The 121896-nt window shown below is 35.9% G+C and overlaps 15 protein-coding genes, 3 long non-coding RNA genes and 3 pseudogenes across 25 annotated transcripts in view; 12 read left to right on the forward strand and 9 right to left on the reverse strand.

Annotated features, from left to right (window-relative positions):
• Positions 1-110, reverse strand: part of LOC104748760 (putative inactive receptor-like kinase BSK12) — a 2167-nt gene extending 2057 nt beyond the window's left edge. Inside the window, exon 1 of the mRNA XM_010470356.2 lies at positions 1-110. This exon is cut by the window's left edge and continues 305 nt beyond it. Coding sequence (XP_010468658.1) covers positions 1-22 — 22 coding nt within the window. The 5' untranslated portion in view covers positions 23-110.
• An 11854-nt stretch (positions 111-11964) lies between these two features.
• LOC147927176 (uncharacterized) lies at positions 11965-12588 on the reverse strand. The gene has a single exon (XM_087488345.1). It carries the CDS (start codon positions 12586-12588, stop codon positions 11965-11967), a length of 624 nt encoding a protein of 207 aa, XP_087344471.1.
• Positions 12589-14761: 2173 nt separating this feature from the next.
• LOC104747466 (iron-sulfur assembly protein IscA-like 1, mitochondrial) lies at positions 14762-18120 on the forward strand. Of its 2 annotated transcripts, XM_010469097.3 has the most exons (4): positions 14762-15198; positions 15298-16555; positions 17504-17621; positions 17711-18120. In XM_010469097.3, the coding sequence occupies exons 2-4, from the start codon at positions 16363-16365 to the stop codon at positions 17799-17801; spliced, it is 402 nt and encodes a 133-aa protein (XP_010467399.1). In that variant the 5' UTR covers positions 14762-15198; positions 15298-16362; the 3' UTR covers positions 17802-18120. The 2 variants fall into 2 exon arrangements, with proteins under 2 accessions (XP_010467399.1, XP_087344472.1); XM_087488346.1 differs by lacking the exons at positions 17504-17621; positions 17711-18120 and having other exon boundaries at positions 15298-15814.
• Positions 18121-19321: 1201 nt separating this feature from the next.
• Positions 19322-20237, reverse strand: LOC104747467 (uncharacterized). The gene is made up of 2 exons (XR_761157.3): positions 19772-20237; positions 19322-19678 (listed from the first exon to the last, which is right to left on the reverse strand). It is a non-coding gene; the product is annotated as an uncharacterized LOC104747467 (long non-coding RNA).
• A 768-nt stretch (positions 20238-21005) lies between these two features.
• LOC104747468 (transcription factor MYB7) lies at positions 21006-22244 on the reverse strand. Its single transcript, XM_010469099.3, has 2 exons — positions 21835-22244; positions 21006-21713 (listed from the first exon to the last, which is right to left on the reverse strand). Exons 1-2 carry the CDS (start codon positions 22095-22097, stop codon positions 21161-21163), a joined length of 816 nt encoding a protein of 271 aa, XP_010467401.1. The 5' UTR covers positions 22098-22244; the 3' UTR covers positions 21006-21160.
• Positions 22245-25813: 3569 nt separating this feature from the next.
• Positions 25814-29029, reverse strand: LOC104747469 (L-ascorbate peroxidase 3-like). The gene is made up of 10 exons (XM_010469100.3): positions 28915-29029; positions 28685-28828; positions 28437-28561; positions 27990-28039; positions 27204-27269; positions 27069-27117; positions 26816-26898; positions 26656-26735; positions 26451-26556; positions 25814-26296 (listed from the first exon to the last, which is right to left on the reverse strand). Exons 2-10 carry the CDS (start codon positions 28795-28797, stop codon positions 26096-26098), a joined length of 873 nt encoding a protein of 290 aa, XP_010467402.1. The 5' UTR covers positions 28798-28828; positions 28915-29029; the 3' UTR covers positions 25814-26095.
• An 868-nt stretch (positions 29030-29897) lies between these two features.
• On the forward strand, positions 29898-32875 carry LOC104747470 (L-ascorbate peroxidase 3). The gene is made up of 9 exons (XM_010469101.2): positions 29898-30256; positions 30405-30529; positions 30711-30760; positions 31498-31563; positions 31657-31705; positions 31913-31995; positions 32078-32157; positions 32256-32361; positions 32537-32875. The coding sequence occupies exons 1-9, from the start codon at positions 30141-30143 to the stop codon at positions 32732-32734; spliced, it is 873 nt and encodes a 290-aa protein (XP_010467403.2). The 5' UTR covers positions 29898-30140; the 3' UTR covers positions 32735-32875.
• Positions 32876-33640: 765 nt separating this feature from the next.
• Positions 33641-38248, reverse strand: LOC104748761 (beta-galactosidase 13-like). The gene is made up of 18 exons (XM_087488359.1): positions 37716-38248; positions 37528-37623; positions 37322-37434; positions 37152-37218; positions 36956-37048; positions 36710-36853; positions 36527-36621; positions 36340-36445; positions 36164-36248; positions 35936-36054; positions 35683-35850; positions 35412-35587; positions 35181-35290; positions 34981-35090; positions 34783-34893; positions 34607-34711; positions 34019-34513; positions 33641-33936 (listed from the first exon to the last, which is right to left on the reverse strand). The coding sequence occupies exons 1-18, from the start codon at positions 37944-37946 to the stop codon at positions 33802-33804; spliced, it is 2559 nt and encodes an 852-aa protein (XP_087344485.1). The 5' UTR covers positions 37947-38248; the 3' UTR covers positions 33641-33801.
• A 6707-nt stretch (positions 38249-44955) lies between these two features.
• Positions 44956-46303, forward strand: LOC147927177 (uncharacterized). Its single transcript, XR_015581773.1, has 2 exons — positions 44956-45121; positions 45935-46303. It is a non-coding gene; the product is annotated as an uncharacterized LOC147927177 (long non-coding RNA).
• Positions 46304-46808: 505 nt separating this feature from the next.
• On the reverse strand, positions 46809-48118 carry LOC147927178 (uncharacterized). The gene is made up of 2 exons (XR_015582638.1): positions 47318-48118; positions 46809-47010 (listed from the first exon to the last, which is right to left on the reverse strand). It is a non-coding gene; the product is annotated as an uncharacterized LOC147927178 (long non-coding RNA).
• Positions 48119-48403: 285 nt separating this feature from the next.
• On the forward strand, positions 48404-49894 carry LOC104748763 (F-box protein At2g16450 pseudogene; annotated as a pseudogene).
• Positions 49895-59790: 9896 nt separating this feature from the next.
• LOC147927179 (F-box protein At2g16450 pseudogene) lies at positions 59791-60246 on the forward strand (annotated as a pseudogene).
• Positions 60247-64565: 4319 nt separating this feature from the next.
• Positions 64566-66845, forward strand: LOC147927180 (uncharacterized). The gene has a single exon (XM_087487340.1). It carries the CDS (start codon positions 64566-64568, stop codon positions 66843-66845), a length of 2280 nt encoding a protein of 759 aa, XP_087343466.1.
• Positions 66846-67015: 170 nt separating this feature from the next.
• On the forward strand, positions 67016-69010 carry LOC104748764 (F-box/LRR-repeat protein At2g42730-like). Its single transcript, XM_087487341.1, has 4 exons — positions 67016-67130; positions 67496-68127; positions 68327-68371; positions 68696-69010. The coding sequence occupies exons 1-4, from the start codon at positions 67016-67018 to the stop codon at positions 69008-69010; spliced, it is 1107 nt and encodes a 368-aa protein (XP_087343467.1).
• A 2055-nt stretch (positions 69011-71065) lies between these two features.
• On the forward strand, positions 71066-74528 carry LOC147927181 (uncharacterized; annotated as a pseudogene).
• Positions 74529-75021: 493 nt separating this feature from the next.
• Positions 75022-76306, forward strand: LOC147927182 (uncharacterized). The gene has a single exon (XM_087486778.1). The coding sequence runs from the start codon at positions 75179-75181 to the stop codon at positions 75731-75733; it is 555 nt and encodes a 184-aa protein (XP_087342904.1). The 5' UTR covers positions 75022-75178; the 3' UTR covers positions 75734-76306.
• A 4086-nt stretch (positions 76307-80392) lies between these two features.
• Positions 80393-81684, forward strand: LOC109131591 (uncharacterized). Its single transcript, XM_087487342.1, has 4 exons — positions 80393-80476; positions 80607-80894; positions 80987-81214; positions 81301-81684. Exons 2-4 carry the CDS (start codon positions 80688-80690, stop codon positions 81682-81684), a joined length of 819 nt encoding a protein of 272 aa, XP_087343468.1. The 5' UTR covers positions 80393-80476; positions 80607-80687.
• A 3060-nt stretch (positions 81685-84744) lies between these two features.
• On the reverse strand, positions 84745-88463 carry LOC104773722 (protein kinase STUNTED). 7 transcript variants are annotated; one of them, XR_015582587.1, is made up of 12 exons: positions 88149-88327; positions 87501-87722; positions 87321-87394; positions 87118-87236; positions 86926-87038; positions 86394-86762; positions 86197-86321; positions 86070-86095; positions 85831-85982; positions 85518-85745; positions 85290-85439; positions 84745-85173 (listed from the first exon to the last, which is right to left on the reverse strand). XR_015582587.1 is itself a non-coding variant. In XM_087489137.1 (11 exons), exons 2-11 carry the CDS (start codon positions 87667-87669, stop codon positions 84946-84948), a joined length of 1905 nt encoding a protein of 634 aa, XP_087345263.1. In that variant the 5' UTR covers positions 87670-87722; positions 88149-88463; the 3' UTR covers positions 84745-84945. The 7 variants fall into 7 exon arrangements, 2 of the variants coding, with proteins under 2 accessions (XP_087345263.1, XP_087345265.1); XR_015582586.1 differs by having other exon boundaries at positions 85522-85745; positions 86394-86813; XR_015582585.1 differs by having other exon boundaries at positions 86394-86813.
• A 3548-nt stretch (positions 88464-92011) lies between these two features.
• LOC104773721 (ubiquitin-conjugating enzyme E2 29) lies at positions 92012-95339 on the reverse strand. Its single transcript, XM_010498365.3, has 4 exons — positions 94966-95339; positions 94714-94841; positions 94425-94529; positions 92012-92346 (listed from the first exon to the last, which is right to left on the reverse strand). The coding sequence occupies exons 1-4, from the start codon at positions 95033-95035 to the stop codon at positions 92203-92205; spliced, it is 447 nt and encodes a 148-aa protein (XP_010496667.1). The 5' UTR covers positions 95036-95339; the 3' UTR covers positions 92012-92202.
• Positions 95340-111183: 15844 nt separating this feature from the next.
• Positions 111184-114596, forward strand: LOC109131590 (uncharacterized). Its single transcript, XM_087487343.1, has 8 exons — positions 111184-111444; positions 111526-111674; positions 111720-112032; positions 112118-112277; positions 112368-112726; positions 112998-113617; positions 113710-113809; positions 113886-114596. The coding sequence occupies exons 1-8, from the start codon at positions 111184-111186 to the stop codon at positions 114594-114596; spliced, it is 2673 nt and encodes an 890-aa protein (XP_087343469.1).
• A 5682-nt stretch (positions 114597-120278) lies between these two features.
• On the forward strand, positions 120279-121404 carry LOC147927183 (uncharacterized). Its single transcript, XM_087487344.1, has 4 exons — positions 120279-120413; positions 120502-120743; positions 121040-121164; positions 121274-121404. The coding sequence occupies exons 1-4, from the start codon at positions 120279-120281 to the stop codon at positions 121402-121404; spliced, it is 633 nt and encodes a 210-aa protein (XP_087343470.1).
• The last annotated feature ends 492 nt before the right edge of the window (positions 121405-121896 follow it).

Here is a 121896-nt window from a genome sequence, read left to right on the forward strand (position 1 = left end):
TCGAGATGCAACAACCACCCATGGTTTCGTTTTCGCCGGTAAAAGCAGAGTTTGAAAGCGTTCCTTGCGAGAGAGATGAAGAGAGTGAGACCGTTGGAACTACCAAAGTTAAAGTCACGAACAATAATGTTGTTTTAGAATTTAATTATATGTACTATTTTCTGTTTTTAGAAACTTTAAAAAATTGTTTTGTAAATATAAGGTACAATTATTATTATTTTTTTTTGACAGCAAATGAGATGTACAAATTTATGTAAGGAAAATTATAATGGGAAATTGCAGTGTATAACCCAAATTTTTTTTATAATTCATCCAGTAACTATATTAACCATATAAAGGTAATAGTGTGTATTTTCTATAATAATTACAAGATTAACCCTTTATTATCACTCTCTACCATCACTCCCTTACCATCAACTTCGGCGACCACCGCCGGAAACCACCTCCGGCCACTACCACCAGCCACCATCGCCGGCAACCACCCCCGGCCACCAACTCCGACCACCATCTCCAGTTACCATCTCTGGTGGCCATCCGCCACCACCAACTCCTCCAAACCATCAACACCCTTTTCCATTGGTAATTTTTCTTATGTCATATACTTAATTGTTTGAATTATTGTGCTATATCCTTAAATATATTTTTAATTTTGGTTATTACACTAATTCACCCAATTATAATCATATGTCATAGACAAAATTATATAACAAAAATAATAAAATTATATTCATGTGTCGTAGTCGTAGACAAATATTACAAGTATTCATACAAATTAATATTACAGTAATAATTGTAGGACTTGTATAATGTGGAATCAATAAAATGACTATAAATAACTTTATTATAGAAATATTTGATGTGTGAATAGAAATATTTGATGTGTCAAGATTTTTACTGGTTGTTTAATACTAGATATGGATATTTTATTTAAAACTACACTAGGCCTGCCTATTAACACAAATATAAGAAAAATATGTGAAATTTTATAAGTTGTATTCAAAATATTAATTTTATTTCATTTGATTTTTTAACCGGATTTAGAGTTCACATACTCCATCTAGCAATACAATTTTTTTTTTGTATTTTACATGATAATAAAATAGATTTTAATTCTATGCACTCAATCCCAATGTGTAACGTTTATAATTTTCATATCAAGAAAAATGTGCATTATATCAAATTTATATCTTACTTAATATTTTTAAAAAACTAAAAATTCATAAAACATAATTCTCAAAAAAAAAAAACTGAAAAATTATTTTATTTCATATTTAAAAAAGTAAAAATATCTTAAATATATTTGTTTCATATTTTGTACTCTCATACGTAATAGTTTTACTACTTGTCCAACTAATTTTATATAAAACTATACTAACATTATCATAAATTAATTAAAATTCAAAAACGTTCTCATGAAAAAATTATTTGTTTATGTGAAGGTGAATATCTACAATCCTTTTTTCTTTTAGGATTGAAACAACCTTTCCAGGAACCTGATGTTCCGCCTTCACCAGCTGGCAAGTATCACACTTTGCCACCCAGTCAGCTACGTCCTTCTTCATCCCGACCCAGTGATAATACCGCTTGAGGTCACGGTACATCTTGGTCGCTCCTGGATAAATAGAGAACTTGCTCGAATGAGCCTCTCTCAGTATTTCCTGCCTCAAATCCTCACCCTTGGGCACACAGATCCGACCATGCACAAGGATAGTACCATTAGCAGAAACCTGATACTCTGCACCCGCAGCCTTAGAGGCATTCACCAGCCCCTCATCACTCTCCTGAGCTAACCTCACCCTGCTCAACAAATCTGCTCTATCAACTGCCTCCAAACCCAAAGGTTCTTGTGAGATAGCACACAAACTCAATGCACTAATCTCACCTACCAACACCTCCATATCCTGCTCCTGAGCCGAAGCCACCCGCTTCCGACTCAAGGCATCTGCAACCAGATTAGCTTTACCAGGATGGTAAGCTATGTCAAATCATAATCCGCTACTAACTCCATCCAACGCCTCTGCCTCAAATTCAGCTCAGGCTGAGTAAAAATGTACTTCAGACTCTTGTGATCTGTAAATACCTGTACCTTCCCACCATACAGATAGGATCTCCAAATCTTAAGAGCAAAGATCACTACTGCCATCTCCAAATCATGAGTAGGATAATTAGCTTCATGCTTCCGCAACTGCCGCGAAGCATAAGCTATAACCTTCCCCTGCTGCATAAGTACACAACCCAACCCCACTCTAGAAGCATCTGTATACACAACATAAGGCTCGTCCTGCTCAGGCAATGCTAACACCGGCGTGGTAGTCAACATCTGCTTGAGCCTTGCAAAACTTGCCTCACACTCTGGTGACCACACAAACGGGACATCCTTCCCTGTAAGCTTAGTCATCGGCTGAGCCATACTCGCAAAACCCCGAACAAACCTCCTGTAGTAACCTGCTAACCCCAGGAAACTCCGAATCTCAGTGGCACTCTGCGGCCTCGGCCACTCCCTGATGGACTGAATCTTCTCTGGATCCACTGAAACTCCCTCAGCTGAAACAATATGACCCAAGAACCCCATCTCACGCTGCCAGAAACTGCACTTACTCAGCTTAGCAAACAACTTCTGCTCCCGCAGCTTCTCCAACACTGCTCTCAGATGTACTGCATGCTCCTCAGGACTCTTGGAATATACCAGGATGTCGTCGATGAAAATGATGACTGACACGTCCAGAAACTCCTGGAACACGCTGTTCATCAATCTCATAAACGCAGCTGGCGCGTTTGTCAACCCAAACGGCATCACCACAAACTCATAGTGCCCATATCTCGTCCTGAAGGCTGTCTTCCTCACATCTGCCTCATGAATAGGGATCTGATGATAACCTGAAGCCAAGTCGATCGTGGAGAACCAAGTAGCACCCCTCAACTGATCCAACAACTCATCAATCCTCGGGAGAGGGTACTTGTTCTTCACAGTAACTCGGTTCAAACCCCGGTAGTCAATACACAACCGAAAACTCCCATCCTTCTTCTTAACAAACAACACCGGAGCTCCCCACGGTGAACAACTAGGACGGATAAAACCCTTGCCCAACAAATCCTCCAGCTGCTTCTTCAGCTCTGCCATCTCTGCTGGAGCCATCCTGTAAGGAGCCTTGGATAACGGCATCGTCCCCGGTTCCAGCTCAATGGTAAAAGGATCCGACCGAGATGGTGGTAATCCCTGCAATGACTGGAACACATCCTCAAAGTCCTCCACAACCGGAATACCGCTAACCGTAGACTTCCCCACTGACTCTGGCATAGATATAGTAACCAGATAGGCCTCACGGCCCTTCTCGATCATCTTCCCTGCCTGAACGGCTGAGATCACGAGACTCCCCGAAGTCGGTCTAATACCCTGAAAAACCAACTTCCCTCCTGGACGCTCAAACTCCACTCTACCCCGATAGCAATCCAAATGCACCTTATACTGATGCAACCAATCCATACCAAGAATGACGTCATACAACTCCACTGGACTGATAAGCAAATCCGCTGGCCACGACTCTCCTGCGATCTGAATATCAACTCCTCCAGCTCGTCCAATAACCCTCAAAAACTTGCCTCCAGCAACTCTGACAACTCCTGAACGCTCTCCAGAATCCCCACTGACCCCCCCACTCACGGCACACTCCGGAGTAATGAAGCTATGAGAAGCTCCAGAATCAAACATAACATGGGACTTAAACCCGCCCACCAACAAGGTCCCTACACAAACCTCATGTGTTGAGAACCTAACACTTGACCACAAACAAAAACAAATATAATCTGAACAATTGAATTGACTAAGTTCGAATCTCAGAGGTTATACTTGTGATCGCTCCTGCACTAGTGCCACCGGGCTCCTGAGTCGAGTACACCTGAGTCGTCGGCTCAATCCAACCCACCGGCTGCACACCCTGCTGCACCCCTGGCTGAGCTCCAGCCTGCAACACTGCTACCGCCCTCTGCTGCAACTTGGGACAACGAGGCTTGATATGCCCCGTCTCTCTGCAGTAGTAAAACACCCGAGTATCTGTCCGCGGCTCCGTCACCGCCCGCTGCTCTGTCACTGCCCGCTGCTCACCTCTCTGTGGACAGCTAGACACCTTGTGGTCCCTACTACCACACCCAAAGCATTTCGCACCCCCGTGCCTCGATCTCTGCATAACATCAAACTTCCTCTTCTGCCCCTGCGCAGGCTTGCCGCCCTTGCTAGGAACAGAAAGCGGCTGAGACTGCTGTGGCTGCACCGAAGAACTGACCACAACCACCTGTGACCTCAAGTCATCCTCTATCCCAGCTGCAACCTCAACCAGCTCTGCTCTCGTAGCATAGCTCCTCACTCTGCACCGAGTCCTCAAATCATCCCGCAGAGCCAACAAAAACCTCCGCACCTGAGCCGCCTCTGGCTCCCATGCCCTGCCTGCATACCCCACAAGCCGACTGAACTCTGCATCCAGCTCTCGCACTGTACGGTCCCCCTGAGTCAAACCCAAGAACCGTGCCTCCATACGATCAAGAGCCTCCTGAGGAAAATACTTGGAGTTAAACTCCCCCACAAAATCTCCCCAAGACATACCCCTCTGCACCCTCCGTGCTGTCACCGACCTCCACCACACACGAGCATCTCCTGACAAGTAAAACACTGCCAGATCCACCCTGTACCGGTCGGGACACCTAAGCGAAAGGAAAATATCCTCCATCCGCTCTCTCCACTCACCCGCTACACTCGGATCGGTACCTCCTGAGAAATACCCTGCTCCCACATACCGCAGCTGCTCCATCATCCGCACATACTGAGCATCCACAACCTCGGCCCCCGGCTGCACACCTGCCTGCAAACCCGCCACAGGCTGCACCGCTGGACCCTGCCCACCACCCACGGGCGGCACTACCGGATCCTGCCCACCAACCACTGGCGGCACTACTGGATCCTGCCCACCAACCACTGGCGGCACAACTGCTGGAAGTCGCTGCAGGACCTGAGCTAGCAAGTCCATCAAGACATCCTCCCTGCCTGGAGCACCTCCCGCTGCAACCCCCACACCCGGGACAACACCGTGACCGACACCGGGCCCATCCGCCCTGCCGTCACCCAAACCAGCCTGGTCTCCAGACACACTAGGATGAACCTGTGACTCCGCCACCTCCTCACTGGCCATGCTCTGGGTCACACTCACACTGGCCTCAGGAACCTGACCTCGTCCCCGACCCCGACCACGACCACGCCCACGACCACGACCGCGACCAACAACATCCTCACCCCTAACCATCTGTATCATCCAAGAACAGAAGGCTAAGCAAACAATAATTCTAATACACAAGAAACACAACTTACCGTGGAATCACAACACAGGCTCGAAGAGGATGTTCTAGGACTTCATGCCACACTCAATTGACCGACTCACACAATCAATCATAGCATGGAATCCTGAACATCAACAGCAAAAGCACAATGAACCCTAGTCCTAGAACCGTAAGGAGGCACCCCAACACGACCCCAAAAAAAAATGAAACAACCCTTCCGTTTTTTTTTAATAAATAAATAATAAATAATAAATAATAATATAATTAAATAATTACAACTAGTGGTCCCATACCCACTAGCCACCTAACCACATTCACAATCCAACAGCGGAACCACATACCAATAAATAACCAATAAAACAATATCCAATAACCAAATAAGTAATATCCAGCATTAATCCCAAACAGCATAAATCAAACAACCAGCAATCCTAACAATGCTCTAAGACTCAATTCTAGCAACCTAACAATGCCAGATAACCATACAATCAAGTCCCTAGAACATCCTCCTCTTCATTGCCTTTGATTCCACGATCACACTTTGCCTTTACCTGCACCACAAACACAAATTGAGATGCATGAGTATTTGATAAACACTCAGTGAGGCAATCCTCCCATCTACTGGGCTATACACACAAGCAATAAGATCTCTACATGCCACAAACAACAATCCATAAAACAAACCAGGCAATATACATAGCATGCAACGACCATCGTAACTGAACAAGGGGTGTCGACCGACACCAGAAGGTGTCGATCGACACTGACTATCTGGTGTCGACCGACACCAAACTGGTGTCGACCGACACCAAACTGGTGTCGACCGACACCCTGCCCGACACTCCCGAAAACCCTAGTTTGCGTCGACCGACACCTCCACGTGGCATCGTTCGACACTCGCTAAAGTCCCGAGCCGTCCTCGCGTTGGTGTCGACCGACACCCCAACTGGTGTCGACCGACACCGATGCCGAGCAGCGATTTTCCCTCGATCAAAAACTCCGAATCTCGCCTCCAAGCTTCTCCAATCCGCTCCTTGCACTCCCAGAAGCCAAACCCAGCCCAGACATCAACGAAATATCATAGAGAACTCAAAGAAACAACCACATAAGCACCAAATCACATAGAATCTAGAGATCTTAGCTTAGATAAGCCATGGTCATGCACTCACCTCTTTGCAGGAAGATTCTGACCAACAAGAACGAATTCCCTCACTCCTAGCAAGCTTCTAGCACCTTCCCAGCCTTGGATCTCCCAAGAACAGCAAGGAATCTCTCAATCTCTTCCCAATAGCTCAAGAACACTCTCTCTTTGTGTTTTCTCTCAAAAACGGCGCATAAGACAAAACAACACGACCCTAGGTCGTTTTCTTCCTTTAAAACTCGATTTAGGGATTCCCTAAACCAACCACGCAAACCGGACAATTAAAATTGAACCGACCAAACCGACCACAATTGGTGTCGATCGATGCCTCAATAGGAGGTGTCGATCGACACCCTTACCAAAATACCAAAATTTGGTTTGCGGGTGTTACAATTCTCCCCCACCAATATGGATTCGTCCCCGAATCCCGCAATACCGTCCATCTGCCAAGGACCTCCGTGCCACCGTCTGCACGGCCCGCACGTCCCCAGACCGGACTAAACACCGTCAGCCAAGGTTTCCCGTGCCACTGTCGCAACAGCCCGCACACCTCCGACTGACCCTCGAGGTCTCTCTCTAGCCAATATACTCGCATCATAAACACTATTTGCTCACAACTCAGTGCTTCCCCCGTCCGTGGTCGCAACCATCGAATCATGCCGGCTCGCTATCAGGCCAACCGCCTTAAGCTACGGTATCCAGGAAGTCACTCACACACACACACTCCCCCCGCTCTCAGGTCGCAACCTTCGAGTCATACCGGCTCACTGCCAGGCCACAGCCTACAGCTACGGTATCCAGGGAGTCTCACGCGCCCACTCTCCCCGCTCTCGGGTCGCAACCCTCGAGACATACCGGCTCACTGCCGAGCCGCGGCTCACAGCTACGGTATCCAGGGAGCCTCACATATCCCGCTCTTGGGTCGTCACCCTCAAGCGCGCTCTCGGATCGTCATCCGAAGCAACATACCACTCCCACTCTCTGGCCACAAAGTCCATCGAGCTATCGGTATCACGTGAGTTAGGCTCGCACGGCCTTGAGCAAAAACAAACACTAATGCCAACGAGTATCTCCCGGCTAGATCTACCTCACATTTCCACAAAACATTCCCATTTTAGAAACTTTCTATTTATGGAAACCTTCCTTTTGTGGAAACTTTATATTTATGGAAACTTTCCAAAAATAGAAACCCGAGCTATTTCTCTTTTCCCATGACAACAACAGTCAAACATAAAGAAAAATACTCATCTTATTAATCTCAAAAAAATGTCATAATCGTTACAATCTCAACGAAATTACATCAGAAAAAACCAAAAATACAACAACCGGAGCAAACAACCCGCATCCCGAGCACCACCTCATCTTGATACTTAGTCGCACAACCAACCACCCCTAAGCGACCAAATATCAAGAGAGATGGGCTGGAATACTCCGTACCCGCTCCAGCCACGGACAACAACTCGGACCCGGCTAGACAAGCTCAAGTCGCGGTCTGCTTCTCAAACCACTTCTTAAACCTTGCCTTCATCCTCGCGTCGGGCTCCCAAGTCTGCTCCTCTACTCCGTCACAGTCCCACAGGACTCTCATCAAAGGAATCTTCTTCTTCCGAAGTTCCTTGACTCTCCTCTCGAGCACCCTCACTGGTCTCGCCTCTAAAGTCATGTTAGGCTGAAGATCCTCAGGAATCTTAGCCAACAACTGATCACCCTCGTGAAGACACTTCCTCAGCATCGACACAGGAAATACCTTGTGGAACGCACGCATAACCTCAGGCAACTCCAACCGGTATGCCACTGGTCCCACCCGCTCAACCACTCTGAACGGACCCATGTACCTCGGACTCAACTTAGTCTCTGTCAATGACCTGTTCGGACCCCGTAACATGGCCATCTTGAGGTACACTCTATCACCAACCTGAAACTCAAGATCCTTTCTCCTCTTATCAGCATAGCTCTTCTGCCGATCCTGAGCCTCCTTCATGTTCAGCCTCAAAACCCGAATCTTCTCTGAGGTCTCCTGAACAAAATCTGCACCAAATATGCTCCTCTCCCCCACCTGAGTCCAACATAAAGGTGTACGACACGGCCTCCCATACAGGGCCTCATATGGAGCCATCCCAATACTAGCATGGTAGCTGTTGTTATAAGCAAACTCTACCAAGCTCAAGTGATCTGCCCAATGACCACCCCAATCCAGCACACACATCCTCAATAAATCCTCCAAAATCTGGATCGTCCTCTCTGACTGACCATCAGTCTGAGGATGATAGGTTGTACTCATATGCACCTTCGTGCCCATCTCCGCCTGAAATGCCTTCCAGAACACCGAGGTGAACTTGGAATTTCTATCAGACACAATACTAGCAGGCACACCGTGCAATCTGACTATCTCCCTCACGTACTTCTTAGCCAAAACCGCTGCTCCATCAGTTTTCTTGATGGCCAGAAAATGCGCAGACTTAGTCAAACGGTCCACAATGACCCAAATAGCATCAAACGTCCTCGACACAGGTAAACCTACCACGAAGTCCATCATGATCAAATCCCACTTCCACTCTGGAATGGGTAAACTCTGTAATAAACCACCAGGAACCTGATGTTCCGCCTTCACCAGCTGGCAAGTATTACACTTTGCCACCCAGTCAGCTACGTCCTTCTTCATCCCGACCCAGTGATAATACCGCTTGAGGTCACGGTACATCTTGGTCGCTCCTGGATGAATAGAGAACTTGCTCGAATGAGCCTCTCTCAGTATTTCCTGCCTCAAATCCTCACCCTTGGGCACACAGATCCGACCATGCACAAGGATAGTACCATTAGCAGAAACCTGATACTCTGCACCCGCAGCCTTAGAGGCATTCACCAGCCCCTCATCACTCTCCTGAGCTAACCTCACTCTGCTCAACAAACCTGCTCTATCAACTGCCTCCAAACCCAAAGGTTCTTGTGAGATAGCACACAAACTCAATGCACTAATCTCACCTACCAACACCTCCATATCCTGCTCCTGAGCCGAAGCCACCCGCTTCCGACTCAAGGCATCTGCAACCAGATTAGCTTTACCAGGATGGTAAGCTATGTCCAAATCATAATCCGCTACTAACTCCATCCAACGCCTCTGCCTCAAATTCAGCTCAGGCTGAGTAAAAATGTACTTCAGACTCTTGTGATCTGTAAATACCTGTACCTTCCCACCATACAGATAGGATCTCCAAATCTTAAGAGCAAAGATCACTGCTGCCATCTCCAACTCATGAGTAGGATAATTAGCTTCATGCTTCCGCAACTGCCGCGAAGCATAAGCTATAACCTTCCCCTGCTGCATAAGTACACAACCCAACCCCACTCTAGAAGCATCTGTATACACAACATAAGGCTCGTCCTGCTCAGGCAATGCTAACACCGGCGTGGTAGTCAACATCTGCTTGAGACTTGCAAAACTTGCCTCACACTCTGGTGACCACACAAACGGGACATCCTTCCCTGTAAGCTTAGTCATCGGCTGAGCCATACTCGCGAAACCCCGAACAAACCTCCTGTAGTAACCTGCTAACCCCAGGAAACTCCGAATCTCAGTGGCACTCTGCGGCCTCGGCCACTCCCTGATGGACTGAATCTTCTCTGGATCCACTGAAACTCCCTCAGCTGAAACAATATGACCCAAGAACCCCATCTCACGCTGCCAGAAACTGCACTTACTCAGCTTAGCAAACAACTTCTGCTCCCGCAGTTTCTCCAACACTGCTCTCAGATGTACTACATGCTCCTCGGGACTCTTGGAATATACCAGGATGTCGTCGATGAAAATGATGACTGACACGTCCAGAAACTCCTGGAACACGCTGTTCATCAATCTCATAAACGCAGCTGGCGCGTTTGTCAACCCAAACGGCATCACCACAAACTCATAGTGCCCATATCTCGTCTTGAAGGTTGTCTTCCTCACATCTGCCTCATGAATAGGGATCTGATGATAACCTGAAGCCAAGTCGATCTTGGAGAACCAAGTAGCACCCCTCAACTGATCCAACAACTCATCAATCCTCGGGAGAGGGTACTTGTTCTTCACAGTAACTCGGTTCAAACCCCGGTAGTCAATACACAACCGAAAACTCCCATCCTTCTTCTTAACAAACAACACCGGAGCTCCCCACGGTGAACAACTAGGACGGATAAAACCCTTGCCCAACAAATCCTCCAGCTGCTTCTTCAGCTCTGCCATCTCTGCTGGAGCCATCCTGTAAGGAGCCTTGGATAACGGCATCGTCCCCGGTTCCAGCTCAATGGTAAAAGGATCCGACCGAGATGGTGGTAATCCCTGCAATGACTGGAACACATCCTCAAAGTCCTCCACAACCGGAATACCGCTAACCGTAGACTTCCCCACTGACTCTGGCATAGATATAGTAACCAGATAGGCCTCACGGCCCTTCTCGATCATCTTCCCTGCCTGAACGGCTGAGATCACGAGACTCCCCGAAGTCGGTCTAATACCCTGAAAAACCAACTTCCCTCCTGGACGCTCAAACTCCACTCTACCCCGATAGCAATCCAAATGCACCTTATACCGATGCAACCAATCCATACCAAGAATGACGTCATACAACTCCACTGGACTGATAAGCAAATCCGCTGGCCACGACTCTCCTGCGATCTGAATATCAACTCCTCCAGCTCGTCCAATAACCCTCAGAAACTTGCCTCCAGCAACTCTGACAACTCCTGAACGCTCTCCAGAATCCCCACTGATCCCCGCACTCACGGCACACTCCGGAGTAATGAAGCTATGAGAAGCTCCAAAATCAAACATAACATGGGACTTAAACCCGCCCACCAACAAGGTCCCTACACAAACCTCATGTGTTGAGAACCTAACACTTGACCATAAACAAAAACAAATATAATCTGAACAATTGAATTGACTAAGTTCGAATCTCAGAGGTTATACCTGTGATCGCTCCTGCACTAGTGCCACCGGGCTCCTGAGTCGTCGGCTCAATCCAACCCACCGGCTGCACACCCTGCTGCACCCCTGGCTGAGCTCCAGCCTGCAACACTACTACCGCCCTCTGCTGCAACTTGGGACAACGAGGCTTGATATGCCCCGTCTCTCTGCAGTAGTAACACACCCGAGTATCTGTCCGCGGCTCCGTCACCGCCCGCTGCTCTGTCACTGCCCGCTGCTCACCTCTCTGTGGACAGCTAGACACCTTGTGGTCCCTACTACCACACCCAAAGCATTTCGCACCCCCGTGCCTCGATCTCTGCATAACATCAAACTTCCTCTTCTGCCCCTGCGCAGGCTTGCCGCCCTTGCTAGGAACAGAAAGCGGCTGAGACTGCTGTGGCTGCACCGAAGAACTGACCACAACCACCTGTGACCTCAAGTCATCCTCTATCCCAGCTGCAACCTCAACCAGCTCTGCTCTCGTAGCATAGCTCCTCACTCTGCACCGAGTCCTCAAATCATCCTGCAGAGCCAACAAAAACCTCCGCACCTAAGCCGCCTCTGGCTCCCATGCCCTGCCTGCATACCCCACAAGCCGACTGAACTCTGCATCCAGCTCTCGCACTGTACGGTCCCCCTGAGTCAAACCCAAGAACCGTGCCTCCATACGATCAAGAGCCTCCTGAGGAAAATACTTGGAGTTAAACTCCCCCACAAAATCTCCCCAAGACATACCCCTCTGCACCCTCCGTGCTGTCACCGACTTCCACCACACACGAGCATCTCCTGACAAGTAAAACACTGCCAGATCCACCCTGTACCGGTCGGGACACCTAAACGAAAGGAAAATATCCTCCATCCGCTCTCTCCACTCATCCGCTACACTCGGATCGGTACCTCCTGAGAAATACCCTGCTCCCACATGCCGCAGCTGCTCCATCATCCGCACATACTGAGCATCCACAACCTTGGCCCCCGGCTGCACACCTGCCTGCAAACCCGCCACAGGCTGCACCGCTAGACCCTGCCCACCATCCACGGGCGGCACTACCGGATCCTCCCACCAACCACTGGCGGCACTACTGGATCCTGCCCACCAACCACTGGCGGCACAACTGCTGGAAGTCGCTGCAGAACCTGAGCTAGCAAGTCCATCAAGACATCCTCCCTGCATGGAGCACCTCCCGCTGCAACCCCCACACCCGGGGCAACACCGTGACTGACACCGGGCCCATCCGCCCTGCCGTCACCCAAACCAGCCTGGTCTCCAGACACACTAGGATGAACCTGTGACTCCGCCACCTCCTCACTGGCCATGCTCTGGGTCACACTCACACTGGCCTCAGGAACCTGACCTCGTCCCCGACCCCGACCACGACCACGCCCACGACCACGACCGCGACCAACAGCATCCTCACCCCTAACCATCTGTATCATCCAAGAACAGAAGGCTAAGCAAACAATAATTCTAATACACAAGAAACACAACTTACCGTGGAATCACAACACAGGCTCGAAGAGGATGTTCTAGGACTTCATGCCACACTCAATTGACCGACTCACACAATCAATCATAGCATGGAATCCTGAACATCAACAGCAAAAGCACAATGAACCCTAGTCCTAGAACCGTAAGGAGGCACCCCAACACGACCCCAAAAAAAAATGAAACAACCCTTCCCGTTTTTTTTTTAATAAATAAATAATAAATAATAAATAATAATATAATTAAATAATTACAACTAGTGGTCCCATACCCACTAGCCACCTAACCACATTCACAATCCAACAGCGGAACCACATACCAATAAATAACCAATAAAACAATATCCAATAACCAAATAAGTAATATCCAGCATTAATCCCAAACAGCATAAATCAAACAACCAGCAATCCTAACAATGCTCTAAGACTCAATTCTAGCAACCTAACAATGCCAGATAACCATACAATCAAGTCCCTAGAACATCCTCCTCTTCATTGCCTTTGATTCCACGATCACACTTTGCCTTTACCTCTTTGCAGGAAGATTCTGACCAACAAAAACGAATTCCCTCACTCCTAGCAAGCTTCTAGCACCTTCCCAGCCTTGGATCTCCCAAGAACAGCAAGGAATCTCTCAATCTCTTCCCAATAGCTCAAGAACACTCTCTCTTTGTGTTTTCTCTCAAAAACGGCGCATAAGACAAAACAACACGACCCTAGGTCGTTTTCTTCCTTTAAAACTCGATTTAGGGATTCCCTAAACCAACCACGCAAACCGGACAATTAAAATTGAACCGACCAAACCGACCACAATTGGTGTCGATCGATGCCTCACTAGGAGGTGTCGATCGACACCCTTACCAAAATACCAAAATTTGGTTTGCGGGTGTTACAAGGATAATAATTGACAGTATAATTTATTTAATTATGATATTAAAGTAATTAATTGTATAATTTTCTTAATTCTTTTTCTTATAGAATTAGTAATTTAAAATTAAAATTAGATATACATATATGAACTATCTTTTTTTTTATATGACCTATCTTTTTATATTCATTAAAGTGTCTAAATTTTTAATTTCTTATAATTTACAAATATGTTAAAACAATGCTTTGTATAACACATGACAAAATCTTTGATTGTTAAAATTGACACGTGTCGTGATCACATTAGTTACTAACTTTGAAAACCAAGGTTTATATAAGAACATAATATTAAATAAGCTATCAAATCAATCACCGATTGAAAAAATTAAGAAAATTACTTTAATTTCTTATTTTTCTTATATTATGTTAATCACTAATTTTAACACATTAAACCTTTTTATAATTCATCACTTTTCTGTATAAATTTCTTTTACAACATGATTATAATATAATAATTGTAATTAAATTGCATAGATAACTTTCCTTATTAATTGCACATATTTTCCTATTGAAATTAGTAATTTAATAGATAACTTTCCTATTAGATTTAGTGATATAATATATTACTCTTGGTTTTATATAATCTCAAAAATATTAATTTTTTACTATATGATTATAATTAATAATAATTGTAAATTATTACATATATTTTTCTTATTAATTGCACATATTTTCCTATTGAAATTAGTAATTTAATAGATAACTTTTCTATTAGAATTAGTGATATAATATATTACTTTTGGTTTTATATACTTTCAAAAATATTAATTGTAATCCTTTTATTTTTAGAAATTTTTAATTTCTTATAATTATTAAATAATTTTTTTCACAAATATCAAAATATTATAGATATAACTTGACACGTCGTGATTATATGAATTACTAACTTTGAATACTAAGGTTTATATAATAATATAATTGACATTGATTCTGTTAAATAGTAATTTCAATACTAGCTATTTTTTTATTTCTTTACAGAGTTTAAATTAGAAATTATGATATGTCTAATTGGTAAAAAATATCAAAATTTTGACTAGATAGATTTTGTCACCTTTTCTGTACTGTATATAAAAGATAGGGAGGTAGGGGCCGTAAGTGCAATCATCAAATTAACCGTCTGGTCATAGCAGAATCAGATCTGAACTTTTGTCATGAAGAACTCTGGAGAGACTGCGTCTCCTGCAGCCACTCCCATCGCCGACGGTATGAAGAAGATGAAAAGCTCTTCCCTCGAAAGCCAGGCTATCTCGCCACCTGCACTACAACGTGTCTATTCTCACCGTAGAAAGAAGTCGACAGATTCAACCCCATCTCCACCGTCTTCACCCCGTACTCCCATTCTACCTCCACGTCCAAAAGCAATACGCGATGAGTAAGTAATCCTAGAAAACCACTAGGTCTTTCTGAATCGTATCTTTATATCATATACCGTTCTTCCTTAACCTGAGATATCCTTTTTCATTTGTTTCAGGGACAGGGGGAAGAAGTGGCGTGTATACCTACTACAAGTTCACGGCTTTATCTTCCTGTTTCATAGTCTGTTGGTTGCGATTGGTGGGAGTAATGTTCGGGAGTGTGGCGCAGTGCACTGTTTAGTATACTTCGTGCTACACCACAAGTTTCTCTCCCAGATACCCTACTTGTTCTGTCTTGCAGTTTATATTCTAAAGGGGATCATACCGTTGACACGTTTTAAACCTGTGAGCCCGAATCGTCTATTGATCGTTGATATGACAACCATCTCATCCGGGCTCATTATCCTTGAAATTGCTATGCACCACACACTGGGCAAATTTGTCACTATCTGCGCGGGGCTTACAATCCGAGCGCTTTTGGTATGGAGCCTCAGTCGTGTCCGAAATCCATATCTTCAGACCAATTAAAAAGTATTATAATGAAGAAGAAAAAGATTAGGGAGTTGTAATAGATTGTCCGAAATCCATATCTTCAGACCAATTAATTAAAAAGAGAAATTCCTTTAAATACCACTAAATAAGTTTTTTTTTTAAAATACATTAGTTTTTTTTTCCAAAAATAACACAAAAGTTTTTTTTTCCAAAATTACCACTAACACAAAAAATTGAATTTTAAGAATGTAGAATTTTAAAAATTGACAAATTTAGTTTTAGAGTTTAGTTTTTAGGGGTAGGGTTTAGTATTTATAATTTAGGAATTAGTTTTTAGTATTAAAACTTTAGTTCAATTATGTGGTATTTTTGGAAAAAAATACATTTTAGTGGTAGTTTTGGAAAAAAAACTAAATTGTGGTATTTTTGGAATAAAAACTTATTTTAGTGGTATTTGACAATTGCCCAATTAAAAATCAATATCTTCTTTTTCTTATATTATCAACATGATTATAATATGTATAATTTTTATAAATAACTTTTTTAAGACATTTGCATTTTTTTGACTTGGGTAGAAGAAAAAAAAAAAAAGAAGAAGGAGACATCGTCGTCGTCTTCTAGCTTTTTGATTATGTCCGTAACTCTATAATAATAATTCTCCGAGAATTCGATTGGATTCAATTCGATAGATGAAGGCTTCTGGAGTTTTAGCGGCTGCGGCGGCGAGGGTTGGACCGGCGTTGAGGAAGCAAGTATTAACCTTGACGGACGAAGCTGCCTCTAGGGTTCATCATCTCTTGCAACAGCGTCAAAAGCCTTTCCTACGATTAGGCGTGAAGGCTCGTGGCTGCAACGGCTTGTCCTATACCCTTAATTACGCTGGTACGACTCCTCTTTGATTATTCATTTTCTGGGTTGGTTTCAAATTACAGCCTTTGATTTTGGGTGGAATCAAGTTTCAATTTTGATTTTAGGGTTTTAGATTGTGAATTTTGATCTTGTGCTGTGTTTTTGTTATTTCTCTATTTGATAGCCATAGCCTAAGGAGGAGATATAGATACTAGAGTTTGGTTAAAATTGAGATTGTTTTATGTGTGTTCAATATTGATGTAACTGGTTTGTGGTTCATTAGTGATTGCTGTAGAGTCAATGATTCTTTGGATGTTTCTTGTCGTATGAGACAGATTCAGGGACTCTAGTTGAATGCATAGGTTTCTCTTTGAGTCTCTAGATGTTCATGGCAGGTTTTATATTGGGGTTTTAAGTTTTTTGATTGAAAAAGCCGTATGTATTGCTATGATTCAAGTTCTATCTACTTCATAAATATAACATTCAGCGATTGTTTCTTGTCTTCAAGTGTCTAGATGCTCGCCTCACGTTTGGTAGCTTCATTCTTTTGTATCTTAGATTTGGTTAATCCATCCCAAACTTGATGATAGTTAATACTTGGTAGAGTGGTAGTTCTTTTTGTTTATTTTTAAACTTGATAGTTAGGTTTGGTAGATGCGTACCTTTTTGTTCCTTCAGAATTATTCGTGTTCTGTAACTTTTGGTAGTAAAAGGTGGGCTACATTCATTTTTGCTTTTATCTGTATGACTGAGTAAGCAAAAGTACTAGATTAGCCAACAAAGCAGTGTACTCGAGTATCAATGTATGGTTCAAGGTGTTATGATGTGACTGAAATCTCTATCCTCATATCAGCTGATGCACAGTTTCCTCAATATTATTTCTAAAAAATAGTCAAAGTTGCGTGCTATGTTACATGCTGTTGATCGCATGTCTTGAGCCTTTGTTTATTATATATATCTCTTTGTGAGTGCTTGTTTCAGATGAGAAAGGGAAGTTTGATGAGCTAGTGGAGGAGAAAGGTGTGAGGATACTTGTTGAACCAAAGGCTTTAATGCATGTGATTGGAACCAAGATGGATTTTGTAGATGATAAACTCAGGTTTGGACCTCTGTCACATTTCAAACGCAAAGTCGCTTGCCGATTTTTTTTATAACCATATTATTAACCTCTTTTCTTTAATTGCACAGATCAGAGTTTGTGTTCATCAATCCTAACTCCCAAGGTCAATGCGGGTGTGGTGAATCGTTTATGACAACATCTACCTCCAGTGGTAAGTAGAGTGGTTGTCGATACACGGATATGCATTGTTACGACGACACTATCATATATTATACTGTTGCTAGAAATGGAGTGGATGAGAAACAAAAGGCTTTGCAATAAGAATTGAGTTTTATGTTTATGTGCAACTTTAGGCATAGATTGGTCATTGCATTGCATATATATTGGAAGCTTCCGGGTTGTTGATTATAGATATTCCTGAAGCTATGTGTTGAACGGAACGAGTTCTTGTTCTAGTGATATCTTGAGATCAATTCATTTATCAAATTGTTGGATTATGTAAATTAATTTATGGGTACTACTGAGGCCTTAGAGACAATTCGTTTCTCTTGTATATATATATATGTTACTGAAGACTGGGAGTCTGTTGGTCGGCCCTGGACAGGCTTTTCAGTTCAAGATTAGGGTCGGTTTGGTCGAGTCTGTTTCAAGTCTCAAGCCTACTGTTGCATATCGAGTTTTTGATTGTAGGTTTACACATCTAGCTTGTCTGGACTAAAACCAAAACCAGAACTGTATTTCAAAATGAGGACTCAAAATTTGGTTGTATCAAAATAAGAGAGCTTAGTTCAAACTTCAAAGAAGCTAGATCCAATCAAGGTTTGACTCATAAATAAGCCAAACAGATCCGGCCATCACAACAATTCGACTTGTCTACCAAAACTATCATAAGCCCATTCAAGTCTAGGTGTTTAGTAAAGAGGATAAACTCATGGCTCTATAAACCACTATTAGATCATTCGATGTACGTACGTTGTCTGAAAAATATGAAGTTTATTGACGTTTATATCAAGTCTCAGATTACATACATGAATAGAACCTTAAACTATAGACATGTAGACGAATCATATCGTTATAAAATAGATAATGTCGTCACTTCTTATTACATAAACTTACAAACAGACGTACCAGATCTTCCAAAAATTGCACCTAACAGGCTAACACAATTGAAAAAGGTAATAATGCTAAAACAAATTAAAAAAAGGTTATAAAGCAGATTAGAATTTGGTGTAAACGCATGTGATGACCCTTCTTCGAAGCATCATATTCGTTACACGTTTACTCTTCCTAGTCCCTACTAAATATAGAAAATGCATCTATTTTTCAACCTTGGAATAGAACTCCAACTAGTTAATTCATCACCAGATTGAAACAAAATATAACTTTAGTTATTCATCATTTAAATTCGAATGATAAACCAACAACGCCATTAACATAAACCATTATGTAGATTATATATTACTAGTATTCTATAATAAAATATGAAACTAAAATGTAGTTTCATTTTGTAGCAATATTTTAAATAATCATTAATTAGAATTATTAAAACATTTGATGTATAATTTTAATTGATTTTTTTCTGTTTCTAAAGATTTAGGTTGTTAGAGAGCCTTATCATGAGATAAATTTATATTTACAGGGTTGGAAAAATAAAACTGGTTTTGTTATCTCTTTGTTTTTAAATAATCTTAAATTTCAATTTGAAAGTTAATAAAGTTAATTAAGAAATAATGGTTAAATAATTAAAATAATATGTAGTATTTAACAATATGCAATTTCATAATTAAAATAAATTCACAAAACACTCAACAAAAATAGAAAAAAATAGTTGACAGCATTTATTTTGTGCAACAAATAATTGACAACAAAATAAAAATATTTGTATCTGTAGTCTAAATGGACAAAAGGTTTAGCTGTGACCTTTTAATGAACATATGAGTGACACATGTTTCAGATTTTTCTTGCTTATTCCTCTTCTGTAGCTTGCTTCTCCAGTCTCTTCTTTCTCACTCTTCTTTTATTTATTAATGAGTAATAGAGTTTTCAATTCAAGTCAAGTGGCTTCCACTCGAGAAAGAGGCTCGTCATGGGAAGATCTGGTAACAAAGATTTGTTTATAGCGAATTAAACAAAAATCAAAATTTTGAAAAACTAAATATGAACTACTGATATTTGATTTTATCACTTACCAAAAAAATTCCCAAATTTCTGAAAACCATGTCTCTAAGAGTCAAGGCCATTTGAATCTCTCCAACATGACTACACTGTACTTACCTCCGACACCTTTCAAACTCTGCAACCATAATCCAGTTATTAGCAAGATGTTTGAGCGTTGAATAGATGAAGATGATTCATACTTATACAGAAAAGAATAAAATAATTGTTTCATTAGATAAGTGAGAAGTGTGGAAGAGATAAAACAAATTATAGATCATCAATAAATTGTTAATGGAGAGGGTTTATTTATGTTGGATCCTGAGCAGTTGAGAAGAAGGTAAATCGTGGCTCCAAAGTGAGAATAGTTTAGAAACAGATAAAGTTTGAAAGGTCCTATGAACGTACCCAATTGAAATATTGTATATTATTTTAATTAAAACTATAATAAATTTTCCATTTGCTAAAATCCAACGGAAATCCAAGATATGATCAACGACCAACAAGTCTTTTATTTAAAGTATGTAGTAATGAATTGAAACATGTACCATCCAACCACTACAATCGTTCTCATACACTTCTCATCCTCACACAACTTATCACTTCATTGAAAAAAATCTCAAGCTTTCTAGAAATTAGCATAGTGAAATAAATAGTAACTCTTTTCTAACTAGTCCAAACTTGAATCGTAACTAATCTCTATAGGAAATTAAGGATTTTTGTCATTTAAAAGGTTCACTATAGCCAACTACGAGTAAAAAAGTCATAGTAAGAATCATAGTAAACCTTTTTTCTTAAAAATAATTAACTTGTTTTCATTGGTTTCGTGACTTTCGTCGTATTGATCAAACTAAAGGTATAATTTTACACTATACACTAATTTATCTTTCACGTAACACATTAGAGTTTTTTTAAAAACTGGTTAAATCATTCTTGATCAAGCAAACCGAATTTTTTTAAAAAATGGTTGAAAAAGAATTTGAAATGACACAAAATCTATTCACTTAGATGCAAATTATAGATATATATCATTTTCCAAATGTAGACGTTAAATCCTATCGTATGTCAGAGAGCCAAGTCTCCATGATGGGATTTTTGTTAAAATTGCACATCGATCATATAGGAACACAATGTCTAGCGGTACATATATGCTCTTTTAAGATCGAGATAGAGACTTAACGCTCGACCAACGATTTACTAACTCATCTCATATTCATACTAACCTATCTTAATTTATATACGTACCATATATACTTAAATACAAAACAATTGAACTCAAACTCGATTAATCTGATTTGAAAATTTCAAGTTAATATACAAAAGTTGGGAAATAAGGGGAAACAAAGATCAAGTAAAAAAAAAAAAAAGAGTCTAAAATTATCACACACCTACAAATTATCATTTCACTATTTCATTTATTTCATTTATTTCATTTCCATGCTTCTAAAATCCAAAACTCTTGTCTTCAAACCCAAGAAGTCATAGCCAACGCCACTACTACTAACATCAATCGAAGAAGAATAGCTAATGCTACTACTATCCTCTGTCTGACATTTCGCAGTTTCACTACTACACTCCATGCCGTTCTCCATGTAAAAACGGGACGCAGTGTAAGGAGGAGTTCTTTCTCTATGGTTTTGGCATGGTGGACTGATCTTAAGCTCAAGATTCAAATCTGGGCATATTGCTTCTTCAACAACAACAACAGGGTAGTACTCAACGGTCTCTTCTTTACAACCAAACCCATTTAGATTCTTTTTACTTTGCTTCTGGTCCACAGACTTCTCTGTGTTCTCAAACTTTGACCCAAAGGAAACATCTTTTACAATTTGGTCCTCTGTTTTCGCCTCGTTGATTGCTCTGTGGGTAGAGGGATCAATCCCTTTACTCAAAAGCTTCCTCTTTATATGTGTGTTCCAGTAGTTCTTGATCTCGTTATCTGTTCTTCCAGGTAATCTCGCCGCAATTAAAGACCACCTAATGAACAAAAAAAAAACAGAACATAAGTTTCAAGAAACAGAACATAAGCTTCAAGAAACAGAGCATAAGCTTCAAGAAACAGAGCGTATAGATATACGAAGTTGAACAAGGGACTTACTTGTTGCCGAGGAGGCTATGAAGCTTGATGATAAGTTCATCTTCATCATGTGTAAAGTTTCCTCTTTTGAGATCAGGTCGGAGGTAGTTAATCCACCGGAGACGGCAGCTTTTACCGCAACGGAGGAGACCAGCGGCTCTAGGAAGAGATCGCCAACAGCCTTCGCCATGAGACTTGATGTAAGAGACAAGTCTCTCGTCTTCTTCTTTAGTCCAAGCACCTTTGTTCATGTGTTCTTTCTCACAGCAAGGAGATCTCCCCATAGCTATTTTCTAGTGATGATGATGATGATGATGATGATGATGCTTTTGATTCTGTTGCTGAGGGTTTTATGGAGAGAGGAGGAGGGAAGGTTGGAGGTGGAAGGTGAGCCTAATTGGCTTCTAGAAGAGAGTTGGTAGGACACGTTTGAAGGAGTGGCTGGTGGGGCTCTTCCTCTTATTATTATTTTCTTTTGTTTAATATTTTATTTTACATCAAACTATAACTGCCACATTCACATATTCAATATTCACTAGTTTTTTTCACCCTTCAATGTACATCTCAAAACCATTCATTGTTCACAACTTTTGTTTTTCTTGCACTCCATCAAATTTCAAGATGAAATGCTTAAAAATTTGTGGTTCAACAATACAAAAACCATCATGTCTTTTATAGTTTAACCTCTTACTACCATTTTTTTTACCATCACTAACGTTTAATAGTTTCGAACCGTTATTACCAAAGTAACATAATGTTAATATGTTTGTCGAATATTAAATTTTATCTATGCATGCAGTTTTGAAGAGGTTGAATAGCTTTGTCCTTCTATGAGTGATCTTTACTTGCCGGGTTATATTGTCATTGTTTTTAAGAGATTGGCTCTCTTTGTGATATGAGGAGGTAGATGTTATCTACGATTTGGCCATGGGCTTTCGTGATAAATCGCATTTGCTGGTGTTTCTCAGGAGAAGAAGTTTCTCTTTTGTTTTGGTGCTATCCTTTTTTAAGGTCTGCTTAGAACTTATGTTTATAGGTTTAGGAATCGTCCTCTTTCGATTTTGGTCTTCATATTATCTGCTTTGCATTTGTAGTTTTCTTTGTCTCTTTTCGATAAGACTTAGCTTCCAGGGAATTTCCTTTTCTGCCGGTTTAGTTTCCAGGAACTTGTTTTCGTTCGCCGGTTTAGTTTCCTTCTTTTAGGCTGTAGATTCCGGGGATATCTTTGTTTTCCGTCGGCATAAGTTGTAATTCATAATGTATGTTTTTATGTTCTATAATATTATCAGATGAACAAAAAAAAAGCTTTGTGGTTGATTTTGGTTTTGATGCCATACTCCAAAAAAAAAACTTCTGTCGACAAAGTATTTGAAACTTTTGTTTCCATCGTGGAACTTCCACCGTCGAAGTGTATAGCCTGCCTATAGTGCTGACCAGTGGCGGATCTAGGAAAGAAAATTATATGGGACACTACTAACTAAGGAAATTTTCTTTAGCAATAAAAGCACTTGGAAAAAATAATAAAATGAAAAAATGATGTAGACAAGAGGGATCGAACCTTCCATCTATGACAACATATGGGGCACTTTTTTCCAAATGAGCTAAGTGAAACTATTGGACAATAACAAATTGAAAAGTTGTTAAAATTGAGTGTCGGGCACGTGCCCTACCTCCTCCCAACGTAGATCCGCTCCTGGTGCTGACCAAGAAAACACAATTTATTGTATTGGGATTGAAACACTCCTTTTATCAGCCAATTTATCAAGAAACCTTATTTATGCACACAAATTATTTCTTTTAAAGGTGTTAATAGTTAATTGCACATTTAAAAATTTTAAACATAAACATAACATTGCATGGGAAATGAAAAGAAAATGTAGTCCTAGTCATGTTATGATCTACATAAACAATGACTCAACCAAAATGATGAATCACAAGAATACAAGCTTCTGATTAGTTTAAGTGGTATTTGATAATACATACTTAAATGCTAAATAAAAATTAGCAAACCCCTATATTTCCAAAACCCAAACTTTGGCAAAATTCACACCTTAGTCAAAATGTGTGAACACCATTACACCGTTGAATTATATTTTTAATGCAACCACGTGTCACCGGTTTTTATCCTCAAAATATAATAAAACACAAATACAAACAGATAAATACATCTAGAAAATAAAAAGAAGTAGGTGTTCTAGAATATCAATGTTTGTACCAAACTCTTATACATCACTATCATCTTGTTGGGGACAAAGCCCCTATGTGCCCATACGTGACGCCTTGTGGATGAATAGTCCAACTTCATTTAATACAAAATTATTTATTTATCATAACCCCAACTCTTTTTTCTTTCATTTAAATGATTGATTGATGGTTAAAAATGTTTGTTGGATAAAAGGTTTGTTTTTGTTTTAATTTAATTTAATTAATTGGTTGCGGTTTTTAGATTGCTTGTTCTAGTTATTGTTTAGTTATTTTAATGACATTTGTTAGGACAAGGCTTGATTGATAAGTTAAATTAAGCTCGTCAATATTATAAGTTTATAAGTAAGTAGTACCTTTGAACCTAAAAGATAAACCTATAGTTTATCATATGATGATATACGCATATATAAACTAATGTCAGTTTTAAAATGTTAAGACTCAAGTTCGGTTCGTAATTGATGGTAAAGTTTTAATAAACAATATTCATCTATATTGTTGCTTGAAACGTGGTCATAATTAATAAAAAAATAGAGTTGATCAGATCCTAAAGACCTGATCAATGAGAAAAGTTAATTGCTTGATGAAGCTTAAATGAAAAAGAAATCGAACAAGATATCTCCAAAGTCCAGACAAAACATGCATGATCAAGAAACGAGAAAAGGAAAACCCCATGAAATGTCTTGTATACAATGTTCGAGAAACCAAACTCAGGATTTTCATATTAAAGCATGTACTAAAGAAGAATAAGTGGTTCGAGTATCCAAAGTCGTAGGTTCAGGAAAAGTGTAGAAATTTGTAACTGGTTAAAATGACGAGAATTTAAAAGTATGTTTTGAAGGACATTTTACATAAGAAAATGAAATAGTTAAACAAAAAAAAAAGGAATAAATAGTGGTTTACAATGAAAGAGAATGTCATGGCCCGACCTTTAACCTTAATGGCTTAATTACAATGTACCAAGACAGATTGCAACATACTACACCGATCATCCTAAAAAAAAGTTGTTCTAACTACTTTTTTCTAATTACCATATTAACCCCTCCTCATTTTTATGTGTGCGTCTGCAATCTCCATCTACTACTATCATACAAACGTAAATGATCAAAATTACTAATATTGGCCGATTCCAAATAATAGAAACACACATAATGTTGAAATATCATTAGAAAACACAAATGTGAAGGAAACAAATCAAAATCAATAAAAGAGTAAAAAAATAATACTTGGCTGATCCAAGAATACATACACAAAATATTATCCTGAACATTAGAAATTAAAAAAAAAAAAAAAAAAAGGAGGACATGCATAAAACCAGAAAATGTCTAAGGAAGCTTCGTACCTAACAATACCAACCATGTCAAGTCCTCGATAGGGTTCGGTTTCAGGTGAGTCCCACTTGGTGTGTGTAAGGTGTGGTGGTTACTTTTTCACCAATCTTTATTTCATTTTATGGCCTACTTGATACATGTATTAAAAAGATCTCAATGTTACGTAGAGTACGAGGCAACCATAGCTCTCAAAATTGGGTTTCCACTTTCCAATATCAAAAATCAAATGGAACCAACCACTCTGAACCAAACTTAACCGAAATAACATATTAAACCACTTTGCTTTGAGACATGTTCTAAACCAAACCTAATCGAGGCTGTAATAAACCAAACTATACCGAACCCAAACATAAATTTTACTGGACCCAACCGATTTGAATCTGTAGAAATGATATTACTTAGAAATCTGAAAACCGGAAACACATAAGAACTGAACCAATTCTAACCAACAATTAATACTAAAGATATGTCCGGTTAAGATCCGAGTCATATATACCGATGAACCGATCGAAACTAGATTCGTTTTTACAATGTTTTTCCCCTTAAACTGAAAAACCTGAACGAAAACATAAACTGAGCAACCAAAACCACTGAAAGTGCCGATCACTAACTGTTGGATGAGTTCTCTTTGTCGCAGAATATAAGAACTAGTTCATATTATCTTGATAAATGCATGCAAAGACTTCCAACAAAAGCCATAAAATCCAGAGAGAAGGTTATAGAGGAATCGTTTCTTCTTTCAATCTCATTTACTTCATCCTTTTGCGAACTTCATTGAAGATGCTAAAGGCCACAACAACAGCAACGACTGCGACTCCATGCTTTGAAAGTTTTAATTTCAGAGTTATGATCCACTTAGTCCCCTCGGTAACTGAAGCCGTTGGTGAGAACCCGAGCTCTGAAAGTTTCTTGTGTGACTCTGCATAGTCTCTAAAGAATGCATCTTCGTCCTGTTGTAAAAAAAACAAAAGAAGAAAAATCAAGACGCCACTTGCAACACCAATCTCGGCTTGTCTTTATGAAACTCGATTTTTGCAGCTCGGATTAATATAGTTCAAATTGGTTTCTTGGATCAGAATAAAAGATAGGCTTTCAGAATAATACTTTTGCGTAAAGCTCAACATAACGACGAAACTCCGGGACATCCAACAAAGTCTCATCCGTCGAAAGTTTCAGCAAACCCTCTGATTGTTCTCCTTTTAGCAATTCCCTGAGACCAACAGAGATTAGGATTAAACCATCTAGTAATCAGTCAGAACTGTTTGTTGTACCCAAAGAAAATACTGTCCATGAGTTTAGTGGATCTTACACAAAGTACGAGTTATCAAACTTAAGAGGATCTCGAGTCCATGGTCCATCGAAACCTGATCTCTCTAGATGAGCCCTTCCCTAAACATTGAAATCTAATTAATACTTTTTACACTATATACCAAACGACAAAATGTGAATTGTGCAATCGAAGAATTTACTAGAGTATGTGCCCCTGAGAGTGCCACAATATCTTTACCAGACAGTCCCATCCGGTAGAAGACATCTTTAAGATGTTTGAAACCTACATGTCAATTAGCAGAACTTAACCCCTCATTGAGGATGAATACATTCAAAATGATCATTATGTTGTACATTGTTTATTTGCTACTCAAATACAAAGTTTAGGTATTTAATTTTCTGTAAAACATATATAGTGGAGTTTGTGATTAATGGAAAAAGCTTTCATCCTACCTTGATTAGCATCAGGAAGTCTTCCTTCGTCGGTGCAGGCATTTGAATCCTATAAGAGTGAAACATACATCTTATTTAGTTAAATGCTTTTGGATGTAAGCTGTTAAACCATCTTAAAGGCTAACAAAATCTTACTTTTCTTCCCGGAACAAAACTGATGTCAGGTCCACCAGTAATTTCAACTGCTACAACACCCGCAAGCTGAAAAATGACAGAGCCATTTATCAAGTGAAAACGACTCAGATTAAAAACATGCTTGCTATATGATACCAAATGGAGGAAACGATAGTACAATTCAGGATATGTGCATCAGCCAAAAATATGCACGCTTCATATAATCAAGGGCCAAATAGAACAACACTGATGAGCACAGTTTCAGGCAACCAATTGAAATGTTCATGCAGCCTTATTGACACTACCAGATTCATGAAATGTTTCACAAATTCACAGTCAAAGACCAAGTGGCACTTTTTATATTCTGCTCTTTCGTGTCCGTGATGCGAATTTTCTAGCACAGAAATGGTTAAGTTTTGTTATATCTCCTCCATAATTGTGACACTGACACCATAAATTTGCGCCTAAAAACACCAAAGAGACCATTAGTGTGAAGAATCTTCACATTGCAAAGTAGCCAAATTAATATTACAATCCTGAAGCATAATTGTCAATTCCCCTGTTACTACACCCTGAGGACAACTCAATCGAATATATCTAACAAACTAACACTTCTGGTGAGTTTCTGAGACACAAGTGATATATTTTACCTGAGAATTCTAAAGAAAGACTGAAAGAGAACAAATAACAAGGCAATAGGAAATTATACTACCAAAACAACTAAACAAAAGGGATCGATCTAATGCTGATCTTTGTTTACAGTCTTAAATCCAGTAGAAACCTTTATGCAAAATTCGTTTTAGTTACCTGGTATAGGTCCGCATAAGTGATTTTGGGATGTTTAGCTTTCACGTCCTCTGAAATATCAAAGAATCAACATCAAATTCAAAAGAAGAAGTAAGATTGTTTTTCAGAAAACTTCTCAAGTCACTAGACAAAATGACACACCACATGAGTACAAGTTAATGGTTGCTAACATTAATGAGTACATCAGACACACAGTAACAAATTGAACATGTGAGAACTATAAATCCACAGGACCACTAGTAGAACGATCTGATTACATAGCCAACACATAGTCATCTCTAGGTCTATGTATAAAACGTTCAAAAACCAGGTTCAAAATGTGATAGATCTCATCAGCTATGAACAAATTGAGTGTAAGCAAAAAGCTAAGAAACGGAACAAAGTACCCAATCACTGAATCTCAATTCCAAACCCTAATCCACAGAAAATGAAAACGAAAAAACGCACCACAGAGATCGATAGCCATCTTCAAACCAATATTAGCACCATGATTATACTCTTCTTCGGTTCTAATCGAACCATTAGGTCCACCGGTCTTCGATTTAGAGTCATAGGTTCCAGCGTCATGCCACCTTTTCACAAAACCAGAGAACACAAAACATGAAATCGCACAACATCAGCGAGATTTCTCAAGTTCGTAGCACTCATATGAGAGAATCGGAAAAAAAAAAACGACGACGGAAATGGAAACTTACGCCAATCGGAGCATGATCGGAGCGCAATTCTTGTTAGCGATGAGAGCACGGAGCTCACGGCGAGCTTTGTCGATCTCCTTAAGGTAAACCGCGTCAACCACGAGTTCCGCCATTGTTGTTGTTACTCTTGAGACTGGAGAGGTTCTAGAAAAAGGAGACATTTCATTTTAGCGGCAATAAAATTTTCGATTAAAAAAATGGCATTTTGTTGGATCTTTTAATTAGCTTACCAATTTGGATTAACGTTAATCAAAACCTTACTAACGAGTGTTGACCTGAGCTGACCACTTTCTATTTTTAATTTTATATACAAGTAAGATTTAGCCTCTTTCCGATGCTAGAGCCGATGTGGGATACTGGGATTTACTTCCTCATTTCTACACTCACATTTCGTTCACATTTTTTTTAAAAAAAATATAAAATTCCACGCATTTTACATGATATATAATCAAAATAGATATAATTACAATAAGACCATTAAATAAAAATATTTCACTTTAACAAAATAAATATCCTATATTTTTCGTGATATATGCTATTTTTTTTTTATAATGCTTAAATTCTATATATTTCTAATTATATGAAATCTGAGTTGAAATTTAGTTTATTTAACAGTTAATAATATAACACCCAAGACTATATAAACAAACATTTCACCCTTCCTTTTTTTTTGGGTAGAATGTATACTAGTATTTTCCTAAAACCCAATATAATCTACTAGTAAACACATATTTCCATCATACATATATGGTATACACAATTTTAACCCAATGACAATAAAATAAAATAATTACTGATATAACACTTGATCATAAAATCTATATTAAAGTTGAAGTACATTTTGTTTTCTAACCTTATAATTATGCTTATTTAAAATTTTAATTGCAATATATTAATCTCTACAAAATTGCACAAAACTCAAAAAGTTAAATATATTAAATTGACCAAAACAATTAGTTTTATTCTCATAAAATTGGCAATATCTGTATATAACAATCGTATTCAGCATGCATGTTAGAGTTTGAATTTATACTAGAAATACTAGTTGCTAGCTGAAATACATGTATTATTAATAAATGAATTTATTGGAATATTTCGGTATGTTTGAGTTATTAAAAAATGTGGATACAAAAAACATGCCTGTCGTTTACAAACACCCTACATCTACTCGTGCCGTTTAGATGACATAAAAATGACATGCATGTCTAACGGTAAACACTAAAGAAGATAAAGCCAAATGTGGTCCACCGGAGGTTAGTATACTGCCGAAAACAGAAGATCACTACTGACACCGATCCATCTATTCGCGTTTTCCCCATTGGGTGTTTTATCTCTTCGGCTCAAACTTCAACGAATTAAAAAAACAAAACAAAAAAGATATTTCTAAAAATTGTTTGTTATATCTTCTTCTTCCACACGCTCTCTTCTCACTCGCTCAGTCTCCGAGAAAGTAACAATGGCGGCACCGGTGGTGGTTGACACTGATTACCTCAAGGAGATCGATAAAGCTCGCCGTGAACTCCGAGCTCTCATCGCTAAGAAGAGTTGCGCTCCGATCATGCTCCGATTAGCGTAAGTTTCCATTGACTACGACGACGAGAGGGTTTTGAGAAATCTCGTCATGTTGTTTGAACTTTTTTTCGCTAGCTCCTTGTTGTGTGATTTTGATTTGTTTTACATGTTGTTGTTGTTGTTGTTTGTCTTCTTTGGTTTTGTGAAGGTGGCATGACGCAGGAACTTATGATGCTGAATCGAAGACTGGTGGACCTAATGGTTCGATTAGGAACGAACAGGAGTATAGTCATGGTGCTAATAGTGGTCTGAAGATCGCTCTCGATCTCTGTGGTGCGTTTTTTCTCGTTTTCCAACTCTGCGGATTAGGGATTAGAGTTGATTATGCTAAGTATTAACATAATCGTTTTATACACCGACCTTAAGATGACTTATTATGTGGTGTTGATGTATCAATTTTTCTAACTTTTTCTTTTACTGTTTTGAATTTGATGTTGATTCTTTGGTATTTCAGAGGATGTCAAAACTAAACATCCCAAAATCAGTTATGCTGACCTATACCAGGTAACTAAAAAAACGAATTTTGCTATGAACTTTTATGATTGCGTAGTCATAGATTTAAGACTGTAATCAAAGATCAGTGTTATATCATTTTTGTTTGAGTTGTGTTGGAGGTAACGCTATTATAAACAAATATTATATTCCTTTCGTTTAGTTGCTTTTTTACCCTCTTTCTTCAGATTTCTCTGGGAGTTTTTAGTAGTTGTGTAAACTCATCCAGATGTTAGTGTGTTAGATAAATTCGGTTGAGTTGTGTGATTGCGGTCTTCAGGGTGTAGAAACAGGGGGAATTTACAATTTCTTCTTCAGGATTGAAACATTTTGAGTATTTACAGTGTGAATTTTTCTTGTCACATATGAAAAGTAATGTTCTTGTTTTGTTTGTATTCTCTAGTTTTCAAAATCGTAGTTCAAATGTAAGAATCATGAGGAATTTTACAAAACGTCAATTCCATTTCTGTGCTAGGGAGATGCACTCACGAAAAGGCCATTAAAAAGTGCCACTTGATCGTTGATTGTAAATTTTTGATTTTTGATTTTTTTTTTTTTAATTTGGCTGTGTGAATAGAGCTGCAATACCATTTCAATTGGTCTCATTAAACTACTCATCATTGGTTTCCTATTTAGCCCTTCACTTACAATCAGAAAACAAATGTTCTAAAGCATAGCTTCTATTATCTTATAACCAGCAACTTTCGGACCTCAGTCATTTCACATGAAATTGATTCTGCCATTTTCAGCTTGCTGGTGTGGTAGCGGTTGAAGTTACTGGTGGCCCTGACATCAGTTTTGTTCCTGGCCGAAATGTAATATAGTTCTTAGCCATTAAGATGAATGGTATTACAGTTTCTCTCCAAAAGCAATTAACTATATATTAGCTGTATGTTTCTCTGTTATAGGATTCAGATACCTGCACTGACGAAGGAAGACTTCCTGATGCTCATCTAGGTTGGATGAATTTTCATTTCATTACAAACTCGCGTTTTACAGAAAAAAATATAAACATCTGAACTTTGTATTTAAGTAGCAAACAAATAACGGAAGATGATCACATATTTGAAGGGTCATTGTAGTTTCCACGATGTACAACAAAATCTTAGTTTGCATGTTATCTTCATTTTGGGTTGAAGTTATGTCTGCTAATTTTGCATGTAGGTTTCAAACATCTCAAAGATGTCTTTTACCGGATGGGACTGTCTGATAAAGATATTGTGGCACTCTCAGGGGCTCATACTTTGGTAAATTCTTTGTTCCCCATTTGACCTTGGTCATTTGGCATTATATATACATGGGGTTTTTAATTAGATTTACAATATTTAGGGAAGAGCTCATCCAGAGCGATCAGGGTTTGATGGACCATGGACTCAAGATCCTCTAAAGTTTGATAACTCATACTTTGTGTAAGATCTTCCAAATCCGTGGACATAATTGTTTTTGCGGGAGACAACTAGTTGTTTTGTTTACTGAATTGTTTAAACCATGATCACTGTTGGTACAGGGAATTATTGAAAGAAGAAGAATCAGAGGGCTTGCTGAAACTTTCAACGGACAAGACTTTGTTGGAAATCCCGGAGTTCCGTCACTACGTCGAGCTTTACGCAAAGGTATAATTATGAGAGTCTATCTTTACTCTGATCCAAAGATCCCATTCAATTATTAATTCGCAAGCTGCATCGTGTACAAGCTAAGATTATGATGCAAGTTGCATCTTGATTTCTTCTTTTGTAAACCATTCTGTTTCTTAACAAGTATTAGTTTCTAACTTTTGTCCCTTAACAGGACGAAGATGCATTCTTCAGAGACTATGCAGAGTCACACAAGAAACTCTCAGAGCTCGGGTTCACACCAACATCTTCAGTCACTAAGGTGATAACAGACAACAGCGCGGTGCTGGCACAGAGTGCAGTCGGGGTTGCAGTCGCTGCTGCTGTGGTGGCTTTTGGCTACTTCTATGAAATTCGCAAAAGGATGAAGTAAATAAAATAGAAAGAAGACACGATTCTCCTTCTTATCTCTTGTTTTTTGCAGCTCATGTTTGGTAGTGAACTAGTGATGTTGGTTCTTCCTTGTCATAACATGTTTTGGTTCTGATAAAAGAAAATTATATTTTCATGAAAATGGTTATGGCTTCAAAAATAATAATTTGAAAATGATTTAAGATCAATAACTAAAATTAATTTGGTTGAAATTAAGATTAAAAGTATTATTCAGGATGTAATCAGTAATTACTAACTAGCCTAACAAATGACTGAATGAGGGTTTTATTCAATGCATTACCGAGAAGAAGTAGAACAACCAAAAATGGGACATTTGGATATAGTATTTACAGAGTTGGACAAAAGATTTACGGGCCTCACGAAGAAATAGAATCATATTTTTCATAGTAAATTATAAACCTAAAAAATATACTTAAAAAACCTCTTGTTTGAAAAATAAAGTGTTAAAATCCACCTAAGAATAAGTTATTGACAATAACCTAAAAATACATTTTTAACCATATTCAACATCAATGAGTCAAGGCACCGGGAATCTGCTAATTTCAACCTTACTTTTACGAATCGAATTTGGAATTCCATTATACATCACGTAAAATTTTCAGGTCTATCTCGTAGGATAAAACTTTTTAATAGACTCGGAGATTATGGTGGGTTTTTTCATACAGAGTAAGTGATCTTGATCTATTGTTTTTCCTATAACGTTTGTTATGGCTTTACCTCGAAATGTTGGATAGTCCATATATCTCAATTTGTATATTGCAACCATGCCGGACGGATAGCAAACTATGCGTTTTTTTCCCAGTAGGTTTTCATTTATTTGATTATATGCCAAGTTTTGTTAATTCGATTATGCTGGAGGATGTTGCCTTTATATTTCCGATGTAACTTTTATGACAAAAAATTGACAAATCTCTTTAATTCTTAATTTTTTATTTACAGCAAAAATGTTTTAATTTATAAATTCAAAAAATGGAACAACAAATCAATGCATACTTTACGTATCTACAAAACATAATTACATTAAGTATTAAACCGTTCAACGAATCCTTAGTTCTTCTTGTCACGACCACACTTGACTTGTACAGCAAGCTTCTTCGCAACTTTAGGGCATGAATCCTTTTTGTCTTGCTGGAACGTACTCTTGTTCACCGGAATTGCACACTGTGCTTTACCCAAACAGTACTGCAAAAAAAAAAAAAAAAGGTTTGCGTTACGTCTATCATGTAACATTAGTTACAAACATAAGCCAAGTTTTCATTTTTACCTTCTCGACGACTTGCTTAGAGACAGGAGCATTACAAGTTCCAAGAGTGAAGTTTCCACAAGTTCCATTCGGATTTCCAAAGCTAGCGAATTCCACAGCGGAGATCTTCTTTGTGCCGGAACATTTGAGTTTAGCCGTGAGTTGCACGTCATCAGTGATGGCTTGGACTTGGTCATTCTTCCTGGTCCAGTGTCGGACACTAGGAGTGTAGTTTTCTCCAATAAAAGAACATACCGTGTCTCTATTGACGATTACAAAGTCGATAAGCTCTGGCTTCACATTCGCTTCTTCCTCGAATATAACTAGAAGGTTTTTCTTGGGCTTCAAGAAAGACCTAGGGATGTGATACTCAATTTGGGTAGGCTGTCCTAAAGGCGGTAAAAACGACATCCAATATCGACCAACACCTTCTCCGTTCACCCAAATCAAACCTTTCCCCATTCCATTCATCCTAATTGCTGCTGCGCTTTGGCTCTCTGGCGCATCAAAGTATGTCTGCAATATCTCAAACATTTGTTCATTAGATCACAATTCTTGTTCAAGTTACCCCAAATTGTTTGCCGAAAGTTTTGAGTTTTTTTTTCCCACCTGGTACCATGTAAGCCCTGGTTCTTTTCCTGAGAGTTTCTGCCATTTAACCTTCTCCAAACCTTCCTCGGCGTGGATTCCAAGCCTTTCACCTTCCATACCGACCTACAGATTTGGAAAATAAGATCAAAATGGCCATGACAATCGAGGTTAAGTAATTAAGATTCACGACAAACCTTGTTTCCCCATTTGTTTTGTTCAGTGAGATCAAGTGGTCCAGAGCTCAAGCCTAAGATAGAAACACTACGTGGACCTGTGTACCTATGCTCCATATAAGATCCACTATCCTGTTTATACAAAACATTTATATATCAAACTTGAATGTTTTTGTTATTGTTAAATCTTTTTTAAGAACATCTATGTTAATTTCTTACTGGAAATCCAGTTAAAACTCCCAGCATGGAGAGGTGGTTCTCTCCCTCTTTTAGAGAAACTGGCTTCTGAAAGACGAAACTCTTCTCTTCATGGCTACCATGTCCGTTTCCTGAACAAGTTCATTACTTAGGTCAGATTTTTTTGTAAATTTTAACCAATCATCAAAATGTTTTAGCCCATCGATGGTTCTCAATCTTACCAAGATATTCTCCATTGAGCCATACATGCAACGCGTGGCCAAGACTAGCGATCCTTAGAGTAGGCTTACCTCCTTTATTCTTAGAGAGATCACTGTCATCTATTTTAAAGCTGCATGGAAAATTAAAAAAAGTGATATTTCCTATATATTTGTGTGATGTGTCCATATGATTTTTTTCTTCTTCTTCCTTTTTCATTTCATAAGAGATAGTCCAGTTATATCCTTACTTACCTTGTGGTGTACCATCCGTAATCAGTCTCGTCTTTGGTCAAGCCGTAGAGCTCAACAGGCACATAAGAGTCACCCTTGATCTTACTTGGCACTGTCTCAGTGAACACTTTGAAATCAAAATTCTTATTCGCTTTTTTTGACTTCATGTAGTTTCTTGCAGTATGATGAGAGACGATCTGAAACAAAATAGCAACCAACATAAAATGAAATTCATGATTCATTTTTTTTATTTTTTCATGGATTTACTACAAGATTTTGAATTTGTCATTACCTCCGCGGTGTTATAAACAACGGTTTTGCAGTCAGGGAGAATACTGATGGAACGAGGAGGAATAACATATTCCTTGCCCTTAAATTTGATATTTTCTGCAGATTCTGTGTTATTGTTAGCCAGAAAAGCCGCACAAACTTTGGTTCCAGGCTGCTCGTAGTATCGAATCTGCAATTACAAAACAATACATAAATATTTTCTAAGAAAGATTCAAAATTTTGGAATCTTCCACTATGTATATAGAAGTCATTACCTCTGTTTCATTGCTAGGCCTCTCGACTCGAGGCTGTCCCCATAGAAGTGCCTTCTTGCACAAGTTAAGTGCGTTGTGAAGATGCTTAAGATGACCGTACTTAGGCTCTTTTTCCAATCCTAGTATATAACAAGAAAAGGGCAAATGAGAACATATAATTAATCTGTGATTCGATTTTATTTATTCACAACGATCATATGCTATAATTGTTTTTTTTTTTAGTTTTACCGTATTCATCAAGAGGTGCATCATCGTAGTAACGAGTGGTCACATAATGTGCAGAGGTTCTTCCAAAGTTGGTACCTCCATGATACTATAGGAATGAAAAAAATTGGATAACAACATTCATGAACATATGAATCACTTTTTTTTTTTTTTTTTAATTTGGTTTTTTGGCCCCTTACCATGTAGTAGTTGACATGGCTTCCATTCTTGGAGAAAAACCGGGCAACAGAAAAGGCAATATCTTCTACAGATCTTTGTGTTGGGGGATCGCCAAAAACTCGGAACCTACAATCAAGTTACAAGACATTTTATGCTTTTGTTACATGAAGATACTAATTAATTAAGGAGTTCAAGTGAGGAACTCACTGAGTAGTCCAGTTCTCTGTCCATAAAGACGGCTTGTTGTCTTTGTTTGGACCAGGGAATGTATCGCCGCAATGTCGTCCGTTACAAGCATTGATCTGTTAAAAAGATTGAAGTTCTTGATTTAACATTTTGTGATTCATGTTTATATAATCATTAATATAATTGTTAAAAAAGATGACTTACCATAGGATCAGGAGCATCATTTTGCTTACACACAACCCATGGGATCCCCAAATCCATCGAGTGTACCAACTTAGATGCCCACTTAATGTACTTTAATCCATCTTCTTTATATGCTCGTTGAACTGCACTATACTCATTCTCTATCTGAATCCAATTCCCAATTTACAAAATGTTATGATTTATATATCTTACAAAAGTGTTTTGAGGTTTTATTCTTTATGTTTTTTTTTTTGTGGTCAATGTTACCTGTCCTAATATAATGGGACCTCCTTGTGAAGCAAAAAGCTTCTCCTTCTTCATCATGTCAAGTATCACCTTAACATACCTCTCTGTATGTTCCTACAACCAATAGTATTCTCCAATTTCTTTAATTGTTCCATCATCACACAAATATCCACATACACATATCATACATACACATATGTGTAAAGTAATAATATACCTTGAAAGGTTCATTATCGGTACGGAAGAAGATCCCGGGAACTTCTCTCAGCCAGTAAGGAAGTCCTCTGATGATTCATCATAACCATAACCATGAAACATGTCACATATATCAGAGCATTTAAAGTTTGAGAGAATCAAATTATAACATTAATTAACAAAGAAACATACCCATGAGTCCATTCAGCTTGAATAAAAGGTCCAAGCCTCAAGGTTACATACATACCGTTCTTCTCAATCAATCTTATGAACTTCACCAAATCGGATCTACCCGAAAAATTGAACTGTGTCCCAAACAACAAACGAAAATTTCCTCAAAACAATGAGATGAATCTTCTCTCTGTTTACTTTTATTTTTTGTTAATATTTTACATTACCTTTCCCTGCTCAGGTTCATGCACGTTCCAAAAAACATATGTCTGAATCGTGTTCAACCCGCCTTGTTTCGCTCTCTTGATGATGTTTGGCCACATCTGAACAAACCCCACATCAGATATTCTCAAAAATCAAGTCAATACTAAAAGATAAAACTACTTTAACTAAGTATTGTATGGATGATATTTACTTCAGGAGTGCTACGAGGGTAATGTATGGAGCCAGAGTAAAGGAGTTCTCTATTTCCATTGATGATCAAAGACGTTCCATCATAAGTTACTTCTTTCTTTTTATCGACCGAAGTCGTCTTCTTCTCTTTCTCTTTCGCTTTGTCACTGCTTGAGAGAGCTACAGAGAAGGAGAGGATAATCACGAGAATGGCTAATAAAAGCCATGAATGATCAGAAGAATGTATTCTCATTTGACTACTTTTCTTTCTGTTTTTTTCTTTTTCTTTTTTCTTTTTCTTTTCTTATAGTTTTTTAAACCCACCCAAAGGGATCTCTTCTTTGTCGGAGGAATTATAAAAATGAGGAGAAGTCAAATAATAGACTCTTAAGAAAAAAGAAAAAGAAATAAGATGAATGTTTGGTAGAGAACATAAGGTTTCAGAGAAATTCACGCATCTTAGTTTGAGATTTCACTTTTTGTTTATTTCCTTATATTCTCCTTTCATTTTGTTTTCGTTGTTTCGTTATATTTCTATTTTTAGGGTTTTTGTTTGAAGAGCCTAATTTGGTGGGCAAACACACAATGTCTTCTCTCAATCAAAGGCTCTCACCACCAACATATATCTTTATTTCAATTTTTTGTTTTTATAAGCAGCACTTTTGGATCTTCATAAATCTAATAAGCTTTGTATAAATGTGGATTCAGTCCATGGGAGATGATCTAACAAAAGGTCCTTCAGATGATCACAGATTTTTTTTTTTCTTTTGAAAAATGTTACTATTCAAACTTTTAAATCTCATAACGGCTACTTGTAAAACCTTAAATCATCTCTAATAGGGATTAACTTCCCCAGATTACTTTTATTTAAAATTAATAAAATAATACAGAAAGAAAGAGAAAGAGAGAGAACATGCTTAAAGTATTTGGGGAAGAATCATTACTCAGCTTACTTTTACACTTGTCTCTTTCTCGTTAGTTAGTTATTAAAATATTAATATTTTTTTTTGAGTAAGACTGAAGAATTTCTCTAGTGTAGATGTTCTTATGTATGCTCCATTACATAAAAATGCATAAATGCTTTGACGGCATGGTTGAAGATTCAAGGCAAAGCAAAAAATATTTGGTAAGTAAAAAATGTGGCTGATTTTTGAAGTAATCAACTAATCACCTTTTCAGGGCAACAATTGAATTTGACAAACTGAATTGTGCATAAAACAGGGGAAACTGCTGATTTCGCCACAAACTTAGTTCTTTTATCATATTTATACACATAACTTTGAGTTGTATTGTAACTATATCAATTTTAGCTAATTTTTTTTTTCTACACGAATAATGAAAGTTAATTTAGTCAAAACCATCAAATCGACAAACAATGTTACTCTTCCGTAATGCATGCTGCGTTTGCATTTTAGGAAGTTGTGGGAGCATAATCCCATACTCGATGATCTTGGTGGTCGAACAAAAATCAGATCTCAAGAAAGAGTTTAACAAAAAAATGTGTATTACGGAGCTTTTGTCTTGAGAAAAAATACCCCTCCTAGGATTATAATGTTATGTATTTATACTAAAAAGTACAATTAATTTAGTAATCAGGCACAATTATTCTTCATAAATGCGTCCGTTTTGATCGTAGCATTTAAGCAGTAACGCTCGAATCTTCAAATTTGATATACAGTAGCTGTATATAATACACTATATAAGTGATACCATGCATCTTCGTTCAGTTCAATTTTTTGTTTATTATCCATCAATCCAATTGTATAGTAATTGTTTTGGTTAAAATTTATAACTTAATCATAGTTAGAGTTATCTATTTTTCTATATAATAATCTAAACTTTTATTTGATACTCCCTCTGTTTCATAATAAGTGTCATTTTAACACTTTACACACAAATTAAGAAAACATATTTAAATATCTCTTATACCCTTAAAATTGATATTGACTCTTGATATTCTTCAATGAATATGAGGTTAAAGTTGGAAATTTATGCTTAATATTACATTGAAAATCTAAAATGACACTTAATTTGAAACAAAAAAGTCAGGCCAAAATAACACTCTTTGTGAAACAGAGGAAGTATTAAATACAGAAAATATAAATATGTAATTATAAACTGAAATTAACCTGAATACTGAAAACAAATGTTCAAATTAAATAGCACTATCTAATGTGATGTTCTCCATCACAAAAATATTTCTACTGAAATCTAATTTTTTTTTTTTTTTTTTTTTTTGACAACAAAGTACAAGATCAACTCAAACGAGCCAATTTATAGGAAAGTCGTTCACATATGTAATTTGATGCGACTCAAGTCTAGTTTGACGCGCTAGCTTGTCAGCACTACCATTCTGTGAACGGGGAATAAAGACTACAGAGAATGATAAGAATTCTTCCTTATCATCTTCGATCACGTCCAAGTATGTCTTGAAGGCAGGCCACTCGGGAGGCGAAAACACCATCTTTACCAAATCAGATCAGTCTGTAAGAAAAACAACATTCTCATTACCTGCACCAATCATATACCGGATTGCCCAAATAAAAGCTTCCACTTCGGCATGAAGGGGCGATAAGCTATGACGAGAATTGGATGCACCCATAGTTGGGAATTCTCCATCAGAAGAAATGCAATGCCATCCTCTACTGATAAACTGATCTGATCCCTTCCAAGATCCATCCACAAAGCAACGGTATTTGCCTCTAAACCTATCAGTCACAGCCAAGGTTAAACCTATCAGTCACAGCCAAGGTATTAACCATAGGCTCAACCCCTGGTCTAGAGCCGCCCAGAGTCGATGATCCCAAGGCATCCTCCTGTGCCAAAAACCACAACTTTGACTGAAATCTAATTCTTTACCACGAATATAATTATATTGAAGATTTTTCTAATCTACACATTTAATATCTTGTGAACCATAATTTATCATTTGAAATACCCCACTAAGTCACTAACCATGTATCTAACATTGATAAATTAACAGAAAATTATTTATAAATTTTAAATTTTTACATTAAGAAAATAATGAAATTTAATTGATCATAAAGGTTAGCACAATATTGTTTCCGCCACTCTACTTTTGAAATATACACATTAATTAGTGTTTGACATAATAACGTGATATATACTATATACAAATGATATCCTCCATCATTCACACTATTACAATAGATATGCATTATAATGTTTAACTAGGTGATACCCGTACTAGATTATATATTTTGTTAGTTATTTTTTTTTGTAATTTGTATTTTTGTAATATAGTTTTTTATTTTGATTTATTTTCTTTGTTTATATAGTGTTTATTTGTATATTTGGGGTTATACAGTAAATTGGAAATCCTAATAGAGTAAGTAGTTTGTAAAATGTAGTTTTTCATGGAAACAGACACACCACAATAGTAGATAGTAGTTTTGTAAGAGGATAGACGGGAAAAGAGCCATTTCATACCCGTACACAATCCGAAAGTGCGAATTGCTACCTGTACAAATAAGGAGTGCCAATTTATACGTTTACCCTAAGACATTTCAAATTTCATACCTATACTCACAAAATTGAGCCAATTTCACAGTCCACGTTAACGGAATTAAGTCAACCGTTAGAGATGCTGACTCAGAGTCCACGTAAAATGCAAAAACGACGTCGTTTTGTTTTCTTCGAAAAAAAATTGTGGAAAAACCACACACTAGAGGTTCGAACCCATGACCTCTTCCGTATTTAGCATATGACTTAACCAATTTATCCCACAACAATTTTCGAAAGAATAATACAAACTTATTAATATAAACCTAAGGTAGCATCCATCGAAATCGAAAAAAATTGTGGAAATCCCCATTGCCGCAGGTCGAACTCAGGTACTCAAATACAGACAGCATAGCACTAACCAACTGATCCCACAACAATCCTTGGTACTAACACACAACTTTATCTTTATAAACCTATAAGGTATCTAAGTCCCAATTAAATGAATTTGAATTGGGGAAAAAATAAAAATCCTAGGGTTCTTCTTCTATCAAATATAACTGATAAATTTATAAATTTATATTTAAATTATAAATTTATAATTTATAACTGAGAATTAAATATAAATTTATAAATTAAGTATAACTGAGAATATATTTATAAATTTATAAATTATCAGTTAAATGAAATGTTTAAAGTTTAAGGTTTAAGGTTTATAAATATTTCATTTAATTTTTAAATATAAATTAATTTAATTTAAATATAAATATATTCTCAGTTATATTTAATTTATAAATTTATATTTAATTCTCAGTTATAAATTATAAATTTATAAATTTAACAGTTATACAAATTTATCTTTATATTCTCAGTTATATTTAATTTATATTAAATTTATAATTTATAACTGAGAATTAAATATAAATTTATAATTTATAATTTCATTTAATCTAATTTATAAATTTAATTTATAAATTTAAATTTATAAATATATTCTCAGTTATATTTAATTTATAAATTAATATTTAATTCTCATTTATAAATTATAAATTTATAATTTAAATATAAATTTATAAATTTATCAGTTATATTTGAGAGAAGAAGAAGAATCCTAGAATTTTTATTTTTCCCCTAATTCAAATTCATTTAATTGGGACTTAGATACCTTATAGGTTTATAAAGATAAAGTTGTGTGTTATTACTGAGGATTGTTGTGGGATCAGTTTGTTAAGTCCAAAGCTGTCTAAGATTGAGTACCTGGGTTCGACCCGTGGCAGTGGGGATTTCCATAATTTTTTTCGATTTCGATGGATGCTACCTTAGGTTTATATTAATAAGTTTGTATGATTCTTTCGAGAATTGTTGTGGGATAAACTGGTTAAGTCATATGCTAAATACGGAAGAGGTCGTGGGTTCGAACCTCTAGTTTTTGGTTTTTCCACAATTTTTTTTCGAAGAAAACAAAACGATGTCGTTTTTGCATTTTACGTGGACTCTGAGTCAGCATCTCTAACGGTTGACTTAATTCCGTTAACGTGGACTGTGAAATTGGCTCAATTTTGTGAGTATAGGTATGAAATTTGAAATGTCTTAGGGTACATGTATAAATTAGCACTCCTTATTTGTACAGGTAGCAATTCGCACTTTCGGAATGTGTACGGGTATGAAATGGCCCTTTTCCCGAGGATAGACACACCCTGCTTCCATGGCTTAATTTATAGTTTGATAAAAATACATGTTTTAACGGATTTAACTCAAAAAAATTTTATATTTTAAATTTTTAAGAATTAAAATATTAATATTACTTAAGTATTTTATAGACTTTAAATTTATTATAATATTTTAAACTTTCGACGGAGTTCAAATATTTATAATAATTTAACCATTCTATAAAAATTTAAATATTTATAATATCTTAAACTTTTTAAAAAAATGTAAATATATTATAATATATTGTAATATGTTTACTTTTTAAAAGTTTAAATATTCTCAAATATAGAACCAAATTAAACTGTTAAATTTGGATACCTGATAAATCAAGTTTCCTGCTCATTTGTACTCAAAACATTTTAGTCACATATTTATAGTGATTATGAACCATATTCCAAAATATTTAGTCGATGTGGGATATACAGTACACTTTTTCTGTAAATTAGTTTACAACTTTACATATATATAATTTCTGCGTTTTTAATTCTTTCTATCTATACTACTCACAATTAATTACTATAATTTTGTTAAGGAAATATTATAATATCGGAAATCAAGCAATTTAGTCAGATTTGGTAACTTGAATATTCGTTTTTAAAGATTTTAACTGAATCACTAAATATCCTTTTAAAAGATTATCTGTTAAGATCAATATTGGTAATTAAGGAAATATCCGAATTTTTGGTAATTAAAATTTATGATTTTCATTTAAATACCTTAAAAAAAATGAAATCAGAGTGTTTGCCTATATCGAATGAGTTTGTTTGGGATCTTAAATAACTAATCTTGAATGAAATAATATACTGGATCCGAAAAATATTATTCTGGAATACAAACAGATCCGCGGGTTTTTTTCCTTCTGTAGTCGGATATTTTAGGATCCGCGTCCCGACCCGGCAATTTTTTAAGTGATCAACCAAGGGTATTTTCGTTATTTAAAGAAATCGAAACTATAGGTTAATTAGATTAAATTTTGTGATTCTCTAATCATTTTTAATGAAAAACCTACCAAAACCAAGTCATGATCCATTTTTACTCTAGAGAGTACTTCTGCTTTAATAGTATAGATTATAATATTCTAACATTAACAAATAATTAAACAGAAAATTATTTATGAATATTGAAATTGTGATCATTAATTTTGACATATATATATATATATATATCTTCTTATATAAAGTTTTGGTTTCAAAGTTAGCCATTAACATGATCACAAAGTTATTTTTAGTTTTTTTAAACTTTTATTTTTCTTAAGAAAAAAAAATTACCAAGAAACAGAACTAAGTTTGAGAAATATTTTTATTTTTATTCATTTATTTATTTATTTATTTTTGTGCACCCAAAAAGAGAATTTTTTTTTTTAAATTAGTATATGTAATACTAAATAAGACATATATATATATATATTTCATATGATTACATTTTAGCATATTTGATATGATTTACATGTTACGTTTTGGATATAAAAAAATTATCCATTACTGATTTATTGAAACCTTAGTCTCCTAATATTGTGTCTCATTTTATTTGCATAATCAAAGAAAGCAACCACTTCCGCATGACTTTGTGAGATGCTTCTACGACGAAGAGCTCTCACGTAAGATGAAGATAAGAGCTCTTCCGCTTTGGGGAAGCTCTTCAGAAGTAGGAATCTCTAAAAACCAGAGATTTCATGGACAATGCTTAAAAAAACAGTGAGTTTATTGCCTTCTCTCACAAAAGGAAAAATGCACTTTACTGTGAACATCTTTAAGCAAGATGGGAAGGAGATGATGTAACCTGCACCATCCAGATCCTTCTTCAAGTACGATTTTCTTTTCTTTACTTTTGATGATGAAACATGTCGTATAAAAATATAGAACAAGAGGACGATGACAAGAAGAAAGAGGTGGTGGTGGTGTCTTCCGAAATATTAGTCCCAAACAAGTAAAACGACGAGACGAACTAGGACGTTACATACATTAGTCCTTTTTGGTTTTGAGAAATATCCTAAAATAGCACACATCTAAGTTTTTCTTCCAAACTTAGCACACATACCAGATTATTCCAAAAATAGTATTATATTATATATTTATAATCTTTTACCATTTAAAATTAATTGAAAAAACAAGATCGAGGAGAATCTAAAATAACAATAATCTCTCGCCGTCTTCGTGTTCTAATCGCCGAAGACCACTTCCTCTGTCGTTCGTTGTTGCCGGAACCCAGTTCTACCATCTCTGCTCCATAATCGATTCACCAATTCTACACATCTAGGTGAGCCACAGTTCAATGTTCATCTTTATTTCCTAAATCTTTGATTTTCCTGAACTTGGATTGATTAGTTTGTGAATCATATTAAGGATCTGCAACTCTAGCTTAATTTGCTAAACAAGGAAGAAATCAGAACAAAACCTAGTTTAGAAATGTTTCTTAGCTTGGAATTAGACTGAACGTAGACTCTCAATTGTGTTGTATATGGGTCTGATTGCAATGCTAGGCATTCTGCTTTAGAAGATGTGGTTCATGATTTGGAAGAGAGTGTTGCTAAGGGGCTTGATGGTGAGAGATTTAGATGGTTTGTTGGTTGAATATGACTTCAAAATAAAGAATTCTTTCTAGGCTATAGACAATCATCTACACATCTCTTGAGCATCATGGAGTTAAGATGGTCTTGCTTTTTTGGTGTTGCCTCTCTATTTATCCTTTAGCTCACCAGTGAATGTGTATGATTTTGATTTTTCATGTAGGTTTTGTCTCACTCATCGTTGGTTAGTAACTTTATTTTCTGAAATTCACTTCAGATTTCTTGAAAAAGATAAAGACAAAATTATGAGTGGAGCTGTTTTGTTGTTGTTGCTGCTGCTGTTGGAAACTTGTTACAACGGTTGGAATACACCACAATTTCATGTGATTAATTTTGGTTGTTTATGTTCCAAATACTTAATTATGTTTATAAATATTTACAACCGAGATAGAAATGATTTTGATGGGTATTTGATAAGATTCAGATATTATGTTTCATCCTTATAGCTTATCTTTTTTAGTTGTGTATTGTGGATTTTTAAAGTTTTCTTTGGAACTTTGCAGGGGATGTGTTGTACATAAAAAAGAGTTTCATTTAGAGAGTAACCCATCAGTAAAAGGTCTAATTGTGGTGATGTCACTTGTTTTGCGAATAACATATAGTGAAATAGATGGAATTGGAGTAACAGATGTGTGAGAAACTCCATTGCTGTGTGAAAGACAGAGAAATGTGAGTGATGGAGGAAAGGCAGATAGGTTCTTCAAACTGCAGAAGATGAAAGTGCCAGTCACTTCAGAACAATTTTGTTTGCATCCAGCCTTGTTTTACCTATATTAATGTTTATTGTTAACCAGTTTGACTTATTTGTTACACTTTCTTAGTGCCAAACAACTCATTTTCTTTTAATGAAAACCATCTTGAATTTTAAAGAATCCTTCCTAAACATCATTTAATTTATTTTTATGAAAGCTACCTGAAATTTCAAGGTGTCATTCCTAAATATTATTGAATTCTTTCTAAATTTATAATAAATGTGTTTCTAATTCTCTTTTTTTTTGGAGTTTGCCTTAATATGTCAAAAATTACTCCATTAGTAAAGATATTTATGCATATCCAAGTGTTTACCAATATCCAGAATTTTTATGAAAGTCATCCTGAAATCCAAACAGTTTATGAAGGTTATCCTGAAGTTCAAGAAATCTTTCCTGATTTTTTGTTTAATATTTCCTGAATTAAATTATTCTCAATTTGATCGACGCATAGGGACGATTGTTTGATCATCTATAGACCGAGGCAAATCATCAAGAAAGACTAAAATCAGAGGACATTTCCAGTTAACAGTTTTAACAGCTCGTTTTTTACGTTTTCTATCATTTTAAACCTTTTCATGAAGGCTCTCCTGAATTTCTTTTTAAGTATTTCATGAAGACCATCATGAATTACCAATAGTCCTTCCTGAATATTTTATTTTAAAAGTCATGAATCCATGTGTTAAAACAGAAACATGTGCAGATCAAAAGTACACCATATAGAGATTGGGAGTTGCGAAGCTTTGGCTAGCTCGTCTTTTTGAACCAGAGCTCGTAAGTCTCTCCGGTCCCTTTCTTTCCATACCTTGTCCAAGCTCTTGTGCTAAAGCCTGTAATTTCCACAGAGAGAATAATGGATATTTGACACTAACATGCTTTGTAGTAAACACAAAAGACACGTACAAAAACAAGATGGTTGAAACATTTCAATGTTAATGAAGTTAAAGTAGCAGCAAAGTCTACAAGCTGTCACGTTCATTGATGCTTTAATCATGTAAAACATGAAGACAGATCATTGAGAAGGCAGCTAAAGATATAAACCCACTACGGTCCTTATTAGTCTTGTGATCCTTTTTGGATACAACAAAGAGAAAACAATAGTGTTTGCACTTAAAATGACATGTGTTGTTAACTTACAAAATCATTCATGTCCTTGTCACATCTGATGAGGGTTCATTGACAGAAGACAAGAACCTAGCTCTCGTAAATGTTTAGACAATTATGCATCACCATTCTCTCATGGCTTGCTCGTCATGCAAATATCAAAGACAAGTTTATCCCCATTTCAATAGCAGTTTCATCAACATGTCAATAACCTCATTGCTAAAAACAGAGAGCACCATATTGAAAATCTAAGCTTCCTCCACAAATGTAACAAGTTATTCTATTGATCAACTGCATGATATGATCTTATATAACAAATTAGATAACGAAAAGCTACAGAGCAGCTCGATCAACCACAAAATAAACAGAAAAAATCATTTCATGAATCAAAATCATCACTACCGTTTTCTAAAATTGTTGCGACTAAGCTTAAATTGTAAAATAATTCTCCTACAGCAATGAATGAAAATCTAAATACCATCATCAACAATAGGTAACAACAAGAGATGAAGACAGTCCAAATTCAAATTGGAGATAGAGAGTAGGTGTTGCGAAGCTTTGGCTAGCTTGTTTTTCTGAACTAGAGCTCGAAGATCTCTCTGGTCCTTGAACCAGAGCTCGAAGATCTTCGACGAGATCTGAACCATAGCTCTTCATTCGCCTATGATGTCACCTCTGGTTCCTTCATTTCAGGTTAAGATTTACCTCCACTTCAAATTCAATTTTGTTTGCCGGATATTTCTCCGATTCTCTTTCGCCGGATTCACATTCCCCCGATTCTTTCTCGCCGGAGGAAGATAGAGTCTTCGGTTCTCCCAATTTCTTTTCTAATTCCTATTATTATTAAATATTACAGAGTAAATAAGTTGTTGTGCTAATTTTGTCATTTTTAAGAGTCAGTGCTAACTTTGGAACAAAAACCTAAATATGTACCATTTTTGTCAATTGCCCTTTTGTTTTTCTTAACCAACTAAAATCGGCCCGCTAGGTCTCTTGCTACTGCTAGGTTTCTCTACATCGCCTTAATATATATATCGTGCTAGGTTTCCCCTATATCTAAGTTTTTAGCATATCTCTTTCTTTGGTTGATCGGTAATCATGAATTCAAAAAAAAGAAAAATGAATTCATTATCTCCCATAACGATTAATGATCTCATCCTGGAGATATTGTCGAGATTACCGTCAAAGTCAGTCGCCAGGTTTGGTTGTGTGTCGAAGCAATGGGCATCAATGTTTGGTAGTCCATATTTCAAAGAGTTGTTCCGGACCAGGTCCTCTGCTAAGCCGCGCCTCTTATTCGCCGTCGTAGAAAATGGCGACGAAAACGCACAACCCAAAGGCTGTGGTGTGTGGAGCTTCTTCTCGTTACCTCAGCTTGAGCATCCATATGAAAAATCGTCGTCTATTAAAACCAAAAAAAGAAAAACCAAAAAAAGAAAAACCAAAAAAAGAAAAAAATCGTCGTCTACGACTCTTAAAGCAGCGGCTGAATTTCATGTGAAGTTCTCTCCAAAAGGTCTATGGATCAATCATTCTTATGACCTAAGATATTGTTCATGTGGCTACGCCTCAGGCTTGTTTTATATCCATGGTAGTCGATATCAGGCTAGACCTCTAGTATGTAACCCCGTCACAGGACGATATGCCATCACACCTGATCGGTATACTTACAGAAAGGCGTATAGCTTTTTCGGGTTTGACCCAATTGACAAGCAATACAAGGCATTGTCCATGGCTTATCCATCTGGTCCTGGTCATCATAAAATTCTTACATTTGAAGAAGATGGAGATTTGAGGTGGAGAAAGATCAAATGTCCTTTAAGATATGAATTCAAGAGTGATGGGGTATGCATCAATGGAGTTTTGTATTACTTAGCTGACACGTCGGATTGGGAAGAGATGAATGAATATGAGCATATGTATATAATAGTTTGCTTTGATGTTAGGTCTGAAAATTCTCCTTTATCGACGTAGAAAGGTTTTGTCGATTGATAAACTACAAGAGCAAATTAGCTGTGGTTTTTTGGGAGGATGATGAAGACATTTATGAAATTTGTTTTTATGGGAAGAATCTCGACAAGTATTTGGAGGATAATCTCGATGTTGATGCCACTAATGAGTTGCATGTGTGGGTTCTAGAGGATTTTGAGAAAGAGGAATGGTCGGAATATGCCTACACTTGGACCGATGATAAATTCTTCCGTCGTCACCGGAGTAACTGCTTCAGGTGAAATAGTGTTTTCGATGCGCAAGTATATATCTAATCAACCTTTCTATGTTTTCTACTTCAATCCCGAAAGGAACACTCTCCAACGTGTTGAAATCCAAGGTTTTGGTAAAGCGTTTAAGCAACCTTGTAGCGTTCGCACCTTTGTAAACCACGTAGAGGATCTTGATGTTAACAATTTAGAACTACTCAAATCATTCCATCCTCCATTCGAAGAGACAGGGTATGTAGAGCCATCAGATTCTGAATGAGACTGAGAAGGAGGAGAAGAAGACAGGGAAGATCATTGGAGTTAGGTGAAAGCATCGGGCATGTCATTTTGTGCTCTTATGCACTCTGTTTTTTTTTTCAACCTTATCTATTTTACTGTTTTTTTCTCTCTCTTTTTTATGAGCTTTATACATCTATCCATCATTTTGTTTGGTCTTAAGAACATGGTTTTGTTGTTTCTCTTAGGTCTGTCTTAATATATAAGCTGAGTATTTTTGCTCTAATTTTCAATATTTTTTCTTCTGGATGAGAATTGTTCTCTGTTATTTTTCAACATCTTTAATTTTTGTGTTTGTTATTTGTGTGTGATGGGATCGATTTTCAAATACTTAAAGGCACTTGTAATAATGTTCACTGATTTTTAACTGTAACTGAAGAAAACATTCCGTAAGTTCTACCGTTCCTGGTTTATATAGTCTTAGTCTTCATGTTCTCAATGCTTTGAAAGGTTGGATTGTTAAGTCTTTGTTATCTTTCGGTTTCTTGGGCTCTGAAACATATTTTGATTTCCAAATAGGAGTTAGGTGAATGCATCGAGCATGTCATTTTGTGTTCTTATCTGTGCGCTTTATTTTTCTTCAACCTTATCTATTCTACTGTTGTTTCTCTCTTTAAAGAGCCTTATACATCTATCCATCATTTTGTTTGGTCTCAAGAACATGGTTTTGCTCTAATTTTGTTTCTTCTGGATGAGAATTGTTCTTGTTGTGTTTGTTATTTTTGTGTGACGGGAACAGTTTCATGATGACACCATGACTCAAATACTTAATGGCATTTGTGAAAATGTTCACTGATTTTTTTTCACTGTAATTGAAGAAAACATTCTTTCAATTCTGCCGTTCATGGTCGTCTATATTGTCTCAGTCTTCATGTTCTTAATCTTTGCAATTTCTTGTTAGCTTAGTGTTAAAAGGATGAAACTTTTGGTTCCCTGTAACAATGGTTTTTGCCTTTGATGTTGAATCTTGTAAGATGGAACATTTTCGTTTTCTGTTTTTGGGGTCGTTTAAAGAACATTGCTTTGTTTCTTCTCTAAGTTTCCTGTCTGAATGTGAGAATATATGCTTTTTGATGTCCTCTCTTCTTGGTCAACATCTTATTGATTTTTTCATTTGTATGTGATATCAATATTCAAGTTATATATATATATATATATATATATATATATTTTGGTTAGAACTCAATATTCAAGATATGATAGCAACAAAATAATTATTTATCAGATTCTTTGCCTGATGATAACCCCCAAAATACGAACAAGTTCCGACCGTAAAGCTTTCTTTAAAAAAAACCTTTTAAGAAAAGATTGGTGATATAATATCAGACATGTCAATCAAAGGTGAGCGTTCTTGAGTTTCAGCACAAGATGTTAAGGACGCCTTCAAGGATAATGAGTTTGGAAAAGAGGGGGCGATCAATTTCAGCATATTTGATTCGGATAAAGGCGGGAAAATCTCTCAGACTGAGTACAAGGTGTTCAGGTGTTGATGAGAGCTCTAGGACAGGAGGGGGTTTGCAGATGTGTCTAAGATGGTGATGAGTTTATTGATGCACACAAGAGAATTGGAGGGGTTAAATCTTCGGATATACAAAACGCTTTCCAAACTTTCGGTTTGAATAGTGATAGGAAGACACTACAAGAAAACAAGCAGTTTGTGACCCCCAAAAGAGTCTTAAAATGGTCGCAAAACAGCCATTTGCAACTATTACGAGACTATCTAAGTTGGTCGCTAAAAAACGGTCGCAAAATATAACAGTGACAATATAGTGGCATATTTGCGACTCTTTTAAGACTAATAAATATGGTCGTATAAAAGCAACGGTTTAGAGACACAAAGTAATAGTCGTATATTTTGAAACACCTGTCGCAATACTGTCACATATGTGCGACTCTTTTAAGACTAATATATATAGTCGTAAACTTTTTATCTCAACTTATAGTGATCTCAAAACAGTTGCTAATTTGCGATGAAAAAGTGACTTGTAAAACCGTCGTATATAAGCGACTACATCGTGGAGTCGTATATTAACGATGTTTTAACGATAAACTACAAAAAAAAAAATTTAATTTTACTAAATCAATTAAAAATAATTAAATTAAAAGTATTATTTATTTCTTAAATTCATTATAAACAGTAAATACAATATCAACATTTTATTTTTATATTTGAAGATTATAAATTACAAAATAATTATTTAGAAAAAAATTACAATATCTATTTTATTAAATCAACTAATTAAATAAAATAAAATAAATATGATGTTGTGGTTGGCCGGTGAAAAGCGTAGGTCCAGCGAGTTTGTGGAGGAAGGAGACGGTGGAGGAAAAAGCGAGTGAGAAGAGGATTGTGGCGGCAGAGAAGAGATGCAGTGGTTGAAGATCTAGATGAATGGTGGAAGCTTCGAGTTGTGTTGGTGGTAACCGACGGCGGAAGCTTCAAGACACGGTGGTGGTGAACAGCGTAAGCTTCGAGATCTGTTGGTGATGAATGACGACGAAAGCTTTCAGATCTGGTAGACTGAAGCTTCAAGATGTAGTGGTGGTGAACGGTCAAAGGTGTGGCCGAAGGTGCAGATCTGGTAGACTGAAGCTTCAAGATGCAGATGTTGTTAATGGAAGTTTCAAAATTTGGGGAAGACGATGAGAGAAGAATTGTTGAGAAGGAGAAGAAGGAGAAGAGGAATCGTTGAGAAGAGAAGGTGAGAGAACATTCAATCGTTTGAAGAAAGACAAGAAGAAGAGAAGGGGAAATAGAAGGAGAAGATTTGGTCCGTTAGATCTAAATCTATCAACGGTGGATATTAAAACAATACTACAATCCTTGTCTTCTTAGATTAGCCAATGAGAAGCTCTCAATTTTTAAGTCAATAAAACCAAATAATTTGGTATAAACATTATTATTATTTCATTTTGATTAAAATAAATTGAACAAATAATTATAATCTGATAATCTAATTTTTATTATTTTAATTCTTTTTAAGAATTGGGGTTTCGGATTTGAAAATGATTAGATCAGATTTAGATTTTAAAATAATAAAACTCAGTTTTTTTTTCTGAATTTAAAATTTGGATGTATACAAGAAATGTTGGAATTATCTACTTCCTGACCAAAATTGTTGATATCAAGTACTAATAAGCACTTACTCATAATTGCATTCTAGAGTATATATATATATCTATTAGTTTAAGAGTTTCAAACATTGTTTTGATAACTATGTTTTGAATTTTACAAAATATGTCAAACATTTTTATCAAAGAAAATGTAACACTTAAGAATTATTAAAACTACAAAAATTTTGTTTTAAACATTAAAATTTAAAACTTTGATGAAGTTTTTATGACTGAGTTTGATCAAATCAAAGTAAAAATGTATAAAGTTAACAATTCTCTAATGTAAAATTTCGAATTAAAAAAAATCGAGAGTTGGTAAGTAGTCGCAAGTTAGTATCTAAATCATGTGTTAATCGCTAAAGCGTGGGTATTTATGGCGATATTATGACCTAAATGCGACTATATTTTCTAAAGTGTTAGATTGCTAATTTAGTTGCAAAGTCGTGGCAAATATGCGACTGTTTTGTGACTATATGTAAAAAATGTTGAAAAAGTCAATATGCTTGAGTGAAACAAAACCTATATATAATATTACAATCACTCAAGTGACTATATTAAACATAATCAATTAGTTTAATGAGGCACAACATCTAAATGAGAAGGAAATTAAGATATTTCAAAAGCATTAGTTAATATTACATATAACACTTGTGTAATGTTTTGAAAACTTGTGTAAACCATAGAAAATTTAAAGTTTTAGTTGTATAATAATGATTCACTATCTATAGTAGTTCAAATTACCCTAGAAACCTTACAACTTAACATATTGCAAATCTCTATTGGTAAAATAGCTAAATGAAACCTCGAGGGTCACTAAATGGAAGCAAAATCGTCACAACCTCAAGTTTTAGTCGCTAATAAGTAGCATGTATGTAGGTAATTTGTAACATTCTGTCTATTTAGTTGCAAAGTGTAACTCTTTTGTAACGCTCTATTCTTAATCAGTCACATTTTGTGACGTTTTTGAGACTACCTAATATACATCACAATGTGTATATTACTTAGTTTTGATTTTTCTTTATTGGAACACATTCTTATAAATGAACATGTAACACTTAGGATAAATTTTGAACTTATGGATGTTTAGTTTATAGACATTGAAATTTAATACTTTGAGAAAGTTATTATTGACAAATTGAGCAAAACAAAGTATAAACTTCAACCTAAACATGTAGATGAATCTCAAATGTGAAATATCAAAATAAAAAATATAGAGAGTGGCTAAACAGTCTTAAAAGAGTAGCTAAATCAGGTGTTAGTCGTAATATTGTGGCAAAAGGGTCGCAATGTGTGACTATTTTAACACTACCTTATTAAAGTCACAAAATAAAAATCTTGAATTCTACACATTATGAACAATATAAATCACTAAGGAGACTCATAGTAGATACAATAAAGTACTTATAATAGTAAGATTTAGTTAAACAATGTTTATATTACTTAGTTTTGATTTTTCTTCATTGGAACACATTCTTATAAATGAACATGTAACACTTAGGATAAATTTTGAACTTATGGATGTTTAGTTTATAGACATTGAAATTTAATACTTTGAGAAAGTTATTATTGACAAATTGAGCAAAACAAAGTATAAACTTCAACCTAAACATGTAGATGAATCTCAAATGTGAAATTTCAAAATAAAAAATATAGAGAGTGGCTAAACAGTCTTAAAAGAGTAGCTAAATCAGGTGTTAGTCGTAATATTGTGGCAAAAGGGTCGCAATGTGTGACTATTTTAACACTACCTTATTAAAGTCACAAAATAAATATCTTGAATTCTTATAAATCACTAAGGAGACTCATAGTAGATACAATAAAGTACTTATAATAGTAAGATTTAGTTAAACAATGTTTATATTACTTAGTTTTGATTTTTCTTCATTGGAACACATTCTTATAAATGAACATGTAACACTTAGGATAAATTTTGAACTTATGGATGTTTAGTTTATAGACATTGAAATTTAATACTTTGAGAAAGTTATTATTGACAAATTGAGCAAAACAAAGTATAAACTTCAACCTAAACATGTAGATGAATCTCAAATGTGAAATTTCAAAATAAAAAAATATAGAGAATGGCTAAACAGTCTTAAAAGAGTAGCTAAGTCAGGTGTTAGTCATAATATTGTGGCAAAAGGGTCGCAATGTGTGACTATTTTAACACTACCTTATTAAAGTCACAAAATAAAAATCTTGAATTCTACACATTATGAACAATATAAATCACTAAAGAGACTCATAGTAGATACAATAAAGTACTTATAATAGTACAATTTAGTTAAACAATGTTTATATTACTTAGTTTTGATTTTTCTTCATTGGAACACATTCTTATAAATGAACATGTAACACTTAGGATAAATTTTGAAATTATGGATGTTTAGTTTATAAACATTGAAATTTAATACTTTGAGAAAGTTATTATTGACAAATTGAGTAAAACAAAGTATAAACTTCAACCTAAACATGTAGATGAATCTCAAATGTGAAATTTCAAAATAAAAAATATAGAGAGTGGCTAAACAGTCTTAAAAGAGTAGCTAAGTCAGATGTTAGTCGCAAAGTCTTCAGATACATGTCACAATATAGTCGCAATTTGTGACTACTTTGCTACGTGGTAGGAGTAAAAAATGTGGATGCAAATAAGTCCTCAATATGCGATTTTTTGCGACTATTCTTACCGACTATAGAACTGGTCACAGAATAGTCGCAAAATTGTGACCATTATAAGACGAATTTGTTTTCGACGCAAAATAGTCCTAATGTAGTCGCTTATTTGAGACCCTTTTATGACATTTATGTTTCGTCGTTAATAAGCGACGTTTTTCTCTCCAATTTTTTTGTAGTCGCTTAATCGTCGTAAATTAGTCGCAAAAACGTCGCTATATTTTGCGACTGAATAAGTAGTCAAAAACTATAGTCCCAAAATGCATGTTTTCTTGTAGTGAGAAAAGCGCATAGGAAGAGTGATGTCGGTTTTGAGGAAGCTTTGGGGAGGGGTGTTGCTTAGAGGACTGCAAAAGGATAGTAAGAGCTATTATTGCAGATGGTAATGGATTGGTTAAAATGAAAGAGTTCATTAGGATGATATTTTCCAACAATGTGTATATAGAGTACAGTTTTACGAGATTCAGTCTTCATTGATTTGAAATTTTTGCTTATCCTCCATTCTATAATTGTATACTAATTTTATATAACTATAATTATTAGAATTATTTAGTCTTCCATATAATAACATTTTACTTCGTAGTAAACATAAAAAAGTAATAAGAATTTTTTTTGTTGTAAACTGAAAAATAACCAAAACACTCAAATAAATTTACAAATAGCACTATATATATTGTGATATTCTCAACTACAAAAATAATTATATTACAATTTTAATACTCTACCACAAAACTAATGTTACTCAAATAAATTTTCAAATAGCACTATATATATAACTAGATTATGATCCACGGTATACCGCGAGACAAATTTTTTAAAAATTTTACTGTTAATGTACTATTTTAATACTAATTTTGCTAATGTACTCTTGTGTTAATTTTAGTGATTTAATCTATACTCCGTGGTATACCGCACAACAATTTGTGTTTAATAAAATCTTAATTAAATCAATTTGATTATATATATTTTATATTGGTGCTGTTAAAATAGTAAATTGAGGATTTAATCCGTATTGAAGTATCATATTAATGATATTTTATTTTTTAGTATTATCAATTCAAACATGTCATGTCATAACCCGTCATGTAATATAACTCGTTTGTGTTATTTTGAAAATTTAATATGTTTAAATGTTCATAATTTTAAACTTTTTGTTAAGTTTAGATATATAGTTATAAATTATAAACTTCTTATAATTTTATAATTTATTATATATGGTAAAATTACTATATATGTATGTTGGACACACATTTTATATGAATTGAGTAATATATGCTCGTTTTAAAAAATTCAAAACACAATATATGCAGAAAAGTATACATTTTTATTAACGTAATGTGTTATATGATGATTCACTATATTTAAAATTTAAAATAAAAAGAGATGATAGGAAAAAAAAATTTGGAATAAATCTTCTAAATATCTATATTAATTATAGAACATTATATATAAGATATTTAAAATATAATTTAATTGCGTTTAGTTATAAGGATAGTAGAGAGAGTTAACTAAAATTATTTGGATATGCATATAAACATTAAACGGTATTCAATGGTAAATATTTCCAAAAATATATTTTTGAGCAAAAAAGGATGCAAAAATACTAGTATAGATGGGTTATTCTCCAGTACGAACAAAATTATATTAAAATTTTAATACTCTACCACAAAAATAATGATATAGAATGTAACGCTCATGTCCTAGAAAATATGAAATATTGAATTTTATATCAGAGAAATAGAGTGGAATTGGTTTAATTTTCGGTTGGTTTGCTAAGCTGGTCGATTTATTAACTAAATCAAAGGATGGGTTAATTAATTATGGTTTAGGTAAATTTTGGTTTAATTAAATTAAACTAGAAATCCTATTATTTATCAAATGACGCCTCTTTCTCTTTTGTGATTGTCGTTGTTGGTCCGTGAGAAAGAGAGACCTCTTGGCCGATTTGGTGTGAAGAAGAAGAAAGAGATCAATAAAGCTTTGTTTTTGAGAGAAGAAAAAGAAACAGAACTGTTAGGGTTTGGGAGAAAGAGGGTTCGACTGCTGAAATCGATTCCTAAGGTAATGATTTTTGGTACAGTTGTATCTAAGACTTTTTTTTGTAGATTCTCCTTTTTACAGAAGTAAATTTGGGTTTAAACTCCGTGAGTTATTGGCAGTTTCGTGGGACATGGTTTCTCAGACGCGAGTTGGGACCATCGAGGATTGTAACTGAGATTATGGTCTCGTCTGAATTCTGATCGGCAAGAGATTTTGTGAGAAGCTTTGTGACATCTAAGGCTAGGTTTTCATCGGAGGGATTTGATAGTTAACTGTTGTTTTTTATTTTAGGGTTTCGTCTTTTAGACTGTTCTTTTATGATGTTTCTGTCCATGTTGTTTCAAGGTTGCTTTTGGTTGTGTGACTTATTGTAGGCGGTTCTGGATTGTTTCAGGCGCAAGGAGAGTCTCTCCTGTTTTTATTTTTTGGTAGAATCAGCTTGTTAAAGTGAGTGCGTGACCATAACCTTATCTGAACGATTGGGTTGTATAACTTGTTTTGTGTGATGATGTGTAGGTGTGGTGAATGTGTTATTGGGTGTTCTATTATAATGATTGGTTTGTTATGTTTTATTTGTGGTTGTACTATTGATTTGCTTGTGTGTATAGCTGTAAATGGGGATCGCCTCAGTGAGTATTTCTGTTAATACTCACGCATCTCATTGTGTTTGTGGTGCAGGTAGTGCATATGTTGCGTGGAATCATGACGATGAGGAGGAAGATGATCTAGGGTCTCGATTGTGTATTGATGGTTATGTTATTAATGTTGCAACCTTATATAGAAGCATGTTAGGTTGTTGGATAGAATGGTTAGGAATGTTATTGTATTTGTGTTACATATTTGAGTTGATTATTGTTATATGTATTCCATTGTGCATGTTATATGTATTATGGCTGGTTAGTGAGTTTATTTGTAGATTTAATTAAGTATTATAGGATGTTTGGTTAATTATATTATTATTATAAAAAACGGTTCAGATTGTTTCATCAAAAATCGTACTAACCTACATGATTAATATCATTAAGCCATAATTGATTAATATCTTTATTTCTTGGCCTCTAAGGAGCTGCAAGACCCAACAAAAATAGGAAATTGGAAAATAATTTTGGGGATTCTGAACTATCAGTTCAGTACATGTCTGATTGCAATAGAGAGTAATGTACATTCATTTTGCAAACTAACTAACCTAGAAAAAGTTGAATATCTACACATGTTAACTTGTTAAACATCTCCATCTGTTAGAATCATTAGACCATGTGCATTGGTAGATTCTAAGAGAGTTTCTCACAATAAAAAATAAATGAAAAAGAAAAAAATAATTGTATTCTAATATAAAAAAAGTGAGAATACATTCTCAAGATTCTCATATGAGAAATCTTAAGGAGAGGTATTGAACTTGGTATTTTAAAAGATTTTAGAGTATTCTTCAAATCTTTTGTTATTCAACTTAGAAACTCATGTGATTCTTTCATAATATGACACATGTCACTTCCTAATTTGTTACAGTTTATTATGATCAGAAAAACTTAAAATCATAATTAAACAGTTTATTTGTTGTCATTTTTTAAAATTAAATCATAAAATAAAATTAGCTACTTAACAAATTCTATTATGCATTTTAAATTATATATTTATAATAATTTAAATTAATATTAGTTGATAGTGATACAATAAATATATTAGTATGATTAAACAAATTATGAGAGTTGGAAAATATTAATACTATAAAACTAAAAATATTAGTATTTATATTTTTATTATTCATAATATGTTTTTAACATTATTGATAATATATTATATATTATCAATAACTTGGCTAAAGGCGAGCCAATAGCTTGCGGCCCACTTGGACGTCACATTAGCCTATTTTTGTTTTTCTTAACCGACTAAAATCGGAACATATATATATTCACGAAACATAATGGTAGCTAGGTTTCTCTACGCCGTACGTCTTAATATACCTTGCTAGATTTCTCTCTAGGTCTAAGTTTTTAACATTGCTCTTTCTTCGTTGGATCGGCAATCATGAATTCATCATCTCCCATATCATTGATTAGTGATCTCATCCCGGAGATACATAATGGTAGCTAGGTTTCTCTACGCCGTACGTCTTAATATACCTTGCTAGATTTCTCTCTAGGTCTAAGTTTTTAACATTGCTCTTTCTTCGTTGGATCGGCAATCATGAATTCATCATCTCCCATATCATTGATTAGTGATCTCATCCCGGAGATATTGTCGAGATTACCTTCAAAGTCAGTCGCGAGGTTTCGTTGCGTGTCGAAGCAATGGGCATCAACGTTTGGTAGTCCATATTTCAAAGAGTTGTTCTTAACTAAATCCTTGGCTAAGCCGCGCCTCTTATTCGCCATCGTAGAAAACGGCGACAAAAACGCAGAACAAGGCTGTGGTGTGTGGAGCCTCTTCTCGTTGCCTCAGCTTGAGCATACATATGACAAATCCTCGTCTACGACTCTTGTAGCATCCGCCGACTTTCATGTGAGATTCTCTCCAGACAATCTAAAGATCAATCATTATTTTGACTTGAAATATTGTTCATGTGGCTACGCCTCAGGCTTGTTCTATATCTATGGTAATCGATACCAGGCTAGACCCCTGATATGTAACCCATCACTGTGAAAGCAGAATTAGATAGGTTGTAAACTATGAAATTGGAACTTTGTATTATTCAGCTCAAAGGTTTACATTGCTGCTTGCAGCTTATTTATACAAGTTTCATAAACCCTAGTGTGTCTTGACAGATGTCAAAATCCAATTACACAGTTTGTATCTAAGGCTGTGAATTGGTTAGACATCTCTTTCATCGGTTTGCAAGTTGATCTCATTATAGTTGCTTTAGCCGTATTGTCGAGGCCTGCAGCTAAGGTCTTTACTTCTTTGGTTTTGTCTTCTGCTACCTCCTCTGCTGCTTCAATTTTGTCTTGAATACAAACTTGTCTTTTGTCTGAGAACAATGACGTAACTGTTGCAGAGAGTTCAGGAGTTGACCGTTGAATCATTTTAGGCTTAACAGGCTTCTGCATCATTTTGGGCTTAACGGGCTTCTGCGTTTGGCCCATTTGGTTGCTCTGCGGAACGACATTGTTCTATGCGTTTGCAGAGGGTGAATGAAGCAAATACTCTGCTTCAGCTTGAGGCTTTAGCCTGATGTTGCTATCAGCCCCCCTCAAACTTGGTGTAGGGGGAAGACCGACACCGAGTTTGCTCCGGAGAAAGTTGAAGGGAGCGATGGGAAGAGACTTTGTAAAGATGTCGGCAATCATCTGGTCTCCAGGGATGTGGGTGACCACCAAAGCTTTTAAAGCAACACGCTCTCGGACATAGTGATAGTCCACATCAAAGTGCTTAGTACGAGCATGATATGCAGGGTTGGCGGTGAGATAGACTGCAGACAAATTATCACAGTAGAGCTCCGGTGTTTGTGGGAGAGGAATGTTAAGCTCGCGGAGAACCGAACTGATCCATTTGATCTCGGATGCGGTTTCAGACAAGGAGCGATACTCTGCCTCAGTGGAACTTTTGGACACCGTGGGTTGCTTTTTAGATGACCAAGAGATGAGATTGCGTCCCAAGTAGGTGCAATACCCTCCGACAGAGCGCCGTCCTTGCTTGCAATTTGCATAGTCACTATCACTGTATGCCTTGAGATCAAACGAGTTGGTTCTGCTGTAGGTGATGCCCATAGTGATAGTGCCTTTGACATACCAGAGAATTCGTTTGAGCAATTGGAAATCGGACACTGATGGCTGGTGCATCTTCTGACAAACATAGTTCACAGAGAACTGAATATCCGGTCTTGTCAGAGTCAGATACTGTAACTTACCGGCTAGACTGCGAAAGTAAGTAAGATCCGAGAAATCTTCTTGTTGAGCTTTCACTCGATCCAGTTGCAGAGGCAAAGGGGTTGGCATTGGGGAGCAGTGTGCCATGGCTGCAGTGACCAGAAGATCTTCAGCATATTTTTGCTGGGACATGAACAAGCTATTGGTAAAAGTTTGGATTTGAATGCCTAAAAAGTAGTGAGCCTGACCAAGATCCGTCATTCTGAAGTGATTATTGAGTTCTTCCAAGAGATGTGTAAGAGTGTGGGAGGAGTTGCCAGTAATGACCATATCATCGACATATAGTAGTAGGAGGATGTTATCACCATTACGATCGTAGACAAAAAGAGAGGGATCCAAGAAGCTGCAAGTGAAACCAAATTCCAACAAGAAATTACTGAATTTGTCGAACCAGGCTCGGGGAGACTGTTTTAAGCCATATAACGACTTGTGTAGATGGCAAACATGATCAGGCTTGTCAGGATCAATGAAACCTGCAGGTTGTCGCATGTATACAGTTTCTTGGAGATCACCATGTAAAAAGGCGTTCTTTACATCCATCTGTTTGAGCTCCCAGTTGTGTGTTACAGCAGCGTGAAGGACCAATCTGACAGTTGGTGTTCGAACAACCGGACTATATGTCTCCAAGTAGTCAATGCCTTCCTCCTGATCAAACCCCTTGGCTACTAAGCGAGCTTTAAGTTTGTTCAAGGTGCCATCAGCGTTTAATTTGGTTCTGAAGACCCATTTGCTACCAAGAATGTGCATATCAGGAGTGGGTGGAGTCAAGTCCCACGTGTGTGCCTCCATACAATTCGTCATATCTTCAGACATCGCCCCATTCCATCCTGGGTCTTTGAGAGCCTCAGTGACAGTCTTAGGCTCTGGATATGAGACTTTGTGTGACAGAAGAGCATACTTAGGATTAGGTTTCCTGATTCCTTCTTTTCCTCTTGTAACCATAGGATGATCATTGTTGACCTCAATAGTGGCAGCTGCAGTGTTATCAAGAGTTTGTTCATGGGGTGACAGAGGACTGTCTTGAGAGTGGTGAGAGCTGTCGCCAATAGAATCAGAATCAGAGTCTGTCGTACGCTCAAAACACTCACCACATTCAAGATCAGTCGGAGAGTTAGCATCTTGGACTGACAATGGAGAAACTGCAGATGGAGTAGATGGTACTGCAGGTTGAGAGGGTGATATGACTGTGTCAACTGAAGGGTGAGGAGCAGTTTGTTCTGTAGTATCTGATACTAACTGCAAACCCTTATACCACGCGGAGGTGAGAACAATACCAGATTGAGGAAGCAATTTATTGTAATTTGTCGCAAAAGGAAAGGAGGACTCATCAAACACCACATGTCGACTTATATAAACGCGACCTGTTGGTGGGTATAGGCATCTATAACCCTTGTATTTTTCATTGTACCCGAGGAAGACGCATTGTAGAGACTTCGGATCAAGCTTATTTGAGGCATAATCTCTCAACGTTGGGAAGCAAGCACATCCAAAAACTCGCAGGGACGTATAAATAGGAGCAGTGCCGTGAAGTTTCTCAAAAGGAGATATGTTGTTCTCAAGATGAACAGCAGGAAGCAGGTTGATGAGAAAATTGGCAGTGAAGAACACTTCAACCCAATATTTTGATGGAACCTTGCTTTGGAACAACATTGCTAGCCCTAACTCAGTGATGTGTCTGTGCTTCCTCTCAGCCAGTCCATTTTGTTGTGGAGTGTGTGGACAAGAGAGGTGTTGTTGAATACCACAGTTCTGCAGATGCTGTAAGAATAGAGTGCTAATGAACTCTCCTCCACCATAACACTGAAAAGATTTGATTTTACAATCAAACTGATTTTCAACCAATTTCTGGAACATTGTGAAGATTGAAAAGAAATCTGACTTTGATTTCAGTGGATAGAACCAACTGTATCTGGAATAATTGTCTACAAAGACTACATAGAATCTGAACCCTTGAACATAATTTATTGGAGAGGGACCCCATAAGTCACAGTGAACCCTCTCAAGAGGTCTAGAAGCAAGAAACTAGAAGAAGAAAATGGAAGTCGTGAGCTTTTCCCGAGCTGACACGCTTCACACACCGACTTGGTGATCTTATTGAAGGAGATAGACTGATTTGTAGCTAGCTTCTGGAGGACTTGCAAGTGAGGGTGACCAAGCCTTCTGTGCCACACTTCATCACTGGCAAGGTGTTGATTAGTAGAGTAGAAAACTTGATGCCTCGGTTCCCCCAGAGAATATTGACCATTATGCGTTCTTCCCGGTACCAGTAGCTTCTTGGTTGCCTTTTCATTAATACGAACACCATCGTCATCAAATTCAAAAGCACACGGATAATCCTTTGTTAACTTTGGTCCAACTGGTACAAGCATAGCATCCTCAGGAACAAGCTCAGCTTCCACTTGATCATCCTCATTGCTTCCCATTATCATATCACTTTCGTTTACAATCTCGATCTTGATGACTGTGAGTCTGTGCGTGGGTCAACACGAGACTAGCGTGAAAATTCTAAGAGTTTCACGGCTTTCATTTCCAACTTGTTTAATCTGCAAGGCGATTCGTGTATAAAGAAGGTCTCTTTAAAGAGTCATGTTGGTGTTGAAAGCATGAAGACTTTGGTTGCTACAAGGCTGGTCTGTAGGAGTCTGGAAAAGAGGTTCACACGGAGAAACCGTAACAGAGATCGAGTGATGTGGCTGTATTTTTTAGAGACTCTTTGATTAAAGAACAAGTTATTATCATATTTATTAAGAAGATTTGGACTTATCCTTTAATAGGAAAGTAGGTCATAGGAGGTTTTCTATATATTGTTTTATTGGACAAACATGTTGTTTGGCCGTTCAAGAAGAATTTTAGAGAACTAAGCGAGAAAGCTTTTAGGGTTCTTAGGGATTTTGGTTAGATTAAGAATTGGTCAGTGGCAAGTCGTGTTGACTGTGTGTAAATCTGATTAAACATATCTTGTAAGATTGTTTAAGTGATTCTTAATAAGAAAAGAAGTTCTTTTCTATATTGGCTGCATCTTCGTTTTTACAATTGGTATCAGAGCAGTCAACCGACGAGAGCTCTATACTCGCTACAGGTTGAGATCTTGGGATAATGATGCAGTCGGGTAATGAGTTGATGTTGCTTCAGAGGGCTGTGATCTTGGATGAACAAGGCTATGGTCGCTGGAAGGTGCGCATGGTTCAGCTGATCCGAAATTTAGGTGAGGATGCTTGGACGGCTGTGGAAGAAGGATGGGAACCTCCCTATGAGAAAACCGAAGCTGGTGACAAGATCACTAAACCTAAGGCATGCTGGACGGTAGAAGAAAAGAACTTGTCTAAATATAATGCTAGGGCACTTAATGCAATATTTGGAGCTGTTGACGATGATGATTTTAAGCTTGTTCAAGGTTGTGAGTCAGCTAAAGAAGCTTGGGATATTCTGCAGAAGTCTCATGAAGGGAATTCGAGTGTTAAAAGAACAAGATTGGATCAGCTTGCTTCTCAATTTGAAGTCTTAAGGATGGATCCAGATGAGACAATCTCTCAATTCAGTGCTAAATTGAGCTCTATCGCCAATGAAGCTAAGAATCTTGGTAAAACCTACAAGAATACCAAGTTGGTTAAAAAATTAATTAGGTGTCTCCCATCTAAGTATGCAGCACACAAAGCTGTCATGAGAGTCTCTGGAAACACGGATACCTTGAAATTTGAAGATCTGGTTGGTATGTTGAAGTCAGAAGAGATGGAGGTTGCTGAAGAACAGAGAATTCATGGCAAAGGGATTGCATTCAAGGTATATGACACAAACGACCAGCTGAAAGAGATTAAAGATAACATGTCCTTGATGGCCAGGAACTTTGGGAAAGCTCTAGAGCAAGTTGAAAAAGGGCAGGGACGAGAGTTATCTCGCTGGAATCAAAGTGCTACAGAGAGGTCTTGTTCTAGGCCAAATAGATCTGAGAAAGAAAAAGTTGATCGGAGAAAAGAGATTCAGTGTCTTGAATGTTGTGGTTTTGGTCATTACAAACCTGAGTGTCCAATGGTTAAGCGAAAAGAGATGAAGTGCTTTGAATGTAAAGGGATTGGACATTTAAAATTTGAATGTCCAAACATGGTGAAAGGAAATAATAAGGCATATGTTAGCTTTAGTGATTCAGAATCAGAGAGTGATGGGGATGAAAAAGAAGGAGGACTGCTGAATCTTTTTGCATACAGTGCTAAGAGTGATGATATAGCTGATGAAAGCTCAGATGATGATGGTGAAGAGTCGATTTCAAAAGAGAGCTACTGTGTTTTGTACGACAACTGGGTCCAATTGTGCAACGAAAAATTGGTTCTTATAAAGGAAAAGCTGTGTTTGGAAGCCAAAGTCAATATGCTTGAAGAAAATAATTCTGAAGGATTGATTGGTGAGGAACTTCCTTCTTCTGAGAAAGAAGTATTAGAAAAGAAACTGAAGGCACTTCAAGAAAAGTATGGTTTGGAAAAAGAAAAAGCAACAAGTCTGGAAAGAGAGCTGAATGAGAATCACAAGAAGATTAGGATGTTGAATAATGGTGGCAAAAAGCTTGATGAGATACTATCTATGGGAATTGTAGGATCTCAGCATCAAGGTCTAGGTTATCACAAAGAGGAGACTGTTGAGCTGTTGTCTCGTGATAAATCAGTAAGCTTCGTTAAGAGCAATGTAAATCATGAAGCTGAGTCAAGTATTCTGGGAAAAGTGGTTCAACAGGAAGCCCCTGTAGCACAAACCAGGAACACACGACATCAACATATATCTTCTTGTGAGCGAAAAGGTTGGACGAAATCCAAGCGAGGACGAAGGGTTTATGAATGCTTTCATTGTGGTAAAAGTGGGCATGTGAGATCTTTCTGTTATAAGTTTAAGAACAAGATCAAGGAGCTTTGGATGGCAAGAAAGTGTTTTATTGATCCCTTTCATTTTTCTAGAGTCTGGGTGGCTAAAAAGGATTTGTACAATAAAAATTTCGAGAATGATGAGAAAAAGTATGATCAAGGTTGCAAAGAGTCTGAGGAAATCAACCTATGCTGCAATCTCTCGAAGATACTCATTGAAGAAGGTGTTGGAGTTGAACCTGAGGTTCTACAGAAGCATGTTGCAGAACCACCTGTACAAGAAAAAGTCACAACTGAATCAACTAGATCCAATAGTAATGATTGGAATGATGAATCATCAGGAGTCTTAGCTACATCTAAACAGTTGCAAGGTCATACGAATCAGTCTGCTGCAGTTGCATTTGTTGAGCAAACCGTTTGTCATGTTCAGCTGAATTCTCAAGGAGTGCTGCAACATTGTTTTGTTTCACAGGTTAAACCTAAGAACATTGTAAAAGCTCATGAGGATTATTTTTGGTACAAGGCATGATAGGAAGCTTGTTGTGTCTCTCTGCATATATGTCTTCATCTTTGTTTTTATATGAATGTGCACTCACGCTGGGGGAGTATGATGAGATGATGATATTGGTGATGATGGTGATGTTGTAGCTGAATGTGGCTGAAGCTTATGTTTTTGGAAGATTCTAGTACTATTCACATATGGAGCTTGAGTTGTCACATTCAGATAAAAAGGGGGAGAATGAAAGCATGAAGACTTTGGTTGCTACAAGGCTGGTCTGTAGGAGTCTGGAAAAGAGGTTCACACGGAGAAACCGTAACGGAGATCGAGTGATGTGGCTGTATTTTTTAGAGACTCTTTGATTAAAGAACAAGTTATTATCATATTTATTAAGAAGATTTGGACTTATCCTTTAATAGGAAAGTAGGTCATAGGAGGTTTTCTATATATTGTTTTATTGGACAAACATGTTGTTTGGCCGTTCAAGAAGAATTTTAGAGAACTAAGCGAGAAAGCTTTTAGGGTTCTTAGGGATTTTGGTTAGATTAAGAATTGGTCAGTGGCAAGTCGTGTTGACTGTGTGTAAATCTGATTAAACATATCTTGTAAGATTGTTTAAGTGATTCTTAATAAGAAAAGAAGTTCTTTTCTATATATTGGCTGCATCTTCGTTTTTACAGGTGTTGGAGATGGTCTTGATCCAGCTTGTGTTCAGAGCTGGATATGTAATGTGCTTAACCGTGGTGTTGTGGATCTTGATCTGTTCATCACTTTCCTAGGAAAATTTCCACCAGTGCTTACGTTGAATTTGATGAACAAGACATTGGTTAAGCTGAGCATAGGGAGTTTGTTTATAGTCAAGCTTTCTCATGATGTTTTTCTTCCTTTGCTTAAGAAATTATGTCTTTACTCAATTGATTTTGATGGAGATCGTAATGTTGTTGAAACACTTCTATCTCGTTGCCCTGTTCTGCAAGAATTTGAGTTCTCAGAAATGAAATCTGAGAAGCACCTTCCGGTACAAATACAATGGTCGTCTCCATCCCTAAAGAGACTACGCATCCGATTTCAATACGTCCGCGACATTTCATTTGATTTTCCTAATCTTGCCTTCTTTGAGATTTCGTATGAAGATGGGAGCAAGTTTCTAAAAGTTAAGTTGGATTCTCTCATTGAAGCTAGACTCAATCATCTTTCGGACGGAGGGGAAATATGGGGACCAGTATATGGAAATGCTCACGTTAATATGATACATCTCATCAATGCAATCAGTAACGTTAGGGTTCTTCACTTATCTAGTGTTTTTCATGAGGTCAGTCTGCTATACGTACTACAACCTTTTTTCATTCTTCTCACAAATTTTTGTGGTGCTTAATAAAAAGAAAAGAAAAAAGTTAAACGATGCTTGATTAGGAGTATGAGAATTGATGTGCTTTGTGGTGCGAGTTGCTTTAAAATATTGTGTGTTTTTGAGTGATGACTAGCTGATTTGGGGGGTTTCTTTTTCGCAGCTGCTTTGCTTCTCCTGTACAGAATTAGCGGTGTTCGATAGCCTTGTTTGTCTATCTATCGAAAGCGAAAAGAAGCGCGGATGGAGAATACTGCCACTTCTGATAAAATAAACTCTCCAAATATCTAGAAACTCTCATCTTTTTTTTTTTTTTTTTTTTTTGAATGAATGTTAAATTATATTTAAATAAAAAAAAGGTATCTCATCTTTTTTTTTTTGAATATTCAAATCAAATTAGAACCTCTCATCTTTTTTTTTTTTTGAACTCTCATCTTTAAGGTATCTCATGACACGCTTAAAAACATCCTAACCGCCATAAATACAGATATGTGTAATATATCTTAGATTCTTGGTCTCCTTTATGCTTCAGGGTCTAAAGCACCACATTTCAAAAAGTACTTGTGGGGATGTTTGTGTTTGCTATGGCTCCAAGGAGAATAGATCGTCTTGCCTATCAACATCTCGAGTGAAAGTGCTGGAAATATCAGGTTACGGAGGAGATAGAAAAGATCTGAACCAAGTGAAGCATTTCTTAGCGAAACTGCCGTGTCTTGAACTGGTCAGAATAAGTGCTGCAAATGACTTCACAGCGCCCATTGATATATGTGACCTTTTGACTCTTGACACTCTTCCAAGAGCTTCACCAAAATGCAAGATCGAACACAAAAGGATTGTGTTTGTATAGCTACGGATAATATTGAAGCTATGTATATATTTTTGTAACAAATTATGATTTGTTATAAAATTGTTACAAAAGTTTTTTTGCTCCTATAAGGTGATAGCTACAAAATTTTTAATTTTATTTTTTGTCATTAATTAGTAACTAATCGTTGCAATATTTTACTACAAACAATTTGAGTGACAAATGCCGAAGCTATATCATCTCATATTTGTAGTGGAAGTCGTTCCTTCACCAAGTCATAATTTTTTTTATTTAATGTAATATTATATTCATCAAAAAACTGTTTTACAATAAATGCAACAACAAGCCCATTTTATAATTTTAAGAAGGTTATAAATTGCAGCAACAAAACTAGTAGCTATGGGTTTGGAACCAATAGCGAAGCCCACCTCCATAAGCCGGGGAAGTCGTCAAGGTGCTTAGGCGAGCATTCATATCTATCATGCCGATGAGGATATATAGGGGCTGGAGTTGGTGAGTCTGGTGAGTCCCCAATCCCCATGATGCCGTCTGTTTCGCTCGATCCATAAACTATGATCAGTGAGCTGAAAAGTGTACCTCAACACAAAAGATTGTAAACATGGGGACTCCCATATTTTTCTACAACATTTCTGTCGGGACATTGTTAAGAAACTACTAAGACTTATATTTTTATACTTTTCTATACTTTTTGTTGTTTAAAAAAAAAATTGTGCCCTGTATATTACTTTTCTCCCTGGATCCTCCTGACTGTAAACCACTAAACATATATCTTGAAAAACAATATTATTCCATATACTAGGTATGGAACCCCCGCGATATCGCGGGAAAACTCATTTTAGTAAAATATTTATTACAAAAATTCTTTAATTGAATTTGTTTATTAAACTATTGCGATCCCTAAACTATTTAATAAAAATTTTAAAAACAAACAAATTTTTGAAACATTCTTTATATCTTTATTGAAAAGTATTCTTTAAAAAACAATCTTACCTTTACATATGATTAAATAAATAATTATCAATGTTACACATATCAAATTAAACAAATTTTTATGATTAACTGCCATGAGATAACATTGCAGTCGTGTTATTTCGTTCGCTTTTATTCGTCATTAGCTTTTTCGCATCTTTTCAATGTAACTTTTTATCTGTGTCTTTTCGTCGTAATATTTCGTAAAATATTTTTTTAATTTCTGAAAAATAAATAAATACAATCTACAGTCATGTCTTCTCTTCTTAACCTTATATTTTTTGTATATTTTATGAACTGTTACAACTTATTCTCTTGTTGTCAAATATGATATGTAAATGATTATATTTTTAAGTTTGTTTTTTAAATGATAAAATTATGAATACATTGTATAAGATACTATAAATTTCTAAAATAATCATATAATAAATTACAAATATTAAAAATATTAATTGAGGACCATTCTTAAAACACTACAAGAAAATAGGTGATTAGCAACTACACATAGCGACCACATATGTAGTCGCCAAAAATAACGACTACATAGTGACTATTTAGCGACTATTCTGCGACTACATGGAACTAGTCGCTAATTAGTCACTCTTAAGCGACTAATTTATGCAGTCGTTATGATGGTCGTATATTAACGACTAAGAGGCGACTATATTGTTGACAGAATTATATAGTCGCAACTTAGTCGCTAAAATAACGACTACAATACGACCAAGTCAAATAGTCGTAAATTTTGGCGACTACGTAGCGACTCATTCGGCGAGCAAAGTAGTCGTAAATTTTAGCGACTGTTCGGCGACTCTTACGGCGAGTCATTACATAGTCATCGTGTAGTCGCCAAGTAGTCGCAAAAAACAGTTAAAAAAACGTGTTTTCCATGCGGGGGTTGGTGTACCAACTTTTATTATGTAGTCGCCTATTAGTCACCTATTAGTCACCTAGGAAATCTATAAAAACAAGTTGCACTCATTTGTTCTCTTCACTCCGAAATCACTTTCCTCTTCTAAAAAAAAATTCTAAATAAAAAAAAAAGGTTTGCTTTATATAATTTTTTATATTTTCTCCCAAAAAAAAATATATATATATATAATTATAATGGCGGGATATTACAATTATGGTGGTAATGGCGATAATTATCGGGAGTGGATGTACAAGAGGTTCGATGAAGTGACGGGGAATTTTTCATCTGAATTCGAAGTGGGGGTGGACCAATTCTTAACGTTTGCAAGAAGCCAAGAAACAGTTCAGAATAATGGGGGTAAGTTTCTCTGTCCATGTAGTGTTTGCAAAAAAAATAGATGTCTCTCGGGTAGAAGAGTTATGAGTCATCTGTTTAGTAATGGATTTATGCCAGATTATTATGTTTGGTATAACCACGGCGAAGAAATTAATTTGGATATAGGAAGTAGTTACACTGATAGGACGTATGATGGGAGTCATGAAGAAATGGGTAATGTAGTAGAAGATCCATATGTGGATATGGTGAATGATGCATTTCGTTATAATGTGGGTTTAGATGATAATTATCATCAAAATGAGAGTTATGAGAATGTGGAAGAACCGGTACAAAACCATTCTCAGAAATTTTACGACTTGTTAGATAGTGCAAAAACTCCTTTATATGATGATTGTCGTGAAGGTCACTCGCAATTGTCATTGGCTGCTCGAGTCATGCAAAATAAGGCGGAGTATAATATGAGTGAAAAGTTAGTAGATTCGGTTTGCGGAATTTTGACGGATTATTTACCAGAAGGCAACCAGTCTACCGGTTCACATTACGAGACAGAGAAATTGATGCGTAATTTGGGCCTTCCATATTATACAATTGATGTTTGTATTAACAATTGTATGATTTTCTGGAAAGAAGACGAAAAGGAAGAGACATGTCTATTTTGTGGTTCACCAAGATGGAAGCCTAAGGAGGACCGACGGAGAACAAGAGTACCATATAGTCGTATGTGGTATCTACCTATTGCTGATAGGTTGAAGAGAATGTATCAGAGCCAAAAGACTGCAGCGGCAATGAGATGGCATGCAGAGCACCAATCAAAAGAGGGAGAAATGAATTATCCTTCTGATGCGGGGGAGTGGAGATATTTCCAAGAGCTTAACCCTCGGTTTGCGGAAGAACCCCGTAACGTCTACCTTGGATTATGTACCAATGGGTTCAATCCATTTGGCATGTCTCGTAATCATTCACTGTGGCCTGTGATCTTGACTCCATATAATTTACCCCCTGGTATGTGCATGAATACGGAGTACATGTTTCTTACAATTCTGAATTCTGGGCCAAATCATCCGCAAGCTAGCCTCGATATCTTCCTACAACCTCTTATTGAGGAGTTAAAAGAGTTGTGGTCTATTGGAGTCGATGCATACGATGTGTCTTTGAATCAAAACTTCAATCTAAAAGCAGTGCTAATGTGGACGATAAGCGACTTTCCGGCATATAGCATGTTATCGGGATGGACCACCCATGGTAAATTATCTTGTCCAATTTGCATGGAAAGTACAAAGTCGTTTTATCTACCCAAAGGAAGGAAGACATGTTGGTTTGATTGTCACCGAAGATTCCTGCCTCATGGTCATCAATTAAGGAAGAACAAAAAAGATTTCCTGAAGGGAAGAGACGCTTCTAACGACTATCCACCGCAGTCTTTAACTGGTGAGCAAGTTTATTATGAGCGTTTGAAAGATGTAAATCCACCAAAAACCAGGGAAGTCGGTGGTAACGGTCATGATAAGAAGATGCCAGGCTATGGAAAGGAACATAATTGGCACAAAGAAAGCATATTATGGTCGCTACCTTATTGGAAGGACCTCAATCTCCGACATAATATTGATGTGATGCATACCGAGAAGAATTTTGTGGACAACATCTTGTATACTCTTATGAGTGTACAGGGTAAATCTAAAGATAACATCATGTCAAGATTGGACATAGAACAATTTTGTTCTCGACCACACTTACATATTGATCGGAAGGGTAAAGCTCCATTCCCAGCATATACATTGACAAAGGAAGCCAAAACAAGTTTATTGGAATGTGTCAAGCATGCGGTGAAATTTCCAGATGGTTATTCGTCAGACTTGGCAAGTTTTCAGGAATGAAGAGTCATGATTGCCATGTTTTTATGGAGCGACTTCTTCCATTTATCTTCGCAGAACTCCTAGACCGGAACGTTCACCTTGCATTATCAGGTACTACAGATTACCTATTTAATTAAATTAGTACTATATATTTTAAATATAATTTCCTAAGACATGAAATTTTCAGGGATTGGAGCATTTTTCAGGGACTTATGCTCAAGAACTTTGCAAAAAAGTCGCGTTCAAATTCTTAAACATAACATTGTTTTGATCTTATGCAACTTAGAGAAGATATTTCCACCATCATTTTTTGATGTGATGGAGCACCTGCCTATACATCTCCCATATGAAGCAGAATTGGGAGGCCCTGTCCAATATAGATGGATGTATCCTTTTGAAAGATTTTTCAAAAAGTTGAAAGGAAAAGCGAAGAACAAAAGATATGCGGCTGGATCAATCGTTGAGTCCTATATCAATGACGAGATTGCTTACTTCTCTGAGCACTACTTTGCCGATCATATACAAACAAAATAAAGGTATAATTAAATGAAATTATAATTTATACTTAATTTGAATTACTTTTAATTATCTTATTTGATCAGGTTAACAAGATTCTATGAAGGTGAAGTCCCAATATATCATGTCCCTGGAGTCCCTAATATATTTACTCATGTCGGTCGCCCAAGTGGGGAAATGCATGAAGTATGGCTTTCAGAGAGAGACTATCAGTGCGCACATGCATATGTTTTACGGAATTGTGAATATTTTCAACCAATTGAGAGGTATATAATATAGACTCACAAATATATAGACTCCACAAATATTTCTCATATATATTAAATATATTTAATTTTCTTAGTATGTTCGAGGATTTTCTTTCTACCAAATATCCTGAATTAACCGAAAAAGAACTGTCCACGAAAAGAGCTGAAGAATATCATGTGTGGGTGAAAGATTATGTAAGTATACTCGAACCCATGTAACCGACTCTGATTATGCATTTATTTAATTATATCATTGATATATAATATTTATATATATACAACAAATATGAGCCATTCATTTTAGGTACGTAAGACTCAATATAATTTATATATAAGTTTATTTAATGTAACTATCCATACTAAATTGCGATTTTGTGCAAACAGCATCTCAAGCGGATCAAGTTTGCTATATTCCATATCCATACACAAAGAAACCAAAGCGAGAGTGGCTAAGTGTTCTGAAAGTAAATCCAAGGGGAAACATTTCAGGAGAATATGAAAACAATGAACCGACTCTGTTGCAAACAGAAAATGATGATGCTGTATTGATGACTACAGTTGAAGATCTCATAGTCGACAATTTGGTAGCAGATGCTAATCCAATAAACCTTGATTACGATGTTGGAGATGCGGATCCAGAAGATGAATTCCAGTGTAATTTATCGTCTTCTGATGATGAAGAACAAGAAGACGAAGAACAATAATTATTTGGCAAAATTACTATGTATTTATTTTTTAATTTTTGTCTTTTTACTGTGTAATATTTGTGTATTATTGTGTAATATTATTGTGTAATATTATTGTGTAATATTATTATGTAATATTATTGTGTAATATTATTGTGTAGTATTATTGTGTAATAAATTTGGTTATATAAATAACTTGTAATTAAAATTTTAAAATTTGGTTAATTAAAATTGTAATTAAATAAATTTGGTTAATTAAAATTGAAATTAAAATTTGGTTAATTAAAATAGTAATTAAAAATAATCAGTGTTTTATAAATAAATTTGGTTAATTAAAATTGTAATTAAACTTTTAAAATTTGGGCTTAGATTAAAATTTGGGCCTAATTAAACATAAACTAATCCTAACTAAACCCAAGCCCATTATCCCTAACTAAACCCTAACATACACTAATCCATTATCTTCTTCCACTCGCAGCCTTCGACTCCTCTCGATTCTTCCATATCTTAACCCTAATCCGCATCTTCTTCCTCTCAATCTCCCAATCTGTAACCCTAATCCTTCTCTTCTTCCTCTCGATCCCCCAAATCTAAACCCTAATCCTTCTCTTCTTCCTCTCGATTCCCCCAAATCTGTAATCCTAATCATTCCCATCATCTCTCAAACGATGCCTAATCGAGGAGGAAGGAAGAGGAAACCTGCTGCTCCTTACGTTTCTCAGAGAGTCGGAGCGTCAACACCAAATAAACGGCCGCACAGTCTACCCAATCAGTACAACTTCACGCCGGCAGTCCAATCTCCTCCTCCGCTGCAGACGCCTGAAGTACAACGACAGTCATCGGCGGCCCAGATCCGGAACTATCCTCCGCCTCAACAGCTTTTTCAGAACTCCTACACTCACCCACCGCAGCCTACAGTGAACCTGACTCCTTCTCAAGAAGTCCACTACAATCCGTCGCATCCTCCGCCTACTCTAGTTGACCCTCCGCCTACTCTAGTTGACAGTCCGCATTCTCCAGCTGAAGTCTCTCAGACTCGCAGTCATCGTTCGCATCCATCATCTCAAGGCAACAATTTCCAAGCTGATTATCCTCCGGTGTTGCCGGAACTCCAGGAGGACACATTGCGGGCTCTAAATGCACTGCTTCTAGTGCCAAACAGACATGAGTTCACCACCGTCCTCTCTCCCATTCCCTTACCAAAGACCGAATGGTACGGTTAGGTCTCATTTCATATTAGTGTTTAGGTCTTGGTTATGAAGTGTTTGGTCTCTGATGCGATTACAAACTCTTTGAATAATGGTTTTGGTTTTGTTTAGGTCTTGCTTAGGTCTCATTGTTTGGTCTCGATTGGTCTTGGTTATGAAGTGTTTGGTCTCTGATGCGATTACAAACTCTTTGAATAATGGTTTTGGTTTTGTTTAGGTCTTACAAACTCTTTGAATAATAACTTTGGTTTTATTGTTTCATGTGTCTGGAGGTTTGATCGTGACCCTGGATCTACGCTTGTTCGGAAGATTACACTACAAGAAAACACGTCTTTTGCGATGGACGAATATATCGCGAATCCCTCGCAAATCGACAAAAGCGAGATATTTGCGAGGAAAGTCCGTTCCTAGCAAATCGCGTCTCGCAAATCGGTCAACGTTGCAATTCCCTCGCAACTTTTGCGAGGAAACGTTGTCCCTCGCAAATCCCACGCATTTTGCGAGGAACTATTTTTCTAGCAATATCCTAGCAATTGTGTATCTAGTAAATCCCCCGCAAATTTGCGATGCTTTTGCAATTAATATTTCCGTCGCAAATTATAATAACGGTGAAAAAAAAAATTAGAATTTTCATTTTGTAAGCTTAATTAAATTAAACTTGTAATTAAAATTAAACCTGTAATTATAATTAAACCTTATACTTAAGAAAATTAAAGCTGTAATTAGAAGTACTAAATTTACAATAACAAAACATAATAACCGATTTTGTTCTAGACAAAAAATAGATGAGAGGATAAAGAGTACTAAGTACTAAGTTTTACAAAACAAGTTCATCAGTGTTTACTGTCCGGTGGTTCCATCTCCGGTGGCATGTCTGGCCGGTGAATCCTCTCGGCGAAATCTAGCAGCAAACTCTGGATCTTTAGATGCAAGATAATCAAAGTATGCATCATAACTATGCATCTTCTCTGAATTTTCTTGCATCTTCAGATCATTTTGTTGCATCCTCAGCTCATTTTCTTGCATCCTCACTGCATTTTCTTGCATCGTCTGTGCATTGGCCTGTAGTTGAGTTGCCTGAGTTGCAAGAACAGCTTCGGCAGCAGCAAGCTTCGCAGCTAGAACAAGTGGATCTTTAGAAGGAGGAGGCGGTTGAACAATCTGAGCTGAAGATGCTTCTGCTTGCATGTTACCAACACCATATATCCGGTTCTTTTTCTTCGGAGCAACCTGCCAACAAAACATATACACACCATAAGTGTTTACACAAACATAAACATATACACACATAAGTGTTTACACAAACACAAACACAAATACAAACATTAACATAAACAATGAAGCATGTTTTACCTCGGTATAAATTTGGTTCTTCACAATTAGTGATAACCCACCAGAAGCACTACTCTCCATGTTATCCGCTGATATTAGCTCAGACTCAGCTTCAGCTATCTTTGACGACACTTCATTGAACACCTTCTCAGACACTCCATCAACAAACGACCCATCAGGTTTCCTATGAGTGTCTTCTAGTACTCGCAGGAAATCAGGTAGTGGCTCACCAGTACTCTCAGACTAAAAACAGAGAATTGAAACAACTATATTAGTATATTGTAGATATGATATGAATAATGAACTTGTGTTAAACAGAGATACTTACAAGCTTTCGTGCTCGGGCTTTAAAAGAGGTCTGATCAGAATGGTGCTTATGTATTCCGGTGCCATTAGGATCACTATAGCGAGCATTACGGCCATTGATACTCTTTGCTTCTGATTTTGGTTCACACCAAAACTTGACCAAGCCATCCCATACGGTAGGATCAAGCCACCGCGGCATTGCGTCATTACCTTTCTTCTTCCACTTACCCTTCCACCGAGACACTTGATCACACATCCGGGTCTTCAACTTCTTTTCAAACTCAGCTCTAACTCTTCCATTGATGGACGCATCCCAGTTATATGTTTGCTTGTAAAGACATAACACGAATCAGAATCAGAATCATAACAAGAATCAAGTGATAAACAAACAAAATCTGTAATTTATACACATCAACAATCTGTAACTTACCGCAAAAGTTTCAAACCACCGGTTTACAACCGGACCTGGTGTTTGGGTCCAATTGGCATGAGCTGATTTGAAATCTCTTTCAAAAATGGCCCGGATAGTAGCAGCAACCGAAGAATCCTGGTCAAACCTACAAAACATAAGATAAAAGGAATGAGGATCATTGAAAATACAAAACATAAAGATAAACTATAGGTTAGATACATAACATTCTCACCAAAGAGTATCTGGAGGTCGCTTAGGATCTAGTTTTGGTAAGCCAGCACGCCCGGGACTTGCAAGTAACTGTTCCAAAGTGAAAAAAGTTTGGGACACAGAAATACTGTTCATACGCGAAGTTGATTGCTGAGGAGGATTCTCATCATGCATCGCCGGAGAGCTTCCATGAGGATTATCAGCATGCATCGCCGGTGATGTACCTTGGAAAGAAGCGGGAGAAGGTAACCTTTGGGGAGGAGCAGAAGCTGAATGTGTCCTTCGAGAAGAGACTGGAGGACTTAACCCTTGAGAAGCAATGAAGTTTCTGTAAACGTTTTGGTTTACAGAAACGTTTTGGTCTCGAGAAGACATCTAAAAGCATAAAAAAAAAAACGGATTAGAAACACAAAATTGAAATATCTTAACCCTAAAATCGAAATGAAGATCAAAATCGAATTCAAAACCCTAAAACTGAAATAAAAACCCTAAAATCCTAAACCTTTGTCTCGCAAACAGATCTAGCCGACAGAAACCTAAACAGATCTAAGCAGAACCCTAAACCTGAAATTGAACGACATAAGAAGAGAGAGGAAGACGAGATTAGCCGGAGAAGAGAGAGGAGGAGTAGACTAACCGAGGACGAGGAGATTAGCCGGAGAAGAGAGAGGCGGAGGATTTGAGTAACCGGAGAAGAAAGAAATCAGAAGAAGAAGAAACCAAAGAAGAGAGGTGGTTAATCGGAGAAGAGAGGTGGAGATAGATCGCAGAAGAGAGGAATTAGGGTTCGAGGGTTTTTGCGGCTGTGGATTAGTCGAGGTTTGAGCGAAGCTCAAACTAGGTTTTTCATTTATATAGAAAAACGCGGCGTCGCAAGTCCCTAGCAAAATTTGCGATGGATTAGCTATGGTCCCTCGCAAATCCCTAGCAAACGTATTAAAAATATGTAATTAATATTTTCAGATTTTGCGAGTGAATTGTGAGAGACAATATAAAATATGTAATTTACATAAGAATTATGTAATTTATATAAGAAATATATGAGAATATTGATAATTGCAAACATATAATGTCATTAGTGTTTATGGTTAAAGTTCAAGGGATTATAGTTGCTCTTTGCGAGGGAATTACTATGGACTGAGATATTTGCGATGGATTTGCGAGTAATATAGGGTTTAGGTTTTGAAATTGTCATTTGTGCCCTATCTTTGCCCTATCTTTGATTATAAATCTTCGATTCATCTTTTTAATCATTAATAGTAATGTCATTATAATGACTTGATAGTTAATTAGTCTTAAGGGTTTAGGTTCAAGGGTTTAAATTGCGGGGGATTTGCTATGACTTGAGAAATTTACGATGGAATTGCGAGAAATTTGCTATTCAACTAGCAAGTCCCTCGCAAATGTGTCGCAAACCTTGAATATCTAATTTATAAAAACCATCAAAACTGGTTTAATAAAATTAGTCAAATAAACTTTCAAGTATATTATAAGGTCCAATAGGCTCATCATTCTCTTTTCTATCATCAAATATTTTAAAATTGTCCAATTTTGCATCTTCTTCTAATCATTAACTATCTTCTAACTATCTTCCTATATGTTCATTACATTGAGACATATATTTGACAAATATTCCAAAAAATTGTTCAATTCTCCAAATATTTTGTGTTGCACTGCCCTATCTTTGATTATAAGTCTTGGATTCATCTTTTTAATCATTAATATTAATGTAATTAGTCTTTAGGGTTTAGGGTTTGAAGTTGTAACTTGCGAGGGAATTGCTATGATTTACTCAATTTGCGATGGATTTGCGACTAATTTGCTATTTTTCTAGCAAATCAGTCGCAAATTTGTCGCAACCATGTATATTTAATTTCTAAAAACCATCAAAATAATTTGAAAAGTTAGTAAAATTAACTTTCAAGTATATTATAAGGTTTAATGTCTCATCATACCCTTTTCTATCAACTTTTTAATCATTAATACTAATGTATTTCAGAATAATTCATCTTATATATGAAAAAATTGAAATGTATTTCAGAATAATTATATTAATTTTGTAATATTTATAAAAAAGTAATTTCCTAATTTTGCAATTGATTTGCTATGGCTATCACAATTCACTCGCATGTCCGTAGCAAATTTGCTATGGATTATGTTTTCGCAAATGCCTCGCAATGTTGCGAGTGATTTGCGAGGAATGTAACCTTTCCTGCAAATTTGTCGTAAATGCCTCGCAATTGTGCAGTGGATTTGCGACGACTGACTTCCTCGCAACGTTGCGAGGGATTTGCTAGGTATTTTTGTTTTCTCGTATATTCGTCGCAAATTCACCGCAAATTTGCGAGAGCTATCCTCCGTCGTCGCAACTCGTCCTCGCAAAAGGCATGTTTTCTTGTAGTGTTACTAAAATTCTTTTAAACAAATTTGAAGGTCCTTTCTACAGCTGGACATGTGTTCCTCGGGATAAACAGGAAAGATACTTCATTGAGTTTGCGGTTAAGTGTTCTGTCCTCTAGCTTTCATATATAGCTTTAAGCTTCCTATACTGCTTTACTCTTCATATATTGTTTTATTTACTTGTGCTTCTTTTCACTCACATTAGCTATTTCTTTTTGTTTTTTGTAGAAAACCCACACTTGGGATCCTTTGATAACTGGGACTGTTCAAGCTCACTTCGAGACCATCTGTCAAAATCGGCTCAAAGACATGGTTAGCACCGTGAGAACTACTAGACGCCAACCTAAATGGATTGGAACTACTCTATGGACAACAATGACAGAATTCTGGGACACTGAAGAAGCACAACAAAGGAGCAAAACATATTCTGATTGCCGTATGTCTGACCGTAATGGCCTCGGTCCTCATGTCCACCTCTCAGGGCCCAAGTCGTATCGACAGATTCAAAACGAAATGGTGAGCCAATTTTGTTGTTACACATTCGTCACTTTCATTTTTGACCTAGCTGTTACATTAAAAATTTACTTGTCTGTTTCTTAACATTACAGGAAGAGGAATTGGGAAGAGAAGTACGTATTGGTGAGGTTTTCATCAAGGCACATACAAAGCCTGATGGGACATATGTTGATCGGAAGGCAGAGAAGATAGCAGAAACATATGAGAAGAATGTGCAAGAGAGGTTGTCTCAGCTCCAGGAAGATCCTTCTGCCATCTCAGATGGGGAGTCACGGCCCCGAGAACTAACAACTGAAGAATATACAGAAATCTTTCTTCAGGTTACGTTTTATTTTAACAATACAAAAATGTTATCTTGGAGTTTAATTTGACATCCTCTAATATCTTATTTTCTCTTACTTTGCAGTCCACTGAGAAGGATTCAAGAGGAAAACCTTTTGGAGTTGGAAGCCTCCATGACTGCATTGTCAATGGCAAGGGGAAGCAAGCAGGAGACACTTTAGCCTTTGTGGCTATGCAAGATCAATTGAAGGAAGCTCAACGGAAGATAGAGGAGCAGGCTGCTAATATGTTGAGGCGTGATGCAGAAATGTTGAAGCGTGATGCACAAATTGCTCAACAATCCGAAATTATTGCTGGGCAGAAGGAGAAGGTTGACGAGTTGGACTTGGTGGGGAAGTTTCTGCGGCAATGTGATCCACGGTTCAAGGAGTTCTTGACAGCCCATTCAGCTAAAGAGACAACCACGATAGAGCCTCTTCAAGAAGAAGATCCAACTTCAACTCCATAGGTTACTCTATGTGTTACCTACTACTAAGTAACTATTTTTTGATGAACTCAATAGTGACACTATGTGTTGTATGTACTTTGTGTTTTGAAAACTATGATAATTATTATGTGTTTCTTTAGGTTTCCAATTTAGAATCATTTGTTGGTTTGGTTGACAGGGTTAAAAAGAAAAAAGAGAAATTAAAATATTCTATATCCAGTTTCAGAAAACGTTAGTCGCCAAATTGTCATCAAATTTTAACAATATAGCTAAAACCTAAAGTGACTATATAGTGACTACTACATATATTAGTCACTATATAGTCACCAAAACTTATACGACTATCTACCGACCAAATAAACAACCCATTTGTTCAGTTTTCTTAATCACAGAGTAGTCGCAACCTAGTCACTAAAACTAACGACTACATGATGACTACTATGAATATAGTCGTAACTTAGTCGCAATGGAGTCACAACAGTTTACGACTAAATGATGACTACTATGTGACAACATGTATATAGTCGCCTATTAGTCGCAAAATTGCGACTAAATTTACGACTACAACAAATAGCGACTATCGATTAACGACTGTATGAAATAGTCGCTAATTAGTCGTAAATCTTGATTTGGCGACTATTTAGTGACTAATAGTGTAGTCGCAAAATGCGTGTTTTCTTGTAGTGAAATGACATAATGATTTGTTTAAATTCATTTCTATTAATTATTTTAATTTTTTTCGCATTACTCAAAACTTATTTCTATTTCCAAAATCAATTTTTACTTCATAAAAAATGCATATAAATATTACTATTCAGTCAATCAGTAAGAAAATTACCAATCGTCTCAAATTTGATTATAACTAAACAGAAAATTATCATATATTTTATTTATTTGAATCAAAACTCAGTTATATATTCATATAAAAAAGAATACATCTATTTTCATAAAGGCAGTATTGCAAATAAATATATAATACAAACAACTATCGTTTTATAGATGAAACATATTTTTATATAAAACAACCTATAATCATTTAACATTTTGGCAATTATAATAGAATATATATATATATATGGATAATCCAATATTGAATGTACTTATTACTTATTTTTCTCCGCGTAAGATGCTGGTTAATTATCCCGAGTCACACATAAATAAATAGTATAATAAATATTAGAGGGGAAGAATAATAGTTAGAACTTATAACAATAATATTTAGGTGTATGATGTAGCATCACAATGTGCACGTCTAAGGAAGATTGTCAGCCAAGGACGGCTGGGTTCATTGCACTCACACGCTCCTCTTTTTTTTTGACAGTCAGAATCCAAAACCTTTTCAAACTTTTATAATATTTCATATTCAGTATCTTTTGTTGTTAAGATTTCAATTTGAGTGTATGATGACTAGAACTAAATATACAAATTCCCTTAACCTATATGAAGTTGTAGATAAGTCTTTGTCGTCAAGATAGTTTATTGGACAATCATCTCAACCGTCAATCTTTTTGTTGATCACCAGTTTTCCATCTCCCAATCCCAATAAACTGAATATTCCCAACTGTAGAAAATATAATATAACAAACTGTGACATTTTATTTTTATTTTTATTTTTATCTTGATATTTCATAATCAGATATTTCTTTTAAAAAATAGAAAAAATAGAAATCCATATTTTTTTCTGTAATACAATTAGTTTTCCAATCAAAAAAGCATGGAGTAGACAAATATATATATATATATATATATATACTTGTGACTAAAAAAGAACAAACATATACGAGCCAATATGCTCTCACTTTCTTAAAAACCAACTTGAACCACATTTTTTTAACAGCTAAAAACAAAAAATTCGGTATTGGATTCATACCAATAGAATGATAACCCTCGATGAATAGATGGTTGTATACCTAGAGACTGAATATAATTAAATATTACAATGATTAACAAAATATATCAAACTGCAGACATCATTTCTAACAAATTCTCTTTCAACTAATACAAATATAAAGAAAAGTTGAATACAATGATGAGAAGTTATTAACGTATAGATTTCTAAAGATGTAAACATTTGAATAGATACAACTGTTTGTAAAAGACACAACTATATATTCAACAGACACAATTTTTTAGAGAGACGCAACTGTAAAAAATTTCTGTCAACAATAGAAAATAAAGAAAATTTGAATACAATGATGAGAAGTCAATTATATATAAATTTATAAAGATGTGAACATTTGAATAGACACAACTGTTTGTAAAAGACACAACTCTATATTTAACAGATGCAACTTTTTAGAAAGATGCAACCGTTGAAATTTTCTGCCAAAATATATATATATATATATATATATATATATATATATATATATTACAAAAAGGTACTACGAAAATCGCAACTGTTGTTGGCATTTTTTCAGATTGTTATTATTATATTTGAATACAATGATGAGAAGTTATTTATATATAGATTTCTAAAGATGCGAACATTTGAATAGACACAAGTGTTTGTAACAGACACAACTCTATATTCAACAGACGCAACTTTTTAGAGGGACTCAACTGTAAAAATTTTCTATCAAAAATATAAAATAAAGAAAATTTGAATACAATGAAGAAAAGTCACTTACATATAAATTTGTAAAGATGTGAACATTTGAATAGATACAACTGTTTGTAAGAGACACAACTCTACATTTAACAGACGCGCACAACTTTTTAGAGAGATGCAACTGTTGAAATTTTCTATCAATATATATATATATATATATTTTACGAAAAGGTACAACGAAAAATCGCAACTTGTTGGCATTTTTTCAGATTGTTATTATTATATAGATTTATATATTTTTTAATTACTCAAAATATATATCAAACCAATGTATTTCTTCTGTATATATATATATATATATATATTCTATACATATAATCATCTTAATTTGATAAAAATTATATTCATATAGATAAAGATGTAGAAAGAAATGATCAAAATATCGTTCTTTTTTTCAAAAAAAAAAAAAAAAAAAAATCGTTATGCAAAATTCATGTTCTAGCCTAGTCGTAGACTCGCAGTATTACAAATTCATGAAAATTATCAGTTTATCATCTTATCTGAACTTTTAAATTAGTCATTAGTTTATATTCTCCTCCTCTCATCTATCTATACAAAAAAAAAAAAGAGGAAACATACTTTTCCGACAATGGTTGCAAAAGCGAAGTCAGAAAAGTGATATCTAGTGTGATTTGATTGCAGATACAGTGAGAGATGACGTGTTGCTCTATTTAAGACTGAAGCTCCTGTGAGGAAGAAGAAGAGAAAAGGCTGTTGTTACTTCTTTCCAAGCTACTGATTGACACGGAGTCATTATCCTCCACGTCGACCATCGCGAGGCTCAAGTGAAGCTCAGTGTTCGAATTTGGGTAAACCTCGTCATCGAAACAATCTTCGTCTTCTTCTACTATCTTCACCCATTTTGCTACTTCATCTTCGCCTCTTAGCAGCTTCAATATCTGCAAAAATGTTATTGGATAAGCGACTAAAAGGGTTGGCACAATTTATATATGGGTAAAACAGAGGATTCAGCACTTGAATTCCATTATAAGTCTGCTAAATAATTGTAATTAACCTCTCTGATATTGGGACGATGAGTGGCTGCTCTTGTGAGACAATGTGTAGCAGCAAGAACCATCTTATGAAACTGATCTTCGTCGAAAGTCCCAGAGATATTCGGATCCAAGAGCTCTTTTGCATTGCCTTTTTCAATCATTGGTTTTGCCTGCAACCCAAGTATACCTCTTTTTGAGTTTTCCAATGATGATTTCTTATACTACAAGTAAACAAAACCAACACTTACCCACATGACCAAACTCTCTTGTCCTCTTGGGCTATCAGATGATATAGGAGTTCTTCCTGAAATAAGCTCAAGCAAAACTACTCCAAAGGCATATACATCGACTTTATCGCTGACTTTTCCATACATAAAGTACTCAGGAGCTAGGTATCCAAACGTCCCAACCACGTCTCTTTGTATCGTGTATCGACAAGACTTTGATCCCCACATCGAAAGTCCAAAGTCTGACAGCTATTCACGAAATAAAGATTTAATAAAAGGTTAAATCTTTAGGAGTTTTCACGTAAATTACTTCACAAGTTTTGAGTCACAATACCTGAGGTTCGAACTCATGCGAGAGAAGAACATTTGAAGATTTGACATCTCTGTGGATCACAGGATTAGAACATTGGTTATGGAGATAATCAAGAGCTTCCCCTAACCCAATTGCTATCTTGAATCTCTCTTCCCATCTTAATAAATGCTTACCTGAAGAAACTGAATCATTAGTTAACTCTTTTATGAAATTATGTATCAAGATGATTAATTAAGAGAATAAAGCAGTATTGTGCTAACCCTGAAGAGTTTCCTCCAAACTCCCTCTGGATGAGAGATTGTAAACAGAGATTAGATCGTTGTAATGAACGCATACACCAATCAAAGGAGAGATGTTTGAGTGACTCAAAGAAGAGATTATGCTCACTTCATGAACAAACTCCTTCACTGCTTCTTTTACAGATGGTTTCAAGATCTTCACCGCCACGGCTTTACCATCTTCAAGAAACCCTTTGTACACTTCGTTACATCCTCCTTTCCCGATTAGATTCTCTGTAATCGACAAAAAGAATCCGATAAAGTGGATGTTAACACAGTAAAAACAGAGTAGTGCTTCGTTAGTACCTGAAGAGAAATCTGATGTTGCTGTCTTGACAACATCATAGCTGAACCATCTGTTTATTTCCTTTAGTATGTCTTTAAGTTGTTTATCACAAAAGCTCGGTTGAGAAGTCAGATTCGGATGATGCGGAAACCGTTCAGGCAAGCTCATCACCCAATTGACAACTGATATTTTCCTAGTCTGTTGGTGGACCATTGGACTAGCTATAGTGGCTGTTCTTAGCAATGGCCAACCCGGTTTCTTGTCTATTAACTCTACTGATGGAAGAGATAGCGATCTTCCTGAAATCTTCTTCTTCTCTTGTCCCGTTGTTCCCGGGAGCTCTATGCGTTTAACAGTAGATTCTTCATACTTCAGTTGGCTTTCCTTGTCTGAAAATCCATCAGAAAGTTCAGAATTTGGTCTTGAACTCATCTTTTGAGCTGCAAGAAGAATCAAATTCTAAATCTGGTAAAACCGATTTCGAGTTTGAAGAATGTTATATAGACTTTATACAGAGTCAAAGATTCTGGTCATAAAGAGAAGCAAACGAACCAAGAGGTAGTTGGTAATGGTTGGAACGTCTAAAGACAATATTCCCTCTGTGGATGGCCAAAACATCGGTTGTTGAAGGAAGCTCTTTTGCGCAGCCTTTAGCTATTTTTAGACTAATAAAAAAAAACATCTAAAATCAATAAGAGAATATCAAAAACATTTCTATAAGTTTCTACTTATAGATTTTCTCACCTTAATTTCTTTTGTTGTTTAACTCCAACAACAACTGACATAGCGTTGTATCTCTTTGCCTCTTTAACTAGAACCCCTAGAACTGAGTTGCCCTTTAAAACTTCTCCTTTGAGCTCAATCTGTTCTCAAAAACGGTATACACATTGCTAACAAAATTTTGTCTTTACGCAAACTAATCCCGGAAAAAAAAGATCTATAGGTACCTTTTTTGTTGAGCAGAATCCAGTGTAAAGTTCTAAGTACCGATCAAGCGATGACTTGCTTTTCAAGGCACGATCTGTATCAATTATAACACATAAAATAAGTGTCATAAATCAAAATCTAGTATATAGAAACTTTAAAAGAAAAAAAAAATAACAGGGATAAGAAGAAGAAGATCGTACAAGTATAACAAACATGGACAACAACTACACAATCTCCATGTTCAGCAACTTCTTCAAGTGCCCATTTCAAGATCTCTTTGCCACTCTCATCAATTCGGATTCCAACCAATACAATGTTCCTCTTCTTCACAATCACATGATCCACTTTTCTTTCTTTCTCCACTGCCATTTTTTTTTTCTCACAACTCCTTTTTCTTTTTGTTTTGTGAGAGAAGATAGAAACTAATACAGAAATGACAAAAAAAACAATATTAAAATGTATCTATTTTAAAATCCAAATTTTATATTGCTTCTTTTATATACTCAAGTTGTAGGGAAGTTGAAAAATAGAAAAATCAGAAACTTGATGTTGCAACAACTATCAGAAACAAACAAACAAAAAAACTCCAGAGTATTGATGAGGGAGAGACAGTTGAAAATTCAAAGGACATTTAATTTTTTTTAAAAACAAAGTTGGATTTTTAAGAGATACACGATGAGCATTAAGAGACAACATAGTATCACCTAAAGCCTTTGTATTATACTATTAAATTTTGTCTTTAGGACATAAATAAATTGATAGTTTTGCGTCCATGTGCCATTAGCATTTCTACCTGCCCTGCCACGACTAACAAAACAAGATTGACACAAAATAGAAAAGTAACTTACATTACTTGGAGGACCTTTGATATATATATACGTAAATGCTGATGATCTTCTTCTGTTTTTTTTTTTTTTTTTGAGATGTAATGAAATGATCAGAGAAGAAAGGAAGAGGAGGAGAAGAAAGTGTCGGCGAGGAGAGAGTGATTAGAGAGATAGAGGGAAGCCAAAAAAAAGGGGCCAGTGAGCAAAAAGAAGACACAGGGGGACCAATTTTTGTTTTTTTTTTTTTTCTTTCCAATTTACGTCCTTTTTTACTTTTTAATTTTTATATTTTTTTAATATATAAAAGGCTATATTCAAGAAAGAAAGGTGAATAAATGAGGTTTTTTTGTGTGTTGTTTGTTGGTTTTATATGAATTTAAAAGAGTTGGTTAGGAGAAAGTGGCAAATATAGCGGGAAAAGGCATGAAATTAGGTGTTTTAAAAAGGGCCAAGTCCCCTCAAGTGAATATGTGTGTGTGGTCTCACCAGCTATTTCGGGGTTTAGAGCGTAACCAAGAGGACCATAAAAGCCTTGAAAGCTGCCTCCATTACTTATGGCACGGAAACGGCTTAGATAAAAAGGAGAAAGATAAGCAAAAAAATTAAAGAAACTATTTTATTTTTCTTGGGGTAAGTCTCTTTAAAGAAATAAAATAGAGAGGTATATATTAGCTATCAATGTCTATATTGTATATAATAAGTTAGAACTATTTCCGAAAAGAATGTGACATAAGAATCACGTTTTGACCACATATATATTGTGTTATTATGTATATCAACTACCAATAATTCATTCGACAATTATTCTGAATATGTATATATATATATAATCAAAAATAATTCATTAGATATTCCTTTGCCAAGCAAAAGATTATTTCCAGTCTTAGCCACTGCAAAATCTAATAATTTTTTTGGGGTAGAACACTCTATTCCCTCAACTCATGCATTTTGGACCAAGATGTTTTAGTCCAAGAAACATTGGATCTTCAAGTTCATGAGTATCTTAATTTCCTAGTAGCTAAATCATGGACTATTCCTGTCACAATGATCTTAACTTGAAGAAAAAACAGATCTATTTGTTCTCAGTGTCTCACTATAACAAATTGGGATATCTGATGGACAAATGCTATGCCTTTTGTGGATATTCTCTCGTTACGAAGTGTTAAAACTTGAAAATTAAAGAACATTTCTAGCCATATAAAATAATTAAAATTTGATACTAAATTTTCAGATCTATATATAGCCTATAGCCATAGGTAGTACAAAGCAAACAATAAAAATATTTTTGTCCAGTTTTCTTGTTCATATATATGTCTTTTAATATGTAGCATGTAACACATATATAAATTTAAATAAGTTCATTATAAATTTAAAAGTAATCTAAAAGTTACCTAAAAACTTAAAAACATCTTATATTATCTAACAAAGAAAAACCTCTAAAACATCCTATATTATGAAACGGAAAGAGTATTATGTAACCTATTGATCATATAAGTATATAATGAATACACTGTCTTTTAGGCATCCTAATATATTAATTGGGAAGTACAAATATGAAACTAACCTTAAAATGTGTAAAAATTACATTCAACTGCCATTAAAAACTTAATTAAGATTAATTAATTAATTAATTAAATAAAATTAAGTAAAAATGAAAATCTGGGACACATCAAATAAAATAAATTGTAGAAAAGTAAAAAAAAAATCTATTAGAATCAAAAATAATTCGTACTTAAAAAAATTAATAGGTAACATTTTAAAAACCAAATCGAATAAAATATACAGTTACAAATTTTATCAAAAAAAATTTTCACCACAGGTTAAAATTATTACAGACAAGAAAAAAAAGCTACAGAAAAAACAATGAATTTTGTTTTCAAAGAAGCTTTTTATAACTTTTACTAGCTATATTTAGTTGTTATTTTTTACATGTTAGTAATGATTGTGTTTAGTTGACAAAGGTTTAAACAATTTTATTCACAATATTTTTCAATAAACATTTTTAAAATACAAAAATTAGAATATAAGCAAACCAAATTTTTAATCACAAACCATTATAAATAACATAATAATAAAATAAATTATTACAAATTTTTATTTAAAAAAAGTTCAGCCCGCGGTTTTCCACGGGTTAGTACCTAGTGGAGTATTAATTGCATAGTCGAATGTAGCATGTGGTAAGTTCAAGAAAGTATAGTTTGTGGTGTTTCTTTTAGGTGCAGTCTAACTTACGAACATGTGGCTATCATTGTGTAATGTGAATCTATGGCTATGAGTCTATGACACTGGTGTAAGCAAAATTAGTTATGGTAGTTTGGTGGTGGGTATAATCAAATTATGTTGGACGCACCAACTACACGATCAATAAATACATAATTTACTCGTTAATCGCATATTTCAAAGATAAGTGTGTTTTCTGGTTTACAATCTCTTGGTTTATTAGTTAATAGCAGAATTAATTAACATTCTCTTCCATAATAAAATAAGACATTGAAATGGATTTTCTACTCTTAATGTATAATAAGGTATTTCAACAAAGAAAATCTTCTGAATGGTTTCTAACTTTCTATTGCTAATGTAGTTGATTTAGTTAGAACATTCCACATTCTTGGTGATCTCTATAGAGACACTATGTCTCGGGACGCCTAATTTCTCCCTAGTGGCGAGCAGTTTCCTCTCCTACATCTCAAAAGGAAGAGAGTGTGGCCATCTGACACCATCTCCAATGGTGAATTTAAGACGTTTTAAATCAATTTTTCTAAACTCAAATATATTAAAATTAAATCAAAATGCCCAATAAAAAAATAGAGTTGGTTATGTAGAGGTTTTGGAACCAGCTGTAAGGTTAATCATATTTTACCCAACTATTTCACCAAAATTTAACGAAAAATACTACTGTAAAAAAATAATCATTTTCAATTTTAAAGGAGGGTCATTTGACATTATATGAATATAGGTCCGTAAGTGGAAACATGTCAAAATAACACTCTTTATGAAACATATGAAGTAATATTCTTATTTGTAATTAAAATAGAAATAAAATTTAGTATAATAAATATGAATTTTCTTTTTGCTTGTTTAGAAGATATTTCAGAATTTAAATTACATGTGTTGTTAACATTAAAAACTTTTAAATTTCTATTTGTATTATTAATAATTTAGTAGTTTAGAAAATTAATTTTCTTTAGTAACAAAAGATTGAGGAATAAGCTCTTTGGTAAAATATTTAACAGGAAATAAAAACAATTTGTTGTTAAAATTTAAAAGAATGGAAAATGATGGTTTATAGAGTATTTGACAAATTTTATGGAATCACACCATAAAAGGTTAGTAGATTTGTTTATTCAGTTTTTTTTCCTTTGATATTTCCATTAAATTCTAATCAAATCATATATTTATCAAAACAATCTTAATAGTGAATAATACTTGCATTTAATATAATTCTAAAGCCAATTACTTGAATGAATCTAAATTCTTTTAAATTATATAACACTAGAATTCTAAATTCTTTCAAATTCTATAAAAATTCATTGGTTCCGATCCTACGTTCAACAACCCCCAATACTGTATAATTGAAATGATACTTGTAAAGTAAATGATATATACATCATCGAATAATGGGTGGGTTTGAATTGAGAAGTATTAGTAATGGGCCTAACTCACCTCCAAAAGCTAGCTCAAGAGAAGATGGTTGCCACACACTATATATATTGCGCTGATATTTGAATGTGATACCATATTAGTAACGGGCTTAACTCACTCCCAAAATTTAGCTCAAGACAGGAGGGTTGCCACATACTATATATATTGCCCAAAGAATATTAATTCTTCCATGTGAGATAATTCTAACAAGAAGTAGTTAAAACTTAAAACAAAGAATGAGATTTGATCAAACTACCGAGAAGCCAAGCCTAAACCACCAGCTTGAATTCCTATAGATTAATAAATCTAGGCCTGTGTCTCGTTAAACAAACAAGAAACAGAAATCACCAATAATTAATACTCCACTTCTTTTATTATTATTACAAAACAAGACCAAACCAAAGGACGACGGAAACAAGAGGAGTTGTGTGTATTAAAACAAGGCATACTTTTGGGTCCAGCTTCGTGCCATGGCTTCATATCTGGTCTTGTCAGTTTTGTATATGTGAGCTATCTCTGGCACCAGAGGATCGTCAGGGTTTGGGTCTGTAAGAAGAGAGCATACCGAGAGAAGCACCTACAAGACCAAAATGTTTAACAGTACTGTATATTAGACCATAGTGTATATACCAAATTATATACCAAATTAAAACGTATATATACCAAATTAAAACAAAACTGATGGAGAAAGAGAAAATACTGAAAATTAAATAAACATATATATATATATATATATATATATCAAGAAGCTCTGCTATCTATACTATTAATTGGGGAGCACACTTAGGAATACAAAAAAAACAAAAAAAAACATGACATATATCCATGTTGCCAAACATGTTCAATTACTTATATAATTAAAAATAAAAAAAAATAAACAATATATGGTAAATAAAAGCAGTCAAAAATCTAATATTTATGGAAACAATAATTACGAATTTAATTGTAAAATAAAAATTACCCTATATTTTTGGAAATGGTTTAAAGTTTAAAGTTTGCTTCCATAATAATCAAATATTTAAATCAAAAATTATTTATATATATATATATATATATATATCAATTAATTGGGAGCACACTTAGGGATACCAAAAAAAAAACATGACATATATCCATGTTGCCAAACATGTTCAATTACTTATATAATTAAAAATAAAAAAATAAACAATATATGGTAAACAAAAACTATTAGTCAAATATCTAATATTTATGGAAACAATAATTACAAAATTAATTATAAAATAAAAATTACCCTATATTGTTGGAAATGTTTAAAGTTTAAAGTTTGCTTCCAGAATAATCAAAGAATTTAAATCTAAAATTATATATAAACATATTTGATTTGGTTTTAAATTGTGAGATATTTACAGAAATAACAAATCAATTTAATACAATTAGATATAAACAAATAATCATATATCTATCTATAATATTAATTAGGGAGCACACTTAGGGATACAAAAAAACAGAAAAAACATGACATATATCCATTTAAACAAACAATCAGAAATTTCATTTAAAATAATTAATTACAAAGTTATATTTTGAATCTGTAATTTTTATGAATGCAACCTTTACAACTTTGAAAAAGTTTTTTATTACTTCTACATGATCAAATTGAATTGCATATACTGTTTTGACTCATTATTTTTTTATTTTTCTTTTATTTTTACCAAACTAATAATAATATTAGTTTTTAAATATTTTTAACTTCGTTTTTTTATTTTATCAATACTTATTATAATGGACTTCTATAATTATGGCTCCTAAAGACTTTGGGTTCAATTAAATTAGAAACATTTATGTTTTCTGTCAAAATTTATATATTATAGGTATTCTCACTATTTTTAATAAATTATCTAATATAAAAAATTTAAACAAATTTTAAAAAATTAAAAAACCCTGCACAAAAGTGCGGGTTGGTCCATAGGTTTAGTTCACAGAAATTAACCCCAAATAATTTTAGTTTTACTAATACATAATTAATTAAAAAATCTAATGTACAAGGAAGATTAGATAGGAGACGGGAACAGGTAATTTAAAAAAATAAAAACATTATATAAACTATTTTTCATAGAAAAAAGAACAAGAAATAAATATATCAAGATGAGATTATAAAATTACGATAGTTAAATTAAATTTATTATGAATCAAAAATTTATGGTGAAGCGGTTATTATTTCAAATGTTTAGAAATTAGATGAAGGTAAACCAATATAAGTTTATGTTATAAATGTTATACCAAATAATTATATTTACAAATAAAATGTTATGTGGATGGGAATCTTTTACCTATTTCCTTATTTGTTGGACTAAAATATACAATCTCAAATTGATAAAATATTATTAAAACTACGGTTATAAGATAAAAAGGGACATACATATATTTGATGAGACGGGTTCAGAAACACATAAACAAATATACTATCTTTCTTTTACTATTTTTTAATGTACTTAAATCTAATCATCTTCTTTCCAAACCGAACTGAAAATAAATAGGTACAAAGTTAGATTATGAATGTTAATAACATTTTTAACATTCATAATTACAAATGTAACTCCGCATAATCTAAACCTAATTACAAACTTAGTTCTTTTAAAATTAACCCCGCACGTATGTGCGGGTCCAATCCCTAGTATAAATATAATTTCAAACCTTAGAGATGGTAAGGGCAGGGCTCCATTGGTCTTTGAGAATGTCCAAACATATGTTTCCATTACTGTTGATGTTTGGGTGAAACACTTTGGTTCTGAAGACAACCTGCAAAATATCAACCAAACATCAGGACAAAAAGAAAAAGAAAGAAACGATAGTAAGAAAGATCAGAACTTTATATAAACCATTTGGGAAACAATCATATCATGTTGAATTTGGACTTTTTTGGGCGATTAATTTTATTTAAAAGGAGGCTAAAAAAAGTTTCCGTGTTGTGGAAGTAATTTACCTTGGGAGGTTTGAAAGGATAATCCGGAGGGAAATGGATATTGACAAGGAAAACACCGCCCGAGTACGGACTTTCGTTCGGACCCATTATGGTAGCTTGCCAGTGGAACATATCTTCTCCCGTTGGACCTAAAAACCCGCCAAACCAAGGAGAAAAAAAATATCAAAAGTCTTTAGAAGAAACAGTACGTAGTACTGATCTAACTTTTTAATACATGGCTTATTGTATTAACAAGAAACTGTGAGCCTCTACCTGCACTGCATGATACAGGAGGGTCTCTTTGCAACTCCTTAAGTTCTTTCAATATCCTTCTCGTTGCCATCGGGTTGCAGAATGTTTGGTTTAATGGAAAATAGCGTTTAGAGAGAAAATGAGGGATATTAGAAGAAAAAAAATTATGTGTAGAGAATTACGTAGTGAGAGGTGTGTTTTTAAAGCGTGAACCGTAAGCAAAGATTGTTGATTCTCTTGCAAACAAGATTGCTTGCACTCAGAATTTATTTCATTTATCATTGTTTATAAAGATGTGCCATTTTAAAGTTTCTTTTTAGCCGCCCACTTTGCCCATAAAGGTAATGGAGAAAGATCCATTCTTTTGTTCTGATTCTGAAAGAGAGACCTGCCTTGAAGTGGATGGTCTTACATGCTTGCTGCAGTATACCATATATATTGAACGGTCTTTAATGGGACTTGGTAAAGTTCTTGTTCTTCATAAAGAATCTAAGAATCAGAATATCTTAACATAACAATCGTTATTAATTATATCCTTTGTTCTTAGTCTTCTTGTCCACGTTCATTGGACTAACAAAAGTAAATGGTCAAGTTTTACAGCAAGTCTGATCAAATTAAACTGACCAACTTGGAAATCAAAATATGTTTCAGAGCACAAGAAACCGAAATATAACAAAGACTTAACAATCCAAAACTTACGGAATAACTTGGAAATCAAAATATGTTTCAAAGCATTAAGAACATGAAGACTGAGACTATTAATAATCCAGGAACGGTAGAACTTACGGAATGTTTTCTTCAGTTACAGTGAAAAATCAGTGAACATTATTACAAGTGCCTTTAAGTATTTGAAAATCGGTCCCATCACACACAAATAACAAACACAAAAATTAAAGATGTTGAAAAATAACAGACGGAAAGCTTGCTCTGTTTTGCAAGTTACGGTCTATGCCATATGGCACGAAAGAAACGGACCGAAGCATGGTTACCCTCCGAAGCCAGCCTCACGCATCATTCAGGATATTGACAAACAGATCAGGACTCAACTTCTGGCCATTAGCCTCCTGGGGGATAGACGCTATGACAATGGCCTAATCACCTGGCTAGAAACTAGATATTGAACTCAGTTTTTTCTTTTAACTCTGTTTTAAGATTTTCAAAACCTGAAGCACTAGTTGTACAAACGTACACAGGTTCCGATTAGCTCTACACGGTTCCTACTCTGAACATCTCCAACTGTGTTACTGTCACTCTCACCGGTCAAAACTACGCTCTATGGAAGAATCAGTTGGAGACTTTCCTCGCCGGTCAAGGTCTGCTCGGGTTCGTTAATGGATCCATCTCTGTTCCTCAAGCTACTGTCAATGTCACTGGAACTGACGGCACTCCATCGCAGAGGCTAAATCCAGAATATCAGAGCGAGTATCAGAACTGGGTCCGAACCGACTCTGTTGTCAACTGTTCGACGTCCTATCAGGTATGGAACAGTCTTGGCTGCTAGGCTCGTTTGCTGAAGATATACTCAGTGTTGTCCTCAACTGTTCGACGTCCTATCAGGTATGGAACACTCTGGCAAACCATTTTAACAGAGTCTCCTCCTCTAGGTTGTTTGAGCTTCAACGAAAGTTGCAGACCATAGAGAAGAAAGATAGAACTATGATAGTGTATCTCAGAGAACTTAAGAGTATTTGTGACCAATTAGCTTCAGTTGGTAGTCCTGTCACTGAGAAAATGAAGATATTTGCTGCACTAAACGGGTTAGGACGTGAGTATGAACCGATCAAAACCACGATCGAGAATACTGTCGACTCTGTTCCTGGTCCAACTCTGGATGATGTAATCCCGAAGATTACAGGTTATGATGACCGACTTCAGTCCTACTTGGTCGAGAACTCGGTGACTCCACACCTCGCCTTCAATGTGTCTCAACAAAATATTCCAGGGTATTATCAGCCTAACAGCAACAGAAGAGGCAGAGGAAATGGTAGGTCTGGTCGTGGTGGAAGAAACTCTTTCTCCACATGAGGACGAGGCTTTCATCAACAGCTCACCAGCACATCCAATTCCCAGAGCATCACTTGTCAGATTTGCGGAGAGAATGGACACCCTGCATTGCGCTGTTGGCACAGGTTCAATAACAGCTATCAAGCTGATGACATTCCAGCAGCCTTGACTGCGATGCGTATCACTGATGTCACGGACCAACATGGTCACGAATGGCTGCCAGACTCAGGGTCCTCTGTTCATGTTACGCCCTCTACTCAAGCTCTGCATCACTCTCAACCATACACAGGTTCCGATTCAGTGATGGTAGGCGATGGTACGTTTCTTCCCATTACTCACACAGGTTCCGCCAGTATAGCTTCTACATCAGGTAATCTACCCTTGAAGGATGTGCTTGTTTGTCCTAATATTGCTCGATCACTGTTGTCTGTTTCAATGACAAGGGCAAAGACTAAACAGCTTGCTGGAGCTGTTCATTTGATATTTGAAGATATTTGGAGCAAAGAGAGCATGAGAATTTCTATTGGAGAAGATATCTATCAAGTCCAGCCTACTTTGAGTCTAATTCAAGTCCAAGAAAGCCCAAAATAATCTCTTTATTTTGTGGTCCAAGAAGAGTGACAAAAATAAGTTCAAGAGTCACCTTGGGAAGGAAAACACCAAGAGTTGAATCTTCATTCAACTATCTATCTTTATTGTGTTTTAGTTTCAAGAATAATTAATACTTGGCTTTGTTACCAAGTTTTCTATCCCTTTATAAACACATGTAATCTCATTTGAGAAAGCATGCAATCAAGAAATCTTTTATCTTTTATTTGAGAGTGGTAAACTCCTTTGTTCCTTTGGAACTTGTTCTTTCTCCTTGGTGGGTTACATCAAAGAGTTTTCGGTATATCAAGTGATTCCACAACACTTGACGTTGCCATTCACTAGCTGAGGATTGAAGAGTCGTTATAAGAGAGTCTAGGGCACAAGGATTTTTGGGATTCGTCTCACGCCTTGTCATCTGTCTCCGCGAAGCTTCTATCTAAAGTTCCACCGCCTTGCTTTGTTTGGTTTGTTATAAGAGAGCTTGGGGCATAAGGATTTTCGAGTTCATCTCACGCCTTATCATCCAGCTTTGCGAGCCATCGGAGTTCTAGGATTATCAGTCTCCCAACCTTAGAGCGTCGAATCCTTGGGAGGATCACATCAAGTGGTATCAGAGCCCGCTCAAGGACTTTTGGTATTCTTCTAATCAATACCTTTCATCTTCTCATCTTCCATCTTTTCATCTTCTTTCTTTCACCTTCTTTCTTTTTCATTTTCTATCTTTTGTAAAAAAAAAAAAAAAAAAAAAAGAGAGGGAGAACCCGTTCTACTTTTCACAAAAAAAAAAAAGAGAAAAAAATAAAAAAGAGGAAGAACCCGTTCTATTCTTCAAAAAAAAAAAAAAAAAAACCCGTTCTAAAATATTTCTTTCTATCAATCTATTCCATTCTAATTCTTCTATTTGGGTAACAAGTTACTGGAACACTTTGGTATCTCATTGTGTTGAGTGGGATTAGTTCTATTGGAACCTTGGAGAGAAAACCACTACTGTGAGAACATTTTGAGAGATTGAGTGAAACACTTGTGGGAAACACTTGAGAGAAACACTTGTGAGATCTTTTTGTTTTACTAACTTGTTTTGCAGGAAAAAAAAATGGCTTTTAATGAAGGAGAAAACTCTGAAACCAACAACCCAAGAAGAGAAGAGGGAGCAGGTCTTTCACCAATACAAATGGAGGCATTGACGGGGCATTTTACGCGGTTGTTTCAGACTGAGATAGAGGCTTTGCACCAACAGTTGGATAGAGCACCACAGCCTCAACAACAGTCCGAAGAGGAACCAGGCCGGAGGGGCAGAGGTTGGCCTAGACATAACAGAAATGAAGAAGACGACTACTACAGCCAACGAGGCAATTCATCTAGTGAGGGTCAAAGGCGTCCAAGACGAAACAGAGAGGCTAGAGGGAGAAATGATGATGATTTGAGAGGGATCAAGCTGAAAATACCGCCATTCCATGGAAAGAATGACCCAGATGCTTACTTGGAGTGGGAAAAGAAAATGGAGTTAGTCTTTAGGTGTCAAGACTATTCAGACCGCAAGAAGGTTCAAGTAGCTGCTACATAGTTTTATGATTATGCGATCAATTGGTGGGATCAACTGGTTACTAGTAGGATGCGCCGACGAGTCCAGCCTGTTGACACATGGGATGAACTAAAAGCAGTTATGAGAAAGAGATTTGTGCCCAGCCACTACAACAGAGAGTTGCATCAGAAACTGAGACGTCTAAGTCAAGGCAGCAAGAGTGTAGAGGATTACTTCCAGGAGATGGAGTCTCTTATGATTAAAGCTGACATAGAAGAAGAAGGAGATGCAACTATGGCAAGGTTTCTAGGAGGATTGACCAGAAATATTCAAGATCAAATGGAGTTGCAGACTTATGAAGACTTGGAAGAGATGTTGCACAAGGCGATTCTGATTGAGGAGCAACTTAAGAGGAAGAGCAGTACTCGACAAGTTGGTTGTTCTAGTCAAAAGCCGAGTTACTACAAGGAGGAGAAGTCAAGTTTTTGGCCTAGAACAGAATTCAAACCAAATGTGGGAGCTAAGAAAAATAATGTTGGACAAGAGTTAAAAGGAAAAGCCGAGGCTACTCACAAAAGGAACCGAGATATCCAATGCTTCAGATGTCATGGGATAGGACACTATGCTAGCTGATGTCCAAACCAGCGAACCATGATATTGATGGAGAATGGAGAGATTGAAACAGAGGAAGAGAAAGAATGTGATTCTACTTCATCTTTGGAAGAACATGAGGTTTGTGCTACAGAGGGAAAATTGTTGGTTACGCGAAGAGCTTTGGTGATGCAAGACAAGATCCAGGAAGTACAACAACGAGAAAACTTGTTCCACACAAGGTGTTTGGTGAAGGATAAAGTGTGCAGTCTTATCATTGATGGAGGAAGTTGTACTAATGTTGCAAGCACTATTTTGGTGGAGAAGTTGAAGTTGGATACAAAGAAGCATCCCAGACCATATAATCTTCAGTGGTTGAACAACCAAAGGAATATGAAGGTTAACCATCAAGTGTTGATTCCATTATCCATTGGGAAGTATGAAGATGAAGTGTTGTGTGATATATTGCCCATGGAAGCAAGTCACATTCTGTTGGGAAGGCCATGGCAGTTTGATCGCAAGGTTAATCATGATGACTACACCAACAAACATTCTTTTGAGCACAGAGGGAAGAAGATCACACTAGTTCCATTGACACCACAAGAGGTCTATGAAGATCAGCTGCAACTTGGAAAGAACAATGTGAGTGAACCCCTAAACACTAAAAACCACAAAGAAGAGAGTGAGAGTTTGAGAAAAACCCAGCTAAAGGCCTTTGAGAGTAACCCTGTGGGACAATCTAATTTCTTTGTGAGAGAAAGTGAGATTAAGAGAGCTTTATTTTTGGATCAACCTGTCATTATGCTTATGTACAAGGAAACTCTCATGAGTTTGACTAACCCTGAGCCGGATCTTCCGAGCAATATTGTTTCTCTTTTGCAGGATTATGGTGATGTTTATCCAGAAGAAAATCCAGATGGTTTGCCACCAATTTGGGGAATTGAACATCAAATAGACTTTGTCCCAGGAGCTTCACTTCCTAATAGGCCAGCCTATAGAACCAATCCTGTGGAGACAAAGGAGCTGCAGAAACAAGTCAGTGAGCTCATGGAAAAGGGATACATTAGGGAGAGCATGAGCCCATGTGCTGTGCCGGTGTTACTTGTGCCAAAAAAAGATGGTAGTTGGAGAATGTGTGTGGATTGCAGAGCCATCAACAATATCACTGTAAAGTATCGCCACCCTATCCCTCGCTTAGATGACATGTTAGATGAGTTACATGGGTCTTGTGTGTTTTCTAAAATTGACCTTAAGAGTGGATATCACCAAATTCGTATGAAGGAGGGTGATGAGTGGAAAACTGCATTTAAGACTAAGCATGGACTATATGAATGGCTTGTGATGCCTTTTGGGTTAACAAATGCACCTAGCACTTTTATGAGGTTAATGAACCATGTTTTGAGAAAATTCATTGGAATCTTTGTTGTAGTTTACTTTGATGATATCTTAATCTATAGCAAGAATCTGGAAGAACATGTTCTGCATTTAGAAGAGGTTCTTACAACTCTTAGAGAGGAAAAGTTGTTTGCCAATCTTAAGAAATGCACTTTTTGCACAGATAACCTTGTTTTTCTAGGATTTGTTGTGAGTGCACAGGGCATTAAAGTGGACGAAGAAAAGGTAAAGGCAATTCGAGAGTGGCCTAGTCCAAAGACGGTTGGAGAAGTCAGGAGTTTCCATGGTCTTGCCGGCTTCTATCGGAGATTTGTGAAGGATTTCAGCACCATCGCTGCTCCTCTCACTGAGGTTATCAAGAAAGAAGTTGGATTTAAATGGGAGACAGCACAGGAAGAAGCATTTCAACTCTTGAAACAAAAACTCACTTCTGCACCCCTTCTTTCTTTACCAGATTTTAAGAAAACTTTTGAAATTGAATGTGATGCTTCTGGTGTAGGAATTGGAGCTGTGCTGATGCAAGAGAAGAAACCAATTGCATATTTCAGTGAGAAACTTGGAGGAGCAACCTTGAATTATCCAACTTATGACAAGGAGCTGTATGCTTTGGTTAGAGCGCTACAAACTTGGCAACATTATCTTTGGCCAAAGGAGTTTGTGATTCACACAGATCATGAGTCTCTAAAGCACTTGAGAGGTCAACAAAAGCTAAAAAAGCGCCATGCTCGCTGGGTTGAGTTCATAGAAACATTTCCATATGTCATTCAGTACAAACAAGGTAAAGACAATGTTGTTGCTGATGCTTTGTCAAGAAGGTATGCGCTTATCTCTACTCTTGATGCTAAGTTGTTAGGCTTTGAACAAATTAAGGAGATGTATGCTACTGATTATGAGTTCAAAGAAGATTTCCAAGCTTGTGAAAAGTTTGCTCATGGAAAATACTTTCAGCATGAAGGATTTTTATTCTATGAAAATCGTTTGTGTGTGCCTAATTGTTCTTTGAGAGATTTGCTTGTCAGAGAAGCTCATGGAGGAGGATTAATGGGACATTTTGGAGTTGCCAAAACACTTAGTGTTATGCAGGATCATTTCTACTGGCCGCATATGAAGAGAGATGTTGAAAGGATTTGCGGAAGTGTGTCACTTGCAAGCAAGCCAAGTCTAAAGTTCAACCCCATGGTTTGTATACTCCTTTACCCATTCCTACTGAACCTTGGACTGATCTTTCAATGGATTTTGTGCTAGGACTGCCTAGAACCAAGAAAGGTAGAGATTCTGTCTTTGTGGTTGTTGATAGATTTTCTAAGATGGCACACTTCATTCCATGTCACAAAACTGATGATGCTTCAAATGTTGCTGATTTGTTCTTTAGAGAGGTTGTTCGATTGCATGGCATGCCTAGAACTATTGTTTCTGATAGGGATACTAAGTTCTTAAGCTATTTCTGGAAAACTTTGTGGTCTAAGTTAGGGACTAAGTTGTTGTTTTCAACTACTTGTCATCCTCAAACTGATGGACAAACTGAAGTAGTGAATAGAACTTTGTCTACACTTTTGCGTGCTATCATTAAGAAGAACATCAAATCTTGGGAAGATTGTTTGCCTCATGTTGAGTTTGCATATAATCATTCAGTTCACTCTGCTTCTAAGCATTCCCCTTTCCAAATTGTTTATGGTTTTAACCCTTTAACACCTTTGGATCTAATCCCTTTACCTTTGAGTGAAAGAGTTAGTATGGATGGGAAAAAGAAAGCTGAACTTGTTAAGCAGATTCATGAGAAGGCACGACTCAACATTGAAGCAAGGACAAAATAGTATGAGAAGCAAGCAAACAAAGGAAGACGCCAGCTGGTTTTTGAAGTGGGAGATCTAGTTTGGATACATTTGAGAAAGGAACGTTTCCCAGCTGAAAGAGAGTCTAAACTAATGCCAAGGGTCGATGGTCCATTCAAAGTCTTGACGAAAATCAGTGACAATGCTTACAAGCTTGATTTGCAAGGTAAGTACAAAGTGAGCTCCATTTTTAATGTTTCTGATTTGGCTCCATTTGTTGCAGATGGTTCGGATTTGAGGACAAATCCTTTTGAAGAGGAGGGGCATGATATGATAATGGGAAGCAATGGGGATGATTAAGTGGAAGCTGAGCTTGTTCCTAAGGATGCTATGCTTGTACCAGTTGGACCAATGACAAGGGCAAAGACCAAACAGCTTGCTGGAGTTGTTCATTTGATATTTGAAGATATTTGGAGCAAAGAGAGCATGGGAATTTCTATTGGAGAAGATATCTATCAAGTCCAGCCCACTTTGAGCCTAATTCAAGTCCAATAAAGCCCAAAATAATCTCTTTATTTTGTGGTCCAAGAAGAGTGACGAAAATAAGTTCAAGAGTCACCTTGGGAAGGAAAACACCAAGAGTTGAATCTTCATTCAACTATCTATCTTTATTGTGTTTTAGTTTCAAGAATAATTAATACTTGGCTTTTTTACCAAGTTTTCTATCCCTTTATAAACACATGTAATCTCATTTGAGAAAGCATGCAATCAGGAAATCTTTTATCTTTTATTTGAAAGTGGTAAACTCCTTTGTTCCTTTGGAACTTGTTCTTTCTCTTTGGTGGGTTACATCAAAGAGTTTTTGGTATATCAAGTGATTCCACAGCACTTGACGTTGCCATTCACTAGCTGAGGATTGAAGAGTCGTTATAAAAGAGTCTAGGGCACAAGGATTTTTGGGATTCGTCTCACGCCTTGTCATCTGTCTCCGTGAAGCTTCTATCTAAAGTTCCACCGCCTTGCTTTGTTTGGTTTGTTATAAGGGAGCTTGGGGCATAAGGATTTTCGAGTTCATCTCATGCCTTATCATCCAGCTTTACGAACCATCGGAGTTCTAGGATTATCAGTCTACCAACCTTAGAGCGTCGAATCCTTGGGAGGATCACATCAAGTGGTATCAGAGCCCGCTCAAGGACTTTTGGTATTCTTCTAATCAATACCTTTCATCTTCTCATCTTCCATCTTTTCATCTTCTTTCTTTCACCTTCTTTCTTTTTCATTTTCTATCTTTTGTAAAAAAAAAAAAAAAAAAAAAAAGAGAGGGAGAACCCGTTCTACTTTTCACAAAAAAAAAAAGAGAAAAAAATAAAAAAGAGGAAGAACCCGTTCTATTCTTCAAAAAAAAAAAAAAAAACCCGTTATTACTCAAACCCTAAAACGTACACACAAAAATATATAGCAAGAACTTGCAAGTGACACAATCACGCGGAACTAATAATCTAGGGTTTTAAGTATATCTTGACAAATGACAATATATTACCTAGGTTCGAACTGGTCGTCTCTACATCTAGGGTTTTATGATTCTGTTTTGAGAACAATTAGGCAAATAACTTTTCTTATTATATTCTCTCGCACTACAAGAAAACATGCCATTTGCGACTCCAGTAATGGTCGCTCAATAGTCGCAAAAAAGGGTTACCCAAATAACTTTAATACTTTGACAAATGAGAAGACAAACTGTTATTCCCATTGTAGATTGAATGAGAGGAAGGAGAGGAAGGAGAGAATTGAGTGATTAGATCGAGAAGAAAAGGATTGAGAGATTGGATTGAGAGATTAGATCGAGAAGGAGAGGAAGGAGATTATTGAGAGATTAGATCGAGAAGGAGATTGAGAGAAGGAGAGGATTGAGTTGAGAAGTTTTCTCTCGAAAACCCTAGATCGAATTGGAAAAGAAGGAAGAAGTGTTTAATCCTTTAATGGGTTTGCCTAGTTAATAACGAAACTACGTCGCAATTTAGTCGCAAATCAGTCGCATCCAAAATAATTGGGGGAAAAAAATGCCAAAATTAATTAGATTAATAAGTGGTGGGAAGATATACCGCCAAAACAAGATAGTAAATCAGTCGCAAGAATAGTGACAAAGCAGTCGCATAAGAGTAGCACACTAGTCGTAAAATAAAACAGTACGGATGCAAAAGAGTCGCAATATGTGACTATTTTAAGACTACCTTATTAAAGTCACAAAATAAAAATCTTGAATTCTACACATTATGAACAATATAAATCACTAAGGAGAACTCATAGTAGATACAGTAAAGTACTTGTAATAGTAAGATTTAGTTAAACAATGTTTACATTACTTAGTTTTGATTTTTCTTCATTGGAACACATTCTTATAAAAGAACATGTAACACTTAGGATAAAATTTGAAGTTATGGATGTTTAGTTTATAGTCATTGAAATTTAATACTTTGAGAAAGTTATTATTGACAATGTGAGCAAAACAAAGCATAAACTTCAACCTAAACATGTAGATGAATCTCAAATGTGAAATTTCAAAATAAAAAATATAGAGAGTGGCTAAACAGTCTTAAAAGAATAGCTAAATCAGGTGTTAGTCGCAAAGTCTTCATATATATGTCACAATATAGTCGCAATATAGTCTCAAATTAGTAGCAAAAGAGTGACAAAAGTCTTCAGTCGTAACATTGTGGCAAGTTAGTCGCAATATGTGATTATTTTAAGACTACCTTATTAAAGTCACAAAATAAAAATCTTGAATTCTACACATTATGAACAATATAAATCACTAAGGAGAACTCATAGTAGATACAATAAAGTACTTGTAATAATAAGATTTAGTTGAACAATGTTTACATTACTTAGTTTTGATTTTTCTTCAATGGAACATATTCTTATAAAAGAACATGTAACACTTAGGATAAAATTTGAACTTATGGATGTTTAGTTTACAGTCATTGAAATTTAATACTTTGAGAAAGTTATTATTGACAAGGTGAGCAAAACAAAGCATAAACTTCAACCTAAACATGTAGATGAATCTCAAATGTGAAATTTCAAAACAAAAAATATAGACAGTAGCTAAACAGTCTGAAAAGAGTAGCTAAATCAGGTGTTAGTCGCAAAGTCTTCAGATATATGTCACAATATAGTCGCAAAATAAGTCTCAAATTAGTAGCAAAAGAGTGACAAAAGTCTTTAGTCGTAACATTGTGCAATATGTGACTATTTTAAGACTACCTTATTAAAGTCACAAAATAAAAATCTTGAATTCTACACATTATAAACAATATAAATCACTAAGGAGAACTTATAGTAGATACAATAAAGTACTTGTAATAGTAAGATTTAGTTAAACAATGTTTACATTACTTAGTTTTGATTTTTCTTCATTGGAACACATTCTTATAAAAGAACATGTAACACTTAGGATAAAATTTGAAGTTATGGATGTTTAGTTTATAGTCATTGAAATTTAATACTTTGAGAAAGTTATTATTGACAATGTGAGCAAAACAAAGCATAAACTTCAACCTAAACATGTAGATGAATCTCAAATGTGAAATTTCAAAATAAAAAATATAGAGAGTGGCTAAACAGTCTTAAAAGAATAGCTAAATCAGGTGTTAGTCGCAAAGTCTTCATATATATGTCACAATATAGTCGCAATATAGTCTCAAATTAGTAGCAAAAGAGTGACAAAAGTCTTCAGTCATAACATTGTGGCAAGTTAGTCGCAATATGTGATTATTTTAAGACTACCTTATTAAAGTCACAAAATAAAAATCTTGAATTCTACACATTATGAACAATATAAATCACTAAGGAGAACTCATAGTAGATACAATAAAGTACTTGTAATAATAAGATTTAGTTGAACAATGTTTACATTACTTAGTTTTGATTTTTCTTCAATGGAACATATTCTTATAAAAGAACATGTAACACTTAGGATAAAATTTGAACTTATGGATGTTTAGTTTACAGTCATTGAAATTTAATACTTTGAGAAAGTTATTATTGACAAGGTGAGCAAAACAAAGCATAAACTTCAACCTAAACATGCAGATGAATCTCAAATGTGAAATTTCAAAACAAAAAATATAGACAGTAGCTAAACAGTCTGAAAAGAGTAGCTAAATCAGGTGTTAGTCGCAAAGTCTTCAGATATATGTCACAATATAGTCGCAAAATAAGTCTCAAATTAGTAGCAAAAGAGTGACAAAAGTCTTTAGTCGTAACATTGTGCAATATGTGACTATTTTAAGACTACCTTATTAAAGTCACAAAATAAAAATCTTGAATTCTACACATTATAAACAATATAAATCACTAAGGAGAACTTATAGTAGATACAATAAAGTACTTGTAATAGTAAGATTTAGTTAAACAATGTTTACATTACTTAGTTTTGATTTTTCTTCATTGGAACACATTCTTATAAAAGAACATGTAACACTTAGGATAAAATTTGAAGTTATGGATGTTTAGTTTATAGTCATTGAAATTTAATACTTTGAGAAAGTTATTATTGACAATGTGAGCAAAACAAAGCATAAACTTCAACCTAAACATGTAGATGAATCTCAAATGTGAAATTTCAAAATAAAAAATATAGAGAGTGGCTAAACAGTCTTAAAAGAATAGCTAAATCAGGTGTTAGTCGCAAAGTCTTCATATATATGTCACAATATAGTCGCAATATAGTCTCAAATTAGTAGCAAAAGAGTGACAAAAGTCTTCAGTCGTAACATTGTGGCAAGTTAGTCGCAATATGTGATTATTTTAAGACTACCTTATTAAAGTCACAAAATAAAAATCTTGAATTCTACACATTATGAACAATATAAATCACTAAGGAGAACTCATAGTAGATACAATAAAGTACTTGTAATAATAAGATTTAGTTGAACAATGTTTACATTACTTAGTTTTGATTTTTCTTCAATGGAACATATTCTTATAAAAGAACATGTAACACTTAGGATAAAATTTGAACTTATGGATGTTTAGTTTACAGTCATTGAAATTTAATACTTTGAGAAAGTTATTATTGACAAGGTGAGCAAAACAAAGCATAAACTTCAACCTAAACATGTAGATGAATCTCAAATGTGAAATTTCAAAACAAAAAATATAGACAGTAGCTAAACAGTCTGAAAAGAGTAGCTAAATCAGGTGTTAGTCGCAAAGTCTTCAGATATATGTCACAATATAGTCGCAAAATAAGTCTCAAATTAGTAGCAAAAGAGTGAAAAAAGTCTTTAGTCGTAACATTGTGCAATATGTGACTATTTTAAGACTACCTTATTAAAGTCACAAAATAAAAATCTTGAATTCTACACATTATAAACAATATAAATCACTAAGGAGAACTTATAGTAGATACAATAAAGTACTTGTAATAGTAAGATTTAGTTAAACAATGTTTACATTACTTAGTTTTGATTTTTCTTCATTGGAACACATTCTTATAAAAGAACATGTAACACTTAGGATAAAATTTGAAGTTATGGATGTTTAGTTTATAGTCATTGAAATTTAATACTTTGAGAAAGTTATTATTGACAATGTGAGCAAAACAAAGCATAAACTTCAACCTAAACATGTAGATGAATCTCAAATGTGAAATTTCAAAATAAAAAATATAGAGAGTGGCTAAACAGTCTTAAAAGAATAGCTAAATCAGGTGTTAGTCGCAAAGTCTTCATATATATGTCACAATATAGTCGCAATATAGTCTCAAATTAGTAGCAAAAGAGTGACAAAAGTCTTCAGTCGTAACATTGTGGCAAGTTAGTCGCAATATGTGATTATTTTAAGACTACCTTATTAAAGTCACAAAATAAAAATCTTGAATTCTACACATTATGAACAATATAAATCACTAAGGAGAACTCATAGTAGATACAATAAAGTACTTGTAATAATAAGATTTAGTTGAACAATGTTTACATTACTTAGTTTTGATTTTTCTTCAATGGAACATATTCTTATAAAAGAACATGTAACACTTAGGATAAAATTTGAACTTATGGATGTTTAGTTTACAGTCATTGAAATTTAATACTTTGAGAAAGTTATTATTGACAAGGTGAGCAAAACAAAGCATAAACTTCAACCTAAACATGTAGATGAATCTCAAATGTGAAATTTCAAAACAAAAAATATAGACAGTAGCTAAACAGTCTGAAAAGAGTAGCTAAATCAGGTGTTAGTCGCAAAGTCTTCAGATATATGTCACAATATAGTCGCAAAATAAGTCTCAAATTAGTAGCAAAAGAGTGACAAAAGTCTTTAGTCGTAACATTGTGCAATATGTGACTATTTTAAGACTACCTTATTAAAGTCACAAAATAAAAATCTTGAATTCTACACATTATAAACAATATAAATCACTAAGGAGAACTTATAGTAGATACAATAAAGTACTTGTAATAGTAAGATTTAGTTAAACAATGTTTACATTACTTAGTTTTGATTTTTCTTCATTGGAACACATTCTTATAAAAGAACATGTAACACTTAGGATAAAATTTGAAGTTATGGATGTTTAGTTTATAGTTATTGAAATTTAATACTTTGAGTAAGTTATTATTGATAAGGTGAGCAAAACAAAGCATAAACTTCAACCTAAACATGTAGATGAATCTCAAATGTGAAATTTCAAAATAAAAAATATAGAGAATGGCTAAACAGTCTTAAAGAGTAGCTAAATCAGGTGTTAGTCGCAAAGTCTTCAGATATATTTCACAATATAGTCGCAATTTGTGACTACTTTGTTACGTGGTATGGGTAAAAAATGTGGACGCAAATAAGTTCTCAATATGCGACGTTTTTGCGTCTATCCTTACCGACTATAGAGATGGTCACAGAGTAGTCACAAAATTGTGACCATTATGAGACGAATTTGTTTTCGACGCAAAATCGTCCTAATGTAGTCGCTTATTTGAGACCCTTTTATGACGTTTATGTCTCGTCGTTAATAAGCGACGTTTTTCTCTCCAATTTTTTTTGTAGTCGCTTAGTCGTCGCAAATTAGTCTCAAAAACGTTGCTATATTTTGCGACTGAATAAGTAGTGACAAACTATAGTCCCAAAATGCATGTTTTCTTTTAGTGTCGGTACCATATTTCAGTAGTATCTTGGGTATTAGGAATGTTCATATATGTAAAGGAAGATTTGATTGATACAAATCATATGAGAGATTTGTATCAATCAAATCTTCCTTTACATATATGAATATTCCTAATATTGGGGACTCGGTGATTTCGGGTTAAACTGGTCCGGTTATTTATAATGGGGCATTTTTAAAATACCAATTTTTCTGTGTCATTTGTCAAAAATACTTTTTTATGTTGTCTATTTTGTAAATATATCTTTTTTAATTTACAAAATAACTAAATTTTAAACCTTAAATCCTAAAAACTATCCCGAAATTAAAAATAGAGAACTCAAACTATTTAAAAATTTTTTTTAACATATTGTAGTTGTGTAAAAGAAAGCAAAAATGAAAATGTTCAAAAAATGATATTTTTGAAATAAGTATCGGGCATTTCTAACAAATTCTCTGTTCTTCATAATATATGATGTTTTAAATTTTCTATGCAAGCCATTATTAGGGCCATGTGGGAAAACTACATTTTTCACCTATTTTCATTTTCCGATTTTATTATATTAATTGACAAACACATTTATTTACAATAAAATTATGGGAAATTACCTAGAATATTATATAAAAGTAGGTTTATTACTAGACTAACACGTTGAGATTTCTGTCTTACTAGAATAACACATAAAAGTTTGCAAATTACTTGTATACCTGAGTTGTGTGTTTTATTACGTTTTATGCCATTCTCTTTTAAAATGAAGATCTTAAAAGGGGAAAATAAAAAGATCATAAACCTAAGTCGATCCCTTGAATCTTTGTGTTGTTTGTCTTAAGATAGTTGGGTTGAGATCGGCTATTTTTAGATAGCTTGCGGCGTGAAAGAATCTGTGTGGAGGACGTTTGGCTGGAGGATCACTGACGGCGAGTTGACGGCGAGGTGGTTTGAAGTACAGGAGGAGAGAAATATAGCGATTTGCTATGAGGTAAATTTCTATATCGTGGTTTAGTCTCTATTGCTTACTGTTTTCTAAGATTTCGAGTATTACATAGTAGGCCTTGTATTTTGTGGAAGGTAATTTCTGACAAAATTCATGTTAGTTTTCTGTATGTTGTTGAGCTCTGTTTTTCGGAAGATATTTGTGTGACTTCATGTTGCTTCGTTGCTAATCTAAGCAACAGATGTTTTGTGATATTGAATTAATAACAAAACTAAAGCTTCTGTCGTAGATATGGGGTCAAGCAAGAGGTATCCAAGTAGGTTGTATGGGGTTGGTAATTTTCCACTGCCGATGAGAAGCATGCACCATGATTGTAGTTTGTCCAATCTTGCTGGTTTGAAAGGCTTAGTTGGTGATGAGGTGTACGACAAAATAAGAAAGAATTCGCAGCTGGGAGTTCTATTGGATCTAGCGGAATCTGACTACCTGTTTTGTGGGAAGACCATTCATTATCTATTGTCCAATCAATTGGCAATAAACATTCCATCCGAGGTATGGTTTTTGGTTGGAGGAAAGCCGCTGAGGTTCTCTCTATATGAATATGAAGAAATTAGTGGTTTGAATTGTGAGAAGATTGATGAAACAGAGTTTGAAGTCGATCATACACCTTTATGGGCGGCTTTAAAGGTGAAAGGTTTTAATGGACCCAACTGGGAGGAGCTAGTTGACGGTTTGAGAAGCTGCCGTGGGTGGTCTGATGAAATGAAGACGCAGATTGTTCGGTTGTATCTTGTTCATGTTGGAGTGCTTGGTTTATAAAGGAACAGTCGGATACCTCTGGAATACGCTAAAAGGGCGTTGAATGAAGAAGCATTTGAGAGTTTTCAATGGGGTAGGGTTGGATTCAAGAGTTTAGTTGATTCCATCAAAGTCCTTGGGTTACCTAACAATGCTTATACCCTCCATGGATGTGTCCATGTATTGCTGATATGGGCATTTGAGAGCGTCAAGGTGCTGGGGGCTAGCTACGGGAATGTAAGAGAAGATGTAGATTTGCCTCTGTTAAGGTGGAGAGGAGGGAGGCCAAGGAAGGATATCGAAGCCTTCATATCCGGGAGCAAACTCCTTAATAATGGGGAGGTATGCCTTCAATTTACGTATACATTATTTGTCTGCATTTTTTCTTTGAGATAGAATATTAAAATTTATGGTATCTGAAATGCAGCTTCAGGTGAAGCATTTAGTACCTAAACCTTTGGAGTTCATATCTCCAGATTGGCCAGGACAGTATTCTGTGTATGGTGTAGGGGAAGGTTTGAAGAAGAAACTGGATAATCTGCTGTTAGACGTGATCAATGGCGAAGTGGATGAAAGAGAATGGGATTGTGTAAAAAAAAGGAAGGGGGAACATACGAAGAAGAGGGAGAGGAGGCAACATGTTGCAGGGGTAAGTGACGATGATTTCCTTGAAACAGCCCCAACCAGCATCCGTAATGTCCCCAATAATGCGAAGGAGCAGAAAGAAAGTGTTGGGGACAAATGTTCAGCAGAGAAGGCGTCTGGAGATAAGCATTCAGGTGTGCAGGGTGAAGATGGTAGTGGAAGGTTATTTACTATGGTTGAAACACTAGGGGCAAAAATGGATAATATTCAGATATCGTTTTCTAGAGCAATAGCGGAAGTTGTGTTCAAACTTCAAGGTATGGAGAGTAGGATGGGTAACTTTGAGAGTGACGTTCAACTATTGAAGAAAGTTGTTATCAACTCAACGGATGGAGGAGCGCATATGCAAGGACCTCGTACATTAAGAAATGACGAACCAAAAATAGAGGAGGTATGATCTGCTTACCGTATTGATAAAATTGTTATTATATATCTATTGTTCAGTATGAAGTCTTTGTATTTATCTATTCGAGGAAACAATATCAATTTCAGTATTATGAAGTTGTATAATTTTGTAATTATTTTGATATATGATTTTTTTCGTACACACAATTTAGCAATTTGTATACTTTGTCTCTAGTTTAACAGCGTCATATTATATTTCAAATGTCTTGTATATAACGTCAAATACATGTTTTTTTTTCAAGTCATGGCTATATCAGATAAAACATTCGGACAAGGATGGTTATAAAGTTGCTAGTTGTGTTAGGAATCCGTTAGCCATTAAGGATAAGGTCATGTGGTCTGGGAGTATTAAAATTGAACCAGAGGACAGTGTAGAGCGAATTCCAAAGCAGATGGTAGACAGTGTACAGCGTGGCAAAAGAGTACAGAGTTGTGAGACAGAGGAAGGTGATAAAAGAGCAAAGTATAATGACAAAGTAGATGGAGCAGGTGCTCAACCCGTTCCTATTAATGTTATCCATCCGGTAAGTGGTGGTAACCCTGGCTCGTTGGATCGAAAGTCTGAATCTGTTGTGGATTTAAACGAGGAGACCAGTACTCCTGCATCATCTCATACACTGAAAGATAAGGAGAAAGCCAGGTATTTTGCATATTTGTTACAAAAGGTGTTTCCTCCATCAAGAGAGCTTGATCTTCTATTAGTAGATCCAGTGGGCACTAACATAGGGTTAAACCCTAATGACGAATCAATGCGAGTTGCATTAATTACCCGACGTGAAAGCCACATTGTAGTCCTATCTCCCGCAGTGTACGATCCTTTTATTGAGGCATGTCCTGAGAAAATTGCAAAGCTGATGTCCTTCCTAACTGATGATTTGTAAGTCTTCATTTAGAGTTGTATATAATTAGTATCTATATTCGGATTTGAGGACTACGATCTATAACTGATTTGTTAATTTTGGTATTCAGGGCTAAAGTACCTTGCACTGGAAATGCCGAATTTTATTTTCGCCTCCTGACCCCTAAACAATTGTGGCCAACTATAACATTCGGTTGGTTATGGGATGCGGTAAGCTTCGTAGCATAACATATGAAGCAGTTAACTATGGTATACTAATGCCTGATAGATGTCACTAATGTTGCAGCACATGGTTACATGTATGCATATGTTCCGTATTAGGGGGACGCAAACGCCATTCCCATATAAAACAGATCGTATTGCTTTCCTCGATCCAGTGTTTTTTAGTATGTGGGCATTCGAATTCCCTCAAATGGAAGCCTCTAATAAATGGGTTTTTGGAGAAGGTTGTTTTGAGACGTATGTGGGAAGGCTGCCAAAATACGGAATGACACACAAGGTGTGGGTTGACGACGTAGACACCCTGCTCTTCCCATACAACCTCGATAACAACCATTGGGTAGCCATCGAAGTTGACTTAGTCCAGCGAAGGCTACGAGTTTACGATAGCATAAACAGCGGTAGAACCGACGAGAGTCTACAAAAGAAGTGTAAGCCGTTCGCAAAAATGATCCCACGTTTGATACAAGCATATCACCGGAGGTACAAAGATGAGAATATCGGGGCTGCGGCATTTAGTTACTACCGGGTGAAAACACTCCCACAGAACTTTCAACAAGGTGACTGTGGTGTGTACACGTTGAAGTGCTTAGAGTGTATAGCTCTTGGACTAAACTACACAGGCCTATGTGATGCGGCGATGCCTTCGATTAGGATGAAACTTGCTGCAGAAGTGTTTGATGAGGTCCCAGACCGAGACTGCTTTCTGCAACTAGATGCTACGTCGGAGACAATAGATTATCCGGAAGCTGAGTTCAACTCGGGATCCAAAAGTTGAAGAAGTTAGGTTCCATGTACATTACCGGAGCAATATGATTTTGCAAAATTTAAGATTGGTTTTACGCGTGTTGCTAATAGAAGATGTGTGTTTGGTCATGTTTTTGGTAACATGTGGGATTTGAGGATGTCGTTCTTAGATTATCCGAGGTCTGGTCACTCACATAGCTCCTATCGGTTGTTTGTAAACCCTCTTTAGGTGTAGTGTTTTTTGTATATTGCAGGGTCTAGATATGTATCATTATGACGTCTTTCTAACCAGTATTAGTATATGTTAGGCCTTTATCAGATGTGTACGTACAATCAACTAAGTAACGGCCTTATTATGGTCTGTGTACACACGTACATATATTCATCTGTGTACGTACAATCGTTTCTCTAACGTTATAGACTTTATTTTTAGGTGCATGGTTGGTGCTTAGTTTCTCTCCATTTTGAGCACACTAACTTGTCCCTACTAGCAATCCTACGTACATTGGCAACATGTAGTTAGAGGCATGATATGATGAGCGAGGCAATTAAATTGTATTCGAAGTCAGCGAACCAAAATCATCCTAACAGACTGTTACGGATCATATGGACCACCTTCGTGAAAGTAATAAGTACAACCAGGAAGAATGTTTATTCGCTACTTAATTTATCGGGCCAATACCAGCTTCGTAGACGTCCATCGCGAACTTCTTTCGGAAATTGCCAATATTGTTGTCGGTGATCTTCAAGCAATAAGCCATCGGTTTACCCATGCTCCACAATCTCCTGTCCTCAAGTTTTGTCCTACTTCGCTAACCCTTTCAGCGGTAAATGGATCGAGAGGGTAATTGACATCGATAACCCTCTGAAGTAGGTACGGTATCATCATAATCACCGACTTGATCTGGGACATTGCAAGAGTTTCTCTGGAAAGGGTCATCAAAGGATCGTAAATGGAAACATGTCTCGTTTTAAGATTTATGCCCACTCCTACCCAATGCTTAGATTTCCAGTTCATTGAAGCATATATAACGTCGACATCTGTAACCCACTTCAACCTTGGTTCGTGGTGCATCCTTTCCCCATTGACGATGTCAATAAGTACTTTGTCCCATTTGAAATTACGTTTCGCCGTGGTCCTGTTGAATGCTTGGAACCTTCTTGTCAACTCGTAAAAGAGAACGGAGTCCAAAATTATGGTCCTTTTTTTATCATTTCTTCTCCGTTTTTGTGCCACAGCGTTAGGGCAATCATCTCCATGTGCTGCAGATGCAGTTAAACGCAAACCGGTCGAATTTAAATCCAACAAGAAACCATGAACACACCTAAATCGTGTAGTTAAAGTTTAAAATATGTACCTGACTATGGACCCATTTTTGGGACGATATAAGAGTAGAGAAGAATAGGATATCTGCCTTGCGGAATCTGAAAAAGGTGTGTATCCTGCGAAATTTTGTAATTATGAATATCCTATATCAATGATTAAGCATATCAATATGTCATCTGAGTAATATATACTACACTTACACATTATCTTGTTTTATCAACTCGGTGAATTTGGCGAATTTCCCATAATCAACATCTTCCATAGGGTCGTATGAAACCGACCCTGCTTTTATCACTTTGGCTTCGGATGGTTGACTCGCACATATCTCCATTATCACTTCTTCTGCCCATCCTGTTTCATCCACAATAATAACCGACTGCAACACTAAATTGTCTGAGTCACCGGGAATACATTCCTCCCCGGGACTTTGATCTGGTTGACCTCTAGTCTCTTTACAGCCATCTTCGACATCGGTTTCGTTGTGTATTGCTTGGTCTCCGGCCTAATAAGATGTACGTACATAGATTAGTTGTGACGTACACTGGACCATCTAAGTAGACACTATTAATATGGCAAATATTCGAAATAAAAAATAAGTTTGCAATTTGAACATCAACTGTTGTTTCTATTTGTACATGTCCATCAGTTTTGTTACAGCCCTCCTCGACATCGCTTTCCTTTTGTAGTGCTTGGACTTCGGCCTAATAAGATGTACGTACATAGATTCATACTTACGTACACTAATGTCACAAATAATCGAAATCATCAAAGTTAGACACTTGCCTCTTGTTGACCATCAACTGCAGTTTCATTTTCTACAGGTATTTCGGTTTTGTTACAACCCTCATCTGACTCGCCTTCCTGACGTCTTATGTCCCCTCCGTTACTGTTAAACCACTCGACTTTCCCGCCTTCTTGATGCAGTTCTTCCCCATCCACCTATTCAAAATAATGAAACTTTTAAGACGCGTGTTTGTAGTAGGAACTTGGTACAAGCTCAATTTTTCACACGTTTAGATTAGAGGAGATAAACAAATAACCGAATATATATGAAACCCACAGATGGTTATCCCTTTTATGGTTACTTCCTGACCTACCATTTTGTTACAATGCAGATCAAGTTCCATTTTAGTATTCAGCTGCAGCAATATCTATTCAATTAAAGGTGGACAATGCTTTATTACGAATATAGTGTTGTAATCTCCATTCCGTGTCAAATACTTACATCGGATACGGTTTTAGTTGGTGATAGCTCCACAGCAATGTCCCCCGCGTCATAATCTTGGCGACACTCATTAACTCCATTGTCCGGGGATGGTTCGTTCATGCCACAGTCGTTATTATCGGTTACCCACTCATTAATATGAGTACGGGTTGTATCCTACGGTCAAATATATAAAGCGTATATGATAGGTGCATAAGCAAAAACACCCCCATTAAGTTGATTGAGTCGCATTCTAAAGAGGATCTTGTTGTTCATTACCTGGCCTCCAACTAAAGAATCACCACTGACAGATTGTTGACCATCTATGGCATCCTTTGAACCATCAGTATTCCGATCACCCTGTGCACACCACGATAGCAACATAATTTAATATATGTAAGTAGTGAAAAAATTACAACCCTTAAGCTATTTGTCATATCAACCTTAGCAGTGTTAGCGCATCCCCTGTTTCTGACCTTCTCTCCCTTTTTTTTCATAACCATTACTGAACTCATTCTTCGAAACTTTATAGTTTTCCCTCTTCTTTTTTTTGAATACTTCTTCTCTGAAACTGTATGCGAAGCGTAAGAAGGTTCCCCATATTCGTTTCTTTTAACCTCCAATAGTGCAGCTCTTATCTCCTTGCGGATCTCTGTACGTACGAAAATCTCCATGTTTGCCAGATTTTCCTTTATCAGTGCTTCTTGTTTCCTGTAGAACCGGCTTAGTTCCGCCGCATACCTTTCAAATTGGTCATCGTCCAAACGTTCATCAACAACGGGCGTACCCCCCGGTCGCACATCATGTCTGCTTGTGCTCTTCTCTTTCTTATTGTCAATTGTTGCGGTGTCTGCTCTTTTCCTCTTTCGACAGTCAACTGTAACTATATCACCAATTAACCATTAATTTAAAAAAAAATTAAATTTATAGTGAAGCCCTTTGTAATGTATAAATGTTTTTAATACCTTTCTCTTCGGGACGTGTCTGTTTTGAACACCTATCATCATCTCCCATCCATATTGCCTCATCCCATTTGTGGCCAGCTTTAATAAGATTTTGAATGTTGTCAACTTGATGGTCTTCCTCTTCGTCCCGCCACGCCAATTCTCCACTATCACAATGCTCCCCACTACCAACCATCCGTCTAATAACCACCTATAATATGATTAAAAAAATATATACATTTTACGAAACTTATAGTTTCAAGTCGTTTACGTATTATATCAACCAAGTACATACCTCTTTAGCAGCCTCGCATGCGAAGATGTCTGCTGTCTTGATTGGCCGCAGTTTAGCCAGATTGTGGATCGGTCTTTGATTAAACGCCTGATTTTGAACGTCAGATGGTACTAATCTTGCAATTGCTGGGACAGATTGGAAAGCCAGCAGCTGGAGTGCTAGAGGAAATCCATGAACAGCAACTGATTGTTGCTTGAAAGTTTTCACTAAGCTGTCTACGTCTGCTGGACATTTAAATCCTGTAATAGTCTCCAGCGTCCGTTCAAATGACAACCTTCCCCATGGATATTTGAAAAAAAAAATCAATATTCTTGGTCATCTCCACTGTCTTCGGATCTGGTTTTACTGGTTGCGTGGCGCATGTTAGAACTCCATCAACTATTATTATCAGCGCTAAAGCTAGTTTCTGCCACGTTTCCATTTCCTCAGTCTCCAACCTTTTTACCAACTCGGAGATCGTTGGTTCTTTGTTTTCCCCGAATAGTACTTCCTAAACAGTCTTACATCCTTTATCCGTTTTGTAGCTCTTTTCACATCTCTCCTTTTGGATAATTTCCACATTCAAGACCTGTCAACTCTGCAAATTCCTGTAATCCAAACTTGATTGGATTGCCACCAAACACAATCCACATCTCATGCCGCTTTTTGGTCACCAATTGACGGCAAACAAATCCATGAACTAGTTTACCGGAGAACGAGATCTTGTTCGCAGGGATACGAAAAAGCTGCCCAAATGGAGACTCTAACAAGTTTTCCATTTCTTTTGTTCCACTCAGCACCCTCGATATTGTAGAAAGATATTCCGGTTTTGAATACGCATTTATCTTGGTTTTGAGAGGGTAATGGTCAAGAGTAAATAACCTCCTCGGTAGATCCAAGCTCAATTGAGGAACGATCTCTACAGCCTTGGGATCCATCCTATCACCAAGAAGTAACGTACATATTAATATGTACGTACACTAAACCAATTAACCCAAATACCAATGTCTACCAAAGTTCAATTCTGTTGACGATTAGGGTTATTTATCCTCTGCCCGCCACAAATACACAACTATTCATCGATTTCACATCCTGGGCTACTCAAAGCGATTCTTAAATGTATTTGCTATATACTCTTCCAACCTAATATAGAATTTGGGGGAACAATCTCTCTTCCAATTTAAAGTAAGAAGTCAAGAGAAACACTTACCTTCTGATTCAACACCGGTGATGAAAGAGGGATCGAAACTAGTCGCCTTTTCCTGTTTTCACCCGACCTCTGTAATCTCTTCTTCCTTAAATGTTCCGTCGCCGACTTCTATGGAGTGTCGTTTTGTAGTACTTATCCCAGATCTAAACACTTTAATTCAAAAACTCGGGATGGAAAACAACCCTATCGGACATCCGAATGCGCCGTCGCAACTGAGGCCTCAGTTTTCCGTTCTATTACCAAGAACGAAGATTTTGCCTCTACTACTAAACAATTTTAAAATAATTTTTCTTTTAAACAGTGCAACGGCTGAGCTTTTCTTTAATATTTTTATTCAAATTATACAGTTCTTCAACGTTATTGGTTCATTTACACTATACATCAGCCTTTATTAGTGAGGTTAAACCATCATTCACTATTCCTTGATGTTTTATAAAGTTTTACATTGAATTGGTTTGTTAAATGAACCAATATATTTTCCGCCAATATATAACGTCGACTATAGGGTCATAATTAAGTAGTGCATGCGATGTATCATCTTCGCTTAACCGGCAGTTACACGTGTTAATTATCTAAATGCGATGTATCTGTATGGAATGCAGTCACGACGTTTCGAAAAGCCACAATATGGATAATCCATTTGTGTTTGTTCGCTGCTTATATAAGAAGACAAATACACACCCGGTGAAGTATGTATTCGTCTCTCAAAAACCAAAATATCACATCACAAATTAAACATAAGTGCAACAAAGTCATGGTGCATTTCGACAGGCTATCCGATCTCCAGACGTGGCGTTCTGATTGGAAGGTTTTTGTTAAGATCATCCGCAAGTGGAGAAAGAGAGAAGCGAACATCGTCACCTTTGAAATGGTTGTTTCGGATGTTTTCGTAAGTGACTCGTCTCATCATCATATTATATGCACTTAATATTAAATGATTCATCTACATCATGGTTGAACTTTTTCCCTCACCGTAGGGAGATAAGATGCAGGCAACAATCAGCGAGGACCTGTTGCCCCAGTTCTGTGCGGGGATTGAGAAGGGTTTGTGGAAAACCTTCTCTAATTTCGTCGTCACTGACGACACATCCGCTGTGAAGGTCGTGGCTTCCAACTACCGGATCAAATTCACTGCTGACACGGTTGTGGAGAATATTCGTTGCTTGTCGACCAATCACTACATCGACTACGTCCCCTTCGACCAAATTTACGAACGATGGTCTCCTTGGACCCAGAACTGCTGCTTAGGTAACGTTGCGTTGTGTTGTTCCGTTTTTTAATATCATATCCAGTACCATAATTCTAATGACATGACACCATAGACACGATGGGACAAGTTACTCACGTCGAACGAAGAATATTGATGGACGATCCAACTGCTCCACGGTTTGCCGAGACAACCCGGTTGATACGGTTTTCATTGACGAATCTTGAGTGAGTCGTTTTCGCGATTATTAGCTTTCACACACTTTAAACATGTAACGGGCTATTAACGTAAGGTGTCTCTGTGGGTAGGGGTCATCACTTGCAATGTGTGGGTTATGATGAAATGGTCGATGATTTCGCCCACAATTTTTGGCTATGCGGAGGCAAACCAGTTGTAGTCTTACGTTTTTGGAGGCCCAAGTTTAAGGATGGAGGTACGGATTAGGCAAACGTATTTAAAACAATTCAATCACCTTTTAAATATAAGATTGCTGCATAAAACTAATTTTGGTTACCCTTTTTCCTTATTTTTCCACACCGCAGGAGGGATGGAAGTGGTTAGTCAACCGGGTGTCTCTAAAGTGATATTTGAACCACCCTTCCCTGAGGTTAGAGATTTCAAACTCCGGTTAGAATACTTCGACCAGCGCGAGCGGACTGACAACGATTCGTAGCCTATGTTTCCATTTGTCAATGTTTCTTACATTCCAAACTTCTAAACCACGTTGCTGAACTCTTTATATTATCTTCATTACCTACATCCCAACAATCTATCTTACGTGGATAGGAATAATTTGATGTAAAATGTTTGTGTGTATTATGCATGGTTAATTATATATTTTTATTTTTATTTGGTAAGCATCTTCCTAATACTGCCAACCTTTATTGTTAGACGTATGTGTACATACGTGTACAAATGTTTATGTCTAATTTCAAGGGTTTGGTCGATAATAATAACACGATAAGGTTTCAAACAGTATTTTTTTTAGACGATAAAAAAATGTGACTAAACCAAATATAATGTTTAAAAATTGATGTTAAACAATTAAACCACAACCCAAAGTACTACTAATAAAACGACCAAACTACTTGAAAAAATAGGTCATTGTTGCTACTATAACCAAAGTCGCAACAAACACATTGGTCAGTTTTAATTCCATAGTTAA

Source organism: Camelina sativa, chromosome 15, assembly GCF_030686135.1.
Source record: "Camelina sativa cultivar CO46 ecotype springtype chromosome 15, ASM3068613v1".
NCBI lineage: Eukaryota > Viridiplantae > Streptophyta > Magnoliopsida > Brassicales > Brassicaceae > Camelina > Camelina sativa.

Coding starts and splice junctions, on each gene's coding strand:
- LOC104747468 (XM_010469099.3), bottom strand. CDS start 22,097: ATGGGGAGATCTCCTTGCTGTGAGAAAGAACACATGAACAAAGGTGCT. Junction 21,714..21,834: donor CATAGCCTCCTCGGCAACAA/GTAAGTCCCTTG, acceptor TTTGTTCATTAG/GTGGTCTTTAATTGCGGCGA.
- LOC104748761 (XM_087488359.1), bottom strand. CDS start 37,946: ATGAGAATACATTCTTCTGATCATTCATGGCTTTTATTAGCCATTCTC. Junction 35,091..35,180: donor GCTCAATGGAGAATATCTTG/GTAAGATTGAGA, acceptor GAACTTGTTCAG/GAAACGGACATGGTAGCCAT. Junction 34,712..34,782: donor AAAACAAATGGGGAAACAAG/GTTTGTCGTGAA, acceptor CCAAATCTGTAG/GTCGGTATGGAAGGTGAAAG.
- LOC104773722 (XM_087489137.1), bottom strand. CDS start 87,669: ATGGCAGTGGAGAAAGAAAGAAAAGTGGATCATGTGATTGTGAAGAAG. Junction 86,322..86,393: donor AACATCAGATTTCTCTTCAG/GTACTAACGAAG, acceptor TGTCGATTACAG/AGAATCTAATCGGGAAAGGA. Junction 85,983..86,069: donor TTTGGAGGAAACTCTTCAGG/GTTAGCACAATA, acceptor CAGTTTCTTCAG/GTAAGCATTTATTAAGATGG.
- LOC104747469 (XM_010469100.3), bottom strand. CDS start 28,797: ATGGCGGAACTCGTGGTTGACGCGGTTTACCTTAAGGAGATCGACAAA. Junction 28,040..28,436: donor GATGGCTATCGATCTCTGTG/GTGCGTTTTTTC, acceptor TTGATATTTCAG/AGGACGTGAAAGCTAAACAT. Junction 26,297..26,450: donor ATGTTGAGCTTTACGCAAAA/GTATTATTCTGA, acceptor TTTTTACAACAG/GACGAAGATGCATTCTTTAG.
- LOC147927176 (XM_087488345.1), bottom strand. CDS start 12,588: ATGCAGGGAGGATGTCTTGATGGACTTGCTAGCTCAGGTTCTGCAGCG.
- LOC147927180 (XM_087487340.1), top strand. CDS start 64,566: ATGATGCAGTCGGGTAATGAGTTGATGTTGCTTCAGAGGGCTGTGATC.
- LOC104747470 (XM_010469101.2), top strand. CDS start 30,141: ATGGCGGCACCGGTGGTGGTTGACACTGATTACCTCAAGGAGATCGAT. Junction 30,761..31,497: donor GTTATGCTGACCTATACCAG/GTAACTAAAAAA, acceptor TGCCATTTTCAG/CTTGCTGGTGTGGTAGCGGT. Junction 31,706..31,912: donor ACTTCCTGATGCTCATCTAG/GTTGGATGAATT, acceptor TTTTGCATGTAG/GTTTCAAACATCTCAAAGAT.
- LOC147927182 (XM_087486778.1), top strand. CDS start 75,179: ATGCCTAATCGAGGAGGAAGGAAGAGGAAACCTGCTGCTCCTTACGTT.
- LOC104747466 (XM_087488346.1), top strand. CDS start 14,978: ATGAAGAACTCTGGAGAGACTGCGTCTCCTGCAGCCACTCCCATCGCC. Junction 15,199..15,297: donor CCAAAAGCAATACGCGATGA/GTAAGTAATCCT, acceptor CATTTGTTTCAG/GGACAGGGGGAAGAAGTGGC.
- LOC104748764 (XM_087487341.1), top strand. CDS start 67,016: ATGGAGCTTGAGTTGTCACATTCAGATAAAAAGGGGGAGAATGAAAGC. Junction 67,131..67,495: donor GAGGTTCACACGGAGAAACC/GTAACGGAGATC, acceptor TCGTTTTTACAG/GTGTTGGAGATGGTCTTGAT. Junction 68,128..68,326: donor TATCTAGTGTTTTTCATGAG/GTCAGTCTGCTA, acceptor TCTTTTTCGCAG/CTGCTTTGCTTCTCCTGTAC.
- LOC147927183 (XM_087487344.1), top strand. CDS start 120,279: ATGGTGCATTTCGACAGGCTATCCGATCTCCAGACGTGGCGTTCTGAT. Junction 120,744..121,039: donor GACCAAATTTACGAACGATG/GTCTCCTTGGAC, acceptor CTCTGTGGGTAG/GGGTCATCACTTGCAATGTG. Junction 121,165..121,273: donor GCCCAAGTTTAAGGATGGAG/GTACGGATTAGG, acceptor TCCACACCGCAG/GAGGGATGGAAGTGGTTAGT.
- LOC104773721 (XM_010498365.3), bottom strand. CDS start 95,035: ATGGCAACGAGAAGGATATTGAAAGAACTTAAGGAGTTGCAAAGAGAC. Junction 94,842..94,965: donor TCCTGTATCATGCAGTGCAG/GTAGAGGCTCAC, acceptor GCGGGTTTTTAG/GTCCAACGGGAGAAGATATG. Junction 94,530..94,713: donor ATCCTTTCAAACCTCCCAAG/GTAAATTACTTC, acceptor GATATTTTGCAG/GTTGTCTTCAGAACCAAAGT.
- LOC109131591 (XM_087487342.1), top strand. CDS start 80,688: ATGGTTAGCACCGTGAGAACTACTAGACGCCAACCTAAATGGATTGGA. Junction 80,895..80,986: donor GACAGATTCAAAACGAAATG/GTGAGCCAATTT, acceptor TTAACATTACAG/GAAGAGGAATTGGGAAGAGA. Junction 81,215..81,300: donor ATACAGAAATCTTTCTTCAG/GTTACGTTTTAT, acceptor CTTACTTTGCAG/TCCACTGAGAAGGATTCAAG.
- LOC109131590 (XM_087487343.1), top strand. CDS start 111,184: ATGGGGTCAAGCAAGAGGTATCCAAGTAGGTTGTATGGGGTTGGTAAT. Junction 111,445..111,525: donor CAATAAACATTCCATCCGAG/GTATGGTTTTTG, acceptor AATTGTGAGAAG/ATTGATGAAACAGAGTTTGA. Junction 112,727..112,997: donor ACGAACCAAAAATAGAGGAG/GTATGATCTGCT, acceptor TGGCTATATCAG/ATAAAACATTCGGACAAGGA.